The 139,498-nt window shown below is 38.3% G+C and overlaps 2 protein-coding genes across 10 annotated transcripts; both read right to left on the reverse strand.

The window, feature by feature from the left end:
• Positions 1-16,311: 16,311 nt before the first annotated feature.
• Positions 16,312-81,828, reverse strand: gapvd1 (GTPase activating protein and VPS9 domains 1). 9 transcript variants are annotated; one of them, XM_081703012.1, is made up of 29 exons: positions 69,733-69,876; positions 66,321-66,542; positions 65,075-65,342; positions 64,353-64,928; positions 63,574-63,660; positions 63,184-63,318; positions 56,300-56,492; positions 55,519-55,599; positions 46,229-46,383; positions 43,972-44,101; positions 43,580-43,705; positions 43,144-43,317; positions 37,193-37,330; positions 35,859-35,993; positions 34,261-34,380; positions 30,910-30,987; positions 29,612-29,961; positions 29,193-29,280; positions 28,648-28,680; positions 27,948-28,019; positions 24,017-24,151; positions 23,656-23,785; positions 23,238-23,350; positions 22,741-22,900; positions 22,360-22,547; positions 20,576-20,789; positions 20,371-20,443; positions 19,975-20,172; positions 16,312-19,336 (listed from the first exon to the last, which is right to left on the reverse strand). In XM_081703012.1, exons 2-29 carry the CDS (start codon positions 66,503-66,505, stop codon positions 19,196-19,198), a joined length of 4,476 nt encoding a protein of 1,491 aa, XP_081559138.1. In that variant the 5' UTR covers positions 66,506-66,542; positions 69,733-69,876; the 3' UTR covers positions 16,312-19,195. The 9 variants fall into 9 exon arrangements, with proteins under 9 accessions (XP_081559138.1, XP_081559132.1, XP_035392019.1 ...); XM_081703006.1 differs by lacking the exons at positions 55,519-55,599; positions 69,733-69,876 and adding an exon at positions 81,520-81,815 and having other exon boundaries at positions 66,321-66,539; XM_035536126.2 differs by lacking the exons at positions 55,519-55,599; positions 69,733-69,876 and adding an exon at positions 81,520-81,814.
• Positions 81,829-107,595: 25,767 nt separating this feature from the next.
• On the reverse strand, positions 107,596-120,726 carry unm_hu7912 (un-named hu7912). The gene is made up of 2 exons (XM_027030462.3): positions 120,501-120,726; positions 107,596-112,645 (listed from the first exon to the last, which is right to left on the reverse strand). Exon 2 carries the CDS (start codon positions 112,601-112,603, stop codon positions 109,409-109,411), a length of 3,195 nt encoding a protein of 1,064 aa, XP_026886263.2. The 5' UTR covers positions 112,604-112,645; positions 120,501-120,726; the 3' UTR covers positions 107,596-109,408.
• Positions 120,727-139,498: the final 18,772 nt, after the last annotated feature.

A 139,498-nucleotide genomic window follows, 5' to 3' on the forward strand; every position in this document is an offset into this window, starting at 1 on the left:
TGTGTATAAGAGTAATACCGGCTCCTGTTGTGTCGCAGACGCTTTTCTTCAGCGTGGCAGTCTGGAGGCGACTGCTGCATTTATCACAGGGGTCCATGGAGAGGAGAAGACAATAGCTAATGAGAACTTGCTCCCCATTGGGCCGGAGATCCAGACAATGCAACAACATCTGCGCTGGCATGCTGATGTGCCCCTCCCCAGTGTTGGGTGTGGGGTGCGGGGGGTGTACAGGTTCACCTGTCCTGCGCTTCCAGACACCCTCCACCTATTCTATCCTCCCTCTTCTCTTCCCTTTGTCCTTCCATCAGCTTACTGCTGAAGGAAAGCACACTTGCTGAGGCGACTCCCAGGTCAAAGCAATAAAGCATCTCGCAGCGAGCTCACTGCCTTAGATCGCAACCTGAATCCCAGAAAAGAAACATTTAAAATGTCAGGAGATTTGAGTTAGCACTCTGAAGAGAGAGAGCGTGAGAGGGGGGGAGACAGACAAGCAGACAGATAGACAGACAGAGAGAGAGAGAGAGAGAGAGAGAGACAGAAAGGGAAAACCATATGTGTACTTCACTTCAGCTTTAAGTGATGTTTAACGAATGGGTCTCCTGAGTGGTTTAACAGGACCATGTCCATGAAGCAGTATGTTTCCCCTTTCCCCCATGGAAATGTGCTGGACATTCACATGATTCAGAGACTGAGGAGTGAGGGCAGTAAATATGTCTTGTTCTCTCACAGTTTGAAGATTACTCAAGAATTTCACTTCAATTACAAGAATGTTTGGTTAACTTGTACTTTCTCACAAGTGAAATGTACTTTTCAGTCAGACCACATGATTTTAAAACTTTGAAAAATGTGTAAATAACAAACAATCCTTCTTGTAAAACAACTGATTTATTTAATCACTGATATCCACAACAGTTCAAATACTTCAATAGTTCAATATTACAGAGGTTTGTTATATAACACTATTTAGTGTGTAAGTACACTGTAACATGTGAATCCAGATAACAAATAGCAGTGATCTTTTAGAACACCAAGAGAAACTCTCCTACCTGCAAAGCTTCAGACACCTCACACACTCCCTCTCTCTTTCACCATTCACTCGAGCACACAGTGACCCCCTAAAGGACACAGGAGAAGTGGCTTGTAATTAAAATGCAATCTCCACCACCTCAGCCCCCTGGAGCGGGCACACAGAGCCAGCAGTGTCACCTGAGAGCCCAGGGGCTTAAGGTGCTACCTGACCAGCCATGCCACCTGCGCCCATCTCCTTCCTTCATTAAAGTATTTATGCTACCTCTCCTACCCCCACACCCCCACCAACAGCAGCAGCAGGTCTTCTGTGTGCCCTAGTAAAGTGGTGCTTTATTAGAATTAATGTGGTGCTACAGAGAGGCACGAGCAGACCTGGAGTGGAGGTGCCAGAGGAGAGGCTCCCCAGCTCCTGGGTTGTCACATTGAATAAAAGCGGCAGGGCAAGCTGAGCGAGGAGATGAGCGTAGACGGCCACATGACAGCACTGTTTTCCATGGGGCCGAAGGGAAAGCAAAGTATTTTTCCTTTACAATCTGCTCCCATGCGCATGATAAACTGTTAAGTGTGCCCAGAATAGATGAGGAAGTGCCGTACTGTGGGGATATAGTAGGGGGATACTGCGTGTAATGTTGGTGTCGGGGGCTTCCAATTTGCACGTGGTGCTGCAAAAATGACACCCAAGTAACACTTAAGAGTACATTGTTTTACTGAAAGGCACTTTCTTGAGTGGTTCATCAAATCTTTTTCAGATATAAGCCTCTGTAAATACCTTGATATTAACATTTGTCATTCTATCTATAAAGATTCTTGGACTAAAAGTGCTGATCATTGATCAAATACCTATAATCCAATTTATAATTATACTGAAAACAGAAAACTGTTCATAAGTCAACTTTTAGTCAACCTTTTTAAAGAGATAAATCCATTTTTGTATAGAAATGTATGAAAGTCAACAGACTTGTTTATTTTCACATCCATATGATGCTATTTGAGTAACCATGAGCTGTAATATATGATCACTAACTGGATGGATATCAAACAACAGATTCTACTGAAAATGCACACTAATGACTCAGAATTTTGATTTAGCTCAGCACATACAATGGAAATGAAGAAGCTGGAAACTTATAGTACTTATAGTGATACAAGGGGCACGGCAGATGGGATATCTTCATTCAGTACCAGAAATTAGATGCAAATAACCTCCAAACAAGTATCTTTTCTGAGATGAATGGCCTAAGTAATGGCAAACTATATACCTTCAGGTTTTCATGTGGACTATTGTTTAACACATAAACCACTGACTATATTAACCATTTTACTGTATAAAATGGTTAACACTTATGATAGCTGTGGGTTGTGTATCTATCTGTAATGTTCTCCTAAAGCGCATTGTCCATGTGGTAACCAATTAAACAAGAAAGTATAAATGAGAACAGAAAGGATCATTTCAAAGATACACAGTCTCTCCTTTGAGTGTAACATGCAACTATGATTTTTTAATGTTATATTTGTAAGCATGGCCCAGATGAAACATAGAAATCATATAAACAATATAGACTCCAGATTCCTCATTCTTTGGGAGTGCTTCTGATTGAACATAGAGTATATACAGCAATTCTTGAGAGAGGATCACCAATCTTTCTATTACCCACCAGATATCAATATAGCATGTTTAAAGGATTTAATGCATTATATTCTCATGTAGGACATATGCACATTGTGTATAGAAAATGTGTAACAAATCTTTGCCCTCAGAACAGCTTCACTTTGCATTCAATGGCATCTTAAAGACCATTTATTAAATATTGTTCTCTGATGTCTATATAGAAGATATGTGACATTGGTCGAGCAAAGAATGCCCAGATGCAGTTATACACACCCCTTTACAACCCTATTATTTGCTCCTAGTATGAAACAAGCGGTTTCCATTTTTTACTACCCTTTATTGGTGGATTCATTAATAATTCTTATTGGCTGGTTTACAAAAATTAATTGCTAACTAAGCATATAAGGTGAACCATGAAGCATATAGTCATCCAATCATATATGTTGAGCATACATTGGAGGATATCTCAGCTCTCAAACAAAACTGATTAACAGATTGACTAAGTATTTTGTCAATTAACAGTTAGCTAGCTTGCTGTCAGCCTAGATTGGGTATCTCCAAGCAAGCAAATTAGTTAGCTTCTGAGTTATGTCTTGCTGATGAAATATAAATTAGAAAATGACCTGACAAAGGGGATCATAAAGATACTTATATTGTAAATGTATATGACAGTGTAGGCTAATTCCTTGAATGAGACACAAGCAGGAAAATAAAATGAAACTCCATGTAAATAAATACTAAACTATTTAGATAGCTAGCATTGTCAGCGAATTAGTTGGAGCTTGCTAGTAGCTAGCATTACATATCATAGATAGCTACTTGCCTTTGATGTCGACAACTCAAAGTAATTTAAAACCATGGAGAATTTAAGCAACCAATTATATATGTTTGAGCCCGTATCGGGGATACTTCAGTTCTCAAACAAAACTGATTTTAACAGGATATCTAAGTAATCGAACTAGTGAGCTAGCTTTTGAGTTAATGTTATGTCTTCTTGATTAACTATAAATGAAAAATGTATCTGTTAGGACAGGCTCAGGTCACATGCTTAGGGACAGATTTATTCAGACGAGCGCATATGGCGTCATTTACAGAAGGTTCATAATTTTATTCACATGTGAGCCATAAACAGTGTAGGAACAAGAAAAAGCAGAGGTTTTCATTTGGAAGAAAACAGACATTTTCCTTTTTTTTCCTCTGTTTAACTGGACTTTTATGACTGTTTTATAACACTGTTTAGTTTCCACTAACTACAAGATTAACTAGAAGACTAACTAGATGCAGTGCTGGCCCAAATTGGTGACTGGGAGTGTAAGCCATTGTGGCATGGAAGACAAAGCAGACTCCAAGCAATTTAGCTTCTCTTGGCTTCCCAAGCTAATTCATGCACACTTAAAATAGAACTGACTCATGTTTTTGCATTACATTGGGATAGCATTCACATTATGATCTGGCCTGCATATTAGACCATGGGCATATTAGGTCTTGCAAGATAACATTAGCCGAGTGAGATCAGGTACGTTAGGTTGACTGAAAGGGATTGACAAAGGGATTGACAAAGATACTGTAGACAAAGATATTGTAGATTTACATGACAACACAGGCTATTTCTTTGAATGGGATACCAGCAGGAAAATTAAATGAAGCTCTGTGTACATAAGCTAGGTCATCATACTATTTAGTTACCTAGCTAGTTAGTTGGAGTTTGGTATCGCCTAACATAACCTATACTTGGTTTTAATCTTGACAACACAAGTTGGTAGCTCACTATGAAACTTTCAAGGTAAGATTATATAAGTATAACTGAAAAAAGTGTATAAAATCACATAGCATATCTAGCTGTGCAAAGCCATCTCAAATAGTGTCAATATTGTCTCAAAAAGGTTTAAGAAACTGGAGTGAAATATTCAAACTAACAACCTGTCCAGGATCCTGTTAAATATGAATTCCCAACCATGCCTGCAGAACTGTTGAAGTTTTGGCTGTGTAAGAGCATATTAATATTTCTTGGGGTAGAAAGCAGGCTGGTGAATGCAAAATTTAGGGGCGATAGTATTAGTCACTCAAGACTGTTACGTAACAGTCTAAGATTTTTAGAATTGGTATGTTTTACAACCCTGTTTTACTTATGTGGGATTTACATTTGAAGGAAATGACAACTGAGTTAGAGGTTCATGGTATGTCAGTTCCATAGGCCAAACTCTTTATGCAGCTATGCCAAGCTAAACACAGTTTTCCATTCTATGGCACCTTTAAGGTGTTAATGCTGTAAATTCCCCACTGTCCTATTCCACATATGACAGTATGCTAAGATAAAGTGCTTAACCTGTGCGCAGTAAGTATTGTTAGCGTTGAGGGAACTCCGTTCTTGCCTTCTCGCTCTCATAACAGAGGTGCTTCATGGGCACGGAGCCGTTCCAGTGCTGTCACTTCTTATTGGGCACGTTGGCTTCCGCCAGGCGCCGCCACCTCAACAGGGGCATCACAGCAGATAGAAAACACGATGCATGATTGGTGAACTCTTGTCGTCTTTGTAATTTCATCAGAGTAATGGGATTATATTTCAAATCACCACTACGTCCTTCATTATGCATATAAATTCATCTGACAGACAGAAAAACTTAAATAAAATGTGCGCGTCAGAACCGCTCAACTTCGCATCACTTGTGCATTTGATTAGACAAATAGCACCAAGGTCGCGGCAATGGAATAGGGATGATGAAATAATGTGCTTATTTATTTTTGCTGACGAGTCACAGTAAATTTTTAACACCCAATGTCTGACCTCCCAAAGGTCTATGATGCTTAAGAGGGTTAATAAAGTCAATGTCTAGTGCTGAGGAACCGCATGAGACAGTGTGGATGTGAAAGGCTAGCGTAGCATAAAAATGGAAAAGAACACATGGGTCTTAAAACAAATTACACCCCCACTTCTTTTCTGTCGTAACCAGCACCAGAGCTATCCCAGAGAGGCAGTGGAAAGAAAGGAGAGAGACCAAGAATAAGCTGCTTTTCCACTTAGATACCAATTCTAGCAGTCTCTAAGGGACAATTAAAGGCAGCATGGTGCAGTTGAGGTTTTTTTGCATGCTTTCTGGCCTGTATATTAAAGCTGCCCCAATGATAGTCCCAACACTGGGGCAAAGAAGGAGAGACAGAATAATCAGGCCAGGTAATTAATGTTTAATAGAAGATAAACTTGTTTTTTTTCTTCTATAGACTGTAGGGAAAGGGAAATTGCCTTCTGATTGTGAAAGGTCTTGGACAAACTACACTACTCTAGATTACATTGCATGCATGTGCGTATGTGTGTGTGTGAGACAGATAGTTGAACTCATTAAACCATTAAACTAAAGCACACATCTTTTGTTCACTCTTATCAGTTTTAGATCTGTCTCCAGTACTTTAGAGAGTTTAGCTATCACATATTTTTTTCTTTCATAATGTTAGTGGACCACTTGAAATGGCTTGTGATTTAAACACAATGAACTTTAAAGGCCATTCAGGAATCAAAACTCATCTCCAAGCTGGCAGTAAGTGACACAGCATGCCCATTTAAGCACCGAACTAGTTTCATTCTGGTGTTCATGGCATTTAGCCATGTTCATGGCCTAATTCTGATTGCAATGTCCCTCCCATTTTTCTTTTAATGATAATTATTTAATTCCTATAATTCTATCAACCTTCTGTACACACTCTGCCCAACTTCCACTAGCAAAATAACTCAGTCTTTACATATAATATAGTATAAAATTGTCTGTTTTATTCCTGTACTTTCAGAAAGGGAAAGTATAGGAATAACATGACAAGTGGACAAGATTATTTACAGTTCCCTGTAAGAAAAAAATCATTATAATAAAAACATGTTTATTATAATATTTTTTTCTAGGAATATCAATCACATCAACACTGTTTTTAAACGCCATGTTTTATGGTTTTAACTAATTGTTTCTACATGTTGTAGAGTATTTGGATATGTCTTAAAATGCATACATGATTTATATTAAAGTTGGTTGGTTTTGCTGTTTTGATTGTTGGTAAAACACAGCAATTAATTAAAATCTTTATTTATAACCAGTTTTTTTTTTTTTTTACCTACTGTATGTACTGAATGTTTTGGTGCTGTAAAAAGGTACATGTCAATGCTGAAGAAGTTACTTTCAAAGTAATTATTACATGTTGCTTGTTATAAGTAACAAGGTTTGTTACAATACTACTTTTGTGTCAAGTAGTTTGTTATTTCTTTTGCATTACTTTCACAAAGCCCAGAGGAATAATATAATAATATAAATGGAAGGGAGTAGATAAAATAGAATGTAGAAAATTGCCATAGTAATGTTATTATTAAAATGAGAGGGTTTTTGTTGTTTACAGCTTGCAATTTCAGTGTCTGGGAAGCAGTTTACAGGCTGGAAATAGTATACATTATCAGTACAGGCTTGTATGTTGCATTTTGCACATTCCATCTTAAACAAAAGACTGTGGAACTGAAAGGTGTAGGTAGGACTGGAGCTTAAACAAAAGGCTATACATTTTGTCTTTAATGCCTTCTGAATCCTTTCATAACTCCCTCACCTCTGGCGCCTATTCATACCAGCTATAACGTGATAACAATACGTGCTTCATGGGCAGTCAAGCAAGCCCCAGCTGAAAAATGAAATCTATCCAGGTACTTTTTTTACTCTACATCCATGCATTATTTTTGTCTAATTGTTCATTCTCTTCCTGCAGCCCTTTGTCAGAGGCCACATGGGAGAGAGGAAAATTACAGACTACCTGATAATTAGCAAAGTTCAGAGCTGAACTCAGATCAGTGTGGCACAAGCTGCTCCCCACTACCACAAGCTTTCTCTTAGCAACTAATTAAAGCTGCCTCAGAGAGCTCTGGCTGTAGAGCAGCTAGATGCTGCAACAGCACAATCAAAAAAAGAAAGAGAAACTGAGTGAGCAAGAGCGTGTCTTTAGTATTTCCACCTCCTCCCCTGTCCTCAGCTTTGAATAGAAGCATAGAAATGACATTGCAATTCCTGGTGGTTTGTTATTGTTTCACATGTGAATGGATTTTTCCATATCGAAATGGCAGTGGCAGGAACCATTATGTGCCACTCCAAACAACAAGATATGCTTGGCTCATAATATTCTTTAATTATTCTAATGTCATTATCCATATCCAAAGCCGTGGCAGGACAGAAAGGAGCAGCAGAGCCCAGTGGGTATTAAGTGCAGCTTTTAGTTTCCTATGGTTGAACTAAACTTCTTTCCAAAGTGTTTTGTGATTATTAGCAATATGACCACCAATAGTGCAGATGCATCATCGAATGTCATTTCCCTCACACCCTGGGTGATAGGAAAATCTCCTTAGGGGCCTTGTTAGAGGCAATTATGATTGCACTATTTTTGTTTATTTCTACATTTAATTATCTCTTTGTTTAGAACAAAATATGTATTAATGTGTTGACAGTGGGTACAAAAAAACCCAATAAAATTCTAAAGAGAATATCATGTCTATAAGACAGGTGTATTAGCAATTGCATTTAGGATAGCACTAAACTGTAGTAACAATTGGGATATGTAAGCTCCAGTTAAAGGACACACTAATTAAATCCAGAAAGGTAGACATAATAACCAAAAAGAGCTAGAACACAGTGAGATTTGAGACACAAAGGTAAACAAAATTTATGAGCTTCATTTGTTTGTGAACCTATGTTTTTGAGAGTTGGTGGAAAACCATGAGCCCTGAGGATCATGAAACCTGCAGCCCAGTGTAAACAAGCTTTGATACAAAATAGACATGTCCTTCTGGCTGAAAGGCTGCAATGCAAGCCTATTTGTGATTCAATCTAAGAGATGCATGCAACTAGGGAGAGAAGGCAAGACAGTCATTATTTTCAGAGCAATTAGGGGAAACCTGAAGTCCTTGATAACGAGTGCAAAAAATTCACATAATTAGAAATACACCACAAACAGCATTATTGTCAGGAGAACACCAGCATATAATGAAGCAATTATAAATGAACGGCTGAGCTCCTGTCATTAATTTCTGCTTTTAAGAATATGAGTAGATGAGCAAAGGCTAAATATCTCAGAGAGAGAGAGAGATGAGAGGGTACATAAAGTAGTCAGAGCAAGCTAAGCCACTTGAGGTTCCCTTCATTGGCCTGATAAAGCTTTGTGGAGAGAATCCCCTGAGCCAAAGTGTGAGGGCAACATTTAAGTGTTTACCTGGAAGCAATTACATCCTTCTCAAGTGGTTTGCACACACAAACATGCATTTTTTTGTTCAATAGCAAAAGTCAGTCTAACATCCTTGATGCTAACATGAACCTTCAGTCAACTCTTAATCAACATTTATTACCTGTCACAAGCCCATCACAATTTTGCCATCTGTAATGCTTTATCTCATGTGTGGGTTGGCCAAAATGTGTCAAGTTTTAGCATGTCAAAGCACTTTTTACAACAGCAATTGTCACAAAAACAAGCAAAAGGCGACAAGGAAAACACTCCCTAAGAATATCAGGAAGAAACTTTGAGAGGAAGGGTAGCCCTTGACATTAGATAAGACGATATCCAGCAGCAAAAATAATAAAAATCATCATCATCATCATCATCATGTATAACTGTGTGGAAAAGAACAATAGGATTATGAACAGAATGATAAGGAGGACAATGAGAGAAAGAAAGAAAGAGAGAGTGATAAGGTAAATGAGAGTTATAGAAAGAGAGAAAGACAGAAAGAGAAAGACAGAGATCTCTGACCTTCCTGTAGTGAGTAAGGAAAGAGGCAGGAAGGTTCTCTCCCAGCATAGAAAAATAACTAAAATATATTGATTTTGCTTTGAAATGCACAACAAACTACTTTCAAAGCATGGCAATTTAAAAAAGACTGAATTTCATTAAAAAGCCACACTCTGGAAATTTATTTTCTCTCAATTTTGTCCAAATCATGGAGTGGACACAAATTTATATTAATATATTTTTTACTTTTTGATTTCTACCCTGCCTCTAGTTTAACAAAGATGCACACAAATTCCACAGCCTTCCTTGTATTCATTTATAATTTAAGTGTATAAGGAAGTTCTAAGTCTCAGAAGCTTCAAACATGCAAACATTGTGGAGGGGTTGTGTGTTTAGTGGGGGTGTAAGGGGGACGTCACTCTGTACTCATCAAGTGCATGGAACTTTGTCCTTTGTAGTTACAAATACAATCTTATTAAAAGGCAGACGTATACTACAGGCACACTACATCATTACTTGCCTTGAGAATGCAGTGGTTGAGAAGAAGGCAATTAGACTGGGAAAACTGCGAGGTTGCTATTATTTTAGTATTTAATGACTGGCTGCTACAGCAGGAGCCTGATGCAGAAATGAGGGTCTCAGCACAGAAATTATGCATTATCTGGCAGATCTTCATGCACCCCCCTTAGACTCTCTCTCCTAAACTGTGAATAAATTTACATGGGAATGCTTATTTCTCTAATTTAGGCAGTGGAATTAGAATATACAATACAAATCTACTGGCAGAAGCAACTATCTATGTGCTGTATTGTTTTATAATGGCCCTATTCATTTCTCTTTTTTCTTTCTACTTCCTAGGGTTCAGGGTTGAAGGGGCTTTGTAAGAATAAGATTTGTTTCTCTCTTCTTTGTCAGCTTAGGTGTCATTTTTGACAAAATTGAGGATTAATGTGTGGACCAAGTAAAATGGGCCACATCTCAAATTTGTCTTTTTCCCAGTTTTACATGAGCAGGTTTATATGAGGGAGCATTTTTATGGATGTTTACATGAAGTCATTAGGAAAATATAAATGTAAGCCTTTATGTAATGTGTTTCAGAAGTAAGAAAGTAAGAAATCTGAAGATCACATTGCTTCTGTCCATTTGAGGTACTGTATTATAGTAGCTACCATATTATAAAATTAACGAGCAGCAGGTTTTGTTTTAAAATATTTTGGTGCTTGAGATATTTCCTGGCATCAGGAACACATCTGATTTCTGCATTAGAGGCCCCAGCCATCCAGTAGAGTTAGGAGTTAGGGAGAGGCTTGTCTCGACTGCTGAAAGATGTTCATCATTCTTGATCTGGCTGTCAGGCCCTGGTGTTTTAGTGCCTCTTGCCATTAGGCGGAATTGACAGGCCAAGGAGGCAGCGCACAGCAGAAACGTGTGAAATTAAGGAGAGCGTGGGGGAGCGTGGGGGATCGAGAGAGGGAAAGCAAGTGGAGTGTGGCCGCCATTTAATGTGCAATTTATCAGGTTAGGCTGCACCTCGTTACAATGGAGGGATATAGTTCCTGCCTTCAGGAGGGATAAGAAGGTGTCTCGTCTTTTCCTCCACCTTTGTCTCTGTTTCTCCCTAGGTATACACCTCTTAATGTTGGGTGACAGCAGGGGTGGGGGGTGGGTAGGGGTTTAGATAGGAGGGCGAGACTTAGGGTTGTGGGAATTTTTAATGTTATTAGTATTATTTCAGAAAACCATGTTCATTTAATGGATAAATGGTGCAACTATGGATGTGTGGCATGTGTGTGTGTGTTTGTGTGAGTGAGAGAGAGCACATCCAATTGTAGAACTTGTTTTATGCCTGTCTTTAGCTCCAGGTCTCACACACTTGTTTCAGAGAATGTTCACGCACAACATACACACATACCCACACACATCTCCTATACACCATGCACATTCATTTTGGGGCAATCAATGCTTAATTGGCATATTTTTCCATTAGGCAGCTCTATTAATGTCTTTTTAAATCAGATTTGTATGAGTTGTGAGCTAGTTCATGTTAGATTTCCCATTTTAGAAGCCCAATTGAATTACCTCATTGGGCTTGTGTCCAATGGTATTTTTTATATTCATTCAATTTAAGTGGCCTCTTTACTAAGCAGGTTGATGCCCATAGTGTATTATTCTTAGAGCAGTGTCTACTGAAATGACAGGCAATCTGCCATATGCTTAACCAGGTTTACATGTGTAGATGTTTGGAGATGAACTGTCCATCACCAAAATCAGTAACATACAACACATCAAATCTACAGGATAAAATCCCTGGATTTCCTTATTTAACAATTTTAAATTGATATCAAATGCTTTGCTATTCTGTTTGGTCATTGCTTATAAAAGAAAGTGTATAGGTGAGAGCAGCAATAGACCCAAGTAGGACAGTAGATTCTACAGTAACATTAGCTGGTCTCTTTAACACTTAGCAACCTCAGCTGACATGCAAGGCAGGAAAGGCAGGCAAGGCTGGGGATGCAGCTCAGGCTGCACTTCACACCAGAGTCATGCAAAATGGCACTGTACAGCAGAAAGGTCTGGGCAGTGTACCTGGCAGGCATGCTTCAGGAAACCAGGGAAGACAGTGAAAGGGAGAGAGAAGGGAAACAAAACGGATGGAACTAGGACATGGAACAAAGAAGACAGGGAGTTAGAACTTCCACCTGGCATTTTATGATAACACATATATTTTGTTAGGTTTAATTCCCTTTACTGTTTAGTTGTTTAATTTAGCAATGCAAAATTGATAACAGCTTGTAGTTGCCACTTGCTGAGTAAAACTCCTATATTTAACTACAAATGTACTTAGACTACATAACAGACATAATTGTTATTCAGAATCAGAAAATTGCTATAACAAATACACATTATTTTTGTTAAGACAGACATTAATATAACTTTTTTTTTCAGCTGTTGCTCTGTCACTATACACTATGGTTATGTTGTGTTAAGAATTGAAAACATGTAATAGAAAAAGCAATAGCAATCAAAATAGAAATAGAGAGGTGCATACTATTTGCTTTGCATCCCAAAATTCACTGAGAGATCCTGTCACCTTCAGTTCATGCCCTGGCTATCTAATTGTTGGTATTGCTGGGGTTTTTATAAAATGCAGATTGAACCTTTTTCAGGACCCCCCCCCCCCCCCCATGTCTCTGATACTGTAAACTGTAATCCTGTACCTCTGGGATTGTAAAATGTAATCCCATATCTCTGATACTGTAAAATGTAACCCCATGCCTCTGATACTGTAAAATGTAATCCCGTCTCTGATACAGTAAGATGTAACCCCTTGTCTCTGAATAGCTGTATAGCAGACTATAGCAGCCCCTGCTTTGCCTGGCACTTCCCACATAGTCCTGCACTGAAGAATCAGTGGGGCTGCAACTTCCTTTCACTGCCACCTCTAACCTAGAGCAGCACCACATTCAGAGGAGAGGTTTGATGAGGGAAGGAGAGGAGAGATTAGATACTGAACATTGTACATTTTTACAGAAATATCAGAGTTACGGCATTGTATTAGTTTTGTTTGTGGTACTGAGAGTACTGAAAGAATATCAAAAAATATTTATGATACTGGTTGTGTTAGGAATTGAAAACATGTAATAGAAAAAGCAATAGCAATCAAAATAAAATAGAGAGGTGCATACTATTTGCTTTGCATCCCAAAATTCACTGAGAGATCCTGTCACCTTCAGTTCATGCCCTGCCTATCTAATTGTTGGCATTGCTGGGGTTTTTATAAAATGCAGACTGAATCTTTTTCAGACATGGCATGACACCATCTACATAGTCACTGATCAGAACAGCTCAATTTTACATCAGGAAAGTTGCTAGGCAGTCTACTGGATAAGGCTAGATAAGTCAGGCTGCAGTACCAGCAACTCAGATTTGTTTGTAACTTCTGTCGATCTGTCACCTGTTGCTCCAGGGACATGCAGTTTAGCTAAAGCAGGTCACATTAGGGCAAAAAAGAACTGGAGGGCTGTTTTTGGTTGTTATTTGCTTGTTTGTTTTGTATTTGTAAAATGATAAAATTTAGGCAACACAGTTACCTCAGTGATATGTCTCAAACCGGATCTCTAATTTACGCACTGACAGAAATCATCATTGCCAGCATCAGGCACACAGATGCAGGCCAGATCACTCTAATTCTGTATCCATTAGCAAATGATAACAAACGACTGAGAGGTAGTGGACATTGGGGAAAATATATGTCAGCTTCTCAGGTGTAAATCAGAAAAGTGATGTTTTGACCTTTGTGTAGGCTCAGATGAGGGCTTTGTCTCCTGTCAGGTTACTTGTCATTTGAAATACAGCACCCACAATCTTAGATTGTTACTTTACCACTTGCTCAATTATACACTTTTTTTTTTTTTTGGAGATGTTTCATTAGTTAGTCCACCTGTCTCTAGTTTTCTGTTTGGCAAGTACAAAAAAACTGCCCAGTGGCTTGGTTCAGCAGTTCTCATAGCTGTTTTCCCAATGTGTGCAGGTTGGGCGATGTTTCATTATATATGGATCTGTTCACCAGTGTCACTAAGACTGCAGCCTCCTGAGTGCCAATCTGCATGCCATACAGTAGCCTCGGGGCAATTTCATTTAGCTTTAATATGTGCACTTGAAGTTTTCTTCGATTAATCCCCCTCACCACACACAGACACACAAACATACATACACATTCATTTAATTGACATGCTCCTGCCTTGTTTTATGTTTTTTTAATCTGTGAGGGAATTTGCTTGTCAGCAATAGTAAGATTACAATAAAATAGCATAGTAAAATGGTGTACTGTAATCGATTGAATTAAATGGGATAAATGGATCTAGTTAAAAATATGTGAATGAAATGACAGGTTTATATCGATCACGTCTTGCAACCAACAACTTTCTTCAGAAGCATTTTTGGTTTACATGGTGGTCGTTAACTGTCTCGTGTTTAAATTTAAAGCATCTCGTCCCTTTTTAAATAAAGCATATTATACCCCAGTTTTAGGTTAAGGTTACAAACACTACGTTTAACGCGTGGTATTTCTTCCTAGTATTGTTTCATATTGTAGTTTTTTGTTTGTTTGTTTTTTTTGTCCAAGGACACGGAAACCTTAAATTTGTTAACGCTCTAAAATCACGAGCCATAGAATTCAAAGGAATAATGAATTACAGAATTATGAATACATTTGTCGGTTGAAGGTGCGTTTTGGGTTATTTCACAACGCAATCAGCCACGTTTACAGTGACCGTGATCTCTTCATATTAGATTTTTCTGCTATTAATATTATTATTTGCTATTATTGGGTTTGCTATTTGTAGTAGTAGTAGGCCAGTATAAGTTGCCCACTTGTTGAGAACTCGATTCGTGGCTTTTATTGTTATGCGATAAAAGACTTATACATTTCCTCTATACGCTTTCTAATTTTCCAGGCCAACTTGAATGGTGCATTGAAATGTTTTACTCACATTTTCCCCTCAGAATTGCACTGTATGAGTATAATTTTTGCAGACGGGATAAAAGTGCCACTAAAATCGTTACAGACAAAACGATGCAGCCTTTTTTTGTCACATATGGTGTGACTGCCATCTGCGGGCTCTTTGGGGTACTACTTACATGCTACTTGTGGCGTACTTAGGCCACAATCTTGTCCATCATGAATGCAAAATAAACGCCTTGTGACAACACTTGGGACAATACTCACTTAAAACCAGTGAGCTTAATCTAGTTTCACATCATAGCATTTTCATTGTGTGTCCATAACTGCTAGCAATATTGGCAGCCCTTATAAAAACTTTTCATCTTGCCTGAACCTGTGTGGATGTGGAATGGCCAGTATTGCTGACCAAGTATACCTACTTTTCAGAACTTTTTTTGTGGCTAAAACTAAAGCACTTCAAGCTCAAATCTTCCAAACTCTAAAATCTTAAAAAAATAAATAAATAAAAAAAAAATAAAAAAAAAACCCACGAGATTAATTTATTAGAGGGAGCAAGAACTTTACGAAGTGGTCTGTGTAGTCATATACAAACCTCTTTGCACTGGTGATCTATGATTCCAGTGCCATCTGGGCTTGGCCCCAGGCTATTCAGATCCTCATGCAACTATCTGACATCAACATGTAACAGTTGCATCAGATAAAGTCCATTCCAAACTCTATTCTGCATATTCATTTCCTAACCCAGCAGAATCTCTACTCTTCAACAAAAACTGACATGACCATTAGGTGATATTGGATATTATGAGACTGGAAGAGGATTAATAATTTCATGTTGGGTGATTAAAGACTATTCATATATAGCTTTTGTCAAATTTGGACTTCAATGAGCCTGTTTCTGCCACAGTGGGTAGTCCATATCAACCCAATCTCACCCAAACAAAAGACATCCCATCCCACAAACAGCAAGTCATTTTATCTTATTAATACAACTAATTAACTTTTCCTAGCCAAATTTGAATTTAAATGAACAACTGTAGATATCATCAGGAAAGGCAAAGGCATCCTACTGTGTACTTTTTTCCTGTTAGAGAGATTACAATTAGTGCAGCGGAGTGCTAAGGGTGGGAGAGATGGAAGCTATTAGACTGAGAAAATCTCCAATTACAAATCCGCCATAGACTTGTCAGTGGTAATGAAATGTTTGGTAAGTGGGGGTTTCGCTATTCGTGAATCAGTAGTCAGGCCGGTCTTGTTATGTAATACTTGAACACAATGAATGCATTTGCTGGACGTGCTAGTGTTCAGAGTGGACTTGGACCAGAAAGTCTAGAAAGAACTACTTCAAGGAAGCCTGGCTTCAAATGGTGGGATCAGTATTTGATGTTAAAATGGCTGTGGAGTAAATCACACAAACAGCATTTTTTAAAATCCACAACAGAAATTAAAAAAAATAAATTATTGGACTATTGCAAGATAAAGAAAAAAATGATTTTAATAGTTTTGAAAGAATTATATACAGAATTATATATTAAATCACAAAAGAGACAGTTTATCTTCCCACCATGTGCCTAATTGTGCAAGCTCACATATGTAAACTGCTGTGATCATTTGCATGATTAGCATATTCTTTACAAAGAGTAGTGGACAAATATGCATGGTGATGCTCATAAAGCTTTTAAATACATATGAAGTAAAATGCCAAGCTCCTCGCATATACTGTACCACTTAGCATCCATAAAACTGTGCAAATACCAGTGAACAACTTTAACCAATTTTCAAAATTCAGCCTGGCAAACACTCAATTTAATAGACTATTAACAATGTTAGGATTGGTGGAGTTTTAAAGTAGGCAGACCACCCTAACTATTCAGTAGGCCTTGTTTTGCAGCATCCAAAAAGAAAAGAAAAGAAAAATAAAATCAAATCACAGTATTCAAATTCATTGTAACAGAATATAGCCAACCAACAATTAATACAATTAATGATGGTTTCCATACAATCACAAGGAACTCATGTAAACAGATTTCTGTTTGACCATGATGCTAGACTATAGAAATTCTGCATTTGCAGTTATCTTGATTAAAAAAAAAAAAAAAAAAAAAAAAGATTTAAAGTACATTTCTAAATCTGTAGGGGGGGGCAAAGAATAAAAAAAGAAAGACTGCCTTTGATGTAGCCTAATCAAACAGAAAATATTATATCTATATAAAATCAAATTGTATACTGTAGATTATACATTCCACACACATTAAAAAAAAACAAAAAACAAAAAACAAACAAAAAAAAAACAACAAACAATCTGATCTAGGTCACTAGACTTGGCTATATATTTTTAAATCTATTACAATGATTTCCTACAAATATCAAGGTCCTTAACTGCTGCATTGGTATAGTGCTCCATAACCCAAGTGAAACACAAAGCTTTACCCTGATCCATTAATTTATATGAATTGCAGTTCCTGTATACATATAGCAGTCAGTATTTATGGACATCACGAAAGATTTGAGGGGCAAAAATCGCAAGTAATACATTTCTATAGAGGAAAGGTTTTAGTAATGGCTAACTAAACCTATACTGGGAAAATGGACTTTTGCTCTTGGTGTGCATTATGGCTTAGACAGAGTATAGAGTATAACTGCATCACATTAATAACTGGCCATCAGCAAAAAGTAAGCATCATTCATATCATAAGGAAAAAGATCAAAAGATGCAGGGATAAAGATAGAAAAACAGAAGGCATTACAATTTAGAATCCCTTTTAATAGGATGAGGAGGTAGACTGGCCATTCCATGTGTATATTTTGGACAAAAGTTAGCACTGCACCTTTGGTGTTTTCCATTTTTAAGCATTCTAATTTTCAATAAATGCAAGCAATGACTGGTCAACAGAATACAAACAGATCTAAAACTGAAAATGTATTCTACATGAAATGATCTACAAATGTTGCGGAGCCTCCAAATCAAGACAGAAAATTATAAAGAAACCTCATATTATGGAAATATCAACTACTATTTACCCTAAAATAATAGTTTTCTTCACCAGGGCAGACATTTATTTTAACTTGGAACTTATTCAGAAAATATTTTGAAATAGTTAGATTGAATGCACACTTCCTTTTTTGGGGGGGGGGGGGGGGGGGTTATATGCTTGTTTTCATCATATATCAGAGTTCCTAACTGAACAAAGTGTCAAATTATCTATCTATTTATTATTAATACACAATGTTACACACATCTGTTCAAAATCAGTAAAGGGAGATGATTTGGGTCACAGTTTTGTTATACATACCATTATAAGCTGTACTGACAGCATTTTAATTGCTATAAATACAACTGACACCAATTGGGGCAGACAAAATAAGAAATGTCTGAATATGGAAACTAAAACTAACTACAATAATGCTGTACAAAACTAAAATTTGCAAGGCACTGTTTTAGAATTAAACATGAAATATACTGACCAACTGTTAACAGAAGTTAAGCACGTTCATCAGTTTCAGTCTGTTTCCAAACTATTGCCTTAAATTGCAATTCTTTATCTCCAGAGTATGTATTTTCTTCTTATATCATTGTTCAATGGCCAATCCAAAACACTGTGCTTAACAAATGATAAAAAAAAAAGTTTATATACAGGCAGAAAATAATAAATACACATTTATTTTATATAAATATGTGGGCCCGTATTTCCAAATTGTTCATGAGAAAAAAAGGTTTAAAGAAACTATGACAGAACAAGGTCAACTCCAGCTTTCATTCATTTTACAAGATGCCCTGTGTAATGAGAATAGCTATTGTAAGTACTGCGGTAGCATAATTTATTTGACAACAAAATCTTAGTGATGATGCTTTGGTTATATCTATGACTGTATAATGATAGTGGATTTTAAATTAGGAAAGACTGAAAAATCACATGTGTCTTTCATTCTTTTCTAAACCTCCTATATTAACTTGATTAAATGATCACAACAAGGAAGCCTGGTCCCTTTTTTAGTTTACTGAGATTTTTAAATAACCAAGCTACCTCTTGACCATTAAAAAAAAACCCCTCATTCTAAACCCCAGCACCAATCATACTAATAAGAGATGTGGTCAAAAATCGGTTTTAAGGTCAGTATAAGGAGTTTCCATAGTAAAACATATCTGTTTTACCCACGCAATTGTACACACTTTCTATTTTATTGATTGTTATGTTAAACATATTTCTGGCTCTATTTACACCTATACAGGTTTGATTAGGCAATGTGAATCAGTGCCTTGCTGTGTGGGCTCAGTGAAGGAGTGAGCAGTTGGTTGGGATGTATCATCTTTTACTCTCATTCCCTTCCTACAGTCTGCCCATACAGGTGGCTGTTCTGCTTCACTTGCGATCATCAATGGTTTTAATGAATTCCACAGCGGCCGTGAACTGCATCCACCAATAACACTCCTCCCCGCTCAGCCGGCTGGCATAGAAATTATTGATGTACTGAATGGTGGACAGAAGGCAGGGCGGATTTGCCTGGAGGGGGAGGGGGAGAGAGGAGTTCACATTGGAGAACCACACATGCATGCATGACACACTTCCAATCTGACAGACACAGATATATACACATTAAAACTATTCAAACATGCACCATTCAAAGATTTTGGAGACACAGTGAACACTAAGCAAACCCAAAAACTGACACTTTCTTGGAAATGGGGAACTTGTGTGGTAGTAGTTTGTTTCTGCTGTATTCTAGTGTTTCATGCTACCTCAAAAACACTGACTGAACAATGCTTCAAAAAGGACTTTAAGTCATATTTAAGGTCTTGACAAAGACAAGGGACAAAATGCCAAATTATAGGAGGCAAAGTTAGAAGCCAGATGCTTAGTGCCAGGGCCTGAAGGGACTGGGCCAATATGTAATACATCCTGTATACATATCTGTACATAAACAGTTTTAGGGGCACAAGTTTTAAATTTTTCCTAGAATGTAATATTCAAGGGAATAATAGTAACAAAATGTGTGTGTGGCAGGTTTTCACACAGTGCCTTGGGGCATGTAGGACATATTCCAGTGTGTACTCTGATTATTATAATAAAGTTGGTCAAAAACAGTCAATATACTGGATGCTGTCTTCAGTCATGTACATAATGTGTTTGGTTTAGCTCACCCTGATGAGGACAAAAACAAGCACAGGCACAAAGTCATCAGCTCCAGGCACAGCATCTTCATTGGCTAGGCTGAGCAGATTCATGATGGTGGAGCACATGCGTAGGATGCACTGAACTTTGTCCCGCGGAGTTTTGTATGCACTGATCGTCCTGATTTCTGCCTGCGCGGAGGGCCATGGAGCCTCCTTCAGATACACCTACACAAAGGCAGGTCCCCACATGCACACATTCAAAGGGACACTTACTTTGGCTCTTATACTTGACTCCTTCAGTAGTTATTACACAAAAAACAAACAAATGAACAACTGTTGCCTAGTATGGTCTGAAGTAACTGTCCGAATACTTTTGTGCTCTTTAGAGAAAATATAATGTGTGGAGTTACTAAAGGCAGTTACCTCTGGGATTTGCAGGGCCTTGTGGTTAGCAGTAACTACTTTGGCCAGGCGATTAATGTGCTCTTGCAAGACCCTGGAGACGAGGTGATCACATAAACAAAAAAGATGGGAAAATCTCAAAGCCTTTCTTTTAGTTACACAGGTGAGAAAGAGATGTGAGAGATGTATATAAAAAGACAGAAAGGTAGCTGTTATGTTCCCTCACTGGTCTCTGAGAATGTCTCCATCCTGATTGGGGTAGAAGGCTAGTTTGAAGATGCGGTTCATGACGCTGCGCTCAATGGCCATCTGGGCATCCTGGAGCTGCTCCTCACTGGCATACTGCCAGATGGCATCATGCGCCATGGTGCCGTAGAGGGAACGCAGGAAATCCTCCACTGCTGCAGTCTTGTCATCAGCTGCTGTGCAGCCCTGAAATGCTGCCAACGCAGCCATAAAAAGACCAACAGAGGTATCTATTGCTACTGAGTAGATTTAAGGATAATAATCACGATGATTATAGGAGCCAACATACAAGATACGGAATATAACTGATGTGGACAAATAAATATCCTCTACATGAAAGGATTATAATGTCAAAAGTACACAGTACCGGGCTCATGCACAGTCATGAGAAGAACTGTTCTCTTGTTAATGAAGAGTCAAGAGTCAAGTACACAAATACACTGTGTGCACAATTATTAGGCAAGTTGTATTTTTGAGGATTAATTTTATTATTGAACAACTACAGGGCTCTCAGTCAATCCAAAATGTTAAGAAACCTCAAACCTGAATATTTAAGAAAGTGAAAGTGAGGTTTTGGCTTTCTTAGGACAATATCTGTCTGCTTAATTTTTGGGCAACTATTACTGTGCAGAATTATTATGCAACTAAATGAAAAATGGAAAATTTCCCATCTCACTTGTTTATTTTCATTTGTTAAAGTGGGAAGAATAAACAAACAATTCAAAATTTACAAATAAACATTTCTAACATTTAAAAATAAATAAATAAATCAGTGATCAATATAGTCACCCTTCTTTTCAGTAACTGTCATAAGCCTTCCATTCATGGAGTCTGTCAGTTTCTTAATCTGCTGATGATCAACTTTTTGTACAGCAACATCCACAGCCTCTCAGACACTGTTCAGCGAGCTGTACCGTTTTCCATCACCATAAATCTCCCATTTAAGAAGTGTCTACAAGTTCTCAATAGGGTTTAGGTGAGGGGAGGAAGGGGGCCATGTCATTATTCTTTCATCTTTATGGCCTTTACTGGCTAGCCACGCGGTGGAGTACTTTGATTGTCCTGCATAAAAAACATTGTCTTCTTGAAAGATTCAGACTTTTTCCTGTACCACTGTTGGAAGAAAGTGTCTTCTCATCTTTAATAATACCAGCCCATAGCAGTAAGCCACCTCCACCTTGCTGGTGTGCTAGTGGAAGCGGAGCTCTGTGCCCATTACTGATCCAGTCACGGGCCCATACATCTGGTCTCATCAATCAATAAAACTGAACACCTTGTATTTCTGGGCACTCCAGGTAGGTTGCAGTTCTGGAATATGACAGCACTGGAGGATAATGGGTTCCTGGTTGCTTCACATTTGATTCTTTTCAAATCTTTGTCAGTTAATTTGCATCTTTTTTTCTCTCAACATGTTTCTTGCTACCCTGTTGACTATTTGCAACAAAACATTTGATCATGCCCCAATATCTTAGCTATTTTAAGAGTGTTGCATCCCTCTGAAAGACTTTTTACTATTTCTGACTTTTCAGAGTCAGTTAAATTTCTTTTTTGGACCATTTTGCCTGAGGAAAAGAAGCTGCCAAATAAAGACTACACTCTCCCTCATTACACAAATACACATCACCTGATATGCTTAAATTCAAAAAGCATTCAAGCTTGAAGTTGTAAAATATGCATAAAAATGATGAAATGATCAAAATACTTTCTTGCCTAATAATTGCGCACATAGTGTACACATGCCTATCCCTATACCCAAAGGCATACCTCTAATGAAGTCCTGCATCTTGGACTCCATGTGTTCTAGAAGCAGTCGGACACAGACAGTGGTGAAGTAGCGGTTGGCCACTTCTTTATCTCTAAGTACCCTCTGCAGCAGCCTCTCCAGATGAGCCTGAGATGTCTGTAGCCCCTGACGACACCGGGTCAGGTAGGCTATGTACGGAGCACGCTTCCTACCAGATACATTTCATTACATAACTCATCTGAACACCAATACACTTAAAAGAAAAATAGCTACATGCCTACAAATGTAATCATATGTCTAATGCTATGGTACATACTCAGTTAAAGCTGTTAACAGGTTTGTTTGCTCTCTCTCTGTGTGTGTGTGTGTGTGTGTGTGTGTGTGTGTGTGTGTGTACGTACCTGTAGTCCTCAGCGATGGCAGTGAGGAGTTTTCTGCAGGTGCGGGGGTCGAGGCGGCTTACGCAGCGCATGGTCTCCTGGATCTGAGCCATCTGGTTCTTATCCTGCAGGTTAATGGCCTCTGCCAGCTGCACCTTCAGAAAGCACACAATCTCATTGTCTGATGAGAGAGAGAGAGAGAGAAGAGGGGGGGTGGAGGGGTGAAGAAAAGCAATGAGATCTTTCAGTGGACTTCAGGCTTGCACTTATTTGTAATTAAAAAATCTAATCAGATTGGTTGTATATCCCTTTTTTAATTATTTATTATTCATGAAGGCATGGCTCCCAGTTATTATATAAATACATAAAGTTTTATAATTGGGGTGAAAAACTGCATGTTTTCTTGGCAATCTTTCTCATTTTTCAGGGGAACAAAATGAAGATACAGTATAAGACTGCATGTGACATGAGTCAACTTAAAAACACCTAACTGGAGTGTGAGTGTGTATTATGTATACCCTCAGGGTCTGTGTTGTCAGGTAGGCCATTCCTTGTAGTTGCAGGGGGCATAATAGGAAAAACGACAGAGTCTGCAGAGCACAGAGCCAGTCGTAATTTCTTTTTAGCATCACTGCAGGTTGTCGAAAACCAGAAAAGAGAGAAAGAAGAAGAAAGAAGAATTTTATTAGCCATGGCTAGTCACTAAACAAAAAGTTTGAAAGAGAATCCAGAAACAGCAGTTTTTAAATGGCACAACTTAGTCTATCTTATACATAAAGGTATGTAAGGTGTTAATTACCATCCTGATTCCTAATCTGCAGAGTGGGTGTGTGTGTGAGATATATATATATATATATGTGTGTGTGTGTGTGTGTGTGTGTGTGTGTGTGTGTGTGTGTGGGTGTGGGTGTGCGTGCGCGCATGTGCTGCCGGGACCTGAAAGAGAACTTGTTATCCTGAGGCTGTGCTGTCTGACTGGCAGAGTCTGGCAGGTCATCTGTAGATATGTTCTGCAAGCCTTCTTCTCTAGGAGAGTCGTGTTCACTTTCACCCTCTCTACAGGCTTCTACACATTCATAGATCACACATACAGCACAGTGGTTAAGGATTTGATTAAAGACCATGCGTCTAACACTGCTAAAGGAAACACTTACTAAAGAAGATTTTTTTTTATTACACACACACACACACACACACACACACACACACACACAGTCAAAATGACCTGGAACCTTGTAAAGTTGCACAAAAACTGCCATGATTTGTGTGTGTAAGTTTTACAGTTAGATGATCTTACCAGAAACATCATAGGCCGCTGCTGCTCCTCCATCACTTGGGCTGGTTCTCTTTATGTTCCTGTATTTGTCCAGTATGTCCTCTGCTGCCTGAGCTTGACAGTTCTGCCTAGGTAATGAAGGCTCATCGGAAATGCCTATAATACACACGCGCACACACACGCACATGTACCCATGCACGCATGGACACACACACGATCATAATGCTAAATTAATTGATTATACAATTAATTTATATGATTAATGATAAATACTAATAATGACAAAAGTCACATTTAAGTGAATGTTATATGTGTTAAAGGTTAGTGTTGAGGTGAATGTTCACTACTGAAAAAAAAAAAATCACAAACTTGCAGAGAATCTTATAATTCAGAAATGTAGTATCATTACTTGTATGTTATACATCTATATATCCAAGTGCTATGTACATGTTTGGGTACTGAGTAAGAATTGGTACATCTATAGAAATTCTAGAGGGTTATTTGCCATACTACTGGCACCAAGTAACCACAACCAACTGTTTGTGCCAGCATCCATTATTTAGGCATCTATACTCATTAGGGTCTATGTGTCTTAACTGCTCTGAAATACATTACCGCTCTGAAGGCTATATGTTTGGGAAGATACACAAATTCATGCTCATACACAAGCGACCATCATTTTTTCCAGCTTATCCAGTAATAGGTAATCAATTAAGACCAAGTCTTTATTTCATATCTACATATAACCAATAAGATGATCAAATAAAATAAATGAAATAAAGATCACTTTAAAAATATTTACTCTCAAAGTGAAGAACCATTTCTATTGGTTCACAACAATGTTTTAGTAAAGATGTTTACTTAAAGAGGATCATATATATATATATATAAAAAACACTTTTCTCAGCTGCCTCAAATGCTTTGTTGGAATTCAAACCCTCTCCCTTTGTTACAAGTTGATATAATCTCATAACACAATCCTTACTGCCCGTTTTGGTTTACACAGAATAGGCTATCTGACCAATTAAGGCAGACTGGGCTCATTGGGAGGCGGGGCTTAATGACACTGGAGCTCTAATGGAGTGTTTTAGACAGAGGGTGAATAGAGGTATACAGTATAAGAAAAATAATGTGTTTTTGAAACACTAAATCATGTAACTCTATTCTACCAGACCCTCATAACAGCACAATGGCTCAAACAAAACAAAAAGCAACAGGTTTTATTGGCAGGAGATATGGCAGCACAGACTTTCAAACTTGTGTCGGTGCTGGTTTTTGTGGTTTACCCAAGACATTTTATGTGTTCACACTGATACCAGGGGGAAATCTGGGTTTACAAGTACAGGGATGCTGTCATCATAATTCCTGTAGTGTATTTCCACTTGTCTAGGTAACAGAAGTTCCCTCTCAAATTTTAGTTTGATTACATCACAACAACAACAACAACAACAACTATATCTTAACACAATGTTAAACCTGAATTGAGGATAGTTCCCCCTTTAGTCTGGTGCCGGAGCATCATTCTCGTTAACTCACTGTTAAAATCTGCAGTAGCTGATTAGCTACTTTTGGATTTCCTACTTAAAGCTGTGGTTGACTGGAAAATATTCATGGAATGTATCCTTGTATCTGTTGGTGTGAAGAAGTAGGATGGAGGCCAAGATATTGGCAACACAGAGAGAAGAGAACCAGCTATCAGAACTGCAGAAAGGCATATGGAAGGTACCTGAGAAGTACAAGCTATCCATACATGAGATCTTGAAGACTGCCAAGCAAAGATTAACAGCTCTGGCTGCCCACCTGAAGAGGCACACAAGAGAAGTAGAAGACAGGAGAATAAACTAGATGTTGTCTCATGAGCCATCCAAAGTGTACTACTGATGGCAGGGTAACAGCATGAAAACAGACCCACCAAAGCTGGAGATTGAACAATACTGGAAAAGCATATGGGAGGATTCATCATCACACAACAAAAATGCTTAGTGGTTACTGAACCTGAGACCAGATCACAGCAACCTCTCTGAACAGGATCCAGTAACCATCACTCTTGCAGAGGTCCAAGAAAGGATCTCGAGTAAGAAGAACTGCACAGCTCCAGAAAGGGGCAATTCCAACCAACTGCCAGCCAATAACCTGCATCTGCACAAAATGGAAGACCATATCAGGCATCATTCTGGCTAAGATGAGTAGGAACGTGGCTCAGTACATGAGCGAGGCCTAGAAAAGCACTGGCAAGAACACCAGAGATGCCAAGTACAAGCTTCTGGTGGATAAAACAGTTATTCAAGACTGTAAGATCAGACAGACCAATTTGTGCACTGCCTGGATTGAATACAAGAAAGCCTATGATTCAGTGCACCCAACCCAACACAAGGATCCTGGAATACTTGAGGTTGTATAACATCAACAGGACTCCAAGAGCTCTCATCAAGATCTCAGTCGGGATGTGGAAAACAACCCTAGAGGTCAACATCGGAACAAAAGCATGAGTCACAATCAATTGCAGGATTTACCAAGATGCCCTGTCCCTGCTTCTGTTCTGCATAGGGCTGAACCCCCTCAGTGAAATCATCACCACGAGTAGCTACGAATACCAGCTATGGGATGAAACAACCATCAGGCACCTCCTGTGCATGGATGGCATCAAGCTGTATGCTAGACGTGAACAAGCCATCAAATCACTAATCCAGGATCTCACCAGGATATAGAGCAACAACATCGGAATGTCATTCGGACTGGATAAGTATGGTCGGAAGGAGAGGGAAGGTAGCTAGACCTGAAGGGATTGTGCTACCAGAAGGTAACACAGCATAGTTGAAAGCAGCAAAAAGTACCTTGGAATCCCACAGGCAAATGGGAATCATGAAAAGGGCACAAGGAAAGCAGCCAATGCCAAATACCTACAAAGAGTGAGGCAAGTCTTGAGAAGTCAGCTAAATGGGAGGAACAAGATCTGGGCTATCAGATGAATCATCTGTTATGATGAATCAGTAACAACCTTCAAATAATTAATATTTCTTAACTTTGTTATTTTTTAAATTAAAAAAATATATAGATTCTCATGGTTGCCCGTTTCATACAGAAATTTGAATGCACTGATGGCACTCATGGAAGTGACCCTTAAAATGAATGACAATATCGATGGGTATGTTTAATGTTATCAAACATATTATGGAATACTCTAAAAAAATGATGGAGGCTTTCATGGTATTTTATAGAGGATTATTTATATTTTGTTCTTTTTGTTCTTTCCCATCCTTCTTGCTCACTACTTAAGTGATATGCAATTGTTTCAATTTACTATTTCTAATTAATTCAGATTTTTACTAACTGAAGACAATTCTATGTATTGTGTTACAAGAATTGACATTTAGTTAATGCTGACCTAAAAGGCGTATTCTTTATTTAGATGAGTGCAAGGACAAAATTGTAGCAAATACTGAACAGCCTAGGAAGAGGGAATGAACAAAGTGGTCTAAGATGGAGGAGGTGGCTATAATTAAAAATTTCAAGGCTCATGTAACGAAAAGAAAACTGTCCATGATGGCAGAGTATCTGCAGTGCAAGACTGCTGAAGATCCTCTACTGGTAAGCCACACTGAAAAAAATATAGGAGATTTTATGAACAGCTTAATAAGGAAAACCCAGTGTCACTGTGAACGTTTTCAGTGCTAGACAAAAGACATCAACAGCTCATTGTTTTCTTTGCTAACTATTTGGTGCTTTGAATAATCAAAAGTTTAACTTCCTGCAGTTTAATAACTGCCATCGTAGGTGGAAGATTCTCAAAAATGTCCTCACATGTTACCATAAAGTCAGGTTGTTATGTTAATAGTTCATGCTGTATGGAAGAAATCGTAAACCATGATTCAACTGGTGAAGCCCTCTTAATACTTAAAAACCTGTGTGTGTGCGAGAGAGAGAGACACAGATGGGATAAAGAGGAATAGACCTTGATGGACCCTCTCTGCTCCTAGTTCATCCTTCTCATGCTTGTCTCGTTTTCGGAATGCCGCGATTGGTGCTGCAGAGGGAACATAATCAGTCAGCTCACAAAATCCCCAACACATTGCATCCTTACAAATAAAGCATGCTTTACACACAACACTAAACGTTCACATTCAAAAAGTAAAAGATTGTTTTACCTAGCTGACTTCACTAACTGTTTTTATCTGCTGGTTTGAGTTGTCAGTCAGTCATGCTACCTGCTATACTCTAAGGAAAGTCAATGTGTTCATTCAAGACACTGAAGAGCTGAACAACAAACAATAAACATTAGCCTGCTGTGGAAAAACAGCAAGACATATATTCGCAACATACAAGTGCAAAACAAACAAACAAACAAACAAACAAACAAAAAATCCCATTTTTGCTCTTATTAGACGTTTTCTAAATGTCTCAGCAATTACTGATTTGATCTAAAATACTTTGGCAATAAAAGAAGTGATGTGTCTTTTCTCCGTTCCTCCAAAGTGCAAACAAAAAATCTGCATGAATGAAGATGTGAAGCTTCACTGAGGTATATTACAGCTCTAACCATCACACATTGGGACAACATGGGAATCTACAAGAGCTAGAATGGGACTACTGTATATGAAAAACTGTTTTTCATAGCCTCTGTGTTACAGCACTAGCACAAGATGCTAGGTTACCTGGAATTTCACTCTCTGCAGTCCAATAGAGCACTGTGTGAGGAACACAAAGAGTAGCAGATACATCGGGTTTCATAGACAAACAATCTTTGCCTTACCATACTAAGTATTGATCACTAATGAACGCAAGAAACTATTCGTCACTTGGGAGGAACACTAGCCAAATATAGAGACTGCATGTATGCAGGTGTGCCTAAAAATCAAGTGATAATAGGGAAAACCAGCAAAACTGAACCATTTCAGTCATAATCATGGGAAAATAACTGCTCAAATGGAAAATGTTTTGAAAAATTGACAATGTCAAAAAAAATGTAATGTATTTTTAAATACATTTTAAAACTTGCAAATTAGGGCCTAAAATTCTCAAATAATGAAATACAATAGTTCCCTTTAAAAGTGCAAAAGCATACATGAAAATGCAATAGTCTTTCAAATAAAACTAAAACAAAAGCTAATGTGAAATTTACATATAATTCACACATTTAAATACAGCAAGTTTTTAAATGGTCTCAACCCAATCTTTAAGGGCTGTTATCAAATGTCACCTTTAGGAATGGCTGGAACAAAGCGTTTCTTCCACCAGGGTCTGTTCCTGTCAGACTTCTCATCATCACTGTCCTTCCTTTCTTCAGACTGAACGAACACACACACACACACACACACACACACACACACACACACACACACACACACACACACACACACACACACACACACACACATACACATACACACACACACATACACACACACACACACACACATACACACATATATACATGTGCAATGACATTACCATTCACACATTACAGATAATGCTATGTCTGAGGTAAACTGTTCACAGCTTCATCTGAACAAATTTCTCTTCATTTTAAAGAGGCCAAAACAAGACATAATATGAGACTGAATATGAAACACTTTTTAGGATGGAAAAAAAACCCATCTTGAAACCATCTGTGCACACCTCTACTTTGAGTGAGTCTTTGCTTGGGGAAGCTGTCTGTCCTGTGGAGAAGACCCCTGTCTGATCCCTCTCCTCCATCATGGTCCTGCGGTTCAGGCCCGGATCACTGTTGGGTCTGCGTCCTGCAGACACCACATCCGTACTGCGGCTCCTGACCAGACGCTCAGGGTACGAATGTCTCTGTTTGGCATGCTCAAGCTCAGCCTGGGTTAGGCAGTGGGGGGTGAAGAGCGATGGGCGTGGATCATGAGGCCCTATAGCACAAGCCTCTGGGATCGGGGGGTCTGGGGGAGGGTGAGGGGGTCTGGCATAGTGTACTTTGGGTCGAACAATAGTGCCAGTGCATGAGCCTGTGAGTGAGAAAGAGGGAAAATTATTTTCTTTTTTAAAGTTCATCTTGGGCATAAATGTTTACTGTCTATTTTAGTAATATTCATTAGAAAATTTACAGCAAAGAGAGTCAGGTCATTTCACTCTGTATTTATGGGATTTTCCTGTGAATACATGTGCTCTTCTGTTTGTGCCCTCATTTCCATTCATGGTTTTCATACATACATACGCACACACACACGCACGCACGCGCACAAGCACACATGTACAAAGTGAGCACAAGTGTTTGAGAGAGCTGTCAGAAAGACAGACCCCAGGTGAAAGTAGGCCACCTGTTTCAAGGGTACAACATTTCTACAGAGTGCTTTCCAATGGCAGCACTGAGCCACAACCTCAGTGGAGACAGGCGACTGTGCCAAAACACCTGCAGTGAGGTCTAGCAACCTGTCATCCCCTTCACCTTGTCTTACACACACACGTACGCACAAACACACACACGCACACACATCAACACAAGCAAGCATGCATGCAAGCACACATCCACAGTCTTTTTAGCTCAGCCAAAATACATTTCATTTAGCATGTTTAGCATGTTTCCAAGGTAACAATGGAACAAAAGACACATTTTAACACAATTTACAAGGATATATTAGATAATGAAGGACAACCCGCAGGTTGTAAATATTCCTGAGGCTGCCAATACTTCCTGAGATTGCTGCTAATAAGTATTTTAGTTGGATTCCAGAATTAATCTTAAGAGGGAAGGAGAAGCTTGCTATGTTCATTCATGCCATTTCCCTTGCACTAATGCTGAGATCCCGTTCATTGCTATGTTCATTCATGCCGTTTCCCCTGCACGCATGCTGAGGTCTTTGCATTTGGTAAAGGGTAGTGGCACTCATTTCGGGTATTACACATATAAGCAATTAGAATATTACCCATGAGAGCAGGCTGGCATTTCACTTTACCTTCTCCAGAGGAGAGTGGATCGAACATGGCCAACAGAGTGTCAGCTTGAGCAGGTGCACAGGACAGAGCATGCATTCCTGGAGAAATGCAGGAAGGGGTGGAGGAAAAAGGGGGAAAGGTGTTAACCCCACACCACAGATCCCCTGGATTCCTTCCAGACAGGATGACCATTCATCTTGTGAAGGCATTCTACAGAGCTAGTGCATTGTCTCATTACTACTGTGGTCCCAGCACACAAAGGTTTATTCAATTTATTCAAAATGGATACATTTGCTATTTTCACATACATCATTCCTGTTTAATCATCACTTATAGATATACATAACACAGCCCCACTGATACCTTCAGTATTTCAGAAACTTTATCTTCAGTGTGAAGCTACATAGGAGTACACACACAGTCCAACTGGGCAACCATTCAAGGCTCTAAAATGTCCTATGCCAAAGAAAAGGTCACTTCAAGTGTAAGAGCAGAGAGATGTCCAAGTGTAATGGGTGTGTCAAAAGAACAATGGAGGGCTACAATTGGCATATTTTTTCAGCCTGGTGCTACAGAAATATTTAGACCGGCTGAAATCATGATCCGGCATGGTATGTAGAAAGGTGGACTGCGTTTGGCGGTGGTGGCAGGCCTGCTCTTGATTCTAGTGGCCGATGGTGAGCTGAACTCTGGTCCTGTGTGAAGAAGTGATTTGGGAATGATGCCAAAAATGGACAGAGATGGACATGGCAAATAATGTTAGCAGGATCACAGGTGACTGACAGTCAATACATGCACAGATTGGGTCACTACTAAGAGATGTTATAGATCTATGGGAACTGGTTGAAAATTGTATGGATATGGTGGAAAGACGAACGTGAAAATAATTGCAAGAGCAATGTTAAAGCACTGAAAATTAGAGTAGATAAGATAAAGCTGTCTTCAGTGGTGAAAGTGGGAGAAAGTGTTGCTCAACACCCTTCCTCGGCAAAACTAGGACAGAGAGTTACCAATTGAACATGCACAACACGGACTGAAAGTTAGGGGAAGGCCATAAACAGTGGTGATCCGTTTGACCAAGTGGAAGGACAAGCAGAAGGTGCTTGAGCAGACAAGAATGGAGATGTGTGAGACAGTTGTTCATATGCAGGCCAGCCATCAGAGGCAATTAAATGTGTGAACGTCACTTTGTTTTGACAAGCTGTTTGTGAAGGGCAAACCATTCATTTATGACTCTGAATCTAACACAGTGATTGCGTTAGAGCCTACTAGTAAAGGATCATTGAATGCTGCTATGAGGTAAGACTGTGGTCCATATCGTCAAGGAACATTCAAAGACTTAAAACCAATATGCATAACAGTGAGTTCATAGACAGTGTTGGCAAAGTCCATTATATGAGAGAAGATGAGAAACATTATTATATGACTATTCTCTACCAAGATTTACATTTTAAAAAAATCTAAAACGATCTCTCTACCATAACATTTACACCGATTTCATAAATAGTGTGAGCATGCACTGAAACAAGCATCTTGTATACATTATGGATTGCAGAGAAAATGATCATTTTTGTCATTGTGATGCACCATTATTGATTTTTTTAATTTCCTTTTTATATATTGTGTTTATACATGTATTATGTGAAATACTTAAAACTCTGTTACAGATATGTTTGTATAGAGAACATGGAGCATATACTTTTGGTTACATATATGGCTGTATACAGAAATGTATGTTTTATATTTTTGAAAATAAATTGATTGAACAGAAAAGGTCACAAACCTTGTTGTCTTCTCATAATTTAAGGTCTATATTTGCATTAAAAAATGTAAATGATTGAAACAACAAATTAAATGAGATATAGTCTTCTGTTACTCAAAACATATAAACACAAAATATGTTGAATATGTTTGAGCCCTGTAAGGAGCTACAGTGGAGAGAGAGATTGTTTATATTAAATCTACTAGTAAGGTGTTACTATTCATGATTGTAACTCATTAAACCTATTTTTTTTTTTTAAAGTTATATAAAGGTGCGAGTAAGGCTCTACCAAAATAACAGCCATGAAAATTGTATATATAAAACAACCTTTCCCATGAAATGCATGAAATTTGGAGAAATCTTTTTTTAAATCTGTTACATGCCTTAACTGGACAGCACAGATCTAAATGCCAGAGCTCTTAACTTTTTTTCCTCATCAAGAACAATCCGTGATTAACTACCTAAAAGTAGTAATGTTATGCCTTTTTGTACCTGCACAAGTTCTCCTTTTGATATCTGATAAGGATTTAAATTGAATTAACTCTGGTATTTTTTTTTTTAAACATTTCGTTGAAATTACAACATTTTCATTTACTTCAGTTAGCTGATGTGTTTATCCAAAGCAACTTACAATTATGACTGAACATAACATAGCAACTGAGGATTAAGTGCCTTGCGCAGGGGCCCAACAGTGGCAACTTGGCAGTGGTGGGGCTTGGCAACCTACTGATTACAAGTCAAGTACCTTAACCACTGAGCTACCACTGCCCCTTTACAAACATTGCTTTTATGTTTTGTACATTGTTTGAGGCTCCAGTATCTTGCTAACCTAACTTTAGCATGGCACTGCCATTAATGCTAAGACACAGAGAAAGTCATGTCAAAACCCAGACAGGTTTTACATCTCGGTAAAACAGAATGAAGCCTAACCCAGTCTCCTGATATTCTGTTCTTACCACTCAGCCCAAAATGTAGGCTATTATCTTAGCAAGGCAGGCTAGTCTGGCAAGGCCAAATTACTTGCCAAGTTAATTAGATAAATTTTATTTAAGAAATGCCAAGAAATGCAGCAATTGTGTTCTAAAATCCATGAAATCCATAATTACTAAAAAATAAATAAATAAACCTAGGTCTAGACACTAACCACTTTTTCCTGTGAATTTAGTATTTAGAGATAGATGAGAGAATAAATGCTATATCTTGGGCACTGATAAATCCAGTTTTAGTCTGTGTATGTTAGGAGAATATGATATGGTCAGAGTACTATACTTTGATTCATATTTTGTTATACCTTGTTATTTGTTATTGCCTTGCAACATACAACTGAACATCCTTACAGCATAAAAACCGGTGAACCCTCAAAGTTGTAACATTGCTAAAAACAATGACAAGCAGCATGTTGAATTAAGTGAATGCCATTTTTCATCAAAACAGATATATTTTGATATATGTATTTGGATTGGTCAGAATGCTCACAACATACCATCAAAAATTATTTCTTAGAAGGCTCATTTACTTTTTGTATATCTCTGCCATATCAGTTGTATACAGTTGTAAACAACTGTATACTGTGCTGCCCATGTGTGTGTGTGCGTGCATGTGTATGTACCATGTGTAGACTCATCTCCATCAGGACTTGTCACCGAGTCTTTGCCTCCAAAGTCTGAGCTACATTCTGAACGCAGGTCTTCTATCTTGTTTGGAATGTCTTCAGATGTTGCGCTGATGCCTGCATAAGCAAAAACAACATCCAACAAAGTGGCTTTCATAAATGGCAACGTGTAGTACTTGTAATCATCAAGCCTTCACATCCCAGGCACAGACCCTGCCTGGCTAGCATACTGAAAGTATATTGCAGTCCCAAAAGAACAGTTTCAGGAAATGTCAGCAACAGTTTTTACCCCTGAGCTGCCAAGTGATTAATGATTCATACCTCACTTCTGGACTAAGTGAACTGCCATTTGTCATTCGGTTACTAAGTGAACTGCTGTACATGTATACTTCACTCTTTAATACACACTGTACTGCCTTTGTGTGATTTTATGATCCATCAATGACAAAGAACAAGTCGACCAAACATGCTACTGAAGCTAGTAATGAAAAGAAGCTAGTAGCCACCAATTAGCATGATATAATTGCATTATGCTTACAATGCACTTTTATCAGTTGGTAACAAAATATTTCCCAGTCAACTATTTAAGTGCACCAAACTGGCTTCATTCAATGTGCATCTTACTTTGACCTGTACCGTCACTATACTGAATGCTTAAAACATGCATACTATATACTGTACCACAACACTGTTTAAAAAACTTCTCATGGTACTCTATATATTACACATTGCACAATCTGAAATGTAGCCATTTTAAAATAATATGCTGATGGATATATGCCAACATTACATATTACATTACACATGCATCAGTGTTTCACGTTGTTCTACTAAAACAATAAACTAAACAACAAAAAATTGCTAAATGATTTGATACAGATTCTTATCTACAAGCCAAATCTAAGATGATTAATCAGGTACTTGTCAACTGATACATATGAATAATCGAATTTGTATTTACTTTTCAGCTTTAGCACAAATATGAATGAATGAAAGTATTTTACTCCTAGCCAAAGTCATCAGAGGGTGAGAAAGAGAGCATGACATGCGCATGAGAGAGTGGTCTTCATGTTTAACAGCCCATCTCTCCTCAAGGAAAAGTACAATCACACCATCAGTCCCTTGGATATGAAAAGAGGGTACAAGGGAACCTGAAAAAACCTTGAGGGAGTCTCACAATGGGTGAATAAGGGACAGAAATGGCAAGAATGAACAAGAAGAAAGAGAAGGCCATCCATCTGCTAAGTCCTTGGGGAAAGCTTCATGAGCGCAACCTGTGAGTGCTACTGCACTAGACCATTTGTCTTCATTTTCATTAATATGTCTGAGCTGGAGAGCCCCAAAATAAAGCTGAAAAGGTAGAACAGTGGCACTTAACTCTACGGTGAGAGAGGAAGTCTAGAAACTTTAAGCTGCCATCAGGTGTTTGTGTGTGTCTTTTTCCATTTTATATATTCTTTAGTCAAAAAATATATATATGAAACATGCTATGGAAACTGGCTTGGCTTATTGATTAAGCTGTTGGGAAGGAGGAGATTGAGGGAAAAGAAAGTGAGTGAGAGAGTGTGCGTGTGTGTATGTGTGTGTGTGTATACCTGAGACCACGCTTAGCCCTGGGGTGCTGGGTCGGGAGCTGACCTCTCTGACTTCAGTGTCATCTGAAGTGCTGCCAACCCCTGAGCAGCTCTCCAACTCCTGCAAACGCTCCTCTTGCTTTAAATCTGCAGTTTCTATCAAACACATCACACACAATAAAAGTATTTCATTCAAAGTCAGCAGCTGGTCTGCCTTAATGTGTTAAGGTGTTTTTTTTGTTTGTTGTTTGTTAGTTTAGCTTTCTACTGTCAGTCATCTCCAATTCCACCAAACTAAATAATTAATTCTTCCCCCATTGCATGACACCATCAAGCCTGCAGGGTGAAGGCTAGCATGTACTTCTCCCAAAAAAGGTTGCCGCTATATCATTGAGCAGCTCAAAATGCTTGAAGGATAGTGCCAAAGCCCCAAAATACAAACCCCCCCCCCCCCCAAACACACACAGAGTATTGTATCTATAAACAAATAAAGTACACTGAATTATTATAGCAAAGCTTTGCAGTTTGCCTGTTTATGTAGGTGAAATCCTCAAAATTATCTCAGGGTGTGCTGGACACTCATCAGTTGGGGCTCTACTGGCAGTTTATGTTTCTGCCATATGGGGTTTACTGAACCATGATATAACCTACATATCATGAAAAAGCAATATTAGATTGTGCTTCATTAGACTGTGATTCATTATAATCAAATAGTATTATGTATGACATCCGATGCCAAATTTATTTGGTCAGTGAGCAGTATAAATATATTTAAGAGGTAAAAGCTCCTCAGTGCACAATACATGTCATGCTGAAACAAAATGAATCGCACTCTCCAGACAGGATTAGTTTTCTGGACATATGCCCATAAAGTAATTTTACCACAAGACCTCTGTAATGTTTATGACCATACTGCACAGAATAAGAACTCTTGGTGTAAATTACAGATATTGGAGTGGAAACTAGATTTACACATCACCATTAAACTAAAAAAGTGGCCTTGCCTCTGCAATGCTCATACACTTAGATATTAATACCATACACAGTGTATAATATGTATGTGTGTGTGTGTGTGTGTGTGTATATATATATATATATATATATATATATATATATATATATATATATATATATATATATATATATATATATATATATATATATATCTGTGTGTGTGTGTGTGTGTGTGTGTGTGTATATGATTCTGTGACCTGGTTTATCAGAAAACCTTACTTATATGTGAAAAATGCCTCGTGCCAGTAAGAATGGCTGTGTCACTGTTGTGGCTATTTCTCAGGTGATACTGTAGTGTGCATATCAATGACTTCAAATTTGTGTTTTACTTGTGTACTCACCTGAATCACTGGGTAGGACCTCCACACTCCAAGCCTCACTTGTGGTCTCAGAGATTGTTGAGCCATAGGGGTCTAGAAGAACACAGCCAGGCCCTGGCAAGCACAATAGGTTCCCCAGCATGTTCTCCACCGCTGCCCCTTATTAGAAAAAGTTCACATAAACATGGGTATGTATAGTGAGCAAAGTCAATATGACTTTAAAAAGATTTATCCTTTGTTGAATGACTCACAAATTAAATACTTGTTCTTTGTACGCTTACAAAACAGTAACACATTATAACTAAAACCATCCAAAAACGTATTAAAATGAAAGCATATATTTAAAAAAGGAATAGTCAAACATGTTGCTGATTCTACCAAAGGGCTTCTTTTTGAGATGTTATGCTGATTTTAATTTTTTCAGAATAACAGCAGCTATTTTAGAGGACTCCACATATTAAAAGTAAAGAATACTCTATGGGCATGACAGTGGTTTCCAAAGAACTTTTAAATCTTTAAATCTAACTTTTCGAATCTGTGGAATGGCACAAAACAGAAGATTTGTATAAATAGATTTCAACAGCTTTTACTTCAAGACATTGGAGCAGAATAAAGACCATCAAGAAAATGCAGAAGAAATATGGCACCACCCACATTAGGCCACCCCTACAAACTGGACAATCAAACAAGAAGGAAGAAGTGGATCACAGAAACCTAACAAGAGGTTAATGTCAACATTTAAAAGAGCTATAACCCTTAATTGCAAAGAGCAGACATTAGACTCCAATTTCATGTCTGTAGCGGGGCATTATAGCCACCTAATGTTGCATTTTACCCGATTTTGTACGATGCACCGACATTTATTGCCCTTTTTAATTTGGTGGACAGAAATAAATGTGCCTGCGACAAGATGAATGGAGTAGTACAACATAGGGCTACACTACACAGCAAACCAGTATTAAAATGAATACTTCTAAGATGCAGTGGCATGACATCAATTTTGCCATACTGTGATAAGACCAAAACTAACGAATCAGAAACAGCCCCATTCAAGGCGACAAAAACAACAACATGAATAGCTGCAGCTTGCAAACAAACAGAAAAGCCCTTTACTGTCATATGTAATTAGAAACTAAACAAAAAGAATGTATGCATTTAAACCTTACATTTAGCTAGCTGTAATAATGGTGCAAGCAGAACGCTACTTTGCTTCCACTTAAACCCTCCATTTGCACACTTGGAACTTAGCTTCAAAGTTTCCAAGCATAGCCACTCACATAGGGTCCAGGCCACTCACTTCACTAATAATAAACCATAGATCTTTAACAACCAACTACCTTGCAAGTACTTCACAGTGGTTATTAGGCAGACAGCTCTCTTCATCTGTGTTTTGCTGAATTAAGGCCATGACAACTACAGAAAGTTCACCCCCCACCCGGTCACTTTTAAACCACCAACCTGCCAACATGCTGCCAATCACTCCCTAAATCGTGAAATCTATACTGGCTTCCCAGTGACTACGGCCATATCCAGCCACACTGGAACTGCTAATATGTGTTTAGTAACACCAGTTCCATATGGACTTTACACACTACATCAAGATAAACTGAATTATACACCTTATATTTACACACTGCGCTGTCCCCCGACAGCCAATCATTCCCTAAACCATAAAATCCACACTGACCTTCCCAGCAACTAAAGCTGTACCTAGTCCCACAGGCACTGTTAACGCATACTCAGGGAGACCAGTTCTATATAGATTTTCCACTCAATGCCACCAAACATTCCCCAACATGGCAGATCCATACTGGCCTCCCCAGTGACTAAGGTTGTAGGCAGCCTCACTGGCACCAATAATGCAGTGCCACTGGTTCCATCTGGATATACCATTCATGATATGACAAGGACATATGACAATCTACTCACATGTCCAGTCATCTTTGTACCTGGAAGACTGAAAAACTCTCTATGCTGCATCTCCCCAACTAGCCTTATCCGCAGGCCCTGACTAGCCCTTTCAACTACTTTTGATAACCTCTTCCACAGCTGCCCTTAGCATACAGCCTTTAACACCAAATTCCTCAAGCAAAAATGTGTCAGATTTGGCTATAAATTCCCTAGCTCTTGTCTCTATTGGCCAAATATATGCCTGACACCCACATTGTCTCTACTCTCTGCTCTACTACTGAGACTAATGCGCAAAGAATGTAAAAAACATGCTGAGGAAATAAGCACCTGATTATGCCTTCGTGTCCTTGTGACAAACTAACCTTACATGATAAAACACCATCACTTCAGACATAATTTACAACTAGAATCTTCACCTTCCCACTGTCCAAGGATTTAATTGACCACAAATAAAACATTTGTGAATCAAATCCATCATCCGCAACACTCATCAGATTCTCTGCTTTGGTAAATTGTCCCTGCTTTACCTGCAAGGCTATAAAAGTTAATATTAATATTATCATGTAATGTTTGTTTTTGTAACATTTTATTTATTATTTTTGGCTAAAACCTTTCTAAGATGTAACAAACTTTATGTGAAGCACTTTGAATTGCCACTGTATGAAAAGTGTTATACAAAAACTTGTCTTGCTCAATAATAATAATAATAATAATAATAATAATAATAATAATAATAATAAATCAAAACTTTTTTAATAGTCAATCTGTAGATTATTGAAAGGACCAACTGTCCATTCGAATTGTGAGTTACACAATAACAGATTGTGGGTTGCACAATGGATTTTATTTCACCATAAGCTTTTAAAAATAGCTTGAGACTGTTTTAGGCATATGCTTCCTAATAATAAAGCCAATAAAGATAAATACATAATTCAAAAAGACATATTTGTTCCTGCTGGTACAGAACAGAAAAGGTTCCAATGTCTATTTTTTTCCATCAAAATTTAAACCAAAGGATAAGCAAAATAGCAACATAAAATATAACAAAAGTACAGCAGTTTCCCTTAATCAAATAAATCAAACATTGTTTCTAAACATAAAAATAATAAATATGGGTGAGGATATAAGACATGTGTCACGCAAAATAGTAATATTACTCTTTTTTGTTCTTGATTCTTTGTTCATGATACTGAAATGCACATTTAAATGTGTTCTGTATAAATGTTGCCCCTCTATAAGTCCAATTTCACGATAAACGGAGGTGTGAGTTATTAGGGCTATCACTTTTTTCCAAATGAGATCAAACAAATCCATAAATCATTTTAATTAATTTAAATGCAACCAACAATGGGTGCACCCAGACAGGAGTTTTTTTTGCCATTTAGAAACTTGTGCACTCCGCTACAACACATTCTCCTGCCGTAAATGTCATTACAACAGTAACGTTTAAGACTGTAAATTTAGGACACTACTTCATCCGAAAAAAACAAAAACAAACCTCATCGTAGTACACGTTTGGATTGAACAAATGTGGAAGACTGTGCTCACACCATGGTGTTAACAGACATTTTATTAGCTACCATTCCTGTGGGAATACTGCAAGGCTTTCCTCATTCCCAGAATATTTTTTGTTTTGTCCAAGTACCCATGTATTAAAGTTACCACTATCCCCATTCCCATGCAGCTCTCTATGCAATCTATTTTATTCCTTTTTTGTATTGTCTTGTGATGCATCGTTAGTAGGGTGCACATACATTTATTGCCATTTTTAATGTGTTGGACCTAAATAAATGTGACTGACACATAGTAGAAAATAGTAGATAATAGAAAATACCACAATATGAATTTTAGTTGGTGTTGCAACATTTGTTTTGAACCAACTCTGTCTTAAAACCATACTTGCACTGCTGCTTCCTTGGACCTGTTCTTGTCACAAACTCAAGTGCAATGTGGCATTTTCCTCACTCTGAGCACATAAAGATTTGTTCAATTTCTCACAACTGGATTTTGACTATGAACATCAACCCACTAAAATACAGCTCCCAATTATTAGCTAAATACAACTGATTTAATTTTTTTTGTATGTAAAAATTTTGTTACAAATGTGAATTAGACAGTAGGTTTTACGAAATGTGTATAATTTAAATAATTAGTCATATTAGTTTATGCAAGTACAAATTTTATTTTCATCACAGTGAAAAACAATAAATGATCAGATGTATTATCTTCAAGATCCCTATATTTTGGCATGGAGATACTGTACATCCCTTACAAGTATGTATGTTTTCTCATTTGTGAATGTTTTGTTGCTGTCATTCCTGCATGCTCACTGCAATCTGTCGTCAGCTCGAGTGATGACCATCTCTAGTTACTGTATGGAATCAAAATTACAAATGTTCCAAACCGGTCAAAGTTTAACGGTGCCTCCTGCCTCATGTAAGCACGTACACGTACACGTACAAGCATGCACGCGCAAACACACACACACACACACACACACACACACACACACACACACACACACACCTAGGTCATGACTTTGAGGTGCAGAGTGAACACTGCATTACTCATAACCTCATTACCCTCTCAACCAGTGTTACAAACACAAACACACACACACACACACAGGTTTCTTTCCACCATCTTCACATTGGGTGCCAGAGCCTAACAAGGCAAAAGAATAAAAGCGGCATGTGGCGTGGGAAGGGTTGTGAAGTAGCTAACATGCATGATGGCCTTATGGAGGCAGAAATCATGAGTGCTCCAGTACCTCTCGGCAGGTCTTTGCACACATACACAGAGAGAGAGCGAGAGAGAGAGATTGTGTGTGTGGCATGGGAAGGTTGGGAGGTGGGGGTGGGTGTGGGTAGGTTTTGTGGAGTAGCAGGAGAGCTTTCCCCCGCTGGCCGTGTTTACAGTGAGTAAGGCAGGAGCTGGGCTGCTCGTCTTTCAGGTGCATGATTAAATGAGTGGCAATCGCAGTAGTGCAACAATTAGAATTTCTGCCTCATTATCATGGTAATCTTATCAGTGGGATAATGAGGTATTAATGGATATTTAATGTGTATCTCATAACCCAATCCCTCAGAGAAAACACATAAGGAAATCGCTGTAAATTCACTTAATGATGGAAAAGTCCCCCAACACCATATTCTGAGGCATGAAAAATGGAGGATGCAAATGAGAAGGAAGCAAGGTCAATAAGACTGCAGGGACTGTGTGAATGTCAAAGAGAGAAAAAAAAGACAGAAGCAGGTTGTGGGGAAGAGGCAAAAAAGAGAAGATGAGGAATAAGAGAAAATCACAGAGGTATTAAAAAAAGCAAAAGCAAAATGATGGAGTAGAGTAATGACAGAACAAAGTATGATAGCATAGTAAAATGCAAAACAAAAATCTCTTATTTAATGTTTTTACAAGACCTCCAAGAATATATTCTCATCATAGAAAAAGCATGCAACAATTAATGATTTAAATCACTGTAATCTCCACCCCAATTAAATTCACAGCAGACTAGAACTAAAATATGGCATTAAAATAGCTACACAATGGAAGTAGTCTGTTCAATGATAACAGTATGTTCACATTACAGGATGGAAGTTCCCAAATCAGGTTTTTTTTGGCCTATGTAACTACATACCTAAGAGTGAACATCTTTTGCTCATTTGCAGCTTCCAAACCTTCAGCCACAATAATAGTACCATTCATTTAAAGTGTTACACCAAATATGAATTTACGGTTGAATAGCGATTAGCACATTTTATCTATACATTTAACTTTTGTCACAGCAACACCAAACCACAAAAAATATTTTTCTATACATTCTTTTATTTTTTTCATACTTCCAGACCCTGGAAATTATGGCAATAAAATGTCATACTTTTCCATACTGCTTAGTAAACCTGGTTAATGTACTGCCATTTATTTCCTTTATTTTGTATCCCCTCCTAACCCCCGAATTACAAGATTTATAATCAGTTTTGTTTTTTTTCCCTATTTGTTCTGCTCCCCAAAGAATGGATCTTCAAGGAAAAAAATTGACAAGAAGGTAAACTGAGCCTAACCTGCTATCTCCTGAAGCCTGTCTTCATCAATATTGGGGTCAAAGTCACTGCCGATGACATCAGTGCTCCATGTCTCACTAACTGTTTCTGAAATATCCCGATCATCTGTCAGGCCCATCATGTCCCGAATCTCAAACTTGCGGAGTTTATCATCCAGATTATCCTGCGTGGTAGCTAAAGAGATAATCATGCAAAAATGTAATGGTGATGTGTCAGTAGTTATTAAAACTTGATTTGAAATGCAGTTTAGGATAAAAAAAGACCAAAGAAGACTGCCATGACAAAACAATAGCCTGTGTCATGATTTATATTATGATCTATAATGGTTTGTTCATCTGCCACAGACCTGCTTGTGTTTAAAGTAAAAGAGAATTACACAAAATTAAGGCCCATCACACACACACACACACACACACACACACACACACACACACACCTTGTTCATGTTCCAATAGCTGCAGAGCCTCAACACCATTGCTGCTGGATGGTCCTGGACCTAACTCAGACACAGATTCCCCTTCCAAGTCCAGAGATGAGACAGAGTTGGAGCGGTTAGAGGGCCCTGAACAGACAAGAACATTTCTCCAATAGTTGCACCCTACTGCCGGAGCATCCAACAATTTTACTTACATAAATTACAAGCATCCAATGTAAAGTTAGATGCAACTTTATTATGAATTGTTTTTCAGACTGAATAAATAAATGAATAATTACTTAAATTAATAAATAAAACATTCCTTATAATTTGGGTTTCTCTACACGTGTGTGAGAATGATTCGTTAAGAGTAAGAGAGAGAGAGCCCTCTGCTGATCATTTTTGGAACACACCCTCAGAGATGCCTTCCAGATTGTCGCTACAGAGAGAGAAGCGCAAGGTTTTGTCAGGTTTCCCATGCAGTTTGGTCTCATCAGCTGGAGCATCTCCTTGAGCTCCATCTGACAGCTGCAAGTTCAACACCTGCAACAGAAAGCAGCATAAAATTAACTATGTTTCAAAATTAAAATAATAGCATGAATAGGAAACACCTTGCTGGTGTATAAAGTCTATAGACCCTCTTTTTGCTAAGCACAATTTGTGTTAATCATCGTCAAACTCAACAGTGGTAAATTTCTGACCAAAGGTTCACTGCTGACTTGCATGTCCAACATTAAAATGTTTAACAAACCCATCAAGAATGCTGACATTCACATCAGAATAAAATACACTACCACAATACCACTAAATCAGAATGGCTTCTAAGAATGCTCTGTCAGCCAAATAACAACTCAACAAAAGTGGTCCTGTGGCCATAAACATAAACAAGGAAGATTGTGAACAAAAAGTACTACATGACTGTAGTCTGTAATTGTTCACCTGTCTAATTAACCTATGATACAGTTGTAGCAAGTATAGTGGCCAGTGAGTGTAGAGCTAAAGCAGGCATTGCCAATTTTAGTGTTGGTACTTAAAGTCTGATTTGGAATTAACAAAGGGAACTGTTTTGTGAAACTGGCAAAAATGTGGGAAAAATCTAACATTACAACCTTATTTTAAGTTGTGTGCATAAAATTAAAATGGATGTTTGTATCTGCACAAATACAAATACAAACACACACCCCCACACCCCTTGTCCATCTATGGTTTGTGACTTATACATTTATACCAGTAGCCTATTTGTCCTTAGCACTATTCAGAAGCTGTGCAAAAGGATTCCAAAACCAGATAGACCAACTTAAGTATTGCCTGGATCAGCTATAAGAACGCATGAGAGACAATGCCACACACATGGATACTTAAATGCCTAGCCCTGTGGAAAGTCAATAAGACCAAAGTGCTTTCATCCAGAACTTAGTGGAACACTAGAGGACAACACTATAAGTTGAAGATAACTGCTCAAGTGACCATAAAGAGTGGTATATACCAAAGTCATGAAAACCCAAGAAGGGTGACTAGGGTGACAAGTTCAGATAACACAACCTGCTGTAGATGAGTCCAAATGCAGCATTCCCAGTCAGAATTTAATATGAAAATGTAACATTCTAGCACACACAAGATTAAACTATAGGTAAGAAAACAAACATGGTTCAATCTATCAAAAAGGTTGGTACACCTAAAATTCAATTCAATGATTTATAATATTACATTTTACAGACCATTCAGAAGCATTTACAATGCCTTCCAAAATCTTTGAAGCAGTAAAAAAGAGAGAAGCTAGTCTGTAGCAACAACAGCACTTAGCAAAACAGCTAAAAACAGCTATGCACAGAAGTGCTTGCATTTGACTCATCAGAAAAGGTTGGCCATCTCAAATGCAGTTTGGATTTCTGTTTCTTACCATTTAAAATAAACATATGGTGTCATTCATGAAGCTGAAGTTGGCTTTTTATTCATATTTTCTGTGTCACCTTAAATGGTAGAATGAAAAGATGAGAAAATGAGATTTAAGGTGTATAGCTGTTTTTAGTCATTTTGCACCTTCAGCCAAATAATAGCTAAAAAGAAGTGGTCCTGTGGTCCTTAGAATTAAAATAACAACTATAGAAAATTGACTGACTGCTCTTATATTGTGTTGAATAAGGGGATCAAAGATTCATCTTGCTGATCCCCCCCCAAAAAAAACCCAACTGAATAAATCTAGACATTTCATGTGAATGGCCTATTTAACATTCATAACAGTGAATTTCAAAAGGCAACACATTTCCCTATATGAAAAAATATGCACTGACCCATACATATATATCCACAAAGCCGCAACTATTGATTGCGGGTCCAAGGACATGTGGGGCCCTTGGGCCCAGTGGACAGAAAGGGCCCAAAGGTTATCAAGAAGCCTCTGTATGTTATGATTAAAAACCTTCAACAAAGATGTTACATTTTGAAAAGATTGACCCAGTGCACTGGGGTTTTTTTTTTAAGAAATGTCTAAATACAAGTCTAGCAGTCTGATTTTTATAGAATTTTAATTGCAATATTATTCAGTTCAAAATGTCAGCTGAAAGGAGGGGGAATGCAAGGCTTCCAAAGAAACAGGATGTTTCAGGCAGAGGCTCTCCATCAGCTGTGCATGCAAAGTGAAATGAAAAGAGAGACAGACATCATTGTTACCTCATTCTCTGACATCATTCCAGGCACAGTCTGTGGGGAAGTTCCTAAAGAGATCACGAGCACCTCCTCAGGTGTGACCTCCTGTTGGGAGTCCTGGGAGCTAGCTTCAGGCTCGCTGTCCTGAGCAATATTGGAGCGGGAACGGCTACGTGATCCTGCAGGGGGTAAGGAGCACATGAGTTCACTTTTATGAGAAAGTGATGACTACAGCTGGGACATTAGCATACATAACACTGCATTTAATTTAGCAAAGTGAAAATTCACAAAATACAAACAGCCAGTGCAAGCTTGCTTGGATGTTAATACAATTGCATAACTAATAATACTAATACTACTGTTGCAAGTAAAGCAACATTCACAAAATTTTTCAAACAGATATATTGAGCTACATATTAGTATAGCTGACAGTATAGCATATTAGTATAGTTTAGAATTCACAAAACATTTAAACTTCTGTATTTTCCAACCTAATCTACATCAACTGCTTCTATAGCATTTGTTTACCAAAGACAATTTTAAGTTCCCCTGTACTTACAAATTAATAGATAAACCCATACAAGCAATGTAGGCTTATGAGTGTTTTAAGAAACAGATCAATGACTGCCTTTAGGTTTCCATGATAATTGTACAAGTCAACAGATTGTTCCATTCTTTTATAAGTACAGAGAAAGGCAACACATTTATAATCTGTGATATTTGACCATGTGCTACAGATGTGGTAGACAGAGATTAAGTTGAAAAACACAAACATTTATTTAATGGAGAGCATATGCAATTAGGTCACAAACAAAAATATATGAATGCTTCTGTAGCCAACAGCAGGTAGTGTTTTATAAATACAGTTGAGTAAAATAAAAGCCATAATCCACATCAAGATACAAAATGAACCAGTCTTATCACTCTGCTTTGAGATTTTATGGATACCCTTAAAGCAGTCACCATTGCATTTTATATGAGAGAGTGGAATGGTCCTCACTAACTATGAAGAGGGAAACAAGAGCATATTACCTTTGTCTTCACTGCGAAAAATGCACTCTATTAAACCCACTCAAACAATCTTATTGCAGTCAGGGTTACTCAAGTTTATACTGAATTAGGTAAAACTGCTTTTAGCTACGGTGCACTGGTAAGATGGAAAATGGTAAAAAGTACTCTAAAGCTTAGCTAACTTGTTTCTCCTAGGGTTTTAAAATATGACTTTCTAATGGTTTTAGTTGTGTTAATATATAGGTAATTTACAAATTTTCTTTAATATCTTATTTCTTTTTACAATTTTTATTTATGTTTATATTGTGATTTTCTATTTTATTTAAGGAGAGATCAAACTACTATTTTACTAATAAGATCACTTAACATAAATCTTAACATTTTCAAGCTTTTTATTAGCAACAGATTGCCATGCCTAACAAATAAATTTGGACACCCTTCTCCCTGCGTATTATACTTCCAGTAACTTTGTGATGGCCATTTTTCATAGCAGTACACAAACTTAATTCAGTAATAAATGCTCCAATTTCTTCATCTTGACTGATGATGATTAAAAACCTTTTAAAAACGTATTTAAAAAATGGGGTGTTAGAATTGCTCAGTCAGTTACTCAAAGCTTGAAAGTTACTATTTTACTTTTTTCTGTCTGAAATAATATTTATAGTTAACAGAAGTAGCTGTAATTGATGGTGTTAGTAGTGGGCATGTGGCAATCCCCTCATTAGGAGTTACAAGACTTAATACTTCCATACTTCTTTAATAGTTTAATCAAGATACATTTTTAATTCTAAATTAACATTTCCTAAAAATGCTAAAAAGAAGAACTCTCCTCTCTAAGCTCTATGTGGCTCACTCATTGGAATAACCAAGGAGTTAAGTTGTAGCAAGTCTTTAATTATTTAATAATTTAAGGAATTATGGCAGGGTGCCATCTAGAACGTATCAAATGTGAGAACATACTGTTGAATAATCTTTACAGATCAATGGAACCTAAATCTGTTTTTTAAATACACTAATATTGGTCTAAACACACAATGCTCCAAAGTACACTAAAAGGCAAATTTATTTAACCAGAATTTCTCCTCTTCTTTAAGATTGGTGCTACTTACGTTCCACAAACTTTTTTCTCAGTAATCAGTAGTCACTCAGATGTATTCCTCCTTTATCACCACCTCTGAGGCTGAGAAACATAGCTAGTAAATGAAAACTAGTGATTTATCTAGTGATAAAAATCCTCTGCCAAATGTATAATTTACGTCTTTGAGATTGTTCTTCTCTACCAGGTGAATTGAAACTGTGCTGCCTACAGTTTAGTTTGCTCGTTTGTATTAGTCCACTGATGGTTTGTGGTCACCGAAGTAGACAGGCTATAGAAGATTTTCAGTAAAGCTGGAAGGAACTGGCTAGGGCTGCCATGCTGTCAAGTAATGCGGCATGATATGGGAAATTGGGTGTTGAAGCTACCACTGATGAATTTAGTTGAGGAATTTTAAATGTGCCAAGGTAAGTCACAAGTTGACTTAGAGTCTAAGGACAGGGTGATAGAAGAAGCTGCACCAGTCACCAAAGCAGGAAGAAAGTGGAATCTGCAAGTTAGCTAATAGTGCATTGGAGCATAGAGATGTGGTAGGGCAGGTGCAATGCAAAAGAGCAGGACTTGGGTTAGATGATACAGAGAAAGCTTTTAAGAAGGCCACATTACCAGAGAGAAAGCAAATGATTATTAGTTTTATTCTTAAACAGGAAAAGTAAAAAACACACAACAGTAGCTTTGCAAGGAAAACAATGACAATGAATTTGTTGACAAAATTTAGAAAAATGGAGAATGATGACAGTTGTGTGCAATGGATATTAGTCATGTTAAATTTTTTCTTGAAGTGATTTACGTGTGTGTTAACTACGCTGAGGCTGGATATGGTGTTGTACTCAAAGTAAGTGGATAGTTTATTTTGTTTATTTTATAGAGTTAATTCCATTTGAGGATGCAGTGGATGAACCCTTTGGAAAGGAAGAAGCTGAAATACACATAACCGGTGGCTAAGGTGAGAGACCATGGGTGGCATGCATATGTAAGACCAGTAGAGAAAGGGGAAATGGGATTTGTAGCCAAGTCTGCCACATCCTTGCTTGTGGAATTTGGTTTGAGAAGCTGTAAACTAGGGGAAAACTAAAGGAATTATCTGAACGTGCTAGTCAGTTGCTGTAAATGAGGAGAGCACAAGATAGTTGGAGAAATGTATTATAAAGATGGAATGGCTGAGAAGTTAAGTGTCTCAAGTACATGGAGGACTGGTAGGGTGAGTGGACAGTTGTGTCATGTAATCGACGTGTCCAGAATAGTAGATCCAGACAGTACTGGCAGCACTGAGTATGCATTAACAGTATTAGTGAGGCTGGGTATGGCCTTAGTTGCTCAGGAGGCAAATATGAATTTTATGGTTTAGGAAGTGATAGACTGTGCAGGGCCAATGCACTAGATAAATATAAGGAGTTGAATGCAGCCGGTGCTGTTAGTGTAATGGGCCATATTGGACTGGTGGCACTGAGCATGCATTAACAGTGTCACTGGAGTCCAGTGTGGGTATAAAGAGGTTTTTGTATGTGGGTGGTTTAAAAGTGAGCTTGGAGGGGGTGGGACTGGGATGTCAGACCTCACTCTTGTGCCTTCTAGAGGTGTTGTGATCTTAATTAAGCTAAAACACCAACAAATAGACATGCCTATCTATGAAGTTCTTGCAAGGTTGTGGTGACTACTGTGAAGTGAGTGTGCTGGGCCCATGTGAAACTCTAATGGTTTGGCACAGGATATCTGACATCTGTAATTATATCTTGTATATAATTGCAATTTTATTTTATAGATGACAGTTCAGCACAAAATCAGGGCAACCCTGTGACATTTAGAATCAACTTGATTCTATAAGATGTGTGGATTTGTCCTGATTTGCATCAAAACAGTTGTTAGATCTGACTGACTACAGTCAACGTCAAATATAATTAATGCTAGGCATAGTTATTTTGCAATGAGGTCTATGCTGATTTAATTTGTTCATAGAGCCAGAAATCTGCATTTAAGCCAATTAATTCTGTTTACATCCTTATTGAAAAAAACCTACGATTCCATTAGTGTTGATGAATGAGACTTATCTGATACCTGAACTTCAGAAATTGTATCGCATCGTCATTGGTTGGTCCGCACATGTACGGCAGTATTATGCTGATGCACCATTATTCTCAGCTCTGCTTGAACTGTGTAGCAGGCCACAAGTCTGACACAATTGGGCTATTAATCAGGCATGCTCAATGGCATATTGGGACCATAGCAAGTTCATTCTCAGCTAGGGCTGATGAGCTAATTAGACTGATTTTTGAGCAGTAGGTTTTTCAAATTTAAAATTAGCTGAATAATATAACACTGTAGTTTATTATCAAACAATTTGTAATATTTTACAGTACATTTTTGGGTCCCTTTAAATATCTCCAAATACACCTTTTTAATGTGTTGAAATTGAATAAATTGGTGCCCTCGACCCAGGTCAAAGCACATGATACGCTTGACAAACAAGTACATTAATTGTTTGAACACTATTGCTAGAAAACTAAGCAATAAAGACTCAAAAGGTTCCTCTTTGCTATTTTATTAAGCTACTAGCTATGTAATTACTGAGGCTAGACAGCATGTACTCTCGAGATGTTACATGAATAATGTAAAGGCAAAATAATGATGTACAAAATTAGAAAAAAAAATGAGGATTTCAACAATTTCCTCTCATGTACTGGTAGTTTACTAAGAACCAATTCAATATCAGTAAAATTAGCTACAGTGTTCAGGTTTCAAATAACTAAAATCTTGCTGATTGGTAGCAATAAGCTACCTAGAAACAATCAAGCACGTTATAGCTAGGCAAACTTTTAATCTCTTCTGTTAGCTATAGCAAGTAAATAATTAAGGACTCGCACATAGTAAAACAACAAAGTTCAGACTGGAGTCTGGATTTTAAATATTTCTAATTGTTTCATTGCAGAGCTGACAGCAAGTGAAAAATGTGCAAAAGTGTAGTGACCTGTTGATAATTGGCTTTATGGCTGCTCAATCAAGGCATAGCTCACTGATTATATACACCATTCTAGGGAACTACATATATGGTGTCACATGATGTATTGCTGTTTGCAAAAAGGAAAGTCCAAATTCTGATGTAAACATTTGCACTTAATCATTGAATGAGCTTTTGCATTTTTCACTGTGTGTACAGATTTGTAATTGAACAAAAATAAATATTTAAAATTCAGACTACAGTATAAACATTTATTGTTTTCTACAAGCGTTCTGTTTTATCGCACTGGAACTTTTTCCCTTGACTACTACACCAGAGAAGAAGACAAGTTTGTGTAAGGTGCACCTCAACCCTCATGAATCAAGTACATATTTAAGTCATTGAGAAAAATGCAGTAGTAATGTAGGACAGCTTTTAAATGAAAAAGTATTACAGCCCATCTGGCCAGGTCGAATAAACGGCTTCAAAAGCTTGACCACTCTATGCAAAAGCTTCACTCTCCAGATGAATTATGCAACACAAATTAAAAAATAGTAAAACCAAGGAACAGTGCTACAGGTGGATTACTAATGAATAAACAGGATAGCCATTTCACATATAGCCATTTTAAAATACATTTGAAATGTACTCTAAAGATAATAATTATTTTCATGTATTTTGACAGAATATGCTACCAATTTGATTTAGGACTGTGAATTTGGTATTGCATCATCAATAATTTTTAGAAGCAATCTACCAAACACTGCCTACAAAAATCTAAGTTTTGAAATAAGAATACTAAACTACATATGTAACAATACTCTTGGTGGGTAGTCCGTGTGAGCATGCTCATGTCTTGTATATAAGATCCTTATGCATTGACCTTTATCATCATGTCAGATTAAAAGTGTAGAAAACTTTACTTGTGGTTGGTATCAAAAGCATTCATAAATGTCAAAATATAATAAATTCACAGCTGCATTCTTGTTTTGTTTTGTTTTTTAAATACAGACTTCAAATAAGTTATAGAAAATTATATTTTATTTCTCAATCGATAAATGTAACCTTTTGGTTCTGAACTTTTGTATTAACAATGCAAAGCATAGGAATAGGTAATGAATGTATATACAGATGATGTCATGTTGAAAATATTACATTGGCAACAAAAAGTGCCACCAAATGAATGAGTCAGAGTGTGTTCATCTGTGAAAAGAATTATTATTAGGTAGGTCTCAGTTATATATGTACTATTAAAACAAGAGAATGACGATCCCAGATCCATTTAAAAATGAACACACACTCAGGGCCATTTACTAGGTTGTCATGTATGTACAATTGACTATATGTATAGTCAATTGTGATAAACAACCCATTCATTTTCTGGCAAAACACATACTTTAAATTTAGCTGTCTGGTGGAAACATGCACTGTATTTTTCACAAGCACCAAATGTAAGCAAATGATTTAAAGAATATAACTTATTCTCTAAATAAATGTATAGGGGTGTAACGATGCACAGACGTTGCAGAGTTTGGACATCATGATTCAGTAAGAGTTAGGTACAAAAGGAAAAAAAGCAACCCCCCCCCCCCCCCCAATCCCCCAAAGCATAAGGCTAGGTTTCTTTTCATTTTTTGACAGTGGTGCAAGTTACAGTTTGCTTTACCTAGTGTCATGTAGTCCTCTCTAAGATAGTTGGTACAGCCTACAGTAAAAAGTAAAATGTTAACAGTGAACATAAAAAAATGACCAGGGTGAGAGTGTATGTAGGGCTGAAAAAACAAAAGGTCACAATCAGCTACAAAATCGAAAGAGCACCTCTTATGTTGTTAAAGTACAAAAGAAATCATTTTAATTTGTTCCACTTAGGTTATATATTATTTCAACATGTTTAAGCACAACCTGATGAAATATAAATGCCAATTGCTTTGGTAGCATTTTTAGCTCTGTCTGCTTTCACAGCTAAATGTTGCTGAAAAGCAGCAAGGATAAGCAGTTGTATTCCTGTTTTTTTGGCCTAGCTCTGATGATTTGTTGGTTGGTATAGTGTGGTGGGTAGTACTATACCAACAAACCAATAAGAATCCTTGGGCAAGACTTCCAATACTAAATTCGTCTACCTCTATAGACTGAAATCGTAAATTGCGCTGGATAAGTGCCAAACACGTGAATGTAAAATTTAAATGGCAATGCCACTGAATATGCATTAGCATATTCATATACAGTCATGGCCAAAGGTTTTGAGACTAGAACAAATTTTGGTTTTCAAAAAGTTTGCAGCTTCAGTTTTTATGGTGGCAATTTGCATTGTGAAGAGTGATCAGATGAATTGCAATTAATTGCAAGGTCATTCCTGGACATGAAAATTAACCTAATCACAAAAATTACTGCATTCCAGCCACTGTATTTCAGCCGTGCCACAAAATAGCCTGCTAACATCATTTCAGTGATCTTCTCGTTAGCTCAGGAGAGTGTTAACAAGGACAAGGCAGCTGATATCACACTGTCATACTGATTAGAAGAGCAAACTGGTTGCTTCAAAAGGGTGGTGGTGCCTGAAGCTTTCTTCTGTTAACCAAGGTAACAAGTGCAGTCCTCATTGCATTGCATCAAAAGGGCTTCACAGGCAAGGACATTGTTGCTTATAAGATAGCACCTAAATCAACCATTTATCGAATCATCAAGAACTTCAAGGAGAGAGGTTCAATTGCAGTTAAGCAGGCTTCAGGGCACTCAAAAAAGTCAAGCAAGTGCCAGGACCGTCTCCTAAAACTACGGGATCGGGTCACCACCACTGCAGAGCTTGCTTAGGAATGGCAGAAGGCAGGTGTGTGTGCATCTGCACGCACAGTGAGGCAAAGGCTTTTGGAGGATGGCTTGGTGTCGAGAAGGGCAGCAAAGAAGCCACTTTTCTCCAAGAAAAACATCCAAGGACGGACTGACATTCTGCAGGAAGTATAGGGATTAGACTGCGGTAAAGTTATTTTCTCTGATGAAGCCCTCTTTAGACTGTTCAGCATGACGGAGCTCCATGTCACAAGGCAAATGTGATAACTAAGTGGCTCGGTGAACAAAGCATTGTAATTTTGGGTCCATGCCTAGGAAACTCCCTAGATCTAAATGCCATTGAAAACCTGTGGTCAGTCCTCAAAAAGAGGGTGGACAAACAAACACAGAAACTACGATCAACTCCAAGCAAGGATTGGACAATAATGGGTTGCCATCAGGCAAGATTTTGCACAGAAGCTGATATCCAGCATGATGAGGCAAATTGCAGAAAAAGAAGGGTCAACATTGTAAATATTAAGTCTTTCCTTAAACTGGATACATGTCAATAAAAAGTTAAAAAAAAAAAAAAAAACACGTTAAAGGCTTATAACTGTATTTCACTATACCATATAAACATCTGACAAAAGGATCTTAAACTGAGGCAGTAAACTTTGTGAAAAACAAAATTTATGTCGGTCTCAAAAATCTTGGCCATGACTGTACAATGCAGACACATCATCCTTGTCCACCACTCACTGTTGTGGTTCAATGGGAATCACAATTTTCCTACCTAGGTAATCAGAAAGAAGCAAGCGGGCTTCTAGCTTCTGTTTGTTATTTGTATTCACAAAGTATGCCACTGCCAATGAGCTTAGTTTAGCATCTTGATAACTAGCTAATGGCTTACAGCTTAAGCTTTCAGGGGGAATTTGTGCATGTGATATTTGATTCCACCTTACATTCTTGAATCTTCACACATAATCTACCACATATTCTCCATATGACTGCATTTACCAAATGGTAACATCTGTCCAGTTGAGGATGAATACACGTACCGTTACACCCCTATAAATGTACTACCTCTCAATAAGCGTTAGAAACATTTGCATGGGTACATCCTACAGGTCCATCAGAAGCAGACGGAATAAAAGAGAAAAAGTACCAAAACATGCAACCTTGACAAAGAAACCAAATTTCAATTCTTATGGGCATCCAATAGTAAAGAAATTTTAAACCTTCGCTTATTTGTATAATAATCAATAAATATCAGGTTTCTTGCAAAGGTGTTTCTTGCGGAATCACCACTCCATTAGCACACTTTCAGAGAATAAAATCTAGGCCAAACAGCTAGAAGCAACAGTAAAGTGACGACACAAAATGTACTGGCATGATGAAGGCTGGCTAGCACATTCACAACTTAATGCAGTGTGGGATATGGAACCAGGCATACAGGGTCTGAACTCTGTGCTAGTTCACCCACAGCTGAGCAACATCACTACCCACCAAATGGGGTTACTAAAGGAATATGAGCAGAGAGAGCTGTGGCAGGGGAATCCCAACACGTTATAGCAGCTAACTGTTGTCCTGATGGTCATTTGCAGCACAGAGGAACAAAGAGGGAAAAAATTAGGGAGAAAAGAGGGGTCATAAGGGTTGTTAGGTGAAAAAGAGAAATACCATGTGTCAGATTTGCAGATGAGGGCATCTGACTAGGAATGTAAACAATATAAGGGAGCATAAACTTAGTAACTGACTCGCATCTAAAACTTCTAAAATTTCTTCACTTCTAACTAAATGTCTTAAAAAAAAATTATACTGGGGAGACACAAATGCCAACAATAAATGCCACTGCAATGTGTAATTCCACTGACACTAAGGACAGGGAAAAGGTATGTGATTTTATCTAGTCAACAAAAGCCCCCCAAAAAATCCACTCCATCAGAAGCAATGTAAAGCTGTACATTTCTATATACAATCATTATACCTGCATGATCACTTATCAGTAGTACTACTGCTAATCATGTCTTTCTTTGATACTATTAACAGACTAGCAGAGAGTGCAAATGGCTCATTACTTTGTACACACAGAAACAAACAGACAGAAAGTGACTTTACTTGCACTTTACTTGCACAGCAGCTGATGGACTGCTGTCCAAATCATTGTTTTTACTGGAAACCTTGTGTACTGTTTGGTTGATATAGATATCTGTTATGAATTAGTGGTTAGTTTTAAACACTGGAGATGAACAAGCAAACTAGCCTAAGTAAAGTGTGGTGCAAGTACCTATGGGTAGTCTGTTTTTCTTATTAGCAGGTGTAGTAGCTGGGGAAAGCTGGGGCGTGTTGGAAGGTGTGAGTTCCAAGCTGTTGCTCTTGACTGTGCGGGACTGAGGTACATTGGCTAGCAGAGTCTCCAGTGCTAGGTGGTCTTCCTCTCTGAGTTGGTCACCTGCAGTCACACTTCGCACAAAGTCCACCTGAACACAACAAACATTCAGTTTGAAAAATATAAAGAGAAAGTATTTCAAATAATTTGCTCCATGAAATGATTTTGATGACTGCCAAAATCTGTCACTGAAGAATTCACTAAGAACTCAAATATTTGCCATACTCCATGTTTACCAGATTCATTTTTTAAAGCCACAGAATAATCTAAATTTAGGGAAATTTAAATGCTCGCTAATTAAGTTGGTTAATCTTGGTCTTGTGGGCATAGTTTTGTGAACAAATAAAAGATTAATAATGTTAACTTTTCAGTGTTCTCCCCTTACAAAGCGGGGCAGACCTAATTCATTCATGTGTTCATTCCTTTATTTAAATATGGAAATGCATTGAGAAAATCCTTGTTTTTAATAGTTGCCAAAATCAAATCAAATAAAATCCATAAGTCGTTTTAAGATAGATAAGCAATTAAAAATAAAAATGCTTGCAGGTTTACTCTGTGCAATCTCAAAGCTGATGCTGCTTGCTCATTCCAGATAGCTTTATCAAAACTGACTTTGTGCTTCATCAGTCACTAGCAGAGCAGCCTATGAAGCAAAAGCTGTTTTGAAAAGTAGCCTACTGCAATGGTAGACATGCACCAGTAGGGCTGAAAAAATCCCTGGCCACACAGTTGATATATTTATCAAATTCAACTGTCTCTTAGATACACAAGTGAATATCTCTCCATCTTCATATCACCTTATGCAAGCTTTTAAAGAGTATGAACAGTCAAAACAAATGTCAATGAGATGTTTTAAACTTAACAAAAAATTTGATTTGCTTGCTGTAATTAGAGCTTCAAAACACTTCATAAATTATATAAAAAACAACTACGTATATCTGGAAATCTGCTAAATAGCTTTGTTCTGATCTTAATGACATGACAGTGCTTCATAACAACTCTCAAAGCTCTCCCAACCTTTCTCATGGACAGGAAGAGGAAGCACACAGCAGCTTCACAGGGAAAACAGGGCTTCCTTGGGAAAATTTTAAGAAGTGGCAGATCACCTGGAGACAGTTGTAGTCAATGGATATGAGTCACTTTACATTTTTGCTTGGAGCATCTTATGTCTTTCCAACTGTTCAAAATGATGTGCAGGGTTTGGGACACTGAACCATATTTTAGAGTTGCACATTTTGCCTAACTCTTTGCCCAGTAGTGATATGAAGAGTATGAATGGGAAGTTTATTGGAGAGTGAGTGCAGACTATAAATATTGGTAGAAGGGTTGAAGCATGAGATTGGAAATTGGTAGTGGATGTAGGTTAAATGAATAAATAGATAAACAAACAAACTACAGCTCCCATAGTGCAATGCTTTAACAATGCTGAGCCCAGATATGCTGTTGCAATCTTAAAGTAAGAAGATAGGATTAAAGGTATTTTAAGGAAAGAAACTGAAATATGCACACTTGGTAGCTGAGGTGAGAGAACATGGGCATATATAAGGCCAGTAGAGATAGGGGATTTGTAGCTACATCTGCCACATCCTTGCTTGTGGAATTTGGTTTTAGCGGGTGTAAGCAAAGGGTAGCTCTTAAGGAATCTGAAGGGCTACCCAGTGACTGTGGATGAGGAGAGCACAGATTAGTTGGGGAAATACAGGTGCATGAACGACTAGGCAGACTGTTGTGTCATGTGATTGTCATGTAGAAATTGGTTGATCCAGATGGAACTGGTGGCACTGAGCATGCATCAACAGTGCCAGTTAGGCTGGGTATGGCCTTAGTCACCAGGGAAGCTAATATGAATTTACTGTTTTGCAGAATATTTGCATGTAAAACCTATATCTAAATAGTGGCACTGAGTATGCATTAGCAGTGATCATGGGGCTCGGTATGGCCTTAGTTGCTGGGCAGGACAATATGGATTTTAAGTGATAGGAAGTGATTGGCTGCATGATGGCAGCACAGTGGGTAAACATGGGGAGATAAATTCAGCGTATGGTGTTGGTGTAGTGCATAGTTCAACAAGCCCATATGAAAATGGTGGCAAGCACACTTTACTGTGTCAGTGGGACTGGGTACAGCCGTAGTCACCAGCGAGGCAAATGTGGGTTTATGTCTCAAGAGGTTTTGGGGTTGGTTTAAAAGTGAGCTTGGAGGAGGTGGGTCTGGGATGCCAGACACTGTTGAGCCTTCTAGAGGTGCGCTTATTTCAGTGAAATGCTGATGGAGAGGTGCCTACCTGATAACCCCTGTGAAGAGCTTGTAGGTTTTCAAGGTTAGTGTCTTATGAATTTAGAGGACAGGGTTATAACTGAATCACTAATGGTTTGGCACAGGATATGAGACATCTTATCCTGTATATCCTGTACATATCCTTATCCTGTACAATCCATGTCAAACATTTATTTATTCCTTGCTATTACTATGGTTAGTATTACAGTTAGTATCATTTACACGCTCATATGTGAGATCAAGGCTCACCTGTTTTAGGTACACAATGTCTACAGGAATTATACACACTAAGATGGCAGACCACACACACAACACAAGGGCCAGCATTTCACTTTTTATTCCTCCATTGGGTTTCATTTTCTTCATCAAACTGCCTGGCAGGCATCTAATATAGCTGGAAGATCTTGCTTGATATTGCATAAATACTTTATTTAATGATCTGCAACTCCCTTGGGACATTTCCAGAATGGCAATGACTGCTGAACCTGCACATGAAGCTGACAGCAGTTGGCATCAGCATTAAGACCATAAACAAAGGTGGGGAAAGTGAGGTGGACTACAGACTAAGTTATGGCTACATCGACATCGTGACTCTGATGTAGATGTAGGTCAACAGCAACATCCACAGCAGCATGGCAAAGGTGAATGGGAGCAGTGTGTTCAGAGTGGCAGATGACTCTGGTAAGAGGAAGGGGCAGTGTTTTGCCAATCTGGAGTATTTGATGATTAAATACAAATAAATACATTTATTTAGGAAGAGTTTTCAGTTACTGTCACCGCAGCATACATCTCACCTTATGCTAATGGAAGAGCCGAGTGAAGAGCTAGCTATGGAAAAAGCTGAATACTGTAATCAGCAAGCAATAAACTGCATACTCAAATTGAGTTTTTATTATTGCAGCAGACTTTAAATCACTCCAATTAGCTGACTGTGCTGCCAAAAGTCCATTAAAATGTCCACTCCCCTACCAGAGGAGACAACACTTTAGATCATCATTAGATCTATACCTCTGCAATGTTTATACAAACATTGCAAAGGTATAGAAGGCTGTTCCCTTCCCCTACCTGATTACCTCTCATCTGATCATCCTACTATATACCACTCAGCAAATGTGTGAAAACATCAACAAGGACCATGTACATAAGGGGTCATCTCTTCCCTACAGCATCTTTCATAACACTGATTGGAGTACATTCTACTCACAAGCCACTACAGACTTGGATACATACACCTCAGCTTCAGGGACTATAACAACTCATGTACTGACAGCATCACAATAATCAAGCTTGTGAAAAACTTTCCTTATCAGAAACCCTGGATGATTGATAAGGTTCACCTACTGCTGAAGGCACACAATGCTGCTTTGAGATCTGCTAACACTGAGGCCTACAGTTTATCCAAGACAGAAAGGTCAGACACACCTTTAAATTGTCTGTCATGGTTCACTTCCACATCTCCACCCCCTGCAAGAGTATCTAGACAATTACAGATCATCACCTCCAATCCACTCCGAATCCAGCAGCGCCTCTTTCCTGGATGAGCTTAATTGTTTCCATGTTCATTCTGACCACAACAATGGACAGTATACCATATGGGGTGAGCTTCCTCATGATGCAATCTCCTCACACTTTCCTGAACGGATAAGCGTTATATTCTTAGGCATCTCTGGATGTATCCTCAGCGCAGGTTGTTTCACAGCATAGGGCTTCACTCACATTTTCAACCTGTCACTGGCACAGGCTAATGTTCCCACATGCTGGAAAACAACCACCATCATACCAGTGCCAAAGCCTCTTGTTGCATCATTCCTGAACAACCTTTACCCTGTTGCACTGACCCCCATTGTGATCAAGTGCTTGGAGAATCTGGTTCCCAGTCACATGAAAGAGGTGCTTCTATCATGAATGGATCCCCACCAGTTTGCATACCCTTCGAACACACCGACATTCACATGGTTTTTCATTCTGCCCTCAACCACCTGAAAAAAGGGAACATCTAAACGCGGATGTGGTTCATTAACTTCAGCACCGACTTTAGGTCCGCCGGTCATCTCTACCAGGCTGGTCGCCAAGCTCAGTAATCTGAATCAGCACCTCTATGCATAACTGGCTCTTGGACTTTCTGACTAACTCTAGCCTTACTCTGAACACCAGAGTGCTGCAGGGCTGAGCGGAGACCTCTGATCTTCTCCCTGTTCACCCTTGACTGTGCGCTTATGATCCAACATCATCATCCAAGTTTATCATATAATTGGCACGGATCACCCTGCCATCAGAGACCTCAGCCACCAGCACTGTGTAAGCAGAGCATGCAGCATCATCAGGGACTCCTCACTGTATAACCTCCAGCCTTCCATGAGGAGATCCAGGAGCATCCATACCAGAACCAGCTGGCTCAGGTCCAGCTTCTTTCCAACAGCCATCACTCTGCTAAATTCTTCACTTGAGCAATAAACATTACTGCACATACTGTAGACACTGGATTAATCCATATAATGTATATATTTACCAATACACATTATACTGTATACTGTAAACAAAGCAGAACCTATTATATACTGAAAACACTGTTCATATTTAGACTGTAAACTAATAGAATATTTTCTGCACTTTATTATATGTTTAATACACATTTGTATACAGTAGTGTGCAAAATTCTTTGACCACCATTATATTTGTTGTTTTAGCAATGGTATAATGGAAATTTGTATGCAATATTGAAAAACAGAAAAAATAATTTTAAAAAGTGCATCCAACAGGCTACAGTGGCAAGTATTTCGTGTGACCTCGTCTTACACTTGAGCAATAGCAGGAACCTGTCTCTCTTAAACCTAAACTGAATAGAACCTGAATGGAATGGTAACAGAAGATTACTTCAGAAAACTTTAGGCCAGTCTCCCCAAAAGTTCAAGATACGCTTAGCACCATGGGAGGTCACACTAAATACTAACTTTTGCCTGTAAATGCCATCTTGTTTTGAAAATAGTTTTTTTTATGTCCATATTTATGCCTCAGCAGTTTTAAGCTCATTTTTGAATGAGTTATACTTGTTCACTTTAACACTAGGTATCTGAAATTGTACACATAGCACAATGATCATTCAGGATTCAAACTGACGTAGACACTTGGGATTAGACATCCATTCACATCCAGGCTTATTTGTCTATTTAAGTTCCATTTGAGCTCACCTAATACAGAAGAAAATGTTTAAAAAAACATAAAACACCTTTGATTTTTTTGGTGTGTGTGTCTATTGATGCTGGAGATTGCTTTTTCACTCATACTGTGCATTTTCTGATTCATCAGGGTCTTGTGTAATAAATTGACCAGTTTTGAGCATATACATGAAATGACTAACTAGCTACACAATGTTTTCCACTAGGTGTCCTAGACGTCTCCAAAGGGTCCAAAAACCTCTCCAAATGCAAACAAAGTCATTAATTACTATATATCAAGTTTGTATGTTTGTTTTTGCTAAAACATCACAGTAAGTTACTCTAGTAAGTTCCACAACAATATTGGCTTCACAGCATCATTGTTACCATCATTAGGGGAAAATACCGTAGCTAATACTGTAAATGTTGGGGAAAATACTGTAAATGCTGTAATACTGTAGAAAAATAGTATACTTACGATTTGTAGCAGGATTATGAATTTTTCCAGCAGTGAATGGAAACATCCAGTGATTTGCTATGCAAATATCGAAGCTAGTCCATGCTAGCAGCCAAGCTAGTCCATGCTAGCAACACCCAAACAACTCCACAGACTTCAGCTAAAATAAGCTTCTTCCTTTCCATGATGTCCAAAAGTATTGGCAAAATCATCAAATCATTCTTATGGTTGTACAAGTTTTGCCAAACAGTGTCAAACCGATGCGCTATGCTATCTGCTAACAACATTGAAGCACTGACAGTACACAGTACGCAGACCTTTAAACATTAAAGGGTTGACTAAATAAGGCAAATGATGGGTGTATGTTTTCATCTAAGCCTCCTCTATTTAATTAAACTGCTGCCAATCATGCAGCTTGCCCTGGAAACTCTTGTAAACGCCTAGAAGTAAATGATAGTTACCCTCCCGCCCCCTTCCCCCTTAGGTAAGAATTGCTGTCACTCCAAGACAATGGCGCTGCAATGGCCAATAGAACTCAATATAAAATAGAAAAGGGGGGTCTAATGCTCTATTCAGGAACACTTTTACGTCAGTAGCGTGCATTTTCAGTTAACCAAAGGCTTGCGTATTTTGCGTTTGTTATGAAGGAACTGAACCAAAACAAAAACTCTGTTTTATGCAAAGAAGTCAGCACACAATTAAAAGAACTTTACTAACACTCCGTATACCATTTAAACATGTCACGCAGTTGTTTTGATGGTAACTGAATTTTCTATGACAAAATCTGAACTTATACCAGAAGAATGTTTTAAAAGGCAACTCTAATGGTGGCCTAAAAGTGTTGCACACTCCATCTACACCCTTCTGCATTTAGCTGTCACTTTATAACATACCACAGTCAGGAGCTGGTTATGTGTGATATAAACCACAGTTCGTGTGAGGCCTTCTAAAAGATTCACTGATGACATGGGAGGGGTCTCGACAGCTCTTCCACCAATCACAACATCCAAAAAGGCAGCAACACAACTCTGAGGGGAAAATCATAAGTACAGTTGGATACACAGCATAGGATATGAAAGAGATTAGTAGGAAACTACTAAAATGACATATTTCCCTGTTTTAAAAAACAGAACTACAGACTATATGGCTTCACACACATACACAAATTTTATATTATATATACACACACATACACATATATATATACACACACACACACACACACACACACACACACACACACACACACACATACCTACATATATATATGAATTTATTCTTACTTTATCGAATTTAGATAAACTGCTTTTTCGTCGAGGATCTCCTTCATCTGCATCAGCCATGGCCAACTGTTGTAATAACTGCCCCACCTTAAACATCATGTAACAATCTGAATGAACATTTCAAAGAATATGAGCTAAAAATATTCTGGATTTATTCAACTCATCCCATGCAAACCTAAAAAGCAAACATTTTCTGGCCATTTTAAATGAAAGTTTCTAATGTCACATAAAATGAAATAATTACCTTCTGTATGCTACCACCAGCTAAGACTGCAAAATTACATTTAAGAATCCTAATATAAGGCTTATGCAGTGAAGAAATATTATTCCTTATTTTCATTAACATATGATGTGATTCTGAACTTGGTTTCCAATTAAACATATCAACTTGAGCATAGAAACAAAAGTCATATGTATAGGAGAACAGGTAAATAAAGCTTTTATGGCCAGAATCAAGCTAATAGGGATGCAAGAATGAATACATCGGAATAGTGAATATGTGAGTGAAGTGAATATGAGTGAAGCTGGCATTTGTCTTAAAATTGCCAAAAACCGTTCAGCCATAGTTTTTCAGACTTAGAGTCCAAAGCTAGTATTAAATCACAAGAACTTGGTTTCTCTAAAAATAAGTTAGTTTTTCACTGTAAGTAAGCATACACTGGTTGCTAACAAACACACCTGCTTTTTAAGACAGCAGAGAAAAATGTATTTCAGACAGTAAGAACAAAGTGAGTGAATCACGGCAAACAAGTGTGACACATTAGCATGATCGACCGTACCTGCATGAGATTAAAGCGAGCTACTTCATTGATGGGAGCATCTGAGATGATTCCATACTGTTCTGGGTTGACAATGGCAGGACAGATGAAACAGGTCAGCAGCAGGTCTGTGCACATGGTCTTCACCTCTCCTACTTCCAGACCCTCCACCCGTGCCAGGGTCTTATACATCTGAGATACAATCCAGCGCAAGCTCTGAGGGAAGCAGTAAGTATTCTGTTTCAGGTAGCCAATAAAGGAGTTCACCAGGGCTACCAGCTTGGCCTCATTGGCTTCCACAGCTGCCTGCACTTTTCGGCGATAAGCATCAGAACCCTTTTCCCCAAAGAGGCGCTCCTGTTGAGTCGATGTAAAACGCTCAATCAGCTTTGCTGGGTCAATCTCCAGGTGGTCTTCATCCTCCACCAGCAGCTGCATAATGGGCTCATGTAAGGTGGCAGTGAGAAAGAGCTTGGCAGAGTAGAGGCCCTCAGAGAAGAGCTTGAAAAGGATGCTAAAAGCACATGTGCCCCGACGAAGCAGACGGCGAGGGTTGTCGCTCTCCTTAAGCTCAAATTCTACTAAATAACGCAGGACCTAGGTAAAAGAAAGAAAAAAAAATGAGGCTCAGAAATAACCATAGGATACAATAAAATATCAAACAGCTACATTCTTTTTTTTAAATAAATGTAGTAGCACACCAAGTAAAATCAAAGTGGCATGGGTTTTTTCTCTGTATATACCTGTAGCAGGTAGCTCTCATCCTCTTGCATGATACAGTTCCCATAGAGTGAGGTGAAAACAGTGTAAATAACTCCTTGTGTATGTTCCTGGTTAAGCTTCTCGCCAGCCACCAGACAGGAGGCCACCAGGCGTGGATTCTCCCTTAGTCGCCCAAGGAACTCCCCAAAGACAGTTTCCTGAAAGCCCAGTGTCTTATAGCCATCCACAAACTGTGTGTCCTCTAACACCTTAGCATGCTGGCAGCACTCAGCTGGGGAGGCCTCCGCACTGAAGGAAAGACAGAATTCAAACCATCACAGCAGGCCTGCAGTAATTAGTTAATTAAATCAAGAAAGTCGATTATGAAAAACCACGCAAGTGGAATTTTATCGTCTGTGTAGTTTATTTAAACAACAACAAAGAATGCTTTACAAATGCGTGGGTTGTAATACACTACTGGACTCATGGGGCAATAACACTTTTGTTGTATCTTTGCAAAATTAATGAAGCAATAATAGGCAGAACTTTGAATGATGGTCACAAAGAGGGGCCAAATTAATATCCAAAATGTTAAAAATGTAAATGAAAAAAGGTATTTTCCCAAAAAAAGTAGCATAGTGTCTCAATTCTATCCTGTCCCTTCTTTTCTGGTTCTGGTTATTTTGTCTGTCACTCTTGCCATGTGTTCTTGTTTACTTCTTAGCCCAGCCTTGGTTTACCCCCCTTGTTACCTATGATCCTATCCATTATGGTCATTGTCTCCATGTGATTGTACTTACCTTCATCTACTGTATATTTATACCCCTCTATTCCCTGCCAAAACTAAGAAGTATTTGTTTTGCTGTCTGCCTGGTTCAGTGTTGATTTTGCCTGTTTTCTGGTATTCTATTGTGGTCCCATTATGTGGTACTGTGCTTTATTTTCTGTTTAAACACTGATGAGCTATGGATATTCTGTTACACCGTACCCTGAACACTGGATTGTGGAAGCAACGTTAAAAAGGCTTTAAAACCTTTGCTCTTGAAACCTATCATTACACATAGTAATAATTCAAAGGGAGGATTTCATAGCAGCACAGTCATGAATTGAAGTCACCTGATGAATCTTTAGCTCCTAACTCATAGTAATTGCCCATCTATATTCTTGCATAATAAATCAACTGTTACAGTCAGACGCCAGACATTAAAGCAAATTTTAAACTTTCCAATGACACGGCAAAATATATTTTGAGTTACTACATTTTCCAGTTTGGTGAGGTAGAGTTACCTGGTGAGGATTAAGCGGTCAAGGTTAATCCTCTGCTGCTTAGCTATCCAGGCTGCACGATACAGCCTCTCTGCTGTCTTCAGTACTTCGCCATTGAGCCGCTGGATAAGCTGTTTCTCTGAAGCCACATAAAGCCTCTCTTGCTTCAGGTGGTGGGCCAGAGTGTGAATGTCTGGCTTCACCATCTTTCAGCTTAGTCACAGGATGGGAGGTGTTGCACTGCTGGAGAAGATGGTAGAAAATCCAAATGCAATATTACCATCATACTAGAATTCCACTGCTAATACAAAAAAATGGATATAGCAGACAGACCTGAAGCAATACAAACCGACTGAAAGATTTTCCTTCCATGCTTATCTGACAGGTGACTCACTCTCTATACTCTTTTAAAAGTTTTTACAAAAAGAAAATGCTGATTAGCAATTAGAATTTCCTCTAAAAACAAAATATTGTATCCCTCAAAAGAAAGAGCTTTACACACAATGGCATACCGCATTTTGTGTGTATTTAGGAAACGGGGTGGGGGAGACATGACTTCAGAAATGGTCACTCTGGGAGATGGTTAAATGAAGTATAATATTTTAGAACATAAAATATCACAACCAATTAATACTTCCACTTTGATGCAACATTTTTTTTGGGGGGGGGGGGGGAGTTGTTACTGTTTTTGCTTTTTTTCTACTCTAACCTTCAGTTAGATATCAGATTTAATCCTTGTTTCAGAGTAAACTGAGGATAACAGTTATGGCTAGGAACTCAGATGTTCAAAATGCAAGCAATCAAATCCTGAAATCACTATCTGAGTGTTCATTATATTTCAGATATATATTTTCAGAAGACAGATAAAAACATACAAGCCAAGAACACTGCTTTTATGGTTATTTTGTGGGTAGATCCTCATCAGCATATAGTTTTCTATAATTTAGCTGGTTTAGCTCAAATCTGATAAGGAAGCCTTCATTACTCAGGTAACACTAAAACTACAGAGTTCCTTTGCATTAAACCTGATATTTGTTAATTAAGCCTTTTGGACATAATTCTGCATATAATTCTTAACACACATCCAAGCTAGGCATAAAGATATCATCAATGCTGACCTGCTTCATGTGTTTATATTTTAATAAGGAAGAAGTTATCCAATTTAAAACATATTAATAATTCACATGAAAGTACAATTTAACTCAGGTACCCTTTTTGGACAAATCTCAGGTCTTTGTATAGGCTCTGACATGATGATCAATTTTGATTTCTAAAAAAAAATAATTAGGGCGGATTATTAGTTAAATTGATTTATTTTCTTATTCTGGAAATTAAGCTTCTATGTGTATACTGCACTTAATTTTATTCTATGCAATGTAAAAACAAAAACAAACAAACAAACAAACAAACAAACAAACACCACACAGGTGTCCAGCTGTGCCCAATCCCCATAGACACTGTAAAGGCATGAGGTCTACAGAAATACTAATCTATATCTGATTTAGAATGGACCAAAGAGTACTAATATTAGTCCTAAGAAATGCTATGTGGATAGATGGACTGTATTTTAAAAATATTTTATGTTATCAATTGATTTATTTGATTATGCCAGATTGGGTCCACAGGCTCAAACATATCAATAAACCGATACTGAACATTTTGTAATGGTATAATACTCATTCCCTAAACTATTGATACTATTCAAGTCAAATGCATTTTCCTGATTGCACTTTCTTTTAACCCACATAGGCTTTCATAATGCACTGATCATTAAGAGGTCTCCTAGAGGAACAGCAAGTTCACAGTCTTGGCAACCGGCTTTAGTCAACAAAGAAAACAATATGAGTGCTATGTGGACATAAGAAAATAAGGATGGAAAGCAAATAAGTACAAGAGCAAGCCAGTATTCCAACGGTTCTGGTCAATTCTACATAAAGCTCAATTTTCACCAGAAGCGGTGAAAGAGCTTGCTGCATCACACAGGATGCTGTATCACACAGCTTTGGAAAGATCTGCCCACGAAGACTATAGCAGACTCCCAATACATGACAGTTCCAAAAGATCCAATCCCTTGGTCTAAGAACCCTGGTCTCTTCACCTTCATCGGCCTTCATCACCAGAATGACTTCAAGGAACAGCAGACTCCCTCTCTCTCTCAGAGCCATCAGACAATTTCAAGGAAAGTGCCTTTGCAGCACTTGGAGGAAGGACTGACCTTACCTCCTAGCATGCCAACCCAGTGATCTGAAGTTAGATGGATGCTCTCTCTCATTCTCTCAGCAGTATACGGATTTCAATTATGCAGGCATCACAAATTATGTTTGATTAATAAGTTTCCCTTGTTGGTCTTGTTGGTTAAATAAGTAGATTACCCAGTTGACCATTCCCAGAGGTTTCCTTTCTCTTTTTGTTTCACCCCTCTTTCCTTTATTCTCCTTATTAGCTCTATTAACCCAACCCTTTTAGAATTTGTCAATTATTGTTGCGCATGTTTTTCATATCTTGGGATTCTGAATGAAGGTGTCTGAACGACTGGTACAGTAGTATTTATCCAATTTGAAGTATTTGGAAATGGAATAGTTCAGTGAATGATGCAGTGTCCTCATGTCTCCATGATGTTCTGCATTGACTTTTGAATCTCTTTTGAACTTTTTTTATTCTTTGGGACAGATGTTATTTTCCAAAGTAATCTAACCTGTAACACATCAAATTTTACATTTTTGGATCTATGCAGTAGGCATAATCGTAAACGGGACTGGAGTAAGTTAGCTCACATACAATTGTGTGTATATATATATATATATATATATATATATATATATATATATATATATATATATATATATATATATATATATATATATATATAAACTTAATTTGCTCAACTTGTCAAACAAAAGTAAAGCAAATCTCTGCACACTTATGACTTAATGATGTTGCTTTAGACACCTAACCCCTGAGCAGCAGTATTTTACAACTTTGTATTTCATTTTCTGGAACTTACAGTATACAGAAAGTAAGAAAGTAAGTCTCACTTTCTAGAATTTGGGAACTAGTGCAATTCCCCTTTTCATTTCCCCCCATAAAAACCTGAAGCAGATTATTTCAGACAGTACTACAGCAGGTAACTCAGACAAGAGCCTGAGAATATTTATTTAAACATGTAGTGTGCATCACTAAAATGGTGTTGACATCAGGGTTGATCATGTCTTTTCAGTGTATGGGTGCAAAAGATACAGCCTAGATAGAGGTTACAATCATAATATAAAGTCTACACCTACCAAATGCATAGAACTGCCAATGCATCCCCAGTAAACATTTACATTAGACATTAATACTTGAACAATTATACAAGAAAAATGTCAGCAAAATGAAGCTATACAAGCCTTAATGTGTTTATTTTATTTTGTATGAAACGTATTCATGCACCAACCTGCAATAACAAGTAGTCTGGTCTGTCAAATGGTTCTGACTGATTGGCTCTTGAAAATGCACTTCATGTGTCCAAGGAAATGGAACATTTAGCCTAAGCCAAGTGGAGGAATCTTTGGAAGAAGTGCATTAGTAGCTGTCTATTTTTCACAAACAAAAAAAAAAAGACCAGAAATTGTGTGCAACTTGTGTATTAAACTTAAAACATTAAGTTATTATTTTTGCAAATAATTTAGGCTACTGCTTTCAATAGGCTTGTCTGCATAGTGCCATGGGTGCACAGCCCATTTTACACCACACACACCATGTCGATAGTGATATGCTCCCATGTTACTCAATGTAATCTTTATACCAGCGACACAAGGCACTGCAGTGGTAATATTCATGGAACATGCTAAAATAGGCTGAGTCCATTTTTGCTTCTTGTTGCATGGCAAGTCAACAGTTTCTGCCCAGGAACAGTACAAAATTAAGTAATCTAAGACTATAATCAAAACAGACAATAGTTAGCCTAGATAGAAATTCTCAGATAGGAACTCAACATCAATAAAAGGTCTAGGCTACCTTTTTTTTTTTTTTCTTTTCATCAGAATTTAAATTTTTTGAAGGGAAACTAGCAAAACCCCTTAAATAATGTGGGAAAAGCACAGTCACAAATTTGTTAACATATTTTACTATCTATTCAATGTCATTGTGGGAATATTTTTCTATTGTATCCCTACACACGCAAATGAGAGTGGTGAGATACGTCCGGTGTGAAACAGCAAGCATGGCAGAGTACATGGAACTCATGCTCACCAGACCACTTCTGGTGTAAAATGGGATTTAGGCTCACATATTCCAAACATGTTCAAATTACTCACAAAGCAGTATGGGTCTACATACTGTTTGCTCCCATTCAGACACCTCACTCTCACCAAACATATGTGAAGTTTCAGGCAGGACACGTTTGGATTTACCCGACATGTAGTCAACATTTCTGCCAATCCAATAGCATTATGGCAGTGCTCCAATCGCAATGTTCTTCAGAACACTGAGAAAGGCCAGGCAATAAGATAAAAAGATATGTAAGATATAAGATATAAAATCAAATTTAATTGGTCAGATTGCCTGTCATTTTGCTAATAGACGTACATTACCAAACTATTCATATGACATCACCAGGAGGGGCAAGTACGCATGTACACAGCAACGACTACCTAACCCAACGATTGTAACCATTTAATTGAGCAGTATTGATTAGTTCCACACTCTGATAGAAATGCATACAAATATGTAAAGTAGCGTATACAACTAGACTTTTGTTTTTAATTTACAAAATATGTTTCCTTAGGGTTAGAATGGCCTGACTGCACATCACTGGCAACAGTTGTGTATTATTTAGGTTTGTGTATTGTTTAGGCTTTTATTGTAAAAGGCATACTGACCAGTCGTTTACCACACTACAACAAAAGGTACAGTTTTGATTCATCTTCTCTGAAGGGTTTTTTTCTTCCACAAAGCCAAAGACTAACCACTGCAGTTATAGATCCAGATGCATTAAACAGTTAACATAAGTCTGGTAATAAAGTCCAGCTGAACCCAAATTAACACTGCATAAACGTATCTGGTTAAATAGGAGTCAAAGCTGTGTTGGGTTATAAAATAATCATCATCAAGAGAACTTCCTTATTTTTTTAAAAACCACGATACTTTAAGTGGAACAATACCAATACAATAACTTAGTCATTGCACACATAGTGGGTATTTTCCAGTGAACAGTAAAAAAAAAAATTAAATTATATTTTTTTTAAAAAGAGGATTTTTAAACTTTAAAAACAAATGCAAGGCATAAAGCAACAATCACGACAAGTGTGAAAGAGACATTTCCAATATGTCAACAAAAAGAATGTGGAAAAACAAGAGAAAAAAGACAATTCACCTTATGCAGGTAAGAAACATACAGAATTGTTTAATGCATTATATAAGGCAGTCATTCTTTAATCTTGTAAAACAAATGGTATAATAATTGTATAACAAATGGTATAATAATTTAATGGGGGGAAAAAAATGCACCAATGTTGATATTTTACATAAATAACCTGAAAAGTTACTTATGTGTTGCACCTGAAAGTGGTGCACTACAAGCCTGCACAATAAGGTCGTGAAACTTAATAAAGCAATTTAAAATATATACGCGTTATAAAGAACTGCCTCGAGCAAAAATATGCACATGATAACAACCAGGGAAGTCTAAATCGACACACTGAGATCGAGGTAGTTACTGTAATATTTTGTTATACCAATTAAAAATGTTAATTTACCTAATTAACAAACTGCTCACATAACTAGTTAGAAGCTAATTATTTAGCTAGAAAACATTGTTTGTTTTTTGCAGTTTTATTGCATGCCTTCAAATAGCATCACGCTATTTAGCTAGCTTCTACTAAGGTAGACAGTAAAAACTGAATAACTAATGTCACTGTCAAATGTGGGAAATTCCAAAAGCCATGCTTTTTGCATTGAAAAATGCAGTCTTATAGATGGTGTTCTATCTGCTTCCCAGATCTTTGCACAAGTCTGTTAAATGTCTAATATTTGAAATTGTTGAATAAAATGGATTTCTAGCAATTAGCCCCAAAAAAATCCAAGAGTGTTCATTTACGGCATTACATTGCCGATTCATAGATTTGTTTTTAACCTTTTTGATTCAAGTCTTTATATTTAACAGTTCATATTCCTTAAGATTATATTAATGTTAAAACATACTATTTTTTCAATTTTTTTAATCTAAAATGTGCTTGCTAGGTGTGTTCCTTTCTTTTAAACATGCCACAGAAAAACTTGACTGTATATGAACAATTAAGGTGGTGACTGATATGTGCCTGGTTAATGTGATAGAGAGGAAAAAAGAGGAGGAGGTATGAAACCTTTGGTGTTTAAGATGCTTTAAAAAAAACCACGACAATTCATTACATCTAGATGCAGGTAAATGGAAAATAAAACAATTGAGTTGATTAGATTTTTAATGTTGAAAATTTAGTTAGTTGTGATTTTTAAACCACCATTCAGAGCCGCATTTTTAAGGCTGCTGCTCCTTTTTAAGATAATTATTCTGAAAACCCTGCTGGTGTTATCTGCTTATTATATTAAAACTGTTAGTGTTATACATGTTGAGGAATGCAGCTGATGAGGATGAACTGGAATGCAGTGAACATCTATAGTGAATGCAATGAATCATGCCTAACTATCTCTGGTGTACAAGAAGTATGTAAAAACATAATACATAATGTGTATAAAGACGAGGTTTCCTTCCAGGTGCAGTAAGACACTTAATTTTTAAATATGGTGAAATGATGTTTGAATTCCATGGATAGGACAAGTCACAGGCTACACAAATCAGAAAATGATCGAATTGGGAAGGTTTATGCTGGTTGTAAAGAAGCTCGACCCTGCTGTACAATGACTAGTTAATGCTTGTGTGCCATCAAGATTTATGTTTTCCATAAAAGCAGCAAAAGAAGAGAGTGGATTTAATGCATCAAAAAATAGCTACGATACTCCCTCTCTTGTTTGTAAAATTGGATACACCTTAAAAAGAGTGCGAGATTGTTGTTGGTCAGAGTTTAATAGATGATGTCACTGAGGCAGGGCAGAAGGCAGAGAGAAAAATGAAACAAAGCCAATGTTGTCCCACTGAATGAGGATGTTATTAAATTGCAGAAACACCCAAAATTGTTTTTAACAACTGTGAACAAACAAGTGGACACATTGTGTCAAATCACGAATTTGAAGGAAAAGAAATTGATATGGACTAGCTGCCCAAATTAATGGTGCATGATATTTGTATCCACAATGAATATTTTTAGAAGAAAAAAACCTCATCTTGCTCATCTTTGCAAGTTGAAGTACTTCATTTTACTAGGGAAAACCCTTGATGAGATAGACTTGAACCTGGAATGAGAGTAACTAAATGGCAGCTGGGAGCCATGCCTTAGTAATAACATCCACCACCCTGACAGACAGACATCTACAGACATCTTATACATATGAATGAAGAACGCTAAAGAGGTCCAATTGTTTATGAATATTTTGGTCCTCATTCTTTAATGTATAACAGAAGATTTAATTTAGATCTATTTTGTTTGTTGCTTCCCTGTGTCTTATGCTTTCTAAATTAATGAAACAAAACCATCACATAGTATGCCTAGTATGAGGTATAGTGAGCAAGTGACTGCCAGAAGATCTAAGAATGTGAGAAGTGTTACACCTCACTCTCTGCTTATGTGTGTGTAGTTCAGGGGTGTGTGCTGTGTTCCCTGTTCTGCTTCAGTACCTGCTCTGGTCTCCCGCACTTTGTGCATTTCCTGTACCTTCTGGTGACGTCACTCACTCTGCGACGTCTATGTGGAAGTTGCTGGTTATAAGAGGACCACCAGAGACTGTATGGGAGACCTAACTTCAACTAGAGCTTGAAGGCGTTTCTGCTGCATTTGTTATTATTTGTTTCACTAACTGTTGTTCTGTGTTAGACACTCTTTTGCTAGATTATACATTTATGAGATTGGATTGCCTGCTTCCAGAGATCACTATCAGAGTGAGGTATTTTTATACAGACCAAGGACATTCTGCTAACACGAGAATAAAGAGAGAGAGGTTGGAGATAGGCACGTTTTAGTCTGATGAGCTGATACAGAGGATAGTGAAACTTCCTTCATAGTTCCACAAAGAAGGATTGAGATAAAACACCTCACTCTGTTACCCAAGTTAGAGTGTAAGGGAGACTGCAAGAGGCACTCCCCTACATGCTACCTGCCTCAGAATCATCTTAAGGGGCTTTTTCTTCTACACAGCCAATGATTAACCACTGCAGTTACAGTCCAAGAAGCATTAAACAGTTAACAGATAAGTCTGGTAATAAATTACACATGAAATTAAATATGATAACACATTGAATTAATCTCTCAATAAAACAGCAATTACTTTACTGAAAGAGAACCAGCATCTACTCTCTATTCCCTGAGTCGATAATCTCTCATTAATCAACCTGGTTGAAACTCACAGCAGCCATAACACTACTGTGATACATCAGTAGCCCTTACTGCTGGAGTAGGTAATTGTGTAGAAGGCAACAAGGTACTTTTTGAAAATATTTAGCCAAAACAAATCCCATGCCCTACCTTCAGCCATTCTTTGAAAGCCACTTCCAAAAACACATGAATGGGTACTGCCTGACTACAGCTGGAGGAGTCCATGAAAGAGGAGAGAAGCGCAGCAAGTAATATCACTGTATCCAGCTACCACTGTATCCAACTTGATTGGAAAGAATTGATTTTTAGCATCAGAGTATCTTTTGAGCCATATAACTATAACAACTATATTCCCCCGCCCCATGATTCCTTGCACATAAAATGCACATCCATCAAGTCAAAATCAGATTCTATAGTAGGCTCGCCAACAAAAATGTGTCAGCATACTAAAACAATGTTAAAGCAAGGTGATATTGTATTACCTCATCCTTCTACCATAGAAGGGCGAGAAGATAACATGAAGCCAAAAGTGACTTTTTTGAAGTATTTTTGTGTGCTTTCTGGAATCATTAACAAACGACAGAGAGGCTATGAATAAGATACCAGAATCTAGAATTTTCATAGCAATAAGGTCGAGTGCGTGTTCTAGTGAAGACGACAAATACGTTCACTCAAAAGCAGATACTGAGCCTAGCCAGAGTTCGAACAGTCTGCAGCATGCCTAACCCAGTAACTACAGACAGTAGAGGTTCACACAGCAGGGTGCTTGAGCATGATTCGAGAGTCATGCCACTGCTATTTAGAAGTAGGTTATCTTGAAAAGTAGTTTCAAGCTAGCCATGTGAGATTGTTGAATTGTACGGGAACGATATCTCATGTTTACTGGCAGAGACACTGAACTTTAGTCCATTTACTCTAATGCCTACTGCATAAATCCAAAAATGTCGAGTAAGTTACATTACATACAGTTGCATTTTGAGTGACTTAATTAATCAAATACACTACTACGGAATCACCTTTTGTACAAAACTGCTCTGTGTTCGTGAAAATCTAGCTACCATTTTCAAAAAAAACTCTGCTTTCACACAAATGCTGAGGCCCACTGAATTTACTGTAATGGTTGGAGAAAGCAAAAGGCAAAGTAGTTTTATCTAGTTTATATTTTTATGTTTGTAAACCAAACTATTTCGTGTTTGCCATACCTATAACCAGTGAACTATATAATTTTGTGATCAAGAAACACTTGGCACCATTACACCAGCTTTGACAAAATAATGTTGAACATCTCTTCCTTTCACAAATGGATGTTCTGCACAGCAACTGAAATACAGGTGAAAAATAAAAAAGATCACATAAAATATCATGCATACATGAAGTAATTTGAAATTACTTTTTTTATTTACTTATTTGTTTTTGCATTCCTGAAAATGTTTCATTTAAAACCCAGAATGTAATATGGCACACTACATAAAGTTAACAAATTTAGCTGCGCCCAACTGTACTATTTAAATTTTTCAGCATGTACACCATTCCTCAGTGCCGCTTTGTTTCACTTTATAACTATATAATAAACACAATATAAGCAAATTTAAGATAGCATTCTTGAAAAATATGTTATCAAAAATACAAGATTATGTACTTTTTCCACAACCTCTCAACCAAGTTTAAAAACCACTGCCTTGAACACTGTGACTTACACATATCTCAAGAAAGAATGAAATAGGTTAAAAGCTGGTATTTTTCCACAAAGTTGTTTACTGGCTATGCTCTTTTAAATACATACAAATGTTTCATGAAATCAGCAGTCCAAGTCCAAATCATATTACAGCCTTAGGTTATTTGGTGAGTTTAGCTAGACCTCTTGCCATGACCTGGCATAATTTAATACAAACCAATCATCGAATTTGGCATGTTTTATGTCATGTGCGCTTATTTAGCTATTCTTAATGTGATATGCATTACATGCCATTCTTAATGTTATAAATTACTGCATGCCCTGATTATAGTTATTGTCAACCCAATAAGTCTGTATGCCCTACACATGACAATACTATTTTATTAGTGGCAAAATTGTAGTTATTGGCAAAGAACATGAAACTTTATATCCTCCCAGGAAACTGATTAAATAATTTTTCAATTGTTCTTAAATCATTTTCTGAAAAATTGACATACAATGATATACAAAAAGATTTTTGTAAATAGTTTTCACCAAAAAATGTCCCGTTAATTTTCTCCATTGGCTAGACGGTTTTTGTCAAATACCAGAAAATTTCATAGTATGAAAAATATAACACCTTTAATTTCAGCACAGTCCAGTGTGATTAACCAATCACTAAACATCTTTGCAAGCAGGTGGTCATTAGCCTGGTCACTACAGCCTTGCTAATACAGCCTCATTTTGCTACAATTTTTAAGAGAACAGTCAAAAACATTTTTATTATAGAGCAACTACTTTAATGATAGCTTTCAGGATATAGCACTAGGGTTAGGGGGAAAAAAAGGTACAAATCTTTTCTTGTAACTTTGTATTATTGTAATTTTATTGTTGTGAAATTATATTAGTCAGTTCCAACATTTGGAATGGAGTGGCAAGCACGCAGCCATTCATGAGGTTTTACAGCAAAAAACATTTATTCATGAGCCAAGAAAAAAAAAAATCACAATGAATATTAACTCATTTTAGCCTGCTTTGATCATTTTGAAGCCTGCTCTTTTTGATCAAGTAAAATAATTTGAGTGTTTGCTACCGTTTCTATGTTGAAATACAGTTTGTCAAGCTTATGTTAGACATTTTAGTATTTACTGTAATGTTGGCCCGAGTACCACAGGGCGCGGAGCAGGACGCACAGACTCCCTCGACTTTGTGCATATAGGACAATGGTGGCACTCACACGTAACATTAATAGAGAACATAAACATACTTAACGCTAACGATTAACATAGGCTAGTCAAACAAACACAATGGCTTCACAAACCTAGATACAAACGTTTTACTTCAGATGCTAACAAATAATGAACAACAGTGAGGTAGGCACTGACAGGGGTTTAAATAGACTGACAAACAATTAACGATAAACCCCATACAGGTGCATGCCATCACAGGGGTGTGGCTACAAACAATTGAAACCCCCCCCCCCCGCACACTGCAGGCCGTACTGCATGACTCTTGGGGGTGGGGTGGGGGGGAGAGTTCCATGAAATTTACAAATGGGAAACTCTGGATTCTAAATGACTCACGAGTTTACAAGATATAACATACCGTAAACTTTTACCTTTTCGGTTGGAGAAAATGCCCGTGAATCCTCTCATGAAACATGAAAAAACATAACTGCTGCATTTCAGCTCTAGTTATTTCCATAAAACAGAAAAGTAAAAAGATACAACTCTGGTTGTTGTTTTTTCATATAAAGAAAAGCAGGTTGCGTTTTTGTACCACAATGCTTTTAACATGTAGTAGGCAGATCTTCCGACAAGCACCCCAATGGAGTGATGTTGTATCTACTAGTTAACCATCTGATGTATACAGCTTTGCAGCAAGGCATCTGCCATTTAGAAATAGTGCTTGCCTCTAACAGGTATGCAAAAGCAACTACTTTGAGTGAATCTGCGCATCAGCCACTCAAGTATATTAGCCATAACGGCACTATTGGCAATCAAGACTTACCAACTGCAACTTTAGGGATTTATGGAAATTTAGTTTATAACTTTTGACAGTTAATTGTTTGTTCTGCTCGGTGCACAGTTCTAATTGGTAATTAAGTTATTAGCTCTGACTTTAGCAGAATGCTATGTGATGGTAACACTTGCTCAAATTTATATTATAGCAGACTTTGATCAAGGACATAGGCTATAGTTGTAGACAGGTAAGAAGAGCACAGTAAATTAAAGTGAATGAATTATTAAAAAGGATCCCTTATCTATGCATGTTCACGTCATTAACACCATTAGCATAATTAAATCCACAAGAAAAGGAGGCTTGTGCTGGTTTCATTAACTGAACTATTATTGTTAGGCTGTAACCATTAGTAGTTAAAACATAAGAACTTGGGAGGGAATTCTGGTGAAACATCAGCATCGGCATGTGGAGCTAAACAGCTTCAGCCACCAACCACCACGAGTGGCACCAGCAATCTGAATGCCATCTGCATCTTCTTCTCAGGAGTGGCACCATATACCCAATGTCAGACACGGGCAGGTGTAATTTCTGAAAAGCAGGTGCCACAATTAATTGGAGAGACTTCTGTGAAGTGGCACTTGCCAATACGTGCCACTTATGGATGACGTAGCTATAATTTTGTGCTGCCACATGCCAAAGGGAGACCAAACTCCCTCTCCTGTTTTGTACACAGAAATACATGACTCTTAGCTAAATTTAAGTACCATTTATAGTTTTTGCACCAACAAATTTTAAATGCCCTGTGTGGGTGGGAGCTTTTTTGGAAAATGGTTATCTCTAATACAAAAGACATTAGGAGCCATGACACTAGTTAAGATTCCAGTTTTTCTTGTAGTGTTTCTGCAATACACGATCTTAAGTCTGTCAACAGTCAAAATTAGACTGTCCTAGTCAAAATTAGGAATTTTGGTAGCCATCAATAAAATCCAGCATGTCAACAAATTGCAGTTTTACAACCACAGTTCCTCAGTCCCTTTTGTAACACCACTGGCTTTCCAAAATAGTTAAAATAAATTCTACTACTGAGGATACAGAGAGGCTGATGGGTAAACAGTGATGGACCACTCGTGACAACTTAATGTACTTTGGCTATTGTATCACTATTATTCATGTTTTTAGCAAGAACAATATGCCTACAGCATGGAATTTACACACCCACACTCCTATGTGAACATTTATTTTCTCTCACCTCATACCACCAGTACATGACTCATAAATTTGCTGTTACACACACAGACTATGACTCTGTGGAGTATGTTCAAAATGTTCATAAAAAGACTACTTGAAATCAAACAAATATCTACTCAATTTGCTGGTTACAAGAACTATCTACTCTGTTAACACCCCACTTCCCCGGTATGTGTATGTGAAACGACACACAAAGCCACATCCTCTTGGCCATCACACTTCCTAACTCCTGACTATCAGAAGCGAAGCCTACTTGACCTTTCCATCCTCAGTAAACCATCAGCCATCATACACAGGTCCATGCTCATGTGATACAAACAAAACAAAACCAAAAAAAATTAAAATACGCACACACACAACATACTGCTTCCCTCTCCAATAGTGACATTTTATCATACCAAATACCTCTCCATATTACTAGTGGCCTATAACACTTCAGACTGTAACATCAGACCAAGAGGCAAGTGATGAATTGGAAAATTCCAATAGAATGAGTAAGAATACAAAATGGAGTAATAAACAGGAAAAAGAACACATCTAAGATATTGCAATCATTGCTAGCATGTGTCGACGTGTGTTCAGACTCCTGTCCTTCACAAATCCTTACTAAAGCAGGTCCTTCCGCAGGCTGAGTCTATTAAAACATCTTACAGGACGACTAGCAATAGGCTTATATTTTTGGCTATAAAAACCTATAACTTTTGACTGTCTGTCAATCATGTAGCGTTATTCCGGTTAGCCTGATGCGACACAAGTAGGTTAACGTTAAGTAGTTGTATTTTGGATATGACAATTCGGTGAGACGTATTCAACACTTCCTGCTTAACCAAATAGTTAGCGAGGAAGAGTAGCCCGCACCCTAGCCCTACAAGTAATTATATTAGGCCTATTTTTCTAAAACAGCATACAATAGCAATTCTCTACACTTGTAGGTTAGCTAGCTAGCTAAATAAGTACACGGACAGGAACATATTTGACAGACGCTGAACAATGTGTGATACAGAAGCAAAAGAAAACACTGCAACTAACGTAACCTATCTTAGCTAGCTAACCAAAACCCATCATTCTAACAAATACAAAGACGGTTTAGCTAGTTAGCTGGCGTTAGCTAGTGTAAAGACAGATGCTTAAATGTTTAGCCAGAGAAGTGTAAAAGCTATAAAAAAAATTAAAGCTAATATGACATTATCTAGATTAGCTACAATTAAAACACTGACAGGCTAGCTACTGGAGTGCCAGCCTGCAATCCGTTTAACAATTATAGCTAGATAGTTACTTTTTATAGTAGAGTTACCACAATTTAGCTATTAGCGTTAGGTATCTTAACGAGAAATGATGAACGTTTTCAGATAAGCAATAAACATAACCTAACTAGATAGCTAGCTAGAGCTGTGAGCTGTAAGATGGAAGCACTAACGTTATCCACTTTTTGATGTTACGGCCTTGACTTATTTTGTGCATTACCCATGAAATTATAATGGTTACATAGCCATCAATGACTGACAGCAATGTTCTAACTATGAAGTGATTATTAGCGTTAGCTAACAGATTAATAGACAAAAAAACTCGATAGCTAACGTTAGCTACTTTAGCTAGCTAGCTACTGCCAGAGGGCTAATTTAAATGCACTAGCTAATTTAACGGACATAATGGGGTCAAATAGGAAAAATAAAGCAAAACTGTCCAACTAAAATCTACCAATTAAAAACTTAGCTACACATCTATCTAGCTTACCTATCTATGTTTAGATAGCGAGCTAGCTACACCTTACAGAAACTTGTCAAATAACGTTGCATATGCTCGACGTATTTGCAGTATAACCTAGCTAAGTAGCTAGCACACCGGGATTAGCACATCAACATGCCTGACGACCACCAGACCTGAACAGAAAACCAGCGCGATAATATTAACTTACCAGAAATTGACCGTTTATGACGTGTGATCAGATGAGTTGTGTTCGTTATGGTTTAACAATAAGGAACAACCCGTTTCGTGTTCCAAGATGACACCAGATCCTGTTTACAGACCTAAGAAGAGAAACGTACCGCTAGCAAACTTGTAGAACCTCACATCGCCAAATGTCATCACCCAGGGACTTATTGTATCCGCATACATGTACCGTAAATAGGTCCTGTCTGACGAGCTACTGAAATTCATGAACAATAATCACTTGTTTGCACGTATCCAAGCGCCAACCATTTAGTATTGAATTATCACCGTGATGTTTGATTTTTACAATATTACAATAAAACGAATATAATGCTAATGAGGACTGTAAAATATCTTGTATTCACCAGCAAGTGGCGCTTAAGTCACATAAAACATATCGCAAAAGTTCAAAGGTAATCTGTTTAGAATTCTGAGAAGCGCGAGTTATTCTATCAATAACAATAGTATAATAGTAAATGTTTTATATATATATATATATATATATATATATATATATATATATATATATATATATATATATATATATATATATATGTCATAGGTAATTTACTATATATATATACTATTACCTGTCAAACAGCTGGAAGAATAACCAAATAAGTAAAGCACTCCCCTCAAAATTCATGAAATTCATTATTCTATGGCTTTAGTTTATTCAAACCTTATGCAAAAGCAGAAGAACTGTTGAGTCAAGCCTTCTGAGTTTTAAGGTGGGCTGTAAAATTTTAATAAGATACTGGTTAATAGTCTAACTTGTAATAACTTTGTCCATAGATTTCTTTTAAACTAGAAAGAATGACAATTTTGTAATCATTATCAAATTACATTTCTTTTAGTTTTCAATTGCGGTTGACTGAAGAGACACGAGTAACCTCTCTCTTCACTTAGTGCCTGGTGGGAGGGGGGGGGGGGTATAGTGGGTAGATCAGCAATTTACTGCTGAAATTCATAAAAATAATTAAAAGTTGGAATCACAATTGTATTCAGTAATGAGAAAAAAATTCAGATGAACTACAGGATAAATCTCAGGAATCAGTGAGTGAGGCAGCTGTACTGAGCTGTGTGTGTGAGTGTGAGTGTGTGTGTGTGTGTGTGTGTGTGTGTGTGTGTGTGTGTGTGTGTGTGTGAGTGTGCATGCTGTGAGTACAGTACAGCTAAGAATCAAGCAGGTGATGACTAATAAGAGAGACATTGTATGGCAATGGAAGTGAAAAAAAAATCTTTAGTTTTGTAAACAAAGTTTTTCATTTTTTAAAATAATTTGATTTGTATTTAACTGTCATTCATCATCCATCTATGCATGCAAATCCAAAGAAGATTCCAGGTGAGTAACTGTAGTGTACTGTGTACTGTAGAGATCTAGAAATATTCAACATTGTAGTGAAGTACTCAAACATTCCAGAAACACAGGCCATTTCAGACAGAGGTCCTTCAACATCTGTGCAAGCAAATTGCTTCTGGATTTGTAGAAGGAGGAACAAGTTTATATTAGAAAAAGTAGATTTTAAATCATAACATTCATTTTTTGGGGTATTAAAATTCTAAGAGTGTAGATCATGTTTCTTATGTGTTTCCTAATTTCATTGTTGCCATAGAAACAACTGGGAATGCAAAGAGCTATGTCATTAATGCAATGTCCATTAGTATTAAAATGATTTGTCACTAGAAACGATAAATTCTTAATTCCGATGGTCCAAAGGTGGTCAGTAAAATGAACAGCAAGCCTCTTCTTGGTATTTCCAGTGTAAAGCCGATTACATCTCTTTCAAGTAATGCAGTAGACAACTCCACAATAATGCATGATGAGGAATGCAGTTGATGTCTATTGATCCTTTGGTGCCAGTTATTTTAGTGGCTGTGTTAATAAATTTACATGTAGTACACCTACAGTGGTTGCAGGTTACAGTACCAGTTATTATCTGAATGGTCCTTTTTCTCTCCATGCATGTTATCTGTAAAATATAGTATAAATAATATATCTCACAAAAAACTCCCAACAGTCTTATGTTTCACCCATGAACTGAACTACAGCTCCACAGTGATTTTTAATGAAACAATATTGGATTGGTATCAATATCAGTTAAAAAATGGTATAGAGCATCTCTGAGCATAAATGCCAAATCCTTAATTTGCTAATGAATGCCAAATTCTTAATTCTGCTGCTCTGAAAGTGTTCAACAAACTGATCATCAGGCCTCCTCTCCAGTGTAAAGGTGATTACATCTCTTGCAAGTAATACAGTAGACATCTTCTGCAGTAATGCATTAGGAGGAATGGGCGATGACAGTTGATCCTTGTGTGTCAGCCATTTTAGAGACTTTGTTAATAAATTAACATGTAGCACATCTAGAGCAGTTGCAGCCTACAGTACCACAGCCATTATTTGAATGATCATTAATCTCACTGTAGACAAGTATGTCTTTGATGTTCTGTATATAGATTAGAGGAGGATCATTAAAAAGGGATATTGTCATGTATTGTTTCCAGTGGCATTTTAATACTAATGGATATTGTATTAATAACATATCTGTTTGCATTGCCAGTTATTGCTATGGCAGCAATATATGGAAAAAAAAGTCATGCAAGAACCTGTTTTTTTTGTTTGTTTGTTTGTTTTTTTAAATACCTGGCTCTGGTTGTCATGACTGGCCACTCCCTAGTGTCCTATTGTCGTGCCTTTGTTTTGCTGCACTTCCTTGTTGTGGTTCTGTTCCTTAGTTTTGTTTTGTTTTGCCCCTCATGAGTTTTACCTGTGTCTTGTTTAGTGCTCATTAGTCCATGTATTAAATCCCTGTGATTGCACAGTCTTGTGGCTGATTATTGTGAAGCCATGTCACATGTTCGGTTTTTATATTTGTCAGTACAAACCTCTGTAAGTCTTTTCCTCAGTTCGTGTAAGTTGTGTTCCTCTTTGTAACCTGCTTCCCTTTTTTGCCACTGTGTTCCTTTTAGTAAATCATGTATTCTTGTGATTGGCTCTATGACCCTGGACTCCTCCAACGATTTTGTTCCTGGATTTGCCCCTAATAAATCTCACTCTTCTCCGCATATGCATCTGCCTCCTAAGCGCTCATTATTAACCTGATATGCACTTATATAGACACTTCAATGCATCCAGCTCAAGAAAAAATATTTTGGGAAGCTTCAAACATGTGCTTCAGAATAGAGGGATAGTCGGGGCATATGAGTCCCATCAGGGCTGCACAAGCTTTGGACACATTCTTATAGTCTGCCACCACCTCCGTGCCTTCAACAATAATGTCAACATCACTGGGACCTTCACTGTGGAATGTTCAGCTCATCACTGATTTTCATGACATGAAAATAAATGTCACCTATGTCATCCCTGCCATCATCCTGCAAACAGAAAGACAAAGGATATAGCATATAAACAAAATTGTGGGGGTAGCCAGTCTTGGTCCTGGTGATCTACCACCCTGCAGAGTTTAGCTCCAACCCTAAATAAATGGTATCCATCCTACTATGCAGGTGCTGCTCTCCTTTCCTGTAGCATATGTCACAGTCTTATGATAGAATTAGTTAACCAATGGTAATACAGAGTGGAGGCCAGGCAGCAGACAAAGAGGCTAAACCAACCATCTGCTGATCTCTATGAGGCAACTGTCACCGAACACTCCTCCCCCACGAGTCATGTGGTATGGCCCGCCGCATACAGGGGGATTCACATGTGTCATTTGTAACCACGCCACCCCGGGGATTGCCTACACCAGGATAGGGATTAAAGTTACATGTTAGTCTGTCTACATAAACCCCTGTCAGTGTATGCTCCCTGTTGGCCATTGTTGCTCTGTAATGTTAAACGTCTGTGTAGCTGTTATGCCTGTTTGTATCATCTTCAGTTACGTGTGGGTTAGCCTTGTTACGTGTTAAGTGTAGAGTCATGTTACCCGTAAGTGTTATACGTGAGTACCACCGTTATTGTCTACGTTGTGTGTGAATAAACAATCGAGGGAGTCTGCGCGTCCTGTTCCATGCCCTGCGGCACTCGGGCCAGCGTTATAGCAATACCCAATGTTCACCATATTGGCTCTGTGTCTCTTCCCAGAGCTAAGCAGAATACAGACAGCCAAGAAGAACATAATAGGTCTTAATAACCTAATTAGTATGAAAGTAAGTGATTCACAGAACAATGCTAGCACCTTTGATCTAAAGATAGCATTACTAAATGTTAGGTCCCTAACATCTAAAGTACTAACAATAAATGAAACCATCACAGATCAGAGATGTAATGTACTCTGTCCAACAGAAACTTGCATCAAGCGAAATGAGTATATAGCTTTAATCAGAGTGTGTCCTTCTGGCTACAGCTATGTACACCACCCTTGTCTAACTGGCCATGGATGCCATATTGCAGTTATATATAGTGACACATTAGGTGTAAACCAGAAATCTTTGTATGATTTTAAGTTCTTTGATATTCTTTTTACTGACATAAACAGTGTAGCCAGCGATAAGAAGCCCATCCAGCCTCTTCCACTAATTGGCATCTACAGGCCATCAGGACCCTATTCAGGATTTATGAGTTTGCAGATTTCTTCTCAAATCTCGTCACTGTAGTAGAAAGAGCCATTGTTGGTGATTTCAGCATTCACTTTTATAGTGCCCAAGACCCTCTGAGATTGACCTTTAGTTCTATATTAGAATCAATTGTATCAATCAATCAATTGTAGTGAAGATTAAAAAGTATTACCCTGATGAAGGTCTAACCTGGTCAAAAGGGGGGCTCTCTTCCACCCCCAGACCACAGACCAGACCTGGGACATGGTGGTGCCTGGAGGATAAGCAACAAAACCATAAATGGCACAGCTATCAGGATAGCCTGGCTCCTAACCCTCAACCCCTTTCACTCTAAGGGTCATAAACAGATGGATGGTAAGCTGGAAAGCTCTTACCAGCCTGGGTATAGTAAGGAAGACCATAATTTCCATTAGATTCAAATTCCTATCAGGGCAAGTAATTTTGCTCATTCCATATATTCATGTAAATAACAACTTACCATTTAATCTACTATGATGTCAAATAATCAAACAATAATGTATGGTTATTTTAATGAAATTTCCAAATTGTGATGTGTGGTCCTGTTGTTTTATAAATACTTGTTGTTGCTTTATTCTTTTCATTACTTGTCCTTCATTAATTTGTTTTATTCACTCATATTACCTCATCTTTATGTTGCTTAACCTCAGGCATATTGTAAACAAATTATTACTCACTCCTAGTTGTGTTTGTCAGAAATCCTATATGAACCAATTAGACAATATATTAAGTTAATAGTTTGTAATGTCTAGAAACCAGAAAAGTAGTTAAAATGATTATCTAAATGCTCTACCCTCATTCTAAGACCAGAAGGTAGAAATGTATATGAATATGATGTTCTATATTTTTATTATCTTTATTATTGTTGTTTTTATTATCCCTTTGTTGCTTTATTTCCTTATTTTCTTATATAATTCTGTAATTGATTCGTGGTGGATCCTATGTGTTCCTCTGTCCCTATATCTCTTAAATTCTTTTCCCCCAATCGTGAACAGAGGTTATTGAATATGCATGACCTAGGCAGGCTTTGTTTCTTCCAAAAGATTACTGATAAATTCTAAACCCCCCCCCCCTCATTGAGTGGAAGTTGGGTTGAGGGGTTGGTAGGAGTTGTTGAGAGGAGAGGAGTGGTGTCTGTCAAGGCGAGCAGTTTGAATTTCCGAGTTCGTCAGTCAGAGGTGTGAACTGTGACTGGAACAAAGTGAGGGGGCAACCCCCCCACTAAACTTTGGCGAAGTCAAAAGGTTTTTTTCCTTCTTTTTTTTTCGTTTCTTAAACAAGTCAATAACCTCTCAATAAGCTGCTAGAAATATTGGGTTGTCTTAGGTTACCATATTTTTATTGGATGTCGTTGTTTCTTTTTTTTCCATCTTATTTATTTCTTTTCCTTAGTGTGTATTCATTGGAATTGACCCATCACAGGTCTTATTGATCATACCTGTCAGATCGAAAACGGAATTCCAATACACTAATTTCTTAAAGGTCTGCCCGCACATGCCTATGTGAATCTCACTCAAGCCAGATCCGAAGATCCAATTCTTCGGTCTAAGAACCCTGGTCTCCATACTGTCACCGGATGCCAAGAACTTCAAGGAACAGCAAACTGCTTCAGAGTTATCGGACAATCTCACAGCAAGGATGCTACATTCATCACCTCTCGGGCAGTTGCATGAAAGACTTATCTTAATATCTGGCACAGTGACCCGACACCCGAAGTCAAATGGACGCTCCCTTTCACTCTCCGTGCTGTCCGGATGATCTAATGGAACGCACTCATGCATCTCCAGACTGCTCGACAGCGAGTCACAAGAGCGGATATTTCCCTCCCATGTTAACAGTTGGTATCATTATTAGATTTAGTATTTATTAATCAAATTAGATTAGACTCTATTCCCTTACCTGTGACACAGCCTCATTACTCTTAATTAGTTCCCCACTTCACTGTTCGCAATGGCTTTCTCTACTGATGCTCCTATTAGACTGTAAGCATACTTTTATTTTGAACGTGTTGTTTGGAACAGGACGCACGGACTCTCTCGACGTGGTGAAACATTTAATGACACAAACATTTAGACAATGGTGGCACTCACACGTAACAGTTATGGCGAGCATAAAGACACTTGTGTAAACGATTAACATAGGTTAGATAAACATACACGAAGATCTATGAAGATACCTGAATACAAACATACAACTTCAGACACTGACAGGCAAGCAGACAAACAATAACCAACGGGAAGCATGCAGTGACGGGGGTTTAAATAGACAGACACACATTAACACGTAACCCCGTACAGGTACGTGCCTTCACGAGGGTGTGGCTACAAACAAAGGTGAACCCCCCTGCACACGACAGGCCTTACCGCGTGGACATGTTTAATAAGCTTCATTTGTTGGTCTTGATCAATAATAGATTACCTGTTTGATTACTCCCATAGATTGCGTAAGCCATTCTATTTACTTTCTTTCTCTAATTATTTTTTTATTAGCTTATCTAGATACCTGCATCCACCACGAATTGTTTGTGTTAACTTTAGCGTGTTTACATTGTTAGACTTGTGATTAAAATGATTCTAGTGAACTAGCCACTCCTGGTCATTAATAATTGTTATGCATGTTTTTCTTAGCTCATATTATTCAATAAACACACCTTGGTTAGCCCGGTGTGACATAATGTTTGGTAGATGAGAAATAATTACATATCGAATTGGTGACTTTCATGAGTTGAGACTGAATTATTAGTCATTTATACATTCAGTAAAATTAATAAATTCCCCCCTGTTAACCAGGGTGGTGCCCCAGTTAAATTTACCATCTGTAACTGACAGTTAATTAAAATACTAAACTTTCTACACATTGTATAAAAGAACCCACATGCTCGGGTGGACATACGTTTGATTTACATGATTAAACAAACAAAACACACGAAGGCAAACAGGGGAAGTAGGCTATAACAAAGGCAAGGAAACACTAAGGAACAACTTAACATAATGTTAAACTTATGTTAACAGTATGTTAAACTTAACATAATGATTCAACTATCCAAACACATAAACAGCAAAGACACCAGGAACACAACAAGGTTTAAATACATGAACTAACAATGTGGAAATGAGGGACAGGTATAAGCAATCAAACGAGGGGCAGAGAAAACGAAACCATGGCATCGAACTAAAATACACAAGACAGGGAAAACACGGAAGCTGCGCGAGACTAATCGTGACATAGACATAGAGAACATAGCCATTCTATCCCAGTCTGATGCCATCTCAGACCATTCTCTCATTTCATGTGAACTACATATGAGCCACAATATAGTAACCTCGCCTCGCTCTCACACCAGACGCATGATTATGTAAGCCACTGCATCTAGATTTATTGCAAATCTCCCAGACTAATCATTTGTGACTGGGATACCCTCAAACCCCAATGGAATTTGATTAAATGACTTAACTCTTAGAATCAGTATTTTGCTGCACACTCACTGATGTTGCTCCACTTAAGAATAAAAAGAAATTAGGGACAAAAAATTAGTACCTTGGTATAATGATCAAATTCTCAATTTAAAACAACACTAGAAAGATGCTACACTAAACTTGTAGTCTTCCAGCTTGCATGGAAGGAGAGCCTTGTAAGTATTGAAAATCACTTATTACTGCTGTAATAGCTAATCTCTTGACCCTAATAGAAAAAAAAATAATCCTAGATTTTTATTGTTACACCCTGGACTGCTGCAGTGTGCTCCTGGCCCAGTTTGGGATTTGGGACTTTCTGTGCACCTTGTTACTGGCTCCGCCCTAACTTGAGTGATTGCTGTGGCCTATATAAGGACCCTGCTGTGAGAAGATGGCAGCTTGCCCAAGCGCATACTAGAATTGGCTTAACAGTATATGATTTGTGAATTTCTAGTCTTGTGATATCCCTAGTCATCAAATGTTTGTGTATGTGTAGATCTGTACGTGAGCATTCCCTTTTTTCTGTTTATAATTGTGATCCCTGTGATAGAGTTCTTGTGTCAAGGACAACCTGAGTAAACAGAACATTCTGGTTTTAAATGATCATTTCATTTATTTGAAAAAAATGGCCTATTAGTTACTTAATTAACACCAATTAACCAAATGTAGTTGATAAATAGAATCAATTAAACTAAACAAAACCCAGGCTTGATTGTGAATCAAAAATGATCATTTAAATATAGTATTTTCAAGTGTGAAGTAGGCACACCCTGCCCACTGTGTCAGTGTGCCAGCAACAGAAGTTACAGAAGAAATAAGAAAGAAAATGATCAAAACATCTTTCAGGAAAGGGTTGCAAAGCACAATACTAAAGTTCTGGAACTTCCCAGAAGTGAGTAAAAAAGGAAATATTTTGGAAGAGGAGTTCTGCTATATCCAGCATAAAGATAGGACAGTATTACACCCTCATTCAAATATGCTGGTACTGCAATGGTGTGGAGATGTTTTCCTGTTTCAGTTTGTATAACTTGACATAAGTGACAGAAGCATGAATTCTACTCTCTACTAGAAACCCCTGCGATAGAATATAATCATCAATCTGTGATCTGAAGCTCAATTGATTTTGCAGCTGAACAACAATTTGAAACAGAAGAGTTAATCCACAGCTCAAAAGAAAAAAATTAAAGCCTAGTCAACATCCTGATTTGGACACCACTAAATGGTGTGGCAGGAGCTTAAATGGACAGTTCATGCTTGATATTCTTTATCCTCCTCTTTAAGGACATTCTGTACCCGAACCCACTTGTGTCAAATATCCTCTCATCAAACATATTCTACAAAGCTCTCTAAGTCACCACAGTGTCAAATGTGTTGAAACAATAAATGCAGTAGATTTCTCTGCTAAGACTTCCAATTTTTTATTATGATTATCATTTTTTTAATTGAGCTTGTTCATTTATTTATTTTTAATTATTCTTAATAATGTCCCACTTCTGTTTTTGGATTTTTGGTTTCTTCTGTTTTTTTTGTTTTTATTTTTTATTATCTGCTTGTTTTCTTTTCAAGTTAACTTTGTATCGTAAAGCACATTGAGCTGCATCTTTAATGTATAAAAGGTGATATATAAATAATGGTTATTATTATTATTATTATTGTTATTATTATCCATTCTTCTTCTTCTTCTTCTTCTTCTTCTTCTTCTTCTTCTTCTTATTATTATTATTATTATTATTATTATTATTATTATTATTATTATTATTATCCCTGGAAAAAAATCTACAAAGAAGACTGGACCAAAGTGTCTCCACAGAAATGAAACTGATCTCTCATAGGAAGTTATAGGAAGGGTTTGTTTGCTGCTGTTGCTAAAGGCAGTATATCCAATATGAGGCACTCTCTCACATGGGTGATATAGGTGTTCAAAATGTTCCCTCATCATTTCCTCATGTTTTCCTTTTACATTTTGTATATGGACCTGAAATGAATCAGTGTGGCAAATATGTAAAAAGAGATCAGATCAGGAGGTTGCAAATACTCTTTTAAGTCATACATACATATATACAACTGACCACTGATGAAAGGCTATAGAATGGCTAGCACAAACAGTGCATCAACAGAGCTACAGTAACTAAGTTAGGTGGAGAAGGTTTTCTAATAAATCCAAATGGCCAAATGTACACAGTGTGTAAAAACCACCAGCAACACTGCTGTACAATTATACACACCCATACCTACAAAGTAGTGCATATATGTCTACGTATTTTATAGACATATCTCATGAAATGACAGGTCCACCCATGTTATGTATAGGGCCAAAGTTAGTATATTTTTGTATTTAAATGTTCATTATCAAAATGTATATGTGTGTGTGAAAGAAAGATGCTTATAAGGAAAGGTGCAACTTGTTTATTTTTAATCTATTTATGTTTTTTTTTTAGAAATTTGGCAAAGAAGAATAGTCAGGAGATTATGTTGATTCTCAGATGTTTATTTACATGCATGGAAAAACTTGGAAAGATAAGAGAGAGGAGTGGGAGTTATCACCTCCTGCCAGGAGTGAATGAGGCCTGGGAGTCATCACCTCCTGAACAAAAACAATTGAAATTTAGCAAATTCTCTCAATTTGGATGGTCAAACACAGGAATATATAGCATTTTCTTTTCTTGAAAACAACTTAGTAATTAAGATTATTATTTATTTTCTGACTTATGTAATTGTGCACTAATTTTTCAAATCTAATTCCTGATGTTTAAATGTTGTAACTTAATTTTATTGCCTTTTATGGAGATGGTTAACTTGAATAACATGAATAGAGCTTTCAGTGGTAAGACATCTTAATTTTGTTTTTGACTTTTTTCCTTGATAGATATCTTCAAGCATGTCCCTTTCAGGAAGTGGAAATGTAAGCTTTGTGCTTTCTCCACTAATGGTCAAGGAAGAATACTACAATGAAGAATACTACAATGAACATCATGGGTGTTATAGAAGGTGTCCAGGCCTCATCTGTATTCATATAGACTGTTTGAAAACATTTCAAATACAAGCAGAACTTAAAATTATTTTGAAAGAACACACAAAAGAAGCTTAAGACTGTAACCAAATTATCCCGTGATTTGTGTAAATTCTCAGAGCCTTTAAGAAATACTCATCTGAAGACTCTTTGGAAAAACAGAGAGGTTGGTAAATGTCCCTTTGCAGGTTGCTCTTTCAAGTCTAGTGTGCTGTTATATTTTACTGCTTATAGAAACCACAATCATGAGTTCTCCACCATAGAAATTTTCACACCAGAGCTTTTGGCACCACATAAGCATTCTGTGCCTGTAATAGAAGTGGATTTTATTTCTGACACATAATATTCTTGATTCTGTTTCTGTAGCTGAGACTGAGTCTGGACTTGAAAATGGAAAGGCCATTGAGCATCAATTGGGAACTTTGTTTCTTCACAAGTAAGCACTTTTGCATGTATCAAATTCATGAATACAGGAAATAACTGATGAATTAATTGATATTGGAGAATTTGCCCATCAAAATATTAAGACTTTCATAGATAAAGTTTTGAATTTTTGCATAGCTGATGCCTCTGTTGTAGTATCATTGACTGAACAGTTACAAACTTTGAATCCCTTCAAATTGTTTTCTAGGCAGTGGCCTCTTGGCACAGAGTGCAAAAAAGAATTATAGAAAGAAAGTCATTTTATAGAAAGAATTTTACTGTTATTGCACCAGTTGGGTATGTGTTAAATGCACAATGCTTTTGTTTATGTGCCTATTTGAGATTTGCTCAGTAAATTGTTGGAAAGAAATTAGATAAATAAGATACTTGAGAGATCCAGACAGCAAGAAGGTCATTAATGTTCAGTTAAAGATGGAGAATACTTTACAGAAAACAAAATTATCTCAGAGCAATTAGGCAGACCTCTTGGACTATATATTAATGATTTTGAAATTTGTAATCCATTAGGTACAAAAAAAGAAGCACAAAGTTTGTGCTATATATATATATATATATATATATATATTGGGTGCTTGCCAATTTACTCATAAGTCTTCAACCATCATTATCATCAGTTTATCTAGCTGTGTTGTGCAAAACTCTACACATAAAAGAATATGGTTACATCAAGGTTTTGGAGCCCTTGATTAGGGATAGCGAACTCCTTGAGCAAGACTGTGTGTTTGTTCAGAGTCTTGGCTCAAATGTTAAAGGGACAGTTTTGTATGTATCTGCAGATAATCTGGGTGCACACTAATCACTGGAATTTAAATTACTGGATTTGTGTTGATGGAGTGAAGAAAGACATTTAAACAGACCGGCTCACATTAATTGATGTCTTGTCGACAAAGTTGTCTTATAGCCATAGTGGCTATTTGGAATAAGTTTAAAGCCATGGACTCTTTCACTCACCTTTGCTTATTTACATGTGACAAAATATTACAAAGTAATAGTGCTCTCTTTTGGGTACACAAGTGGACTACCAGATTTGGGGAGAATGCCTGAGATCTGTTTAGTGGATGGCTGCATATTTTTAATTGTTGAAAAGTTCACAGCTGGCATCTTGAAGTAAAGAAGGTCAAATCAAGTCAAATGTATTTATATAGCGCTTTTTACAGTTGTCACAAAGCAGCTCTACAAATGTCCAAGTCCAAGCCCCCAGTGAGCAAGCCAAGGTTGACAGTGGCAAGGAAAAACTCCCTAGAGCATGAGGAGGAACCAAGACTCAAAAGGAGGGGCCCATCTTCCCCTGCCGACAACAGACACTTGAATAGCCACAATATAAATAATAAGGAGCTTAATGAGTAGTGAAAGAGCAAAATAAATAAATAATAATACAAAGAAAGCAATTAATGTCTAGTCCGGTCCAGATGGTGTGCATGTGTCTGAAATCCATCCTGCATTAGAATGTCCATGAAGGGCATTGGAGAAGTAGTTGGCTGAGGTCGAGATATGGTGGGCTACAGCAGGGGGCATCAGGGGGTGGTGGGAGTAGCCATGGCAGCTGAGATGAGTTAAGGCTCAGTAACATCATGGCATCATGGGTAGGTGTACCTCAGCAGAAAGAGAGAATAGATTATTAGGCATGTCCAGGTACAAATGTATGTAAATTAGGGAAGTAAAATGTGAAAAGATGAACTCCAGCAGGTCTAGTTATAGCAGCATAGCTAAAAGTATAGTGCCAATAGGAAGCACTGGCATGAAGTCACCCTGAGTAACATCCCAGTTTACCATAACTCTCAATGACCACGGACCCCGAGAGCTACACCTTTATCTAAAATGGGAAGTAGTTAATAAAAGGCCTGATTGTGCAGATAGATTTTCAGTCTAGCCTTAAATATTGAGACTGTGTCTGAGTCTCGAACATTTACAGGAAGGTTATTCCATAGTTTGTGAGCTTTATAGGAAAAAGCTTTGCCCCTTCAGTAGATTTTCTTATTCTTGGTACTAGTAAAGATCCTGCACCTTTTGATCTTGATGTACTTGGAGTTCTCAAAGGTATTGTGGGGCAAGACCATTCAGTGCTATGCAGGTTATTTTAAGTATTTCATAATCAATACGAAATTTTACTGGGAGCTAATGTAAAGTAGTTAAGATATGAGTGATGTGATCAAATTTTCTAGTTCTAGTAAGTACTCTGGCTGCTGGATTTTGAACTAGGTGGAGCTTGTTTAGGCACTTAATGGTACAGCTACATAGTAAGGCATTACAGTAGTCCAATATTGAAGTGATATGCATGGACTTGGTTTTCTGTATCATGTGAGGAGAGTATGTTCCTAATATTTGCTATTTTCTTCATGTGGAAAAGGCAGTCCTAGAAATATTATTTACATGATCTTCAAATGAGAGACTGAGATCCATAATCACGGCGAGATCTTTAACTGTTAGAGAAGATGTGATTGAGAAACCATTGAGGTTCATTGAGTAATTAGAAAGTGAGAACCTAGCTGTATCTGGACCTAATAGAAGCACCTCTGTTTTGTCAGAATTAAGTGAGAGAAAAATTCTCAACATTCATTGTCTGACGTCCTTTATGTATTCCTCAAGAATACTAAACTGATATATGTCCTCTGGTTTGGCTGAGACATAGTGTGCATGGGTTTTCTCTTTGGTTATTCTCTGGTTGGTTAAGGTAGGTTCAGAGTTTATTTACTTTTGCCTTAGATTTCTGTTTTGGCAGAGATGGCCCAAAATTCTCTGATCAGTTCTACCACTGGCTTGACTCCTGTTGAGTGTATACTAGGGTACCAGCCACCCATGGCCCCATGGATTGCTACCCCCCCCAGATCTTCCTGCAGTAGATGACTTGATGCAGAGGAGCAAGAGGGAGACACATCAGTGAATAGAGTTGGTCATTCAATGTAAACAAAGAGATCGCTGATTGCCATCAGGGGCAGATGCCAGTACATCACCCTGGAGATGGAGTTTGGCCATCCACTCATGACTTTCATAGCACCAAGGGAAGTAATAAATTAAGACCTAAATACATAGGCCTATTTAAGATATTAAGGACTGAATGACATGACATATCAGCTGGACCTCCCCCTCAGATATAGGGTTTCATGGTCATTCCATCTCTACTTAAGCCTGATTTCAGGTCCTCTGAATGATGTCCTCCCTGATGACACACCACTAACACCCATAACCATATATAGAGCCAACTGCTGGATTCCAGGAGATGTGGGAGATTTCTCCAGTATCTGATTGATTGGGAGGGGTTTGGACCAGAAGAGCACAATTGGGTCTCGGCTTCAGAAATTCTTGACGCTGCGCATAGCAGGTACCCTGACAAGCTACCACCTGATCATGGGGGTCGACTGCACACTAGGGAGAAAGGCACACTCCCTGGGCATTCTGGTGTCAGATCTCAGGGATGTTCCAGTGCTTTATGCTCCAGTTCACAACATGGAAGTCGGGATGGTCCCTCTGGGCGGTGTGGGTGTCCTCATACCTAGCCAACCATTTTTAGGGGGGTGGGGGGGCACTGTCATGCAGCCCATCGGAACTGCCACAAACTACATGCCCCAGAATCCTCCAGGGAGATGCTAATCTCCGGAATATTAAGTGCCTGCACCTGTTCTCCATTTACTTAACCTATGTATTCTTTGCACTGTCATACTCATTGCCAAGTTGTTTAAGTGCATACTAAGCATTATTTTCTGACTGCTGTGCTTTTTCATGTTGTGACCAATGTTCGTATTTTGTTCTACCTTGATTTTCTACCTTGCCTTGGATGTTCCTGTTTGTCCCTGTTCTATTGCCTTTCCCTCGACTTTGGATTGTATTTTCCCTATTGGATTTTATTTGCCTGGACTGTGTTGTTAATAAATTCTTATATTGTTGTGAATTTGTGAGTGTCCAATCTATCTTGGTGTGTGACAAATACAAACTTTAAAAACATTAGTGCTTTTAACTTGGCATTGACAATTGTTATGAATATAGTTGAAGTTCTTAACGTGAAAGTGTGAATCTAAAGAATGAGGAATTGTTTTATTTCACAAGATAAAGTAAATTCTCTGAAATTGATAATATAAAGTAGTAAGCTGTTTTAACTCATTATATCAAATTGAAACAAATAATGATCATTAGAACTTCTAAATCTTGAGTTGAAACAAATGTCAAGTTGAGCTTAATCACATTTTTAAGGCAGCAGGTAAAGGTTTCTACATTTAACCAACATGAAATGTGTTACAGTGTATCTTTCTTTTCATAAACCTCCTGCAATAAGTAAGTTTGTTTCACCTGATAGAAGTTGAGTTGGGTGTTTAAAACTATATACATTGTTTGTGTTGTCAATCCTGCGCTACTGTTTGTCAACATGGAATGGGTTGGAGTCCTGTTCCAGTTTCTCAAATGTTCCAGAAGCTTTGGAGTATGAGATTTGAGCATATGAGATGAGAATCCAGATTTGTTCTAAATATCAATTCCAGATGAACTGTTGTAATACTCCTGAATTCCTCTTTGATCTGAGAGGGGGGTGGGGGGTTCTCTGGTTAGTTAGTACTGGTGCCAGTGTATTGTTCCTAGAAGTATTCTTTCCATCTCTTCTTGATGTCCTGTTGGTCATGATTTCTTTCCCATCATGATCATTGATGGTTGCTTGGCAGGCAGAGAAAAGCTTCTTCACTTGTTTCACTTGACAGCATTGAGTTGCCTCGCCTTGTCCCACCTGCCTTTAGCCTTAGCCTCTCTCTTCATCAATGATATGTAGGGTGGATGCAGTTAGCCAATTCCCACCGTGCACTGGCTTCTTGTATGGCACGTGCTCTTGAGCAATGTCAGTGATGGTTTCTTTGATCTCAACCCACAGTTCATCTGGTTCCCCTGCCTCCTTCCTGAGCAAGTCGAACCTGTTCCTTATTTCAACTGCATATTGCTTGGGGACATCAAACTTCCTCTGCATGGCAGCACGCTTGATCTTGCTTAATCTGACTTTGGCTATAAGGAGTTGGTGATCGGGCCCACAGTCTCCGCCTGGTAATGTTTTCATGGAGAAAATTGATCCCTTCCATTTTCGCTGACAGAGGATGTAGTGGATCTTGTTGCTATGCTGCCCATTTGGGGATGTCCAGGTTTAAAGGCGCTGCTTTGGCTGGGTGAAAAAGGTGTTGGTGATTCTAAACTTGTTCTCCTGGCAGAACTTTCAAGGCAGGGCTTTCAAGGCAGGGCTTTCTACACACCTTGCAGTCCTTTGATTGGCCACAATGGTAACCCCCTTTCTCCTTTCTGTCTCGTTTCCTGAGTAGTAAATGGTGTAGTTGTCTAAGCAGAAGTCCCCAGATCTAATCCAATGCAATTCACTGACTCCCATTAGATCCTTTCCATTTCCCTCTTGATGGTGTCCAGCTTTCTGATGCTGATCCCTCTCATGTTCAAGTTCCAGTGGTATACTGTTCTTTGCAGCTCAGATGACCCTTTTCACCATGGACCAAATCAGCAATTGGGCACCCTTGTGAGTTTCCCCCTCTCACATCATCTCAGCTGTCCTGATTACTACGGGTTCTACTTTGTTCTTCCCTAGTTGCATAAATGATGCTGTCCAGCCCAGGGGGCCCACTGTCGAGCACCACACTTGAAGCATGTGTATTCTGATCCATAGAGTTTCACAGTGAAAGTTTTATGGGGTAGGACACCAAGTCTTTCCGCAACCCATAGCACTTAGCCACACGACTACCGCAGTGGTGTGTCATATTGCCACACTCCCGGCACTTTGAGCCAACTATGGGGAAGGAGGGACATTATACATAGGTGCCATTAAAGCTCTCTTGAACACCCAGTCTGGTATGTCTATGGCATTGCTTGTATTCAAATGTGCAATTCAAGTGTGAAGGACATTGTAAACAGCTGTGCCACTAGCAGTCCAACTGCCCCCAAGCCATACAAAAAAGCAGGCTTCACTATAATCTTAGAGACTTTCACTCTGGTAGTTACCATTCTATCACAAATCACTCCTGCAACTCTATGCAATCCACTCTACCCTGCTTGCACTCTCTTCCTCACCTCTCTATCATATTCTATATTACTTTATACACTTGAGTTCAAGTTCAAAGTTCAAAGAGGTTTTATTGTCATTTCAGCTATATACAAGTACACAACAAAAACGAGACAATGTTCCTCCAGGACCATGGTGCAACACAAAACAACAGTGCAACAGACAACATGCTACACAAGTGCAAACAGTCCAATATAGTGCAAAAATGTCATTAAATAAACATTAAATAAACAATAATAAATACAGGACAGGACAAATACAAAATGAGTAGACAGTGCAATTATTTAGTCGAGTACACAATACTGGGCATATGTAAAGCTAGATGTGCATAGGAATCAGTGACATGCTACCCTGAAGATAGCAGTCACCGGTAGCAGCCAGAACAGTTCAGAGTACAGTGCTGGTTTAGTACAGTACTCTAGCAGCAAGTAGGATAATGTGCAAGACTGCAACAGGAGTGCATAGTGTATTTGTGTGAGGTTTGACCTAAGCACTAGTCCGATGCAAAACAATGTGTGAGTGTGTGTATAGATATGTATGTATGTACGTATGTGTGTGTGTGTGTGTGTGTGTGTGTGTGTGTGTGTGTGTGTGTGTGTGTGTGTGTGTGTGTGACTGTGTATAAGCATGTATAAAAGTGCCCATTTTGGAATATGAATTGGAATTGGAGTTAGCCAGAGTTCAGGAATCTAATGGCTTCTGGGAAGAAGCTGTTGCACAGTCTGGAGGTGTGGGACTGGATGCTGCGGTACCTTCTTCCAGATGGCAAAAGGGTGAACAGTTCATGTGAGGGGTGTGTGGGGTCTTTCACAATGTTGGTGGCTTTCCGGGTGCAGCGTGTTATGTAGATGTTTGTGATGGAGGGAAGAGAGACCCCAATGATCTTCTCAGCTGTTCTCACTATTCTCTGGAGGGTCTTGCGGTCAAAAGCGGTGCAGTTCCCAAACCAGGTAATGATGCAGCTGCTCAGGATGCTCTCTACAGTACCTCTGTAGAAGGTAGTGAGGATGGGTGATGGGAGATGGGCTTCCCTCAGCTTCCGAAGGAAGACGTTGCTGGGCTCTCTTGGTGATGGAACTGGTGTTCAGGGTCCAGGTGAGGTTCTCCGCTATGTGAACACCAAGGAACTTGATGTTCTTGATGATCTCCATTGAGGAGATCTGTATTGCCATTGATGGCAAGTGGGGAGTGATCACGCCTTGCTCTCCTGAAGTCAGCAACCATTTCTTTTGTCTTGTCAACATTCAGATACAGTTCTTGCATCTCCTATCTGTATGCTGACTCGTTGTCTTTGTTTATGAGACCCACCACGGTTGTGTCATCAGCGAACTTGATGATGTGATTCGAACTGTGCATCGCTGCACAGTCATGAGTCAGCAGTGTGAACAGCAGAGGGCTGAGTACGCTGCCCTGGGGAGCACCAGTACTCAGTGTGGTGGTGTTGAAAGTGCTGCTCCCAATCCAGACTGACTGAGGTCTACCAGTCAAGAAATCCAGGATCCAGTTGCAGAGGGAGGTGTTCAAGCCCAGTAAGCTCAACTTTCCAATCAGATGCTGAGGAACAATGGTGTTGAATGCTGAACTGAAGTCTATGAACAGCATGCTTACGTAGGTGCCCTTTTTATCCAGATGTGTGGATGCCAGATGAAGTGTGGTAGAGATGGCATCATCTGTAGAGCGGTTGGAGCGGTACGCGAACTGCAGGGGGTCCAAAGAATGGGGAAGCTGGGTCTTTATGTGTCTCATGACGAGTCTCTCGAAGCACTTCATGATGATGGATGTGAGTGCGATGGGACGGTAGTCGTTGAGACATGACACTGTGGGCTTCTTAGGCATGGGGCGATGGTGGTGGTCTTAAAGCATGTTGGGACCACGGCGCAGCTCAGAGAGATATTGAAGATGTCTGTCAGGACATCTGCAAGCCGGTCAGCACATCCTCTGAGCACATGACCTGGGATGTTGTTTGGTCCAGCAGCTTTCTGTAGGTTAACTCCATGCAGAGTATGCCTCACATCAGCCGCCACCAGGCACAGCACCTGGTCATTTTGCGGAGGGATGGACTTTTCTGCTGCTTCAAACCGTGCATAGAAGTCATTCATTGCATCTGGGAGGATGGCATCACAGTCACAGGAAGGTGATGTTTTCCTGTAGTTAGTAATGGCCTAAATGCCCTCCCACATGCGCCGTGTGTCACCAGTGTCTTTGAAGTGCCCATGGATCCTCTGTACATGTGCACACTTTGCTTCCCTGATCACATGTGACAGTTTGGCTCTTGTTTTTTTCTGAGAGTCTCTCTGTCACCTGTTCTGAAGGCTGAGTCATGGGTCCTCAGTAGCATGCACACCTCAGCATTCATCTATGGCTTGTGGTTGGGGCGTGTGGTGATGGTCTTGGAGACAGAAACATCATCAATGCACTTGCTGATGTAGCCAGTCACTGATGCTGTATACTCTTCCAGGTTAACAGTGCCAACGTCAGTAGCAGCCTCCTTGAATGTGATCCAAGTTGTCTGCTCAAAACAGTCCTGAAGAGCAAAGATGGCTCCTGCTGGCCAGGTTCTCACCTGCTTCAGAAGTGGTTTCGAGCGTCTGACGATCGGTCTATATGCAGGAATCAACATTACAGACATGTGATCAGAGTATCCGAGGTGGGGGCGGTATGCACCGGAAATGTTTGTGTAAACGAGATCCAGTGTGTTCACTCCTCTCGTTGCAAAGTTCACATGTTGATGGAATTTAGGCAATACTGATTTGAGATTTGCATGGTTGAAGTCTCCGGCGACAATAAACAGTCCGTCTGGATGAACATTCTGCAGTTCATTAATCGCTCCATACAGCTCCTGGAGAGCCTCTCGTGTGTTCGTGCTGTATGGAATTTACAGTGCGATTATAAACACGGAGGTGAATTCCCACGGTAAATAAAAAGGTCTGCATCTGACAATAGCAAACTCCACCAGCGGTGAGCAGTACTTAACGACAAGCACAGAGTTTTTACACCAGGACTCGTGTTTTGCCAGAGAGAGCTTGACCCCAAATATTTAAACTCAACCATTTCAGCACCTTAACTCCTTTGAACTTAAACTTTCTACCACCATCCCTCTCAGTCATGCACACGTACTCAATTTTACTCCTGCTAACTTTCATTCTTTTTCTCTCCTGTGCATAACATCATCTCTTCAGGCTCTTCTCAACCTTTTCCCTAATCTCGCTACAAATCACAATGTCATCCTGGAACATCATAGTCCATGGAGACTCCTGCCTAACCTTGTCTATCAGCCAACCCATGACTGTTGCAAACAAGAAAGGACTCAGAGCCGACCCTTGATGCAGTCCCACTTCCACTTTAAACCAATCTGTCATTTCTACTGCACATCTCACTGCTGTCACACTGTCCTTATACATATCTTGCACAACCCTCCTATGCCATTTCCAATTTCCTCATACAGTACCACAGTTCCTCTCTCAACACCCTATCTTAAGCTTTCTCTAGATCTACAAACTTTGCTGACATGAAACCATCAACCATATTGCTGCTCATAAATCCTCATCCCTTTTCTTAACCTATCTTCTAATAGTGTTTCCCAGATCTTCATGCTGTTGAAAGGGTTTAATTGGTCATTTATTAGAATGGCCATGCAGGGGACATGTAAATATCTAATTTTAAAATTAACATAGCTAGCACACTAATTAACTAGTTTTCTCAATAACAAAAATACAAATTTCAGTTGGAAGAGTGATAATACTATTGATGTAAGCATATTGTTCATGTAAGCAACAATTCATGTGGAAGAAATGGCAACACTCACATACAATATATGATGCATTTACCTAGCTATATACATCTTGCTGTTTGTCCCATTTTCTGTGGTCATCTTCTTCTTGACGTCTGTTAATTTGTGCATGCTTGAATGGTTGAAGTAAAATTTTATGTTAATTTACTTTGCTTTTCTCAGCAGCTAGAAAACAATGGTAAGCATATCCAAATAAGCAAATTAAAATATCCAATTTTAATGTTTACTACTATGTTTCAAGCATGAATTAAGTTAAAAAAAGCTTCAATAAAGTGATTCTAATAACATTTATATGTAAAAATCACAGGTTTGTATTTGTCAAATTTATTGAACCACTTGATCATTTTTCTGAGTACAGTCTTGACTATGTAAAAAGGAAGGAAGCATATGCGATTCTGGAGTATAATGAAATGAAATTGAATGGAATATATGCATGCACAAAAAAAGACACCATAACATTAATGATTGACAGCAGTCATACAAACAAAGGGTTTCTAAAGGAATAACATAACAACATGACACACAGGTAACATGGCAAATGAGACTCAATGCATGTCACCTGTGTGGAGTATGGCACAACATCACTACAGAAAAGCACTACTTAAATCAAAAGCCACATAGACATTTACATTTACGGCATTTAGCAGACGCTCTTATCCAGAGCAACTTACAAAGTGGTTTGTCATTTACTCATAGAATACATCCTAGCCAGTAGAGTAGGTGAGAGTCCAATATACCAATGATCTAGAATACTGCAGAAATATAGGGATCAATGCTGATGCCTAGAAGTACAAAGTACAGAAGTTATATCTAAGACAATGATAAGTGCAATAAACAAGAAGTACTAGAGTTTGATAGACAACATCAGTGTAATAAAGAATACCCTACAATAACTACTAGTTTTAGTTAGTCAGTATAGGAGTAGGGTCAGTGGTCATTTAAATATACCATGAATAGGTGAATCTTCAGTCTGCATTTGAAGACTGCAAGTGACTCTGTTGTCCAGACAGCAAGTGGAAGTTAATTCTGCCATCTAGGAGCCAGGACAGAGAATAGGCTTGATACATGTCTTCCACGAGACTTGAAGCATGGTATTTCAAGCTGAGTCGTACTTGAGGTTCGAAGTACTCAGGGATCAGACTTTGACAATTGACCTCATGTATGGAGGGGCTGGTCCATTTTTGGCTTTGTAGGCAAGCATCAAGGTTTCCAATCTGATGTGTGCAGCTACAGGGAGCCAATGAAGGGAGCGCAGCAGTGAAATAACATTTGTGAACTTCAGAAGCTTGAAGGCCAGACATGCTGCTGCGATTTGGACAAGTTGTAGAGGTCTGATGGGTCTTAGTGGAAGACCAGCAAGTAGTGAATTGCAGTAGTCTAGCTTTGAGATCACAGGAGACTGCACAAGCACCTGGGTAGCTTCCTGTGAGAGAAAGGGCTGAATACTTTGTATGTTTGTATGAAATCTGTAAGACGCCACCAGCGCCAGACAGACACCAGACTGCTGGCAGAGGGGCATGATTAGAGCACCCCCCACCAAACACACCTCCCAGCATGCGTAGATGCAGGTAGTGGTGGCAAGGCAGGGAAACGAGGCCACACCAGCGCACCTCTTCCCACAGTGCACAGCTGCGCCATCCTGCGAAGGGGGTGCAGCAGGCAGTGCTCCAAACAGATCTCAAGGCAAGGCAAAGACTGCACCACACAAGGCTTGAGGCACAGTGATCCTGTGCAATGCAAAGCCTGGGACACTGTAAATACCACACCACATAGGGCATGAGGAATGGCAAACACTGTCACACAGTGCCCAGGGCACAGTGAAACCCCACATCCTAAAGAGCATTGACACTGCCCCTTCTCCATTGATTTTCCTTTCAGTGACTGGGTCCCCTTTCAACAACTGGGCACACAGCCGGCACCCCCTTTGTCAAATAGGTTCGGAGCTGGCGCTCTCTTTTGTTGAATGTGCGTTTTGTCAACTGGCCATGGAATCGGGGTCTTTAATCAACTGGGCCTACTTTTGTAGGCTGGTCTTGGAGACGGTACAGCCCACTAGCCCACTAGCCCCAAGAAAAGGGGGATCCCTCCACAAGACCTCAGTCCTCCAGGCTGCAGAGGGTTCCGGCTTGGGCTCTTCTCCTTCAGATGTAGCTCTCACATCATGGTGTCCTTGATGCCTTGGATAGGAGAGCCAGAGCAAGCCACCTTGTGAGGTAAGCAGCAACAACATCCCTAGTGAGCTCCAGGTGAACTTCACCTATGCCTTCTGGTGAGTTCTGGGGCTTCCATAACCATACGGAGAGATCTTTATGAGCACCATCTCAACATGGGTCCATGGGCGGGGGGACTTGCATGTGAAAAAAAAAGAAAAGAAGACTGTTGCTTCTGAAAATCATCCATTCTATCACAGGCAGAGAATGTGTAAAAAAGAAGGAAGCAAATGTAAGTCTCCAGGTAAAGAGTTTAATGAAATTGAACAGAACGGAATATAACCGTGTACAAAAAGAAACTAAAGAAAGCTAATTTAACATTATTGACTGACAGCTGGTCATACAAATTCGAAGGGCTTATAAAGTAACCATATAATAACATAAAGACACTTAGATGACAAGGTGAATGAGACGTGCCACGTGTATTGTGTCGCACAAAACCACAGCATACAACATGTTTTTCTGTTGTTTTGTTACACCCCTAGTAGGGATGTAACAAAACACTCTGCTCATGATTTGATATGATTCACAATACTGGACTGACAGTTCAGTTTTCTCATGATATTTGAAACTAAATTTTTGAAAAAAATCTTATGTATAGAAACAATGCAGAAAATTGCACATTTTTTCTTGTATAATTTTTTCAACAAACAATAATATTTAATTCCCTGCAATTAAAAGAAATTAGGAGAAGTTGATAACTGTAAGCAAAATGTACTGTGAACAAATTATAGCTTCACCATATATTAAATAAACAAGTGAAATCATTACTTTTTTTATTTCTGAAACATAAGCAATGCAAAATACTGTGTGAATATTAAACAAGAATTTTTATTCTCCTGCAATTAAAAGAAATCACAAGGAAAAGTCAGGGAACATTTGTTTATAACGTGCTATTGTATCGAAATGTGTTATTGCAACAGCTTCGCCATAGATCCAGTGCCTCTGGTGTTCAAACAATGCAACTATAACATAATAAACATAATATGATATTGTTCATCTCCATGATGCATATTTCTGCATAGTGAAAAACTCTCAAGATGCATCATTATGCTCCATAGAAGCCAAAACATCTTACATTGAAATTTTCATAGTGAGCTAACAAGTTTAATTTATTTTGAGGTGTTTAGATCAAAAGCCTGTAGGTAGTATAGGTATTGTTAGGTAAGTAGCTAACTAAATGGTATGATGACCTATCTCATTAAAATGGAGGTTAATTTTGTGTTTCTGCCTGTGTGTCATTCAAAGAAATAGCCTGTATTGTCACATAAATCTACAGTATAAGATGTATCTGTCAATTTTTCTCAGGTATCTTTTTTATTTCTATTTCATCAAGACATATCTCAGAATCCAGCTAATTCAGTTGCTTAGACATGTCCAATCTAGGCATATATTGAACTAATTAGTGAGTTAATCTTTTTCAGAAGGGTCAAATTATTGGCATGCATCAAGCAGAGAAAACATCTAAGGAGATTGCTGAAACTACTAAAATCAGGTTAAGAACTCTCCAACACATTATTAAAATGTGGAAGGACAGTGGGGAAACATCATCTTCGAGGAAGGAATGTGGTCAGAAAAAAATCTTGAATGATCGTGATCGGCGATCACTTAAATGTGTGGTGACATCAAATCGTAGAACTCAGAGATCTGTTAACAGTGAAAGTAAGAGCATTTCCACATGCACAATGTGAAGGGAACTCAACGGACTGGGACTAAATAGCTGTGTAGCCTTAAGAAAACCACTTGGCAGTGACGCTAACCAGCAAAAACGGTTTCAATTTGCTAGGGACCATAAAGACTGGACTCAAGAGCAATGGAAGAAGGTCATGTGGTCTGATGAGTCCAGATATACCATTCCAGACTGATGGGCGCATCAGGGTAAGACGAGAGGTGGCTGAAGTGATGCACCCATCATGCCTAGTGCCTACTGTACAAGCCTGTGGGGGCAGTGCTATAATCTGGGGTTGCTGCAGTTGGTTGGGTCTAGGTTCAGCAACGTTATGTGCCCAAAGAATGAGATCAGCTGACTACCTGAATATACTGAACAATCAGGTTATTCCGTCAATTGATTTTTTATACCCATATTCCAAGACATTGCCAGGATTCATCGGGTGCAAACTGTGAGAGTGGTTCAGGGAGCATGAGACATCATTTTCACACATGTATTGGCCACCACAGAGTCCAGACCAGAACCCCATTGAGAATCTTTGGGATGTGCTGGAGAAGACTTTGTGCAGTGGTCCAAATCTCCCATCATCAAAACAAGATCTTGGGGCAAAATTAATGCAACTCTGGACAGAAATAAATGTTGTGACATTGCAGAAGCTTGTGGAAACGATGCCACAGTGAATGCATGCCGTAATCAAAGCTAAAGGCGATCCAACGAAATATTAGAGTGTGTGACCTTTTTTTTGGCCAGGCAGTATATATTGCAGCTCATATTTAAATAATGCTTCTTATATTGGCTTTTGGCAGTTGCAACAGTTGCTTGTTCACATTTTAGCATCAGTTCAGAAACAAAGGGAACAATGACTGGACAGGTGCTTTATATTTATTATTTAATTAAGTTCATTAACAGCTTGAGACTTTCTTTTACTGAACATAAACAAAACTACATTTAACATAATATGTAACTTTTGCAACAAGCATTAGAAATAAATAAATGTACAAATAAATAATGAACGGAAATTACCAAACACAGGGACAAATATTTTTATCAGCAAATTTATGGAATTTACTGTTCTGATTTTATTTTTTTAATTAGTGATTTTTGTGTATGGTTTTCTTTACAAATAAAGTGAATTACAATGATAATTTCCCTCACAAACATGGCCTGTATATCTCATGTGCATTACATTGCATACTTATTCATGTGTTAAATCATCCCACACAAAAATTATACAAACTTTAGTAAAATATTCAATTTCAAATATATTAGTTATATCATTTCTCATTTAGGGTTAAAATATAAACATATTATTTTTAAATAAGATAAAATATTTTCAACACTATCATCCTAAAGTGGTACAGTGAACAAAAGCAGAACATTGGAATGAACCTAAATATACTGCATGTAATAGAATAAAGATTTAACTTGTGCTTTAACTTACTTGAGATTTAACTTATGCATATAATAATATGTTAACTTATCAGTAGTGTGTATTCTGGTGATATTATGATTATTTGGGTTGCTTGTAACTTTATCCATCAAACGTTGACTCATGTACTTAATATTCTTAACCACATTAGAATGGTTTAGATTTTTACATTTTAACTTTGAGTGACAACCATGCAGTGCTCCATAAAAACAAAATAATTAGCATGGCTATATGGAATATGGTAATCTATGGCGTAGATTCTGTGCCACATCTTAAATGCAATTGTGACAATTAAAAAATGTGAAACATTATACACAATGATATTCCTTTTCATTATGACACGTTCAAAATGTGCTGCAAAACCAAAACTATTTTATTTTGTAAAATTATATTTCCCAGTCATGGCTTGAGTTCTATCCTAAAAACACCTGCAGAAAATTGCCCATGAATGCTAACAAAGTCTGATGGTGTTTAACTAGTGCTTAGTTAGATGTATCTACCTGCAAATGTTAGATAGATACATTGTAAGTTAATTTGATGGAAGCATGTCACTGCATTTCTAGTTAGCAACGTAGTTAATGTTACTTGAAACAGCACACAATTTTTCTTCTGCCCTGGAGGTGAGGCACAAAATCTGCTCCATAGTTTTCTAGCTTCTTTTCAGTTCAAAGACTGAAATATTTGTCATTGTATCCTGCTTCTTGACATTTAAATGTAATGTGTTTTATAGTAGCTAAACAAATCTTAATTGCAATCCCAGATTTTTGGATATATGCATGATAAAAGCACAGAATTTATGTTTATATATATAAAAATACAGTGTAATATTGCTTTGAATTGTTTGAGTGAATTCTGTAATATATTTATTCTTTTTTTTTTTTGCGTGCATACTACATGCAAGTGCATATTCATTTCTTTAACAGGCTAGAATTCATGGCCTGTTAATTTGAAAATGTTTTCCAAGATTATATTTAATCACTACAATTTACTAAACAAATAAACAAATTAAATAATCATCCATTAACAAAACAATTTGGGCTCATATATCTGCCGTAGAGCACTTTTCTGCATACATTTCATCCCACAAGCATTTTGTCAGTAAGCATAATGCTGTCGCAGGTTAGCAAACACCAGAAAGCTTTACTAATTACTGTAATAAAATACATATCTACAAATATTCCTATTACATAGATTTACACAGAGCATACTTCACAGAAGGGGACCTATACAACTGCAGAGGCAGGAGAAGCCTATATGGCCTATATAATGTCATCAAGCAGGTGTGGTGCACCAATCCAGTCTAGTGTCCTTGGCTCAGAAGCTGCCATAATCATACACATGAACTGCTTCCCTGTTCTCTTGTCTATGGGATAAATTGTTGTGGGTGTGAACCTCTTATTGCTCTCTACAAACTCACAAAGCTGGTTATATATTTGTGGAAACTCATGGCGAAGGAAAACCCCTCTTGTTCTCAATTCTTTTTGGATGTTAATAAAACAGACCTCTCGTGCTTTCCTACCCTCTTGTCCTTCTTTATCAATATCAGATGTTCCAGGGGGAGGTGTAAGAATTAGTGTCTCCATGTCACTTTCTTTTTTCAGAACTTTTTTATCTGGGCTTGAGGAGGCTAATGATACCTTGGCATATTTGCGTACTGTTGGTGCTTGTAATCTAGGTGAAGGTCTCTTGAACATTAGTTCACCAATTGCTATGGAAACATTCAAAAGGAAACATTCATTGGGATCATATTGCTTGCCTGCATCCTGGAGTTCCTTACAGTATTCTCCAAGGTTATCTTTGAAGCTGTCCAACTCTCTGAGTGACAGATATACTGGGGACATCAGAAGGCTCTCAAGCCCAACTTGGAGAAAGTTATCTGCAGAACCAGGGTTTGGGAATCCTATGAAAAGGACCCCTCTACCTCGAGACAGGTATCCCACTTTAGCAATGCGTGAGAAAGCTTTATGAACTTCTGAGTTCTCTCGGCAGTGTTTTAGGATATGCCTGCAAACACTACTGATCCGACTATACATGCAGGTCTTTTTGTGGGTGTCCCAGTCCTCCCATCTGCAGTTTCTGGAGCAATAGTAAGTGTGACAACTATGGCAGGACTTGAAGTACAAACTGGCATTAAACAGATTTTCCTTATGCTGGCATTTGCTGTTGGAGCACACCATAGCATCATCATCATTTCGAGTGTGGTTCAAAGATATGTCCTCAGCACTCCTTGGAAATCCCTCACAACCACTATCTGGATCTTTAAATGTATCTGGGCTTGTCTTTGAGGAATCTGTCTGAGTGGTTAAACGTCCAGAATCCTCTTGATCCAATATCTGCTCTCCCTTTACATCATCATCATTAATCAACTGTTTGAGCTGGTCTATCAATTCCTTATTGGACTGCCTGCTGTTTTGAGGTATGTAATCAATGACCAAGTCTGCTAACAGTTCATCCAGTTGCTCAAGGCTCTGTTTCAAGGTAGAATTATTATGTTTCCTCTCTAGTGGATCAGAGGGTCTCGCTAGATTATGAGCATTCTCATTTTGAACCCGCCTACCCTTTTCCAAATCCCAACTGACTGAGCCTGAATCTTTATTTCTGCTGTTACCTGCACGGATGTCATTATCTGTTATGGTGATTTCTGGGGTTACAAACCAGTTTTGTCCCATACCCATTTTTCCCTCACTGGCATACTTCTCCAGAGAATTTTCAGATAAAGATAAGGCAGCATAACGTCTTGGTGAACTTGAGAGGTTAATAATTACTGGTTTTTGTCTATTATCAGGCAAAACCTCTCGCTGCTGATGATAAAGGTTCTCATAACTCCTTCCTCGTGAAATAGCATGTTCCTTCTCCATTTGTGGGATAAGAATGTTGTCCCAGGACTTTGAGTAGTTTCTGACATCCCTTCCTAATAGAGAAGGTTCATTGAATTCATTAGAATACCAAGGGGTCAGTGTTGGGACTCTCTGAGGAGTTGTCTGTGAGGATGGGTACTGGCTGGAGTATGTGGCTATGCTTGATCGGTGCCAGTCATCTGAAAAAACTTGAGATATATGTGGTGGCTTTCGTCCCTCTGTGTTGTATGCTCTCATTGGAATGTGGTGTTCTGCGGGGGAATGACAAGCCTGTGTATAGAACATTTTTGAATGGTCTGATGGGAAGGCATATGATCTTGCACCTTCTCGACAGTATGTCCGTGCTTGTGAAGGCATGAAGTATGGTTCTGGCTCACTTAGTGGATATGGTCTATTGTAGTATGCCTCTAAGGATTCCTGGCGAGGGTCAGTATAGTATGTGCGCACAGGCATTGTATGGACCCAGCGAGATCTTGGATCATACACATACTGACCACTAAGGGAAGGGTTTTGGCCATTACTGCTGTTAATACTGTACTGGTCATCTTGATAGTATGCTCTAGCTGGTTGGCCTGGATATCTGCAGGGATCTTCTGTAAAGAAAAATTTGGTTGGAATGTTTGGATTTGAAAGAGTTCTGTACTCCCTTGCATCTCTGAGTGAAGTCCTACCTGAAGAGTTATCTGAAGGATGATAGTAACTGCTGGGTATATAGTTTGGAAACTGGTATGCTTGCCTATAGTTTGTGCCAAAACATTCACTGGGAGTGGGTGTCCTTGACGTGGGTATTTGACGTGGCACAGACAAGCTCCTGAAGCCTGAGGTGGAGTAGTGCGGCCAGGGAGCATCACCACTGGTGGTCCGCATCTTCCTTCTAGTGTGTTGGAGAACAGAAGCATCTGGCTTTATATCCACTCGACACCTAACATGGGGAGTGTTGGCTACTTTGTCCTGACTGTTTCCCTCAAAACAATTTGAGACATACAGTGGTGTATGAGGTTGCAGCTTGATAGGGTGCACCTCATTAACCAAAGCCCGATTTGTATTAAAAGATGTCTCTCTGGTTTGGGGTAACATATCAGGTCTTTTCTGGTGATCCACGGGTGATATCCCTCTCTTTGCTGAGGGTTGTGAGACTGTAATGGGTACAGGGGTAAGGGTGGCTCTAACTTTGGGGACACTTTTTGTACGGGTTTTGCCTTGAACAATAGTCCTTACCGACTCACTGGTTTTGTCTGTGTTGGTCATTTGTTGTGATAGTCTTGTATTGAATAGATCAGGGGAAGAAAAACGAAGATGCCCCTGCTGTCCAGTGCCATTCCACATGACATCTTTGTTCATTGCCTGGTGATCAGTTGGGTAAGGATAATCCATGGATGAAGAAAAGGTATTTGGGTCGTCTAGTAACTCAATGAAGTCAAAGCTACGACAGTGTCTTTTGTTGGTGATTTCAAAGTTTTGATTCAGTGTTCCAACCATTTGGGTATCACATTTTTTAGTGGACACAGAATACTTTGTTGGGCCACAGTTTGGGCCAATTGTGATGTCTTGATAGAGGGTTGATGCAATTATGTCAGGAGGATCAGTCCGTGTCATTTTAAGAATACACCTCTATTTTTATTCCTCAGATCATACCACCTAAAAATGCAAAAACATTTGGTTAAGTACATTTGGTGCATTTAGGACTACTTTTAAATTACAATTAAATTAACATTATGCTACAAATGAACAGCTTGTTAAGGACTTAATTAAATAATAGAAATCTCCAATAAATGTTTATTCAAAAACAACCAGGACTTGAGGTTGCTTATTATTGATTAGGAATTTTACAGTTTTACAATTTTGCCAGTTTGACAATAAACATAAATGAACAAGCATGCACACGTGAATGCGTTGATCCTGAATTCTGAAAAAAAGGCACAAGTAGACCACTACTGATTATTGTTAAACTTAAAATGCTGATGAAATTGCACTACTATTAAAGAACACACAAACACACAGACTGCAGAGAGATCAGAGAATTCATGATAAATGACTGAAATAAATATTGATTCAACATTGATTATAAAGATCTGGGAGCCTTGTATGCTTATTCTCTGTGAACAAATGGGCAGGTTTTTTATTTGTCACTTAGTGAGCATACTAATTTTCTCAATGTGAGGCCTGCAATAAAGAGACGTCAAACAGTGTCAAATTCCAAATCATCAATGAACATCAATCATTACCCACCTACTATGTTTTAGCCAGAAACTAAAGTCATAAGCTGTTTCCCATTACTTATAACTGAGCCCTTGCAACAAATACCATGTCCATTTACTGTTTTTCCACATTCTACACAATAAAAACCAGAATATAAAGCATTATTGCAAGTTTTATTTTTTAATACCCTCATGAATGAAGTAAGGTAAGTCTAAATAAAGCTTATTTAGCATTTTAATGTAATTGTAATGTAAATGTACAAAATCAAAAACTAAAATAACTGATTACACAAAAGGGGAAATGGCTGATATATGGTTTTTCTTTGCAAGGGCTGAGTTATGCAGAGCACAATCTAAAATTAGTACTGAGAAATGTGCTGGTCCTCAGCAGCTTCCCACTGGGTTTAATCACATTGCAAAGGGGTGTTCAATAATAGGAAGATGTGTTTTTATTTATATGGTGCTTTTTATTCCAAAATATCAATGGTGGTGAAATAATGAAAATAAATATTATTACAATAAAGTAAAACATACAAATAAATATAAATAAAATCTTAATAAAAACAAATATATGCTTTTAGTTTGGATTTAAAAACACTATTAAGCTCTGGAACATCTAAACTAATGTTGAACACTGATGCAAGAGTAATATAATTTTATCTACTCTGATTCTTACACTGTTTCTTCAGTACTTTGCCCACTTGCGCATTTCTTTCTTGTATTTGATATTAGAACAAAGCAGATTCATGATTAATGTTTGATCGGTGCCCCTTTCGCACTGTACTATACGCTCACCAGCAGCTTTATTAAAAAACACTTATTTTAGAATCACCCTATACTCTCTATCAGTGGCAACTCCACACAAAGGCAAGGCAAGCCAAGCTTCCCCCAAAAAATGACAACTAAAGATGTAACTTTAATGATAATCTTGTATATTAAACATTTCTTAAACATATTAAAATGACATGTTCCTCAGTGACATTCTTACAAAAACTGTATTAAGTCTCTGGTATCAGGATAACAGTATGATGTCATGACATTAGGTTATTAATCCTCTATCTACTCAATGCAGTCAGTGTATAGAGCAAGCCAGACAAGTTCAGGCTGCCTGAGCCCTCACATTAAGCCCATGTTACTACGTCTTCTTTTTTTTGTTTGTTTGTTTGTTTAAATATATGTGGTCCACGTGGAGCAAAATGTCAAGTGTGAAATGTTACTGCCTCCAGAATGCAGGCTATTAAAAGCAATTATCATTCTCAAGCAGGCCACCTTTTTTAAACAGTTATAAGTCATTCCATTTTTGTCACCCAAGATAAGAGGAGTTGTTTCCTGTCTCCTCTGAAACCTGTTTTGCAGCAGGTTTTTAATCTTTTTAATCTGATTTGATTTTTTAAATGGATCCTGTTTAAATGGATCCTATCCTGTTTGTGACTGGTATGTTTCTGCTTACTGGCTATTACTTGGGTGGTGAGCCATTCTCAGTACAGCTTTAGCACCAACATGGCAATGGCATGGTTATGCATGTAAAACTTATATAACATGAGCTGATCAGGCGCAGCAGTGTTGCTGGGTTTTTTACACAGTGTGTGTGTCAGTTCTAAACATGTACATGGCAGCAGATGGCAACCAGTCAGCATGCTGCTGACCACTGCAAAAACCCAAATACATGTTTAGGCATTGTATTCCACACACAATTCCACCACATATGTGTTACAACATTGTTCATAACCACTACCACTATCTTATCCATTACTATTTGTTCTAATATTAGTAAAGATTTACAAAACTAGGCACTATAGAGTAGACTAGTTGAATTTGACACCTATAATCCTATATCTATAGAATAAGGATACCCAATAAAATGTCCAATGGGTTTAAGTACACATTGTTTTTAATGTAGCAGAAGTCTGAAGTATGCTGGAACAGTAGCACTCTGAGTAATTTAGGATATCTTTAACTGGGCTTATGACTGAAATTTCTTATGCAGGAAATTTGTAGTATTTAATAAATTCATCAGATGATGATATCTTACCTGAATCAGTAAGGTTTGTTGTATTTTATCCTTTGCTTTAGTATCCTGCCTATGTAGGCAGGATACTAAAGCAAAGAATAAAATACAACAAACCTTACTGATTCAGTATTTTCAGTATTTTCAAATAACTAACATTGCATGCATTGAAATTTATTCCAGGTAGGCAAATTTGCAGTGTTAATCAAAAAGAGTATTGCAGTGTGCCACCCTCACTAGCAGCACCCCAACATCCAGATCAACAGCCTCCCATGTCTTAAAACACCTTCAAATAGTATGCAAATCACACTTTCAGTTTACAGTTATTTTCAGTCAATTCATATATAGTGCATGCATTGTAATTTCATTGCAAAGCATTACAGTGTGAATGTGTGTGTGTGTGTGTGTGTGTGTGTGTGTGTGTGTGTGTGTGTGTGTGTGTGTGTGTGTGTGTGTGTGGTAACTTTGTCCAAAACATTTTGTTCATCTCTTACTACAGTACACTGCAGGTAAGCATCTTCGTTTATATATACACCGTTTCCAGAAAAGGATGTTTCACACGGAAGTCCTTCATCATCTGTGCAAGCAAAGTGCTTCTGAATCCATTCTAAAGTTATACATACTGATCAGTTTATTGAACACCTTTGGACCATCAGAATTAAGGAATATCATTCCCAAAGGCAAGGCATTTTAATACTAATAAACATTGCATTAATTACATATCTTTGTGCATTCTGCATGGCAGCAATGAAATTACACTCTGGGTATTTTAGAACCCTATGGAATGAATGTTATGATCTGAACATCAATATTGTAGTAGGAGGAATCAGTTTATATATGAAAAAGTTTAATATCTCTACATCTCTTACTACAGTACACTGCAGTCACCTGGAATCTATCTATCTATCTATCTATCTATCTATCTATCTATCTATCTATATATATATATATATATATATATATATATATATATATATACACACAAACACACACACACACACACATGCACACACACACACACTCCTTTTATTGCCACACATATTGAATGTATATACATTACTGCTAATTGTATCTCTAAAAACTTATGGAGAAACAACAAATTTGCTTAATAGTAATAGACATGAAGACAATCCTAAATCCCTCTTCTCTGCAACTGATAGACTGGTTAACAGCTCTCCACATGTCCCTTTAGAACTCTCTAAAGACAAAGGTGTATAGTTTAACAAACTCTTTGGTAGTAAAATACTGTCCATTATGGATAACACAGCTAATGGCTATTACTCACCCATTGAACATTCTGTACACAATGTCTCAGGAAGCTCTATGTCAACCTCTACAACAATCAATATTGAAACACCTTAGTAAGTGATTTCACAACTGAACACTACTAGCTGTCCTACTGATTTAGTACCAATCACATATTTGATGTCCTCAAAAAGGATATTCTGTGCAATGTTAATCATTAATTTCAACAGGGGATTTACCCACAGGGTCTGAAAACAGATGTCATTAGACCTCTTCTGAAAACGAGTAACTCTGACCCCAGTTGGCAACCAATTTCTAACATTCCTGTTTTAGTAAAGATAGTTGAAAATGTGGTATCCATTCAATTAACTGATTATTCAACTCTAGCATTTTTTTCTGAGCTCATCATAACACAGAAAGAGCACTTAAACTTTTAAATAATCATAGAGTCATCCAGAATGGTTACCAGCAACCTCTCTCTACTGTTTAGATCTTAATGCAGACTTCTATACATTCAACCACAAGATATTGCTTAATTGTTAACGTGATTGGATTGCACTGTCCTAAACTTTTATTTGAGTGCTTGTGAATATTATGTTGCCATTGGAAAGTCCTGATCTAAGCAATACTCCCATTTTATGGTGTACCCCAGGGATCCATATTGCATCCAGCACTTTTAATTTTTATATGCTACCATTAACCAGAGTAATTAACAAGTACCAACATACATGGGCACGACACACAGTTGTATATGTCCCTTGTTACTGACCCTCCAATCTATCAATACTTTACTGGATTGGACATTACTTTACTGGACATTAAATACTAGATCTTCAGTAGCTCAGTGGTTAAGGTAATTGAAAGGTTGCCAGTCCAACCCCCACTGTTGCAAAGTAACCATTGCTGGGCCCCTGAGCAAGGCCCTTAACCTCAAGTTGTATTCAGTCATAAATTGCTTTGGATTAAAGTGTTAGATAAAAGCCATAAAAAGTGGCAATTAGAGAATTTATTTACAGTCACTATCTATTAATGCTCAACATTGTGTCAGAAGCCTGGGCATCTCCTTTCACCATGAGCTTAGGTTCAAGAGTCATATTAGCAATGTCTGCAAAACAACAACTTATCACCCTAGAAATAAACTAAGATCTGCTTTTTATTCTCTTTAGCTGATAGTGAAAAACTTATACACACTTTTGTAACATAACTTATAGGTTACTGCAATAATCTTTTCTCTGGTCCAAAGAGCTCCATTTTCCAGTTTTCAAAGGGTGCAGAGTGCCTCAGTGACAATCTTAACACTTACTAAAATAAGGGATCATATTACATCTGTCCTTAAACAGCTGCACTTTAGTTTAACAGTATGATTTAGAATTGATTTTAAGATTATTTTACTGGTTTTTAATTGCAATTTTTAATTGAGAGTTATGGAAAACTGTGATGTTACGATGCTGCCATGTCACCTCTTTTTTGTCACCTCTCTTTTGTAACTAAAGTTTGTTGACTGAGAGCTGTGGAGTGCTGATGTTCCAGGGTGCCCTCCTGCCTGTGTTTATTTCTGGCTCTATCCATTTAGCTGTGTTGCCATAGCTAGATCTGCAAAGGTCTGTCTTTGCACATTATAGTTTCCTAATTTACACACCTATGTACTTGGACATGACTAATAATCTATTCTCTCTTTCTGCAGAGGTTGACCTACTCCTGATGTCATGTTGTTACAGAGCCAACATGTCTCACCTGCCATGGCATCTCCCGCCACCCCCTGATGACCCCCTGCTGTAGCCCACCACACCTCCACCCCAGCCTATTATCTCTCTGTTGCCCTTGACTGAGGTTCTCATGCAAGATGGGCTTTGGACACCAGCACACCATCGAAACCAGACTAGGACTTCTAGAAAACCAGAACAAACATTCATTGTTTATTTCTTTACTTCTATTTTTTCCCTCTCTCACTACTTATTCTGCTCCTTATTGTTTATATTCTGGCTATTGTAGTGTCCGTTATCAGCCAGAAGAGGATAGGATCCCCTTTTGAGTCTTGTTTCCTTGCAAGTTTCTTCCTTATGCTACAGGGAGTTTTTTCTTGCTACTGTTGCCCTTGGCTTTCTCACTGGGGGCTTGGACTCCAATGTTTGCAAAGCTGCTTTGTGACAATGGCTGTTGTAAAAAGTGCTATATAAATAAATTTGACTTTGATTTTACTTTTAGGTTTAAATTCTTCAGCAACATTCTCTGACACAGAGATCCTCTGTCTCACAAATATCATGGCACAAACTGATTTAGATTTTAGCAAATCAGTGCAGAGCAATTGGTAATGGTGTCACAGATTGTCCAAATATTAAATCTTTCAGACTAAAATTGTCTTCCGGTTTCAATGCTGTTGTATGGCAGCACCTCTCCCAGGTCCAAGTGCCCCTTTATCTCAGTATAGCTTGTGAATTTGGAGACACAATGGCACAGTTGAATAAGACAGAATGAATGGGAACTATTGATGATTTAAATTAATAATGCATGCTTATTTGGGGGCACTAAACAACATTTAAGGGGGGCTATAGCCTCCCTAAAACAGGCCTAAGGACACCCACGCTGTGTTCTATTTTGTTTGGTGACAGGTTTATGTCTGAAAGTAAAGTTTTGAATGACAGCTGCAGACAATCATAAAAGGATGCCTATAGCCATCGCTAGAGAGATCACCACAGCTGAGGTTGGCATACTGAACCTGTACAGCAAAAACTTGTCAAAAACCATCAATGACTACTGATGATGGCTCAAGATCTTGAAAGGTTGTCCGTAGTAGACGGACTACCACTTGTAATTCAGTTCCAAGGGGCAAGCTTTGGGACTGCTGAAGCTTATTTAAATCATGTGTATCTTATGTGAACTTTCATTAATGTGTGATTTTCAGGTGAATGGTACCTGTGCATTGAAAAGGGAGGTAATTCAGGAGCATCCATATGTTTAATGTTCTATTCACCAATGACAGTTTTTACCACTCCGCCATCCACGCAAATACAAGGGGCCCCATAGATCAGGGGCCCCCCTGCTGGCCACAACCGGTTGGCTGAAAAAACGAAAAAAAAAAAAAAAAAAAAAAAGACTAAACGCATTCATTCTTTCATTGTTCCACATCAAAGAGATACTCTAAAACGCTAGCTATCTAATCAGAAGTCTTGAACGCAACATAAAACAGAAAACAGCGGCGCCCATAAAATAAAGAAAAGTAAGGAAATAAACCAGGATGGTTCGGTTTTGGCTTAAGAAGGTAGGTAAAGAATCTATTTTGCTGTAAAAAAAAAAGTAAAAAATTTAATAAATAAATTATATATATATATATATATATATATATATATATATATATATATATATATATATATATATATATATATATATATCTGCTGTGTGTGTGTATATATGCTGTGTATATATCTGCTGTGTGTGTGTGTGTGTGTGTATGTATATATATATATATATATATATATATATATATATATATATATATATATATATATATATATATATATCGAAATCAGTTTTAACAGCTTTTTGATTTTTTTCCCAAGAGCCACGACATACCACAAGCTCTGTCACCTGGATACCGCGCACAATTGCACCATAACTCTGACACAGCCAATACATACTACAGAGTTTGGAAAGCAGCGTTCGGATTCATTTCGAATTGTCATACAGCAAGTGTTAATGTAGACTCTGTAGGTCACTTTATATTTTAGATACACTGCAAATGAATCTATTCATATACAACTGTAGATATTTTTCTGAAGAACTAGCTTAGAAAAATAAAAAGGAATACGGTACAGAAAATACAGAAAATGGAAAAAGAAAAGCACCATTTGTTCTCGTAAAAATTTTGCGCCACGACCCCCGCTCTGTGCAGCATCACTCGTAAAAAAAAAACAAAACCATACGCCTTCCAGAGAGATGACATCATTAAAAATAATCGAAGTCGGTCGTTATTTCAGGGCAACAATCATTAAAACATGACGATTTCTGTTATATTCTGCAACCATAACACGAATGCTAGACTTACCGTGCTCATCCAAAGTGTCAGTATACAAGCGTTTGCTCAGTATATAAGCGATCTCCTGGTGTAACTCCTGAAGCAGCCGCCCGCGTTATATCGATTATGTTTTCTCCATCGCGCTATAGTGGATGAGGGTGCGTCTTTATTATTAATTGCCCTCGAGTGTTGCGGGCCGGAGATAAGAGGAGTGGGTTGACTGTATTCTGTTCAAGAGTGCGACGAGGTATAAATGCGCCGTGGAGTGTGTTTGTGCGCGCGCGCGTGTAGGAGCGTGCGTGTGCGTGCATGTAAAAGAGAGAGCCCTTGTGTCACACGCTGACTGACCATATGCGATGGCACAATATTGGAACAATCGTGAGTCGTGTAGGAGATTTGTATCACAAAGGTGTGGTGTCTTGCTAATTTTTAAAATGTGTTACTTCAGTTCAAACTTACTTGGCCTATTTCGTCCCTGTCCTCCATATTCTTGTTTCCTGTTCAGCTCCTTGTGGCGATTTGTGTGAATTATATTTGGGGAATGAATTCATTCTTCAGAATAACTGCTTAACTTACTTAGATGACCAACAAAAAGCACAGCTGGTGATAATAAAAGGAGATTCTATGAACAGAATTTAACTACTGGCAGTTTTACCCATGATCACAGCTTTGACTCTCTGTTATATGTGTTCAGTTAAGGATACATTTGTTTTCCTTCGGCCAGTTACATAAGTCTTTGTAGTTGCTCAGTTTAATAAAGACAGGCTGTAGTCACTGCTTATTTTTGCTTTAGTGGGTTTTATACAAACATTTTTGTTTGTGACCTTTTTAACTTCTGCCTAAACACAGACGGATATAATTAATTTCTGTGCAAATGTTCATGTCATCGTTAGCGTGTGCTTGTGATAAAATGCTAATTTTACCATACGTGATTTTTTTTTATTGCTTAAATTTATTGAGGACATTTTCATGTTGTTTCATCTTAGTTTATAGTTTTGTAATTTAGCTTTGTTTTGTTTATCTTGTTTAATGGACTGTGAATCAGAGGCTTGTTTGTTCCCCAAAGCTCTCCAGTCTGCATTCTTTCTTCACTAATCAACATAGAACGTCCTTATTATTCCATGTTTGGGGTATTCTAGAGAATTCTACATTAAGATAAAATGTGTACTCTTTGTTAGGACCTCGCAGAAGAGCTGTTTACTGTTAACCATTCTTCATAGCCTTCTTATCCAATTTGAAAAAATGTTTTAAAGCCACAAAAGGCAAATTGAGTCATTCATAATTCACTGTCTGCCATCATCTCATATTGTACCTCTGTAACAATCTCATTGTTAGTTATGTTCAGAACAGTGATTACTGAAATTATGCATGGTTGAGTTTGAGACACAAAGATGTGTTTCAATTAAATTAATAATTAGAGAGATGTGAAAGATCCTTAACTCCACTGACCTCTCGTCAGCTGTATGGGAAATAGAAACAATGACCACAGTCTAATGGAAGTGCTCCCACTCCTCCCTTTCAGATGAGCATGAATTATTGAGTCTGCTTCGGTGACTGTGTCTGTCGATAAGAAGGTAGAAATGATGGTGTCTGTGATGGTGACTGTCGATAAGAAAGCACAAGTGAGATGACTTAGCAACACTGACTTAGCAACACTGCCGAGCTTAGGGCTGTCATGACATTCATAGCATTTGGCACCCCAGACAGTATGGAAAGAACATGAAGAGTGTAATGGCTGTTAACCTTTAGTGACAGCGCACATTATCTATAGTGTAGCCACAGAACATGAGCATGAGTACTTTACGTGAATGAACATACAGTTTAAAATCTTCCTATGTTCATCACCCAACCACAGTATAATGACTAAAGTGATTAAATACATTGGAACAAAAGTAAATCAGTGTAATGTGTATCTGATTTCATAATGCTTTACTCTATTCTGGTCCTCCTTTCCTGCACTAATGAATCCCATCGCTGTTATTGGCATGGCAACACAGCTAGCTCCCTATCGGCTGAGCCTACCTTCCATCTGCCTGCTCCCATATGGGTCTGATATGACACAGCAGGACAAGATCCATTCCCACATTGCATAAGGCGAGAGTGAAGAAGACACATGTTACCAGAGAGCCATCAAGTCCTGCTTAGGTACAGGCCTGGGACTGAAATCTGGCATGAATGATGCAACTCTACCTGATAAGCATTGGAACACTCTACCTGATAAGCATTGGAATGTATAATTCCTGCAATGTATTGAAAATTAGTGGCAGGATAAGGGTTTTATCAGTTATTTTAATAATTTCAAATTATTTAACAATTTAATTATTAAACAATAATAATTTAGCTTTGTTCTGATACAGAGAAAAACATTGTTTTTTAATTTAACAATTTTCTTTCTTTAAATGTTTGCACAAACTTGATTTATGTACATTTAGATACATTTTAGTTGAATGTCCTATAAATCAGCAAAAATCTTATTTTGTATGTAGAAAAAACAGATTTGTGCATAAAATACGTTTAAAAAAATCAATTTATAGTCTATAAATGCATGAGGCAATATTAGTTTTGTGACGGCCAAAGGAACAAGGAGCAGACCTCTCTCGACAGGGACGGACATTTAATCACACTAGACAAGTACAATAAATATGACACGCATGTATAATCAGTGCAGCATGAATACAATGAACACATAACAGCCAACATGAACAATAACTGACCTCAACCTAGACACACACAGGGGTTTATATACATACAAACATGTGCCCTATTGGTTGGGGTGTGGCAACAAACAAGGAGGCAGTCACATTAAACACAATCAGAACTCCCACTGCACATGGTGGGCCGTACCACATGATCAGTGAGAAGGGGAGCGTACTGTGACAAGTTTTTGTTGCTTGTTTAAAAATAGCCCATGACACTGTATTTAAGCTTGCTTTTATTCAATCCTTTGGTCCGTGTCTGAGCAGAATAATTTGACTCTGTTATTTTAAAGGGTTTGTAATTACTGTTGTTTTTCCAGATTTTACATCTACTATTGATAGATCACAATCAGTGAGGCTACTGATTAAGCAAGTGGGTCTGGTGGGCTCACCTCTTTGGTTGAGCTAGGTAGGGAGAGTAATGAAGCAGACTCTGAAAAACAGGATGATCCATTCATTTCTTTTGCATGGATTTATTTCTTGATTAAAACAGCCTGGGTCATTATGTTGCTTTTGGACTGCTTGCTGTCCCCTCAGTAAAAGAGTACAACATACTGAGGGGAGCTCGCCAGAAGAACCAGCCACACTCTGAGCTGCTCAGACTGAAGGGCATTTGTTAATAATTGTTCTCTGCAAAACTGAGATAGATGAATGAGAGAAAAAAGGCTTCTATTTTTATCTATACTCTATATTTATCTATACAGAGCACTTTTTGTACTAGGCTGATAGTTTTAAAACACTTTTTAACGTACTATTAAATCTAATACTATATTAAATATAATGGGATAGTCCAGTTTACTATTGATATTAACTCTTTGCCATGATCTGTGAGACACATTTGGCTATGAATATGTCACTTCCATAGGGCAAATACTCCCAACTTAATAGCCAGCCAAAAAATAATAAATCCAGGAACAGCTCAGTTCAAATTCCTACACAGCATGATTCCTCACTACTCATACTGAAAAGCCTGCCACTGCTAATGACCAAAACAGTAAACACATTTTCTGGCCTGAATGTCATTCTCGTGTCCTTGCTGTAGATCCTGGTCAGGTAAATCAGTGAGTCAGTGTTCCCTTCTGTCATGGCATACTGTTTGGTGTCATCCATGTACAATTTAACTCTTGAATCTGTACTTGTACCCTCTCTAATTAATTATATATGAGCCAATGCATAACAGCAATGGGCACAGTCCCTCTCGTTTGTATATACAGCACTATGGTTACCTGGGCAACTGTCTTCATGTTAACTTCTGATGTCCTCTAGTACATTCCAATGAGTTTTGGATGAATGCCCTTATGCTCATATTGACTTTATATAGGGCTAGGCAAATATGAAGATGTGTGGCATTGAGTTGCATGCTTTCATATAGCTGATCTGGGCAATCCTTGGAAACTTTATCTGTCAGTAAGTGCTGCCATGAGCCAAATATATATATATATATATATATATATATATATATATATATATATATATATATATATATATATATATATAACAAGAAAAATGAAATCCTCGCTGTCAGTTTATAATCAAGCTTTAGAAAAAGTCTCCAGCATCCATTCTACTTTAAAAATACAAGGGCTAACAATTGCAGAGTGCAGAATTCCTTCATATCCCTTTTCTTGCACTGTGGAATACTAAAGACACTCTATGAAGAAAAAGCAAATCCACCTTTCATTAAAAAAAAAATATAGAGTGAGATTGCTTAGACATAGAAATGTATGCATTTAACTCTAGGGAAATGCTGAAAAATCATGATATGTAACTGTTCTAGAACAAACTAACGTTTGTTATAGAGATTGTTGCTTGAGAGACTTTTTTTTACACAAAACATACATATTTTCAAGCATTTCTTCAGCCTGGGGATGTTCATTGTGTTTCAGCAAAGATGTTTTTTTCAGTCCACATATATAGTTAACATTTTTACTCCATTCTATAGGCAATTTAGCATTGTAATTTTTTTCAACAGAGTAATCTAAAATGTACCATTGGTACTCTGGGGAAAGATTCTGGATGAGTAAACCATGGCTGATTTAGCACTCTCTTTTTCTTGAATTATCTCATTGTTTTAAACAGATCTTTTCGTTATATCTTAGGGTTTGAGACAGACATTGTCAGACCTCACTGGTACTACTCTATTATAAACATAAACAACATTGATTCTGGTGCCATTCCTATTAGTTACACACTCCCTAAGACAACACAGCTGCAGGAACTTGTTGAAAACACCATTGTGTGAGACTTTTGTTGAATAGCTAAATAAAAACATGTGAGAACAGTGAGTCTGCTGTTTGGACAACTGTGAGCATACTTATGTCATTAAACCATAGCCAACATGTATTAGTTATGACACGATAGCTCCAACTCAATTGGTTAGTTATGATAAGATTACACTGTATGACTGATTTAAATCTGTCATACAATTTCAAGCAACTTCCAAGCACCCATTTCATCTTGCTGAATGAAAGTCCCCATCACACCACCTTATCCTTCAGGGAGTGATGGTCTCCATCATACTAACTTCACCTTCGGAGAGCACACCCCTGCACTTCACAATTTCCATGTGTCCCTCACACATCCACCCTTCATCCAGGGTCACACCCATGCCCCTTAACAGGGTTTTGCAGTAGGCTTTGCACCATCTCCTCACAGCAGAGGGAGGGGGGTCATCAACCCTCAGTATGCCCCAAATGGCCTCACACTAACATTCCACTTCAGACACCATTTTTAGTGAAGGCTCACAGCCAGTTTGGAACCCAGATCCTACAGATGACAAACACATTCCTTTCTGAGGTCCAGACTTATTTCTTTGCTTTTTGGCATGATAAAATTACTTGTAAGAGTGGTAAGTTTTATGAATTATGTTAATATTGTGCATAATTTGTGTTGGGGAATGGTTGGTGGTATAATAGGTAAAATCCATATGGAACTTGCAGCACTGTATATGCATCAACAATGCCTGTGTAGTACAGCCCTCAACACTGCAGAGACCAATATGGATTTTATGGGTTAGGAAGGGATGAATGGAAGTGAAGGAGAAGTACTGGGGGCTTAAATAATTAGGAGGTTAGCAAGGCCAATTGTGCATGGTTCAGCTTGAGAGAGAGAGGAATTGTGAGTGTGATTGATGTGTGTATTGGGAAGTGGGCATATCCCGCTGTCTGAGTGCCAACCAGAATGTGACATTTTATATTTATGTTTATATTTGTTAGAGAGAGTGAAGATTGATTGTTCTGTGCGGTTAAATGTTGGCTCTTTGTACTGATTAGTTAAGTTTGGGTGGGAAGAAAAATATACTTGAATGCATTCCTGCCCTAAGTACATGACTCCATATTAAAGATAATCCTAATATTTGTCCTTTTATAGCTATATGAACACCTTAACTTGGCAATCGAAACTGATAATAGTAATTGGGGCACCACCCTGATTTTCAGGGAAAATTCATTAATTTTAATTCATATTTCTTAATTCAGTCAGATCATCAAAGTTGCAAGTTCAAAGTTACTGTTTCTTTTCTACCTGAATTTAGGACTACCACTCTTGGATTTCAAGCATTCTAGTTAAGGATAAGTTTATTCAGTAATTAGAGATAAAGGAAAAATGCATTAAAAAAATGTAAGAATATGTTAATAACAAACAGAGGTATCGAATCCACTAACATGGCACTACAGCAAAACTTAACAAAACAAAATTAACCCCAAGCAAGATTCATTTGAGTATGGCTAAAACAAATAGGAAAAAAAGCAAGAGAAAAAAATTATTAAAGTAACCTGTGAGAAGGACTAAATAAAGCTGAGCAGGCTGCTTAGCAGACTGGAGGAAGAAATTAACTTATACAATTTTAATACTTTTAATAATATACAGGCCTCACACTTTGATGGGTTTGACCAGGTTAGAACCAGCAGCTCAGTACAAAAGGGAACACCTTGCACAAGCCTGCGTGCACGACATGGGGCAGATGAACAGTGAGATGAACGACCTCTTCCTGATCCTCTGGACTTGATTTCTGAAGCCAGCTCAGTCAGAGAGCTAGCTTCATTTGTGTGTAGGCCTTTCCACAAGATAATGTAGAAAGTGTCCTGGTACCATTCAGTTCTGTAGGCCATCCTTGTCTTTTCTGAAACCGCTTCAGCTGACTAATCGCTGTGCTCACAACAAAACTTCTGTCTATTAGCATGAAAAAAATTGGTTTGGTTGATCAAAAATATAGGTCAGAATGTGATGAGCGAATTCTGACAAATATGCACTAAAAGATAAGAAATTAAACAAGAAAATAAAATGAGACTTAATTAACTTAGCAAGAGTCTACTGACTTGGTTTCTCTGAACAGTTGAAACTGTTGAATTGTTGTTCTTCCAGACCTGAGTGTCCAAACTCTCCTTCCCTCCTCCAAGTTGTCTCCATTGCACCTATCAATACCCCCTTTTTTATCAGGTACATGACAAGGAGAGTTCATGCATTTTTAATATTCTTTGTTTTAATGATAGTGGGGAATTCATTTCAGGCAGTCTTAGGTGGTTCAGCATAAACACCATTAAAACAGAATAAACAAACATGCTTTTCTTAAACAAATTTCATAACAAGATCTTAGAATGAAGTTTTCACACAGCAAAGTATTATACACAAGTGGAATATGTCTCATATATACATGGAATATGCGAAGTGTCACTTTCATTCCTTTACTACTTCAAGACTAGAATATATTTTGTTAAGTTGTGTAACGGTGAGCGGTTCTGAGGTGGACGAATGTGCAGAGAAGAACGAGATTTATTATGGGCAAATCCTCAATCAGAATCGTTGTAGCAGTCCAGGGTCATAAAGCCAACACAGAGAGTACGTGGATACATGATTAAACAAACAAAATACACTACAGCAGACTATAACAAAGGCTAGGAAACACAAAGGCACGGAGTACAAACTTAATACAGTTATTAAAATATCCAAACCCAAAACGCAATGAAGTAAACATTCACAATGTACAGCCAAGACATAGGGAACAAGACAGAGTTTAAATACATGAACTAAACGAGGGACAGGTGTGGAAAATGAAACTATGGCATGGAACTAAAATACACAAGACAGGGAAAACATGGAACATGGAAGATGGCAGGGACTAATCATGACAGTCCTCCACCCCAAAGTGCGCAACACCAGGGCGCGTACAAACGGCAACCACCAAAACCAAAAGCAAAACAGGACTAGGACAAGACACCAAAAGGAACAGAACGGGCAAGATGCAGAGCAAGGACAGGACCCAGACAAGACACAGGAGGCGACAGGTCAGAAACAGGACTCAAACACGGGACACGGGATAAGGAGGAGCAGGCACCGGAACAGCAGCAAACACAGAAACCGGGGGAACAGGAGAAGACTGAACAGGACAAGAACCCTTAGCAAAAGCAGGAATAGACACAGGAACCGAAGGAACAGGAGCAACAAGAAAAGAAGCAACAGGAACAGGAGCAGAAACAGCAGCAGCAGACGTGGACACGGAAGCGGGAGCAGAACCAACAACAGAGGCTGACTGAGGATGAACATGAACAAAAACGGACATGAGCACCGGAAAGGACACAGGGCACAGGGACAGAAACAAAAGGAGACACAGGAACTGAAATGGTCACAGAAACAAGCACAGGTACAGACAACACAACAGGAGCAAAAACAAAACCAGGCAACAGAGAAGGCAAAAACAGAGACACAGGAGACACTCAGGGAACAGGAGACACAGGCCAGGGTGGGACGGGCCGGAACCCAGGGGCAGGAGCAGCAGAAGACACAGGTCGGACAGGACGGGCAGGGAACATGAAGCCTGTGAATCAGGAGGCAGGTCTGGGGACACTGAAGAGACTGGAGAATTGGGAGTGGCAGCCTTTTGGGACACAGGAGAGCTTCAAGGAGCAACCACTGGGACAAGTCTAGCACGAGGCATGAGAGAGGCCTGGCACGAAGTACGGGAGTTCATGGAGTGGCTTCTTCCATTCCAGGAACTGGAACTGGTGGGTCTTGGGGTGCGGCTGCGGCATTCAGCGGCGGAGGGGCCAGAGGTGCAGCTGAGGCATTCAGCAGTGGCGGGACCCGCGGGACCACAGTGGCGCGGCTACAGGAACAGACCTGGCAACAGAACGGCGGCGTGTCTCCCACACCGGGAATTGGATCAGGACAGGCGGCGTCTCCCACCCCAGGAACAGGAACTGGCTCAGGATGGGCGGCGTCTCCCATGCCGGGAACAGGAACTGGATCAGGACGGGCAGCGTCTCCCACGCCGGGAACAGGAATTGGATCAGGACGGGCGGAGTCTCCCACGGTGAGAACTGGAACTGGATTGGGATGGGCGGTGTCTCTCACACCAGGAACAGGATCAGGACAGGTGGGATGGCCACAGGCACTGGGGGGGTGGGGTTTACCCTGGAGGAACACACAGACACAGAACCTTCTCAGCCGCTCCCAAGGCTCATGCGAGCAATAGGGAGCTCGCAGTTGCGCTTTAGTGCACATCGAGTGCCTAGCCATGGATTGTCTGTGCATTCACTCTGCCTACTAACCTCTTGCACTGCAGGCCGCTCCCCCCTGCAGCGATGGTCAAGACGGGTACACTCTTGGTGCTTACCTGGGATCTTGTCATCATCAAAACAAATGTGATCCTGCTTTTTCCGGGAATGATGAGATGTCCATGTACCTGCAGTGCCAGGGGACTTGTTGTCTCTGGTTTGGTGGTGCTGAGATGTAACAAACTCAGATTGTGTGGAACACCCACCTCCCAGAGTCTCACTCTCTCGCTGCATCCTTTTTGGGCTGTTCATTCTGTAACAGTGAGCAGTTCAGAGGTGAAAATAGGGAACAAGACAGGGTTTACATACATGAACTAAATGAGGGACAGATGTGGAAAATCAAACAAGGGGCAGAGAAAATGAAACTATGGCATGAAACTAAGATACACACAACAGGGAAAACATGGAACACGGAAGCTGGGAGGGACTAATCGTGACAAGTTGCTTCAAATAAGACTTTTATTAACAAAATAAGAAGTGATTAATAATTTTGTTTTATGATAAGCATAAGGTAAGCTACATGTAATGAAGATAATTATGATAGTAAATGGAAAATAATGAACAAGTAATGAAGAGAATATCAGGAGTGGCTGTCATCCTGGCGTCGCTGTTGTCATGGTTTCCCTGTCGTCTGTTCTCCTGCATTTCCTGGTTCCGCTCCTTAGTTTTGTTTTCGCTGCCCCTTGTCTGTTCTTTCATTCCAATAATATAAACAATAAAGAGCTAAATAAACAGTGAAAGAAAAGAATAATAGTAAAAAAATTAAAGAAATAAGCAATGAATGTCTATTCTGGTTTTCTAGAAATCCTAGTCTGAATTCAAAGGTGTACATGTGTCCGAAACCCATCTTGCAGGAGAATGACTGTCAAGGGCAAAAGAGAAATAGTTGGCTGGGGTGGAGGTGTGGTGGGCTACAGCAGGGGACATCAGGGGGTGGTGGCAGGAGCCATGGCACCTGAGACAACTTAGATTTTTAGACATGTCCAAGTACAAAAGTATGTAAATTATGGAACTATAATGTGCAAATATGGGCTCTGGCAGATCTAGCTATGGCAGCACAGCTAAAAGGATAGAGCCAGAAAAAAAAAAAACAGGCATGAGGGCACCCTCATCAACATCAGCAGTCCACTGCTCTCAGTCAACAAGCTGGAGTGACAAAAGAGAGATGACAAAAAAAGAGGTGAAGAGACAGCATCATAATATCACAGTTTACCATAACCTTTAATGCTCATGGGTCCCTAGATCTACACCTTTACTTAAAATGGGAAGTATTTAACAAAATGCCTAACTGTACAGGTTTTCAGCCTAGCCTTAAATATAGAGACTATGCCTAAGCCTCGGACATTTACATGAAGGTTATTCCATAGTGTGGGAGCTGTATAGGAAATGGCTCCACCCCTGCAGTAGATTTTCTTATTCTTGGTACTAGTAAAGAGTCTGCACCTTTCAATCTAAGCAAACGCAATGGGTCATAATGCACTAGGAGTCGTTTAAGGTACTGTCGGGCAAGACCATTTAGTGCTCGGTCAGAGGAGTATGCCCCCCCCCCCCCCCTTTGAGTCTTGGCTCCTCTCAAGGTTTCTTCCTCATGCTTTAGGGAGTTTTTCCTTACAAATTACAAGTTGTTCCTCACCCTTCGCTTGCTCACTGGGGGCTTGGACTTGGACATTTGTAAAACTGCTTTGTGACAACATCTGTTGTAAAGAGCACTGTATAAACAGTAGTAATAAACAGTACTGCTTTGTAGGTCATGACAAGTATTTTATAATCGATACAAAATTTTACTTGGCGCAAGGGTAATTATTATTATTAATCACAATTATATAGCACCTTTCTCAAACCCAAGGACACTTTACAGACAGAAATCAGCTTTTACAGACAAATCACTCATATACGGCGAGAAGTGGCAGCCAAGGAGTGGCACAGCATACTCTCTATTGGAAACCACAGCCTCCTGGGGGACTGCACTGGGTACAGGGAAAATAGAGGAGGTTAAGACCAGGACAGAGCATCAACCATTCCTGGCTGCTGGGATTGCTGAGTCTGGCTGCCTACCTTTGGCCCTGCCCTTATGTGATTGCTGTGGTGTATATAAGGACCCTGCTAGAAGAAGATGGAGGCTCACCCTAGGTTTGCTGTAGCATACATTTTGTTTGGTTTGTTGGGCTCCTGGCTGTGCATATCTTGCCTCTTGATATCTATAGTTAGTAAAGCTTGTGTATTGTGTATATCTGGATCTTTATGTAAGCATGCACTGGGTTTCACTAATGTTGTACTCTTGTGACTATAAAATTGTGTTAGAGTACATGTTCTGGTGTATGTGTAAGTATATAGTTACTGATTGTAGGAAGTGGTGTCTGTTTGGGATTGGGGTTATTTTCTGTTTATTCTCAGGGAGTTAATGTAGGATTATATTTTAGTTTTGTCTTGTGGAATGTAGTTAGATGTGGTGTTTATTTTGTAGTGTGGGTTATATATATATATATATATATATATATATATACACACACACACACCCTCCTAGCATCCATGTTGTCATGGTTACCCTGTCTTGTGCATTTGTTTTGCTTCCATATTTTGTTTATCTCCTTCTATGGTAACCCCATTAGTACGTGTGTGTGTGTGTGTGTGTGTATATATATATATATATATATATATATATATATATATATATATATATATATATATATATATATACACACACACGTACTAATGGGGTTACCATGACACAGGTATATATATATATATATATATATATATATATATATATATATATATATATATATATACTGTATTGTTCACAGTTAGTTTTCTGGTCATTGTGAATCCTACCCTCTGTTTGTTTCCCAAGCCTCCTTTGTGATCTCTAGTGTTTAGTGTTTGTTCTTATCATTGCTTGTGTCATTGTTATAGCCTGCTTCCCCTTTTCTCATCTTATTTTTTTTTGTGTGTGTGTTTGTATGTAACTGTCCAGGGCCATGATCAGGACACACAGACTCCCTCAACGTAGACAGACATTTATTAGACTAACAAGAATAACGAACACAATGGCACTCACACTCACAAACATAATGTGCAACACAAATTAGACAGGATCAATAACAAAGACCGACAAAGATGCACACTGCCACAATGTTTTGAATACACAAAGACATTACAAGAATAACCTTGTGCAGGTGTGTGCTAACAAGGAGGGTGTGGTTACAAATAAGACAATTAATTCCCTCTGCATGTGATGGGCCATACCACATGAACCTTGGGAAGGGGAGCATTCTGTGACAGTGTGTGATGTGTGTATGATGTATTCCCAGACTCTGCATATTGGCTCTATGACCCTGGACTGTTCTAAATATTATGATTCTGAATGTACCCATAATAAATCTCACTCTTCTCTGCATATGCGTCCGCCTCTTAACCGCTCATCATTCCATATATAAATTCCCTACACACCCTCCTCCGGCCCTTTTCTTTTTCCTTCAGGCTCGGGTCCTCTACCAAAAGCCTGGGAGCCTGTGGGTCCAGCATAGAATTTTAGACTGCAATCTTCTGGACAAAGATGTCAGATGTTGTTCCTGGGATATACTGGAGCCATTCTCCTGGTGTGGAGGTCACAGCCCCTAGTGCTCTGATTATCACAGGAATCACGGTTGCCTTCACAAGTCATCTTTTCCAGGTTTTAGTCTTTGGTATTTTTTTTTTAGTTTTTTTGTGTTCCTTTGTCCTAAAGTTGCAAACACTTGGGCTTGCTAAATCTATCACTGCGGCCCTGTTTGGCTATTTGTCTATCCCTATTATGTATGGTTGGTTCATCATTGTGTACCAATTTGACCTCGGGAATTCCAGCACGTACTCGGAACAGATGTTTCTATATACTATGCTAGCCAGATGGTTAGGGTGTTCCATGTATGCTCTGCTTGCTAGCATCTTGCATCCAACTTCCAGCTCATAACTGCACCCAAACAACTCCACATAAACTTCAGCTAAAATAAGCCTCTTCCTTTCAACGATGTCAAAAAGTTTTGGTGATTAAATTATTCACTAAAAACAATACCCATAACTGCATCAGTTTTGCCAAAGTGATGCACAAGTGATGTTTTGCTGTGTGTATGGTTCTAGCTCACACAATGACTGCCTAAATATTGTAAGTGAGGTGTCTACATTTTTGTCCAAGCGTCTTCTATTTGTGGAAACAGCTGCCAATCACACCAATTGCACCTAGAAAACACTTGTGAAGTAATTTTATGTTCATTGTTTGAATGTCTGAAAGGCCATAAGTTTGTACTCGGTGTATCCTAGTCTGACTGTTTTTCCTTACCTCCGTGTTATTTCTTAGCCTCTGTTATAGCCTGCTTCCCCTGTTTGCATTCGTGTGCTTTTGTTTGTTTATCATGTATCCTAGTACTCTCGTATTGGCTCAATGACCCTGGACCGTTATAACAACTCTGAATCTGGATTTGCCCCTAATAAATCTTGCTCTTCTCTGCACATGTGTCTGCCTCCTTAACGCTCACCGTTACACAAAGAAATAGCAATTATGGAATCTAAGAAAGGAGGGTCTTATCATTCTATTCAGGAACATTGCCATGGGAGAAATGTGCATTTTGTGGTAACTAAAGGCTTGCATATTTTGTGTTAGGTTATGAAGAAAAGAAATGCGTGTTTCACATTGAAAAAATTAATGAACTCATTACTACTATGTGATTTTGTAATCTGAGCATTTGTGGGGTTTTTTGCCTAGTCAGATGTGTAATTGTACTAAATAAAAATCTAGGACTATTATTGTTATTTTCTATTAAGGTCAAGAGATGAGCTGTTCGAGTGGTAATGCCTTTCTATACTTGAGATGGCTCTCCTTCAATGCGAGCTGGATGACAAAGTTTAATGTGGCGCCATTTACGTTCTATCTTTTGAGTATTCTATTTTAAATTGTGAATGTGATCATTATACCAAGGTACTCATTTCTGTTCCTATTTTTTTATTGTTAAGTGTAACAGCATCGTTGAGTGTGCAGCAAAATACTGACTCTAAACATTCAGTCATTTGATGAAGTTCTGTGGGGTTTAAGGGTATCCCAGTGACAAATGATATGTCTGGGAGATTGGCAATAAATCTAGATGCAGTGGCTAACAAGTTCATGCATCTAGTGTGGTAGTGAGGCAAAGTCTCTGTATTGTGGCTTATATGTAGTTCAAATGAATTGAGGGAATGGTGTGAGATAGCATCAGACTGGGATGGAATGACTATGACTATATTGTATAACAGTACTAAATCAAGAGTTTGTCCAACAGAGTGTATGGGTTTTCCTATACATTGAGTGAAACTAGTTGATTCTAGAATATAATTAAAGGCAGATCTCATAGGGTCTTGGGCACTATCAAAGTGAATGTTGAAATCTCCAACAACAATAGCTCTACTAGTGTAATATAGGATAGAAGAAATCTCCAAACTCATTAACAAATCTTGACTAGGGTCCTGGTAACCTGTAGACCAATTATCACTGGCTAGATTACTTATGTTAGTGAAAATAATTTCAAAGGACTTGAAATCATAACCATCTTTCTGATTTACGCATAATGTGTCAGTATAAATAACTATAATATCGCCTCCATAGCCACTTAGACAAGGGCAGAGTGCATACAGTGCTCAAAATATAAGTTACTGTAAACAGTTAAGCAAGTTGAAGATGAAATTATCTCCAAAAGGCATTAAAGATGACATATTCCTTTTGTATTTTAAGCAAAAACTTTTTTTTTTTCATCTTTTACATTTTCAAAATAACAAAAAAGGAAAAGGGCCCAAAGCAAAACTTCAGACACCCTGCATGGTTAGTAACTAGTAGCGCACCCTTTGGCAAGTATCACAGCATGTCAAATGTAGTCCAATTATCTATAAACCCACATTGTTTTGTGAGCACCACTTGGACATCCAGCAGTTCAGCAAAGATAACCAGCTGTAGGCAATATCGCCACCCTGCATTGGAATAGGACCAGAGCATACTACAGCATCAGACATCGCTTTCGCTAATTGGCACACCTCTACAATATTATTCTTTGGAAATGTGTATCATGAGCTCCTATGTGAATGACATATGCTTGCCTAAGACCTTAAGATTAGTTGCAATGTCGGGTGCCCCAGAACCCAGCATAGAGCTAACTACTCTTGCTGGTATCCCTAACAGCCTAGCTAATTTCATGTGTCACAAAATGTAGTCCCTTATACAGATCTCCTATAACAAAAGCTTTTTCAACAGGCTTCTCAGCAGGTGCCTCTCTGAGTGGGGTAAACCTGATGAACATGTGAATGGGAGGAATGTGGTGCTCACACGCACGTGCTGAAATTCGGCTATTTCGCCATAAAGTCACCTGGTTGCCCCACTGTGAGGGCTGTGGTGCCAGAGTTGATGGCTCTTATATTTCATCTAAGGTATCCAGAACGTGTATTTCTATTTCCTCGATATCTCTAACACTTACTAAGGTCTGGATGCATACCTCTAGTGCTAGAATCTAGTGCTATCAAACTAGCAATTAATCTACATTTCTCACAGATAAATCCATTGTTAATGACTGATGAATAATAGATAAAAAATATTGCATTCTACACACTGAAGAAGAATGGAAACATCCGTGTTAAAAATAATAATAATAAAAACAAGTAGTCTCCAATGTCTAGTAGAGGTTGCCGATTTCTGGGTTGTATGTAGTTATCCCGAAAGAAAAATTAATAATAGGTTAGAGAACAGTAATGGCTAAAATACCTAAACAGTGGCATTTGTACAAAACAGTTTCTTTGTAGATCTTATAGCAGTGGGAATAAAAACATACATAAAAACATTTCTCCCTGTGGCACAACGGAACTATGAAAAATGAAAATATTTATTATACAAATTGAAAGCTTTGCAAATAAGTTCATGTGGAAATCCCTTTGGGATGTGCACAGAAAATATTTGGTTGTCCTGTTAAGTTAAAGTCTGATGGAAATTAGGGCTATAGTTTCAGCAATATAAACAGGCTGTTAGAAGGTTTCTGGATTCCAATCTTTGGATTTATGACACTTAGGATGTCCTGGAAAAAAATGAGTGGAAAGTCAAATGTTCAGGCAGGTGTGATGAGACCTGAGTTAGTGTTGTATTATGGTTGTGGTTGCTAGGCATCACAGAGCCTCAGTGGTCCTGATTCCTGTCCGTGGGCAGGAGGTGAGACAGGTCAACCTTCCCACACCAATATTTTTCAGAAGAATAAGGAGTAATCTATCTTCGCTAAAAAAAAAGGCTTAAATCACGCAGGTGACCTCTTACACTTATTTATCACATCCTCCAGTTGACATTATATAGTTTGTTTGGTCTTCTTTGTTTGCCCCTGGATTGGTGCTTTGACATTTCAGTTAAAAAATGCTCACGGTCTAACTTGGCCAGTAAAAAATGTTGCAGATGGGCAACCATGCAACCTAGGACTTCCAAGCTCTCTGTATGCCATCTCCATAGGACCTAGTTTATGCGTCCAAATTTGCTCCCCACCCTTTTTTTCTTCAATGAAAAGTAAGCACATTAAAGATAACATTAAGACTATTAACATGACATCTGGCAGCTACTTAGAGATCAGAACAACCAAGCCAAAAATGACTCTAGAATCCTTTACACGTATCCAAGAGCCAGAACTTACATCGCTGATCTCGTGCGCAAACTTCTCCACTTCCTAGATTTACTGCCCACACACTTTCTTATGAAAATCCTACCTAAAGTAATTGAATCTTTACTAAATTTAATAAACTCCCCCTTGAACCTTGGCTACATTCCTAAATCATTCAAATTAGTAGTAGTCAGACCACTTATCAAAAACTCTAATCTTGACCCATGTCAGCTGTCAAACTACAGGCAGATCTCACCCCTTCCATTTATTTCCAAGATCCTAGAAAAAAACTGTAGCTCAGCAATTAAGCTCATATCTGAATCGGAACCAGATCCATGAAGAATTTGTCAGTCATTCAGTCTCACATCGTCCCTAGCAGTTAAAGATATTGGAGTTCTTAGGGATCCCAGTCTCTCATTGGAAGCTTATATAAATAATATTTCTAGAACCGCCTTTCTCCAACTTGGGAACATTTAGAAGATTAGGAACGTGCTCTCCTCACATGATGCAAAAAAGCTAGTCCATGCATTTGTCACTTCAAGATTAGACTACTCTAATGCCTTACTATCTGGCTATACCATTAAGTGCCTAAACAAGCTCCAGCTAGATCAAAATGCAGCAGCCATAGCTCTTACTAGAACTAGAAAATTTGATCACATTACTCCAATCTTAGCTACTTTACATTGACTCCCAGTAAAATTTCATATTGATTATAAAATACTTCTAATAACTTACAAAGCACCTTAGAGAACTCTTAGTGCATTACGATCCACCAGGTCTACTTAGATCAAAAGGTGCAGGCTCTTTTCTAGTACCAAGTATAAGAATATCTACCACAGGCTAAAGAGCTGTCACTTCACCAACTTTGTGTCACTCAAGTTGACTGAAAGCAGTGGCATGCTGATGTTCCAGGTTGTCCTCATGCCTGTAGTTCCATCTGGCTCTATCCTTTTAGCTATGCTGCCATAGCTAGATCTCCCAGAGTCCACCATTGCGCATTATAGTTCCCTAATTTACACACCCTTGTACTTGGACATGCATAATAAACTATTCTGTCTTTTTGCCAATGTAAACCTACCCCTGATGTCATGACGTAACTGAGCCTCAACCCATTTCAGCTGCCATGGCTACTCCCACCACCCCATGATGTCCCCTGCTGTAGTCCACCACACCTCCACCCTAGCCAACTACTTCTCCCTTGCCCTTGATTGACGTTCTCGTGCGGGATGGGTTTCAGACATGCGTACACCATCAGGACCAGACTAGGACTTTTAGAAAACCAGACTAGAAATTAATTGCTTATTTTTTCCATTTTATTATTTATTTATTTTTCTCTTTCGATATGTATTCTGTTCCTTATTGACTATATTATTACAATTGTGGTGTCCATTGTCGGTCAGAGGATGGGCTCCCCCTTTGAGTCTTGGCTCCTCTTAAGGTTTCTTCCTCATGCTCTATGGAATTTTTTTTTGCCACTGTTGCCCTTGGATCACTGGCTTGGACTTGGACATTTGTAATGCTGCTTTGTGACAACATCTGTTCTAAAAAGCACTATATAAATAAATTTGATTTGATTTGACAGAGACCTGTCACACATGATTAGTGTTGTTAATACTGAGGTAATAAAATGCTGAGGTTGCTAGTTCAAGCCCCACCACTGACAAGCTGCCACTATTGGGCCCCTGAACAATGCCCTAAACCCTCAATTGCTCAAGTTGTACTCAGCCATGATTGTAAGTTGCTTTGAATAAAAAAAAAAATCAGATAAATGTAAATGCAAAGGATTCTGGGTAGGCTTCAGTAAACCCCTGTGTAAGACACATCATGTCTCTACCAGGCACAGGATTGTACAGAAAAACAACCTTATGTAAGATTAAGTCATTTAAAAAAAAGAGAAGTCTTCTCTTGGAATGTAAAGGTACTATGCTCCAAATAGTATAGGTATTGAATATCAAGTTCCATATATTGACTAATGTATGTTTTGGATATATTGGTGGAGATTTGGAACACTAGTATGTAAAAAAAAGGCAGGGCGAATACATAATCACTCCTGAAATCTCTAAAAATTTGGGTTCTTTGTGTAATTGTCAGACATTCTCCGGAGGACGCCTCAAATGCATGTTATCTTTAACTTGCAATAAAGGGCCAGCTGTTCT

Source organism: Electrophorus electricus, chromosome 20 (assembly GCF_041902795.1).
Source record: "Electrophorus electricus isolate QZ-2024a chromosome 20, ASM4190279v1, whole genome shotgun sequence".
Lineage (NCBI taxonomy): Eukaryota > Metazoa > Chordata > Actinopteri > Gymnotiformes > Gymnotidae > Electrophorus > Electrophorus electricus.

What these genes read in the sequence shown, in the direction of transcription:
- gapvd1 (XM_081703012.1), bottom strand. Translation starts at nt 66,505, where the DNA reads ATGGTGAAGCCAGACATTCACACTCTGGCCCACCACCTGAAGCAAGAG. An exon ending in AGCAGAGAGGGTCCATCAAG is followed by an intron (nt 24,152 to 27,947) that starts GTCTATTCCTCT and finishes TGTGTATTATAG; the next exon opens with GCATTTCCGATGAGCCTTCA. An exon ending in TTGTTTTTGTCCTCATCAGG is followed by an intron (nt 19,337 to 19,974) that starts GTGAGCTAAACC and finishes CTCCCCCTCCAG; the next exon opens with GCAAATCCGCCCTGCCTTCT.
- unm_hu7912 (XM_027030462.3), bottom strand. Translation starts at nt 112,603, where the DNA reads ATGACACGGACTGATCCTCCTGACATAATTGCATCAACCCTCTATCAA.